Raw genomic sequence first — 144,179 nt, forward strand, 5'->3', positions numbered from 1 at the left:
TAGAGAATTCCAGCAAAAGAATCTTGAAAGACCAAGGAGAGAATGTAGAGTGAAGGGAACACTCCTCCACTGCGGATGGGAGTGCAAACATGTACAGCCACTTTAGAAATCAGCATGGCAGTTTCTCAGAAAATTGGGAATCGATCTAACTCAAGACCCAGAGATACCACTCTTGGGAATATACCCAAAGGATGCTCAACCATACCCCAAAGACACTTGTTCAACTATGATTATAGCAGTATTATTCACAATAGCCAGTACCTGGAAACATCCTAGCTGCCCCTTAATGGAAGTATGAATAAAAACAATGTGGTATATCTTCTTTCTTCTCTCTCTCTCTCTCTCTCTCTCTCTCTCTCTCTCTCTCTCTCTCTCTCTCTCTCTCTCTCTCTCTCTCTCTCTCTCTCAAAGCCAATCCAGTAACTGTAAAACTGTAACTTGTGTTGCTTAATAATCATGGGCGTGTGACTTTTACTTACTGGAGAGTGGTCTAATTACCAGGGGTCAGACCCTTAAAGAATGCTGAATTACCCAGGAACTATCAATTACTACTAGCCCCTCAGCTGTGGGAGTAACTTCATACCTGCTTTCCCCCCTCCATGACGGGATATTGTTTGACTTGAGCTTGCACAGTTTTGGGGCATTCTGTCATAATTTCTTGGCCCATATGATGGTACCAAAGATGGGTTCTATCTCATGAAGTCCAGTCTGTTGTTTTACAACATTAATTCCACTATTGCATCAGTGGGCAAGTCTTATCAGGATAGTTATTATAGCTTACAGGGTTCACGCCTGCGTAAGATTAACGATTAGTTTTTTTCCTCCTCCAGCAGCATGAAAGCTAGCCAGGGGGGATAAAACCCTTGATTTTTCATGTATTTATGACTCAAATGCCTGTTATCTTTAGCAATAGAGTCTTATTCTCAAGTTCTAGATGGTAATAATGGACAAGAAAACAGTATGAAATATTAGTGGGTCTGTGGAACCCATGGGCCAACAACCCCAAAAAAGGTAATCCATTCCTGATTTTATAGGTATTATTTGACAGCATGTGGTGTCTAGTTGAGGAATTCTCTGCCATTATAGATCAACTCTATTGAAATTCTTTATGAGTATTTTTGCACACATTTTAGAAAGCTTCTACAATAAGTTTATATATGGCATTTTTTCTTTTTTATTGTTTATTTTTAAATTTAAATTAGAAACAAGGTTGCTTCACAAGTCAGTTCCAGGTCCCTCTCTGTTTCCCTCCCCTCTTCCCGTGCTCTCCCCCCAGCCCCCCCCCAATATACCCTCATTTCCTCAGGAAGGGTGAGGCCCTCTTTGGGGGTGTCCATAGTCTGTCATTTCATCCAGGGCAGGGCCTAGACCTTCCCCCAGGAGTTCAGTGTGAGAGTGCATGTCACATTGTTGGATGGGAGTCCAAAGTCCATTTGTATACTCGGGATGTATACTGATCTACCGCCCAAGACTCAATAGATTACCTAGGCCTCCTCACTACACCCCCATTCAGGGGGTCTTGATCAGTCCCATGCTGGATTCTCAGGCATCAGCCTGGGATTTAAGAGCTAGTCCTTGTCAGGTCAGCTGCTTCTGGGGGTTAAACCAGCCCAGTCTTAATCCCTTTGCTCATCAGTCCTCCCTCTCTGTTACTGGATTTCTTGAGTTCAGCTCAGTGCTTAGCTGTGGGAGTCTGCCTCTTCTTCCATCAGCCACTGAATGAAGGTTCTGTTTCCCAGACTCTCTGGCCATGGGATTGTAGGCTGGCACTCCCCAGATCTATGTCTAAATTCCATATATGAGAGAGTACATGCCTTGTTTCTCTTTTGTGACTGTGTTACCTCACTCAGGATGGTTTCTTCTAGTGTCATCCATTTGTCTGCAAATCTCAGGATTCCATTGTTTTTTCTGAAATAGTACTGCTGAATAGTACTCCATTGTGTAAATATACCATTTTCTCTATCCACTCTTCGGTTGAGGGGCATCTAGGCTGCTTCCAAGTTCTGGCTATTACAAGTAATGTGGCTATGAACATAGTGGAACAGATCCTTGTTATATGAATGGGCATCTTTTGGATATATGCCTAAGAGTGGAGTTGCTGGGTGTTGTGGTAGGTTTATTCCCATTTTTCTGAGGAATCTCTATACTGATTTCCAAAGTGGCTGAACAAGTTGGCACTCTCATGTTGGGGAAGTCCTGTGCATTTGTCAATAAAACACTGTCTGGCCAATAGGGAATCTAGATAGGAGGGACTAGGAGTCCAGAAGGACTCTGGGTAGGAGAAACACAAGAGTTCGACATGTAATGCAATGGGGTAGGAAGCCCGGAACTATTCTCCGGTAAGAGACATACTTAGATTAACAATTATGGGGTAATTACTTAAGTCAGAGCTAGCCAGTAAGAAACAAACAAGGACAACAGCTTCATAATTAATATAGCCTCCTGTGTGTTTATTTGGGACTGATGCAACTCTGGAACCAGGCTGGCGGGAAGGCTTCTCACAAGGAAAAAGCTTCTCTTTACACTCTCACCAGCAATGGAGGAGTGCTCCCCTTTTACCACATCCTCTCCAGCATAAATTGTCTTTGGTGTTTTGATTTTAGCCATTCTGACAGGAGTGAGATGGTATCTCAGAGTTGTTTTGATTTGCATTTTTCCGGATGGCTAAGGATGTTGAGCACTTTCTCAAGTGCCTCTCAGCCATTTTAGACTCCTTTATTGAAAATTCTCTATTTAGTTCTGCAGTCCACTTTTTAATTGGATCCTTATTTGTTATGGAGACTTGCTTCTTGAGTTCTTTGTAAATTATGGAGATCAACCCTCTGTCAGATGTGGGGTTAGTGAATATTTTTTTCCCATTCTGTGGGCTGCCTTTTTGTCGTGCTGACTGTGTCCTTTGCCTTACAGAAGCTTCTCAGTTTCAGTAGGTCCCATTTATTAATTGTTGATCTCACTGCCTGTGGTACTGGTGTTATGTTCAGGAAGCTGACTCCTGCACCAATTCGTTCAAGGGTACCATCCACTTTCTCTTCTAAGAGGTTCAGTGTGGTTAGATTTATGTTGAGGTCTTTGATCCATTTGGACTTAAGTTTTGTGCATGGCGATAAGCATGGATCTATCCGCATTCTTCTACATGCCAGCCTCCAGTTATGCCAGCACCATTTGTTGAAGATGCTTTCTTTATTCCATTGTATATTTTTAGCTTCTTTGTCAAAGATCAGATGTCCATACATGTGTGGGTTAATATCAGGGTTTTCAATTTGATGCCATTGGTCTACCTGTCTATTTTTGTGCCAATACCATGCTGTTTTCAGGACTATAGCTCTATAATAGAGCTTGAAGTCAGGGACGGTGATGCCTCCGCACATTGCCTTGCAGAACAGGGTTGTTTTGGCTATCCTGGGTCTTCTGTTTTTCCATACAAAATTGATTATTTTTCTTTCAAGGTTTGTGAAGACTTGTGCTGGGATTTTAATGGGGATTGCATTGAATCTGTAGATTGCTTTTGGCAGGATTGCCATTTTTACTACATTGATCCTACCTATCCAAGAGCATGGGAGATCTTTCCATTTTCTGAGGGCTTCTTTAATTTCTTTCTGATATTTTAAAAAAAGACTTTTCATGATACTTATCAATCCTCATGTTGCCTTCTCTACTCTCCCCTCCCATGAATTCCACTATTGTGCCAATGGGCATGTCTTATCAGGAGAGTTATAGCTCACAGGGTTCATGGCTGGGTAAGATTAATGATTGTTTTTCCCTTCCCATAGCATGCATAGCATTATCAATTACTATGAAAGCTATCAAGGAGATATCACTTCAATCTCATTTCCCTTTCTCTTTTCTCCCTCCAGCACCTTCCAAGACACCTTCTATGTTCACCACCACTCTAAAAGTAATAGCGTCTTCTAAGATTATGGTGTGTGCGTGTGTGTGTTGTGTGTGTGTGTGTGTGTGTGTGTACAGACACACATGTGCAGTCTGTTGAATCCATTTTTGTTTATGTGTATATGGCTTCAGAGAAGACCTCTTTGTGTTGGACAACCAATTATAGGCTCATCCCTGAAAGTTGTCAACTCTGTCCTCTCACAACAGTCATCATTTGTCGGTAGCTCTTTGGCTAAAGGTGGGAACCCATGAAAAAATAATCCCTTCCTCATCAGAATGACTGTTGATATTAGCATTGTTCAGATCTTTTTCATGAAGCCATTTCTCTGAAAAACTGCTTCACAGCAGACTTTCTGGTATTTTGGCCTTTTACACCCTCTCTACAAGCACTGTCCCAAGGCACAGATACAGGAGCTATGCAGTAGATGTACCGATTTTATAGTTGAGTTGTTTACTTCTAGTTTGAGTGTTCTTTGTATATTCTAGATACTAACCCTATGTCCAATGTATAGCTAGAAAAGGTATTTTTCCCATTCTGTAGACTGTCGCTTTACTGGAATTATGGTTTCCTTTACTGTACAGGAACTTTTTAGTTTCATTGGTCCCATTTACAAACCAATGGCCTTAATGCCTGTGTTGAGAGATCCTGTTCTGAAAGTCCTCTCTTACACCTACAAGTTAAAGTGCATTCACGATTTTCTTCTCTATCAGATTCAGGGTATCAGGTCCACTCTTCTGGTTGTTGCTTCATTTTTGTTTTTGTTTTTGTTTTGGTTTTGGTTTTGGTTTTTCGAGACAGGGTTTCTCTATGGCTTTGGAGGCTGTCCTGGAACCAGCTCTTGTAGACCAGTCTGGCCTCGAACTCACAGAGATCCGCCTGCCTCTGCCTCCCAAGTGCTGGGATTAAAGGCGTGTGCCACCAACGCCCAGTCTTGTTGCTTCATTTTGAGTTGAGGTTTTCCTTTATCTTTTTCATTTTTTCCTCTTATTTTTGAGGTTATAATGTAATATCATAATTTGGATGCTACCACTCCTCACTCTAAACCTTCCCAATCACTCCTCCTTGCGCTCCTTTTGAATTCATAGTCTCATTTACTGATTGTTATTATATGCATGTATGTATACACATATTCATATTCATATATATAACCTGCTTAGTCTATATAATGTTACATGCACACATGTTTTCATGGCTGAACATTTTGTACTGATAACCAATTGATGTGCTCTTCCTTCAAGAAGACTGTATTTCCTACTCTGAGAATTCCTTAGTGGCCTGTAAGACAAGCCTTGTGGGTTTTCTCCCTGTGGTGTATTTATTGCTGCGGTACTTGTTCATCTCATGCTCAAGCAGTCGTGACTATTGATGACACTTTACAGGTGTGACTTCTGATATTATTAGGAGACAGTATCAGAGCAAACTCCCTGGCCTTCTGGCTCCTACATTAACACAATCCTATTCTTACAATGCTTGCTGAACTTCAGGTGTCAAGTACTTTGTAAATGGACCCAGCAGGACTGATACCACAACTCTGTGTTTTGATTGGTTGTGATTTTCTGTTATAGTCTCAATCTGTTCCAAAGAGACCTTTCCTTTATGAGAGTAAGAGCCACACTTACCTTTGATTGTGAAGACTAACATTTGTGTGAGGTGAAACATAAGTATATAATTTCCTTCTTCTATCTATAGCTATTCATTTTTACCACCTCCATTTATTGAAGAAGCACACTTTTCTTGAGTGTGTATTTTTGCCTCTTTATCAAAAATAAGTAGCTGTAACTAGGTAGACATACAAAGGTCATTTATAATACCTTGACTTATGATCTATGTTTTGATGTCAGTATCATGGTTCTCTTTCAAAAAATTACTAGATCTCTATCACATATCCTAAAATCAGAGATTATAATAGTTCTAGTAATTTTTTATTGTACAGCATTGTTTTGGCTGGCCTGTTTTGTTTTGGTGTATGTGTGTATGTGTGTGTGTGTGTGTGTGTGTGCTTCCATATGACATTTTATTTCCAATTTCTGTGAAGAGTTGCATTAGATTTTGATGGAGATTGCATTGATTCTGTAAATTGATTTTTGGCAGGATGGGATTTCATAAGAGGTTTCAGATCAGTTAGGGATAATTACAGTTTCTGAATATAGAAGCAAACCTTCCACAACCTTAGAAGATTTTTTTGCTGCCTATGTTCAGAACTCTGTGAAGGCTCACCATTTCTAAGGCTTGGAAGTACCGTGTGTTGGAGTCAGAGTGAGACTGGGCAATATTTTGCAGAGACAGAATGTAACATGGCACACATTCGTCGGGTTTGGGTGGGTGGGGGCAGGCTCATGTTACCTATATGGAGTCAGAGACCCCATTCACCATGCAGTCCTGAGGCTTCCTAGGTTCGGGGGGAATGCCAGACTAGTTCTGGGAGGTCTCTACCTGGAGGCACAGGCCACGGGGCTCCAGAGGGTCCCACAGTCCCCTGTGTAACTCTTGTTATCACATTTTCTTTCTATAGTACCATTATAAATCAAGATTATACACTTGTGTGATGGTAAAATGTGTTTTAGAAAACTTTCAAAATATCTTTAGCAACAAAGAAATTGGGAGATAACGACTGCTTTCATTATTACCCATCCAGGGTGAATTGCTTTGTCCTGCAACTACAGTAATACTTTCTGGCTACCTTTAGTGTTAATAACAACTGATTTCCCTTTTTAATGTAGCTACATTTGCTATTGGCAAGGTTTAAACAAAAAGCAGAATATTTCATTATTATTATCAAAATATCTCATTCTTAAATGTATTGAGTAGTAGTTTAGATCATCATCACCTATAATTTGAACCCATGACTATTTTATTTCCTATTCTGGTAATTGCAGTGTTTTTTTGCTTGCATATAAAAGCATTCTGCTTTATTTTCTTCCTTTTGTACCTAGCATCTTTTTCAAAATAGGTGTTAATTTAATTTTCCCACTCATTTTGGAATATTGTATTTGGCCTCTTAGCTTCTTGCTTAAATTTTCCTTCTGAAAATCCTCTAAGATTATATTGCAAGTTTGATTTAAAGCTTCAACATGCTTAATCATTTTAAAAGATGCCTCAGTTTCCAAAATTTAACACGTATATGTACACATTTCATTTTCCACACCTTTTTCATCTTTCAGCTTAGCAATAATCTCCTTGAATTTAATTTGTTTTTCTACCAATTTGCATTTTGTTTACATTGCCTTTCATTCTGTTTTCCTTCTCTCCCTTACTCCCCCCTTCTCTCTCTCTCTCTCTCTCTCTCTCTCTCTCTCTCTCTCTCTCTCTCTCTCTCTCTGTGTGTGTGTGTGTGTGTGTGTGTGTGTGTGTGTGTGTGTGTGTGTGTGTGTGAGACTGGAGATTGATACCACCAATTTTTACATGAAAATCAGGTAGCTGTTTTGCCACTGAGCTGTATCTCTAACATGTAGTGGTGTGTGTGTGTGTGTGTGTGTGTGTGTGTGTGTGTGTGTGTGTACACTTTCTTTATTCTTTCAGTTTAGCAATAATCACCTTGAATTTAATTTGTTTTTCCACCCATTTGTATTTTATGTTTACATTGCCCTTCATCCTGTTTTCCTTCTCTCCTTTACTTCCCCTTCTCTGTCTCTCTCTCATCTCTCTCTGTCTCTGTCTGTCTCTGTCTGTCTGTCTGTCTCTCTCTCTCTATGTGTGTGTGTGTGAGAGAGAGAGAGAGTGTGTGTGTGTATTTGTGTATATATACTTTCTTTATCACAACTGATACTGTAACTATACTGTGCATTAATGAGATGATGGGAGAGTCCTCATTCTCTCACTATAAGGTGATTATTCAGGAAGTAGAAACAGGAGAATTCCTGGACTCTCATCAGAAAACTGGCCTATAATAAGGAGAATAAAAATATGTAAGTGTGTGTGTGGGAGGGGTGTCTCAAACAAGGAAAAAAGCAAGGAATAACACCAAAGGCTATTTATTGTTTGACCTGCACATGAGGCCATGTGATGTGCACATACAAATTCACAGACACATCTTATAATATCATGCCATTCTTCTCTTTTATTATGCTAGATGCCCTTATCTTTCCTTCTGAGTTTCTTCCTTGGAACTGCAGTTCTCACCTGCCGTCTTGGCTGACATTCCAACATTGGACTTCCTGAGTAACTGTGCCTCGTATCTTTTGCAACCCTTGTTTTATTATGGACTTTTCTTTGTTGACTGGGTTATGAGCCCTCCTAAGCAGAGACATTTTTGAGTTTTTGTTTCTTTCTCCCAAGAGTCTCTGTAATTTCATTGTCCAGGGCTTGTTTCTTATAAGCAATTTTTAGTTTTGACATCCCACTTTCACAGGAAGTATGCATTGTAATGTTTAATGCTCTTTTAGTACAAGCTCCTTTATTTCTCTTTAAGGCAAATAAAGAATTTTTCCTACTTGTTAGTGTTCAAGTGGATTTGCTTGTGGTAGTGGTGGTAGTGGTAGTGGTGTGTGTGTGTGTGTGTGTGTGTGTGTGTGTGTGTGTGTGTGTGCATACATGTGTGTCTGTCTGTCTGTCTGTAGGTCTGTGTCTCTGTGTGTTTCAAATCAGTGCATATAGTTTTTTTTCTGATAAGGTGCTACTGAAACCACATTCAGTTTAATTTATAGCTTCTTTCGTGTATTTCAGTTTCTGAACAAATGAAAATCAAGATAATCTTATTGTAATGTATAGGCATTATAGTACCAGGTCTCTATTCTAAAACTATGATGTCAGTAAATTAAAATCTTTCCACTACTCTGAAGCATGGAAGAAAGAACTTTAGCAGCCTGATATATAAATGTAACGGTGTCATGCAGCTATGGATTAAAAGTCTAAATCCTATACCAGAGTTCTCCCACCAGTAAGCAATTTATGACAAATTCCTGACAGCACAAGCATAATGATAAGAAACAAGGCAGGGATATATAGTAATACATACCATAGACTATGTGACCAGGTGAAACTATAATTTCTAACAGGATTCCTTTGCATGATTTCACATGATTTTCCTAACATTAGAGAAACTGTAAAGATATAACATATGCTCCTCCTATTAGATTTGCACCGGGTGCACCAGAAAAATAGGACAAGTGATTTTTATATAATATACATATATATATATATATGATACATACTTACACACATTCATTTGAATATATATAGAGAGATGGATTTAAGAAAAAAGTTATTATCAGAGACTTTCCTGGTGATGGAGAAGTAGCCATACAATATGTCATCAGCAAGTAGGAGTTAAGAAATACAGTGACATAATTCACATGTTCTGAAGTCCTAACATCCAGAGCAAGTGAATGATCTGGTAATTTCTAGGAGGAGGTTCAAGAACTGAATATGGATGATGCAAATATCATACTTAAGAGCCAGGAACTTCGCTATCTGATGCCAGAAAGCAAAAGTTCCAGCTCAGGAAGGAAGAGTGGATTCCTCACTCTCACTTTGTCCGACTTGGGTAGGACGTCAGGGGACTGGAAAGTTCCCTTCACATTGGTGGGTGTGGATCTCCATTACTCAGCCTCCTGGTTCAAATACTAAATTCTTCTGGAAACATCCCTAATGATACTTCAGAAATCCTGTTTTCTTGGACTAGGGTATCCATTAGCACAGTTGATTACACAGCTGATACGAACAATTGATCATTCACAATTTTTCCAAGTTTACTGATCCTGATTTATCAACACTAAAACTTCATAAATTTATCAATGTACATGTTAATGTAAATTAGATTTGTACACATGTTATACAAAAGTACTTGTGATGACTGTTTGGTGTGAAACACTGATGTGTATGTTTTATAATACTTTAGTCACTTAAACAGAGGCAAGGGTCTAATTTCAAAGGAATTGAGATAGACCTTTGGGAGATGACTCAGTGGTTAAATTGCTTGCCATGCAAGCTTGACATCTATTTTTTCTTTTATTCTTCTCTCACACATTATATATAAACCACAGTTTCCCTCCATCTTTTCCTGCCAGTTCTCCCCTATACCTCCCCTCTATGCCAGATTGCCTCCTCCTCAATTCTCTTCAGAGAAAGAGCAGGCTTCCCAGGGACACTGACCAAACATAGAATAACAAGTTGCAATAAGACTAGGCACAAACTCATACCAAGGCAACCTAGTAAGAAGAAAGGAGTCCCAAGAGCAGGTAAGAGATTCAGAGACAACCCTCCACAAGTGTTAGGTGTCCCACAAGAGAATCAATCTACACAACCATAACTGTATATGTAGCGTGCCTAACTCAGACCCATACAGTCTGTTGCTTCAGTTTCTGTGAACCCCTATATGCCCTGGTTACTTGACTATGTGGGCAATTTTCTTGTGGTGTCCTTGACCCCTGTGGCTTCTGAAATCCTCCCCACCTCCTTTCTGCATGGTTCTTCTAGCTCCATTTAGTGTTTTGACTGGAGGTCTCTGCATCTCCTCTTATTAGATAACATGTTGAACTCAATCCCTGATATCCATACAAAAGCCTATTCTGTACAACTCCAGAGCTGAGGGGACAATAAAGGCAGATCTCAGCTACTCACAGGACAGTCATGCTAGACGAAACTAGGAGCCCAAGGTTGAGTGACAGATCTTGTTTCAACAACTAAGGGGCAGAATGGTAAAGTACACCTTGTTTGACTTCAGGCCTTCATGTGTGTACACATAAGCTGTATGTGCCTGAGTTTCAAAGGAGTACCAAGGTATCATGAGAAGCCTCTCAAACTAAAAGCCAGTACATGGAAATAACAAATGATTGTGCCATTGTCTCATCATCAGTAAAGTAGCATGCATACATTTAAGAATAAACTGTGAGTAAATCTATTTTGGACATTGAGTATAATCACCAAGTGGGAAAGTAATGACAATGACAGATTGTGCAGACCAGGATTATAATTTGTGTGGCTATACGTGCAACTCAGTCCTCAGTGGAGTCTGGCAAGAAACACATCCTTCATGTTTTAGCTCTAAAGCAGCTCTCATCACTGATTCTTTGACAATATTAGTTTGTATCCCTTCCACAAAGCAATACATGTGATGTCTGTAAAGCCAGTTTAAGGTAATTCAATAAAGTCGCAATGAAATGACAGAGTGGCATACATCTAGAAATATTGTAATGCTGACATGACATTCACAGCTGCAAGCTCCTCATGGGTAGAAAAGCCATCTGAAGGGACAAATTACTTTAGTTTTGAAGATGAGTCTCTGACCCAATGGTGCTACTTTTAATTACAGGAGAGCTCCAAAATAATGAAATTTATTATATGAATTTACTTTTATTTGAATTTACTGTATTGCTTCTTATAGCTGCACAAATTACGGTACATGCAATTGGGATGAAGTAAGTTAATTTTATTGAAGAGAAAGTCACTTACAAGGGTAACTGGTATCCCAGGGTCAGTGCTCCAAGCATGCAGTCTCAGCTCTCCTCAAGACATGACCAGAACCCCAAGAGAGCAAGAGCTGCCTCTCCCCAGGTCTTTTTCCCACATCCCACGTATGCACCTGTGACCACGCCCAAATGGGTGTGGTCTGCACCGCAGGTGCCTAATAAGGTCTCTCCCTACAACTTCTTCAGTTTTTCAAAGTAAAAAACGAATAACGATTCCCAAATGTTTCAATTTCCCACTTTCCAAACATAGTTGTTTAACCACTTCACTTTATACTAAGTAAAATTCAACGCTTGTTTTGTTTTGTTCCAGGGTCTCAGGTCCAACTCTGGATAGGCGTGTAGCCAATGTCTCTCAAACATGTGGACACACAGAGATGCTCACAGTTGCACACAGACCATATACACATCTGGTCCACAACTGTTGAAAAACTTCTCCATGAGTTCTGAGTATCTGAATATTATTAGGAAAGATCTACATCCCATCAAACTTCCTCAAAAGTCCTTAGTGCACTCATAACCACACATCACATCTAATCTTTGGGATGCCTTTCAGTGGGAGGATAAGCATTCAGATGTTAATAACTCATGGTTATTTTCCCATTTTTCCATCCATGGTTGTCTGTCTCACTTTAAACATCTTTAACAAGCCTATCTTAACTCTTGTTTCTGTTGTTGGTTGTTGGTTTTATTATTCTGTTGCTCTTGGTCTTTCGGGGGCCTGACAGCCAGCTCCCAAATAAATCACACACAGAAGTTTAATGTTACTTATGAACGCCCAGCCTTAGCTTGTCTATTTCCTACCCAGTTTTTCTTGACTTAAATTATCCCATCTACCTTTTGCCTCTGGGATTTTTCATTTTCTTTCTTCTCTGCATCCTACTTTCATGGCTGTCTGGGTGATTGGCCCCTACCATCCTCCTTTCCTTGTTCTATCTTGCTCCTTCTTCTCATCTTCCCAAACTTCTCCTACTTATTGTCTCCTCCTACCAGTCCCACTTGCCCTTTCTCCTGCCTTGCCCTTGGCCATGCAGAACATCAGGTTGTTTAGATAGGCAAAGAATCACAACTTCATAGAGTTAAACAAATGCAGCACAAACAAAAACACATCTTTACACCATTAAACAAATGTTCCATAGCACAAACAAAAATAGCACACCTTAAAATAATTTTCCACAAAATGTTTCTTTGCTTTCAATTGTTCCTCACTTAATTTGCTGAACATTTACATCATTTCAGTAGTGAGAACTAGGCAACGTTGCCTTTTACTGGCCCAAAATAAAGTTTAACTATTTTCATAATTTTGAATAAAAATGTCACATACCACATGCAAGGTCATCTGAGTATAGATGGTTTTAATTAAAATGTGTTTTTATATTGCAATATATATAAAACAATGGTTATACAAAAGGTGTTTTCCATTGCTAAGAGCTACAAAGTAGAGAAGCAAATATATGCAGTTCAGTCTCTGTGTGCTAACTATATACCCAAGTCCACTGTTGCTATGGATGTGTTTGTGTGTGTGTGTGTGTGTGGGTGTGTGTATGTGTGTGTGTGTATACATATCCATATGCAATCATGGGATATATTCTTCATAAGTTCTTGATATATTTTTTAAAATAATTTCAATTACTCTTTTATAAGTTAATATTTATAAAATATTCATAAAAAATGATCATGGAAATGTCCTCCAAATTCATTTCTCACAAATAAGCCTCACATTCTTCTTGATCATGTGTTTAATTTGTTGTCAAAGCAGTCACTCAACTAATATTCTTTTATTTTGATGAAAAGATTGGGCAAGAACATCCTCAATTTATGATTTATTTAATCCCACTTCAAGTGTGACTTTCTTAATAAATGAATAGTTCTAGTAAATAAGACAGATTAAGTGATACTGTGTACCCAATATTATGAAGGTTATAACACTAGTGTATCTTTAGTTTGCTCTGCTTGTGTTATGGAATTCTGAATGAGGACTGCATGGTTTTCAGGAATGTCAGCCCACCTCCCTCACTCACACACCTTGTAAAGTTTGCCAATTGTTATTCTTTCCTGAGTCAATATTCCATCAAGTCTGTAAATCCTTGTTTTTAACACATGTTCTTTCTACAATTTTTCTTCCTATTAAAATCAGAGCAGTCCTCAATAGCAAGACAATTTTGTTTTATAATCTGCTTGTTGGACTGCTGATTGAATTAACTTTCTATAACTAAGCCAGACAACACTTGAAATTCCTTTTCTTTTTTGCAATGTTTAGAAATAAAACTTCATGATATTGCATAAATATGCACATATTTTTATAAACAGAGCGTGAGCATGCATGTGCGCACATGCACACACACACACACACACACAGACAGAAATCAGTCTTCCATCTTTCATCTGCTGAAACAACTCCTCAAATATCGAAACTTCTTTTTTAAAAGATGAATCGGGCTAAACATGTATAAACATTTCTCTCATCATTATCCTTTAAATAGTATTGTATATAGACTTTGCCTAGTAATAGGTATAAATGTATTGGAGATAAAGTCATGGCAATTTGTCTTAGACTACATGCAAATATTCTACTAATTTAAATATTTGAATGTTTGAATGTTATATTATAAATGTGTGTTATTCAAATATTTTTACACACAAAGACAAAAAATAAAGAAAATTTATTAAAATTTTACCATGTGGTTAATTTGCATAATGACTACATGAGTTTCTAAAATGCTATTAAATTTGAAATTATATATATAATATATACTTAAACTTCATAAAAATTATAAAGCCATCAAAATCTCTAGATGATAATGAATAGACAAAAGACACTTGATCATAAGAAATATGATTTAAATGTTGCATTGTTTTGAATGAGGGAGACCAGAAAAACTTTAAACAAAAATCTTTTTCCGAAGAAGGCATGCATTTTTCTATACTTCCACTGTAATAGTTGCTAACATTTTATGCTATATATTTTATACATTTTATAATGTATATGTATATATATGTATATACATATATATATATATATTTGTGTGTGTGTGTGTGTGTGTGTACAAATTGCTGACGGATAATAAAGTTCTTATCCATAAGCATACATACAATTTTAGGCAATTGTGATTTAATATATTATTTCAAAAAGTAGGTAAATAAAATTTTGGAATTTTGCTATTTTTTCTGCTCTTTTCACAGGGTTTCGTATGCTCTAAATTTTGCTTAAGCTCAGTAAATACCACAAACTGTCTTTGAACTCCTGATTCTCCTGTTTCCCAAGTGCTAGTATTTATATTACTGTTTCTGTGAGAAGTGTCTACATTTGTAAAAGAGCTATATTAGATGAGTTATAGTACAGGCTTTATTAGGGTTTCTATTGCAGTGAAGACAACGTAACCACTTACAAAGGAAACATTTAATTGATGTGGTTCTCTTACAGTTTCAGAGTTTGAGTTCATCATCACCATGACAGATAGAGTGGTGCCTGCCAGGGAGACTTGGTGTCAGAGTAATACCTAATGGAAATATGCCTTGCAGGCAAAAGGAAGTCAGCTGAGATACTAGGCAGTATCCTGAGTATAGGAAACCTCAAAGCCCAACCACACAGTGAAACACTTCCTGCAATAAGGACACACCCAATCCAGCAAAGCCATATGTCTTAATAGTGCTACTCCTAGTGACAGTAAAGGGGCCAATTACATTCAAACTACCACAAGTATATTCATTGAACCTGTTAATAAACAGACAATGAAATAAACACATTTGATAGTGGACTGACTAGTTTTATGTCAACTTGACCAAAGCTAGAGTCATCAAAGAGAAGGGAGCATCAACTAAGTAAATGCTTTTCATAAGATCTGGTGGTAAGCTATTTGGTAATATTGGATGGCTCAGCCCATTGTGAGTGGTGCCATCCCTGTACTTACAGGCCTGGGTTCTATAAGAAAGCAGGCTGAGAAAACCAGTAAGCAGCACCGTCCTATAGTCACTGAATCAGCTCCCGGCTCCAATTTCCTGCCCTTACTCCTTTTGATGATGAGCTGTTAGCTTGAAATGTGTGGGAAATAAACCCTCTCCTTTCCGAAGTTGCTTTTGGTCATTGCATTTTCCCACAATTATAGTAATCCTGACTAAAACAAGTTGGTACCATCAGAGTAGGGCATTGTAGTGAAAGATGTGACCATGCTTTTGAGACTGTGGAAGGAATTTGGAGCTTTGGGCTAGAAAAGCCATTTCGTGTAGAGAGCTCAGTTGTATGTTCTGTAGGAGCTTGGAAGATATGAATGTTGGAAGCAGGGGAGAAGCTGGAGGCTTGGCTTGTGAAGTGTCAAAGGGAAGTTTAAATACTCTTTCAGGGCCTTTTACTATTTCAATTGTGATTCTCTTGTTCTGGTCAGCCCAGGCTGAACAGTCAGGCATGATTAACAAGAGACCAATACCACTGAAGTGAACCTTTGTATTACTGAGACAATTGGTGCTGATTAGCCCAAGCTAAGAAATTAGCAGTGATTAAGAAGAGATTAGCATCATTGAGTTAAAGTCAACTGAAAAGTGTTTCCTCAGGGTTAGAACACACAAACTGTGTTCCAGATGGGGCTGAGGTTGTACCTTGTGCTGGCAGCCAGATCTGGTAGTGTGAGAGTCACCCAGGAGGTACCAGTTTTGAAGGTATAAAAGGATCATGGAGAGCATCTGAAACTTTGCACTGTGTGGCACGGCTGGAGTCCCTGCAGTAAACCTAAGACAGGCTATTGGTGAAAATGCAGTCCCGTTATAGCAAGCGACCTCTGCAGTTTTAGAGATGCCAGTAACACTGGGTGACCACCCAGAACACCGGCAGCCGTGGAGTGGTGTCAGACAAAGCCTAGAAAACAACCCGTGTGTGCTGCAGAGGGAAGAGATGGGGAAAATCACCAGTGAATTTTAGATAATTGGGTAATTTATACTCGCGGGGTATGGTTTTGTTTTCTTCAGATTGTGACTGCTCTGGGTCTTCCCACTTGGAGTAAGAAAGCATTTAACTTAATTTAAATTTTTACAGGAGCCCACACTTGAGAGATTTTGAATCTTTAGGAGTGACTTTGGGTTTTTAAAAGAGTGTCTATTTTAAATGGGTGAAATTTTTATTGTGTTTGAATTAGTAAAGACTATGGGACTTGTAAAGTCAATTATGTCTTTAATGTGAGATCTTGTGGATGAAAGAGAAAGAAAGGATTGCAGCTAAACAGCGATATGTTTATGAGCCAAGCTGACAACTGGTGAGTTGTGATGGATGGGTTTTTGTCTACTTAATACAAGCTAAAATCATTTGACAGGGGGAACCTCAGTTATTCCAAGTGGCTTTACAAGGTTTTACTTCCAGCAGCAGTAAAGGAGTGTTTACCTTATTTCACATTCTAAAGGAAGTTGTCTCCTGTGCCAATGAGTTCAAGGCTATTTCTCAGTTTCTCTTCTATCAGCTGGTTTCTCAGAAAACTGTGAATCGATAAACCTCAAGAATCAGCTGTACCACTCTTGGGTATATACCCAAAAGATGCTCTATCTTATCACAAAGACACTTGCTCAAGTGTGTTCATAGCAGTTTCATTCATAATAACTAGAGATTGGAAACCAGTACCTCAACCAAATAATGGATAAAGAAAATATGGTACATTTATACAATGGAATATTAGCTGTTAAAAACAATGACATCATAACATTTGCAAGCAAATGGATGGAACTAGAAAAGTCTTCCTGAGGGAGATAACCAAGATCCAGCATGACAAACATGATATGTACTCACTTATAAGTGGATATTAGCTCTAAAGTAAAAGATAATCATGCCAGAATACACAGACCCAGAGAAGTGACATGGAGGGCTGGGGGTGGTCGGGATGAATGTATCTCCCTGGAAAGAGTAAATAAATTTTGCAGGTGAACTGCAGACATGTAAGCTTATGAACAGGAGAGATCAGTTGGTGGGGTGGGGCAGAAAATACTGGGTGACAGGATTTGGGGGCACTGGGGAGACAAGGTAGAAACATAGTCAATGGAAACCACGGAATTCAAAAGAGTAACTCTAGCAGTATCTCCTCATAATGGAACCTGAACTGGCCATCTTCTGTTACCAGACAAGGCCTCAAGTAGAAGTATTGGGACACCAGCCCAGACACAAACTTTCCACTTATAGTTTGTACTGCCTGTAGAATATTCTGGAAACAGAGCCTAGCAGAATATTTAGCAAAGAGTCCAGAGAGACTTCATCCAGCAACTGATGGGAGCAGATGCAGAGTCCCACAGCCAAACATTAGGCAGAGTTTGGGGTGTCCTGCAGAGGAGGAAGACGAAGGATGGGAGGAACTGGAGGGGTCAAGGATACCAAAAGAGCATGGGCCACATAATCAACTGACCAGGACTTCGGAGGCCCAACAGAGGTCAGGGAGCTTACAGGAGTCTGAACCAGGTCCTCTGCATATAACGCTATGGCTGTGTAGCTTGCTGTTCTTGTGGGGTTCCTAACAGTGAGAACAAGGGGCAAGGGCACCATTTGCCTCCTACTGGGTTTGCCCTGTCAGTCTTGGTATGAAGATATGTGCCTGGTCATACTGTAGCTTTTTATGCCATATCTGGTTGTTGCTCATGGGAAGCCTGCTCTTTCTGGAGAGGAGATGGGGGAGTGTACTTGGGGAAGGGAGAAGAAGAAGGGAAACTTGGGGGAGGGAAAGATGGGGAGGTGCATTTGGGATATTGTATATGATATAATAATAAAAAGGTAAGATTCGATAAAGAGCAAGCCGGAAAAAAACTGTCTTCAATTAATGATTGATGTGGAGGGCACAGCCCACTGTGAATGGTGCCAGCCCTGACCTGGTGTTCCTTTGTTCTAAGAAATCAGGTTTCACAAGCTGTGGGGATCAAGGCAGCAAACAGGACCCATCTTGGTCTCTGCATCAGCTCCTGCCTTGAGGTTCCTACCCTGTTTGAGGTTCTGTGCAGACTTCTATCGGCGAAGAAAAGTCTTATGGAAGTGGGAGCCAAATAAACTCTTTCCTTCCTGACCTGTTTTTCCGTCATGGTCTTCTTAGCAGCAACGGAAACCCCAGCTAAGACAGACAGTGTTTTGAAAAGAGTTAAGGTGGGTTATGTGACGTTAGATCACAGAAGACTCAACCTGACACCATTGCAAGTTAGCTGAATGTAAGTCACAGATAAAGCATACACTTTGTCAAATTTAACATCCTGTGAGGAGTCTGTGATTTTCCCAATCAATCACAGGAGGCCAGTTGAAAATCTGGGAATCTCTGAAAAGATCTACTGAAGCCAAAGCAGTTCTCTGATTGCATGGATGACAAATGTACATTTTGACACAGGAAACCTAAGACTACTGAAAATTTTTGTGCCAGCAAATTTAAGCCCATAAAAGAAAGATATAACTAAAACAGGACAATATATCACCCCACCGTGTGTGTGTGTGTGTGTGTGTGGTTCTTCTTTTACAATTTCTACTCCAAACAAAAGACTTCCTCTTCTTTCTCAGGTCCTAAGCATCAAGTTTCAGGGTTAATTGTCAGATTTTGATTCCTATACTTCTGTGTTTGTATAAAGTACTTGCCATAGCTTGTCTTTGGAGGCTTCATGTGGATTCTGGTTTTTTTTTTAGTATAATAGACTTTTATCAGTTGCTGATACCCTCAAATCTATTTCTAGAACTTCCTTTAAACTACATTCACTCATACACATAAAACAGCACACTCCTCTGCCCTGTTCGTTTTCCCCAACCTCTAAAGATCTGTGTTATCCTCACTGAAGGCACCACCTCGAGATATTTTCACAATATATTCCCCTGTTTCCTCAAAGCAATTCCAATTTAATGGCTGAGGAGAAACCCATTTTTAAATGCATGCTGTATTTGAGAAGGAATGTCCATACCATTAGGTCCAGGGACATAATAAGATCTATTCTGACTAAAGCTATTTATCTGCTTTATGAGTGCTCTTGGAAATTCCTATTCCAGAGTCTGTGGAGGATTTGAGAACTCTGAAAATCTACTTTGTGTACATCACATTCATTACTTTTAATTCCGAGGAAATATGTTAGGAAAATGAAAAAGGATGGCCTCGCTGAAACCATTCCTTCATAAACACCTAATGATGTCTATTGCCTACTACAGAGGTACCTGCTCATACATTCACTGTCACCCTATGTAACACAAAAAATAAACGACCCAGTTATACATATTGGGGTCAAGCTGAAGATCAGGGAAGCAAAACACTGGCCTCTAGCTCTCACCTCTAGCTCAAGCTAAAAGGGCTGATTCATACATGAGTGCTTCAGAAAGTCTCAAACTGCTGGCTCTCTACAGTGTGGCTGGAGAATGAATGCCTATACTGACTACTGAAGTCCCTGCTTCTATCTTCTATACCTCTCTAGTGCTTAGAAAAAAAGGCATGGATTTGTTACTCTTTTAGACTGATTCAATCTCATATATCCCTGGGTGGCCTTGAACTCAGGGAGATCCCTCTACCTCTTAATCCTGAGTCCTGCATTTAAAGGTGTGTACCATTACCTCCTAGTTTCTACTTGCTGGGATTAAAGGTGTGTTCCTGGCTTCTGTGGTTTGTAGCTGACTTTGCTTTCTGAATTCTCAGGCAAGCCTTTAATAAATTATAAGCAATATATCACCACAACCCTATTCACAATAGTGAGGAAATGGAAGCAGCTTAGATGACCAACCACCAACTGATCAATGGATAATGAAAATGTGGTATATTCATGCAATGGAATTCTTTTCCAGCTATGGTGATAATGAATTAATGAAATTTGAAGGAAAATAAAATTGGAAAAACACATCCTGTAAGATAACCCAGGCACAGAAAAACACATCAGTCACCAAACAAAACCAAAAGTTATAAATCTAGGAAAGGAACTGGTAAGGATGTCCAGTGAGGTATGTGTGTGTGTGTGTGATATATATATATATATATATATATATATATATATATAAAGAGAGACAGAGACAGAGAGAGACAGAGAGACAGAGAGAGAGGGAGAGGGAGAGAGAGAGAGACAGAGAGAGAGAGAGAGAGAGAGAGAGAGAGAGAGAGAGAGAGAGAGAGAGAGAGAGAGAGAGAAACTTGACAGGTATGAGTGTGTGAATATAATAGAAGGCTAAGGCCAGGAGGTGATGATATATGCCTTCCTTTAATTCCAGCACTTGGGAGGCAGAGGCAGGCGGATCTCTGTGAGTTTGAGTCCAGCCTTGTCTACAAAGTGAGTTCCAGAACAGCCTCCAAAGCTATACAGAAAAACCCTGTCTCCAAAATTCCTTCCAGAGTAATAATAGAGTCTGAAGAGAGATAGACTTTCCAGAATACACAATGTACATATATATGAAATTGTCAAATAACAACATTAACCAATAAAAACTACCAAAACAAAAAGATAAGAAACGAAGTATATGCTGAATGTAACAACATAATATGCATATACAGAATTTCCTTTTGTAGTTATTGATACCCTAAGTATTAGAAAACAACACTGATACTTTGTGCATTGAACCAGATTGTATAAACACTTTGTGGTATACTTACCTCAATTAAAGAATAAAAAGTGTTAGCAGTTGTTTGTTAAAGATGAGTGTTACTTTCATTATTTACTTACTACTATGAGTTTTAAATTTATTAGGATATTCAGAGCACTCGGAAAAGTATTTGAAAATGAAACTTATTTTCCTTTATAATTTGCAGAGTTAAAGCTCAAATCCAGAGCCTTATCCATGCCACTCAGGGTTCTGTCACTGAGCTACATCCTGGCCAAGAAATACTACTAACTCCTTCACATTGCTGTCATCATTACAGAGGTTAAAAATAGTCAAGCATATCCACAAGATAATGTATCATTTCAACATTGAAATATTTCAATAGATGTTTGATATCATTAAATAAATAAGAACTTGGAAAGATTACAACAAACTATTTGACCATTCTTATATAACTATGTGATAAGAAAATGATATTTTTCTACACTGTGATGTGTAAAATTCAAAAATATTGAATTGTTTTTCTTAGTAATGGATGTTTTATTCATAAAATGTAGCATTTTTTGTTAAAAGAAAAATAGAAGTGAGTGGGTAAACTGAAAGCAGAAATGAGTGTAATGGGACTAAAGGATAAAGAAAGGATAAGAAAAAAGGGGTGAGAGATAGAGAAACAACAAAAAAGAAATTGTTTATAGAATGCTATAAACAGACCTGGTAAGGTTATTAAAAATATAGAACAACAAAAATATATCAATTAGAGGCAAAGACCAGAACACTTTTGTATGTGACATTTCCTAAAAAGATTATTGTGTAATGAAATGAATCACACACTTTGAAATCTTCAATGCTACTGACAAGAAAACAGTGAACCCAGCCATAACTGGATTTTGACAAAACCTTAAACCTGAATGATGCTATGACTGGTTACCAAAATGTGTTCCCTTGAAGGCAGCTGACAGGATAACCTGTGCATTAATAATGAGGAGTCAGGAGTTCTGGGGTACTTCATCAGAACCACTTATAGCTAGTACAGAACAGTTGGCAGTAGTGTTGACAAAATACCAGGCTATGAGGTAGCAGCATGAAACTTGGCCACCTGACTCAACAAACTCATGGCACATGACCAGTATCATCTCACTGGAAGCATGAGAAAAAAAATGACAGCACAGAAGCCAAGCACCTGCTGTGTACTGAGCCACAAGGCAAAGGTCAATAATGCAGGAAGAAGAAATGCTTTAAGGATAAACTAAAGCAGTACATAGTCAAGCAACACGGCTGAGAAACCAAGACTCAAAGAACCAATGGGCTTGGAATCCAAATGGTTCCCTGAAGTAAAAGTGCTGAACAGAAGAAAAATGGTAGTTTCCTAATCACCCAATGTAGCTGGCTAGCCAGTGTAAACATATATTACAGTCTTCTAGTAAGAGATTTTCCTACAATCATCACTATTTTAAAATAGATAACCATATCATATAATGTGGAGTAGACATAACCAAGATGCAAAAATTATCAGATAATTTCACTCAGTAAGATCAGACAGTGGCTTGAGCTTAAATTTAACTTTATGCTACTATGTAAAACAATACAGTAAACTTGTGCTCAAAGTATTGACCTTTGGGTTTCACACACACACACACACACGTGCGTGCATGCACGTGCACACAATTTTAGGAGTGACTCTTTCAGAGGACCCAGGTTTTGTTCTTAGTACCCTTTTGATTCCTGTAACAAGCTGGAACTAAATTCTAGGGAACTCAACATCTGGCTGGACAACAAACTTGCATACACATGAAGATGAAACACTCACAAACATACATAAATAAAAACAAATAAAATCTTAAGGAATGATGTATCTGAAACTAGTGGATTATTCAGTGTGCTATCCAAGTGACTGTGTTTTAAATATAACTATCATAACTTTTAAAACATTGTAAACTTACAGTAGACATTTAAAATTTATGTCTTATTGTTAGAGATATAATTATGTCATTTCCCCTTTCCTTTCCTCCCTCCAATCCCCTCCTTTTTCACTTTCAAATTCATAACCAAAACTGATCAAGAGGTAGATTTGTGGGGCCCATCCCCAAAGAATATATCTACAAAATACTCTAAACTCAGTGCTCAGGACTCATTACAGAAGAGGGAGTGGGAAGATCATACGATCTCCTAGTGATATCAGAAGCAACACCAATAAAATCTCACTAACATGACTGCCTAAAAAAGATATGAACAAGATCAAGCATAAAAGGTGTGCTAACGAGGATGAAGAAAAGTCCACGAGGCTTCAACCCTAAACAAAAAGCACAGACAAGTTAGAACTGGAGAGAGTGGAAGACATATCTTCCTCAGGGAAGAGCTTCAATTGCTTATACAACACCATCAAATGGTCATCTATGCAAGCACACATACAACAAACATTATGCAGACAAAGCAGACTGTACTTATGTATTTGGAAATAGGTATATTGTACTTCTTTTTAAGACTTTGTCCAGTGGTTACAAAGGACATATATTATTGTTACGTTGTGAATGCGTGTGATGGTAATGTTTGGTATTTAATCAATACTACCTAAGTAATACTTTCCAGAGAAAAGGTAATTTCAGCTAATAAAAATGTTTACTATCTGGGAAGCATTTGATATAAAACGTTGCCAAAATATATGATTTGAAAGTTTAACTCCAAAAGTGCTTAGGGTTAGTAACATAGCTAGATTTTGAGACGTATAAGATCAATTTTCCTGACATTTTGATTAATCATGTTAAACTAATGTTCACTGGTTAATATAAGTATAAATTTGAGTCACAATGATCGACATTGACCGCAGTCAAGGTATCAGTTCTTATATGCACGTATTTGAAATGTTAACATACTATTAAAAACAAAAAACGTGCTTTTCTGCACACTCGGGTACTCTGTTTAATCTGTAGTGAGAACTTAGCTGAGAGATGTAAAATTTAAAGTTGACATTTACAAAAACTTAAAAATGAAGCTGTATGGAGAATCAGCCATTAAAGTGTTTCTTGAAGGTCTTTTGCTTTTTTTTTTCTTATTGTTTTGCAAAATACATATGCAAAGTACAGTAAGTTGGAGACATAAAATGTATGTTCACAACCACTGTCAGTGCCTGGCAGGAAATGCCCTTTTTCAGTGCTTGCTGAAGAACTTCGGACTTTACACGTGTATTATAAACCGTGCCTTTTCCTCACACGTACACCCAGCAGGGACTTTGGAGAAGCTTGTTAGCAACTGTGAAATCTGTAGGGCTTAAATACATGTTGAGGTGCAGGGTACAAGACGTCTAGCCAGAGGTAAACAATCTTTTGATTTTCATTGTCTATATCTAGATTGCTTATTTTCCTATTTTCTTTTTATGATGTTTTATTACCACACGGTTTTTCACAGATGAAAGGTCCACCTGCTTCCAGTGCATTTCTACAGAACAGTGTGGACAATGTTTAGTGCTGTAAAACAAATGGAAAAACAAAACAAGACAAAGCTAAAATACAAAACTTTGAAGTCCTGATGGTGTAAAGTTAAATCGCTCCTTTTCTATTAGAGTGGCGCCTCCCTGACCTTTCTTCTCTCCAGGAAGCCTGTCAGAGATGGCAGAGGAAGACCCCCAGCAGTCACCAAGGTTTTTCTTGCCATTAGCCTCTGAACAGATGTCAGCCAGGGAAGTCCGGCCAGTGCTGCGCCAGATCAAGTTGCCGCTGCCAGCTCTCGCGAGCTTTGTCAGTAAGAGTTGACTGAAATGTCAGAGCTGTGCAATTCACAGGCGGGGCGGCTGCTGCATCCCGCTTTTCCCCGAAGTATTCCATGACTGCCACTTTGCAAACTTCGCCATCCATTTCTGCAGTGATTCCGGTGAGTTGCTCAGACTTTACACCTCTAATGAGAAGGTTCCCATGAAGGTCGGGCTGAGAAAGGAAGGGGAATTCTTCACCGTTTGCTGCGGAGCCCTTATGCTGCTCCAATGGGAACAGTCCCTGAGGAGCAGCAAGTGGGACAGAGCAGACAGGCTAGCAGGCACTGCATCCGGGGATTCTGTTATTTCAGAAACACAAATTCAGTTCCCTTCCTTGCCGAGGATATGATGAATCTGTTCAACCTTGAGTGAAGAGAAAAAGCACCTGTGGAGTCTCTTCCTTATTATTTACTCTAAGGAGACTTATTTTAGGCTGTGGTTACTTTTTTAATGCAGGGTTAATCAACCCTTCTTCAAAACAAAAGTACTGTTTGGGAAACCTTGACTTTTTCCTAGTACCATCTCTTTTGCAATGACATGGGTTAATTTTCTCTTATTACTAAACAGGTCACTTTTATCACTCAACATTTTGTCCCCTGAAACTTTCACAGAATCAGCTGGCAAGCAGAAAGGAAAGGTTTACATCCAAGAATATCTAGTTCCTGAATTGAATTACAAACCCCCTCCTTTGTTATTGACCACTTTTGAGGGTTTAATCTGGAGTAAAAAAACACTAAGCAAATAAAGAGTTTCAGCTCATCCTAGATTCTTGGAAAGCCTGTCATTATTTTATGGCATCAGATTCTGTTGAGTCATTGACTATAAAATTTATGAGAACCATGGAAAATTGAAGTACAAACAAAATAATTTCATCAGACTTCTATGGTCTATACTTTTTTCATAAGTAGGTATTCTGTATTTGAAGGAAAGCATTCCAATTAGCAAGTCCTTAATATGGACCATAGAGTATTTATGAAAGATGTGATCATAATTCATTTTGATAAAATCCTGTTGTTTGACATTAGCACGCTTTTGACACACATCTTAATGATTTGAATCATAACTCTGCAGTTTTTGTAGACAAAATACTACTGCCTTAGATGCCAAATATAGTATCTATTTAGATTTTAAAAGACATGTTTTGTTCAGTTATTTCTGTGTTATGTTTGTTGATATATAATATCCTGCATCTTTAATTTTAAGAAGAAATCTGAAATCTCTTTCATGCTACAGTTTTATAAAAGGTAAGTGAAGAAGATCGCACGGGGTCTATGAATATATTCTCCTCTACAAATTTAGCCTTGTTGTATTATTTCATCACAAGTGATGATACACTTCACAGTTCCTCTCTTCATTTTGATATTTTGCCAAAGTCTGCTCATTCTTACTGAAACTGACTGTTTTGGTATCAAATTTGGAGACTATACCCTTTACTTTAAGCCAGGTTTGGCCACACAGGTCCTTACTAAACCAATTTAAGGAGCTAAACTCATAGTGGAAAGCCCAAAAGGGAGATGTGTTCCGTGTAACCACATTGGGAAAAGGGACAATGCTTTCCCTCCCACCATCCATCTTTGGGGCCCCGAAATGAGACTGAAGTTTACACAGGGACCCAGGGATATGCCCAACCAGGCAGTCCTGCTTAAGTTGTGTTCCTACCTAGCAATGGTCCATCGTTGTCCAGGCTTCAGTCTCAACCTGCAGGGTGGTCCCAGAAGTTGTTAGAATTGTATGAAATCTCTTGAGGAATGTATTTTTCTCCTTGTAGCATGTTTTCCTGGGGGAATTCCCATTTCTCTGGGTTCCATTGTTTTGACAGTATGATAGTCAGAGTGAGAGAACCAATATCTCCTTGCAGTTTAGTTCTGCCAGGCCCTAACAGCAGCGGACGGTAAAAGAAAAGTAAGTAAACTGACAACAAATACAGAAAATTCAGCTTCCAAAGAAAATCCAACACATACAATAATATTCAGCTTACTCGTATAATATTGTGAATATACATTGTGAGTTTGATCTGGAATAGATCCGGAGTTCCCTGAACTCGTCTGTCATCTTCCATATGCCTGGATGTCTCAGCAGACATTCAAAACTTGATGGAAGATGGGGATGTAGTCCATTTATGAACAGATTTCCTCAGTACTACACTTCACATAGCCTGAAACAAAGCAGTTTTTGATTTGATATAGAGACTTAGCTGTTTTGGTCAAATAGAATTTCAATGCCGCTTCTAGATCCTTCCAGTACAATCTAGATAGTAATTTCCCAAATACAGTTTAAGAATCACCTTTTCCAGATAATAGCCACAGAGTATAGTGATGTTTGTAAAATGGGACGGTGATGCTGAGACAACACTGTAGAGATTCTTTTGGACATTTGCTTTTTTTGTTTGTTTTTTTTTTTACATATTTCTAGGCTGATCCACTATTTTAAACATTAGAAAAACATATCATTACCATTTACATACATAAACAATAATATACAGTTTTTTATATTAGTCATTTTAATACACCCACATGTTATATATAATATTGTATATTATATATACACCACATGATGTATATTTTCTCATAAAATTTTCTGGGGAGTTTAGACTTCGAATTTGAATTATAAATTATTTTTGTTTTGAAAAGAGATGCTATGTTCTTTTTATTTTAAAAGTCAAGATTTTAAAATTTGGTCTTTGTATAATATTAACAGTAAAATTGATGTGAAGTAGCATTTGCTAAACTTGAATTTGTTTCAAGTCTCTTTTTTCATGTGTACTTTTGCCTCATGAGTAAAATCTCCTAGTCTCCTTGAAACATTAACTACTAGTTCAAGGAATGATCTTTACATTAAGATAGCTGTAGTAACTGTGAAAGTTTGCCTTATTTTTTATGATAAGCATGTTTCTCTGAGTTTAATCTTATTTTTTAGCAGTTTTGCCAAGGGCACTACAAAATGTGAAAGGCGACGGAGTTCTACAGGATTTTAAAATTATAATTAAGAACAAACTAATGAATTAATTTTGAAGTTCATTTGTTTTGGTTATTTAAGTATTTGATAAATACATGCTAAATAGGTCTTTAATAGAGAAGTGCAGAGTATCATAAAAATGTCAGATTATGACCAGAAAGGAATAATGTGGATTTAAATGTAAGAAATTTAGATTACTGGCTGTGGGAGTATTCCATATTTTCATTAGGCATTGCAGATACATCAGTGTGGGCGATGGCCTGTCAGCAGGTAACTTGGGAGGAAGAACTGAATTGTCATTCTTACATAAATATATGCTTGTGGTGGTTGCTTCTGATGTTACATTTTACTTCGTGTATAAAAAAAAACTCATAGGTGTAATTATTGAGAATATGATTCTAATTCACATAAACAGCACTCTGGAAATTTAAGATCCATTTGGAGGAAAATAGATTTTAAATCACAGAAGAAAAAGCTATGTATACATAGGTAACATGGAAAGCACTTCGACGTTTTAGGTGTGATAGTAGTTATTCTAAGCAGTATAAAATTACAGTGGTTGCTAATTATATTCCAGGGAAAATATGCAGTGGGGGGTAGTTACATTTACTTTACAAGAAACTGTTGAAGAACTGTTCACATGTTCATCTGTACATGTTCATGTGTAGTGTATCTGTGTGTGCATTTGTGTGCTCAGATATGATCACATGGTCTGTGAGGCCAGAGGTTGATGTCAAGGGTCTTCTTGGATGACTTTCCTCTTTTCTTTCAGAAAGAGTTTGTCACAGACCCAATTCTCACAGACTTGGCTTGACAGTCGGGCTAGCAAGCCCCTAGGATCACCTTCTGTCTCTGCCTCCTGAGCTGTGTGAAATCACAGGAGCCACCACTACACCTGGCTTTTTTTGTGTGGGTGTTGGGGATCCAAACACAAGTTCTGTTTTCTCAGCAAGCCCTTTACCAACTGTGGCACGTCCCCAGACTCTGAACTAAGGTTTTAAGTTACCAGAATTACCGGAAATTGAAATTGTTAACATTTAATTTTACTGTTATAAGAACATTTAAATAAAACCAAGAAGAACAATCCCGATCATCTCTGCAGGGGCCTGAGAAGGAACCTGCTCTATTCCATACACCCAAAGACAAGCAGCCAGGGGTCCCGGTGTCCTAGGTGAACTTACTGAAGTGTCCTTAGAACAGACAGATCCAATCTGGGGCTTGCCATTTTCCCTTGACAAAGCTGATGTTCCAAAACAGAAAAAAGAAATTCCACATGCCCCTTTCTTTTTTATTTATTTAAGAGAAAGGGCTTCATAAAAAAAGTACAAAAAGCTATAAGGAACAGTAGTAATCCATACTTCTGTCCAAAATATAAAATTGCTTTAGGAACTGTCAGGTTCCGAGACCTTTGTTTAATTATTCCACATAGTTCAGTAATTATTACTTGCACATTACACCCACTGTGAGTAGAATACTTAAATGTCCCATGAAACAAAAATACAAAAGTATGTCTCATTAATACATTCAATGGATCTTAGCATGTACCCAACTGTATCAAAACAGAGGACATTAACAACAACAAAAACCTGTGACTTGATCTTAAAACCTGAACTTATTACTACAGTAATCAGTTCATACATAGGCTATTGGGCTGGAGAGATGGCTCAGCCGTTAAAGGCTAGGCTCGCAACCAAAAATATACATAGGCTATTTAGCAAAACAAGTCTATTTTGGACAGACACTGATATTTATAAAATTATGCATAGACATAGTTATTAAGCATTGGATTCAAAAGCAAGTGCTCTGCAGTATGACTTAATTTATTTATGTGTTTGTTGGGATTTGATCTCTAGATTTCCTGTGAGCAGGGACAAACGGTACTGATTCAAAATTAGCTTCTTCTAGGTATAGAGTGTGGGAAGTGGGCTTTATGGGTAAAGGGTAAAAAATAAGAAATTCTTACTTGTCTTCTCATCTTCAACTACACCGTGGCACATATGTCTCACCTTCCCCAATAAATGTCAGTAAATTAAAAATATATTGTTCACTATCAGGAAACATAGCTCTCACATGTCTGTCTTTCTCACTGCCTACCCAAACTTGATTATAGATGCAGAAATGCATAGCCAGTGGTTGGAGATGATAGGATTAGCTTCCTGAGCGGGCAGGTTAGATTAAAATTAGTGCAGCAGAAAAAGTAGCAGAAGGACAGTGCATTAGTTCGTGCTGGCCATTGTTATGTGGTTGGAATCAGTGCTTCTCAATGAATATTTTAATTGTGCTTCTTGCAGCTGTATAAAAAGGGCATTGATTCTTTTTAATGATATTTGCATTATGTTTTTATATTCCTTTATATCACATGGAGTTGGGAAAGTTTTATTTCACAGAAACTCATGTTGATGTTGTGAATATTAATAAACTGTGATCACGCCAAAGAGTCTCCATATGGCCTTAAATAAGTACCATCTACACTATAGTATTAAATACATTTCACTTTGTAGTTTTAAATGATTACTATCACCACTTCCACTTATTCCAGTAATTTCACAGCTTCGGTTCTCTGATTTCAGTGATTTTGTACACTGTAAAAAACTCTATTATCCATGACTTTGCTGACATATTTAACTATTTACATGTGCTGTAATCAGTTTACAAATTAATTGTTGCTAGTTTTGTAGAAATTCTTTCTAAATCAGTATCATCTCACATACATATCAACTGGGTCTCCCACCAAGGAGATTGTGATATAGGCAGAAAAAACTGATCTTAAATTAATTTCAGAGAAGTTCCCTGAACTGTCCCGGTAGCACACCTCAGGAAGCTAGTTTTAATAACCAGAGTGAAAGCGGGCTTGTTAGTATTGATATTCATGACTAAATGGCAATTACTTCATTTGTACTTAATATTCTACAAAAAAGTCTCAGTTTCCTTTTGAGGATAAAGTTAGATTGTATAGAGGTGAAATGTACTTTTAAAATACAGGGGAGGCTATGAAAAGAATCACGGGACATAGGAAGATAGTAATGATCAATACTTCCAAATTCTTCGGTGTTCTTACCAGACATCAGAGTTTTGTGAAATAGCATGCTTGTATTTTCTCCCCAAGACACGTAGAAATGACTCATGACATGTTCACCCCTGGCTATTCCATATTTGATGTGGCTCATATGTATCTGGGATAAACTACCTTTTTATGGTACTGAAACTTCTTACAGATTCCTAACAACAGTATTTCCAAGGCAAGATCCTTTATATTCTCCTTGCTGTATTTTTCTCTTTTAAGTGGAGAGAAATCAATTTCCCTCCTAGTACTTATACATATCCTTGGTTTGGTAACATATTCATTATGTCATATAAGTTCAGGGTAAATAGGAACTACTGTTATTTTAGCGAATAATCACTATTGGGACATAACACAGCATCTGCGTGGCTGTTAACATATTTGCTTACTTTTCTATTAGACATCAACATGCCGACCCAGCAGCGCACCACCATCACGCAGTCCCAGTTCTGCCTGTGCTTTCTTGCGCTCTGCACGCTTTTTGGGAAGTCACGCACTGAAGAAGACTTCGTAGTCACAACCAAGAGTGGAAAAGTACGGGGGCTCAGCCTGCCTGTTCTGGGTGGCACGGTGACTGCCTTCCTCGGGATCCCCTATGCACAGCCTCCTCTTGGTAGGCTAAGATTCAAAAAGCCACAGCCGTTAAACAGGTGGTCTGGCATTCAGAATGCTACCAAATATGCGAATTCGTGTTATCAGAACATAGATCAAACCTTCCCAGGCTTCCCCGGGTCAGAAATGTGGAATCCGAACACGAACCTCAGTGAAGACTGCTTGTATCTGAATGTTTGGATTCCAGCACCCAAACCGAAAAATGCCACTGTCATGGTATGGGTTTATGGTGGTGGCTTTCAAACTGGGACGTCCTCTCTGCCTGTTTATGATGGGAAATTTCTAGCACGGGTTGAAAGAGTTATTGTAGTTTCAATGAACTATAGGTTAGGTGCCCTTGGATTTCTAGCTTTACCTGGAAATTCTGAGGCTCCGGGGAACGTGGGCTTATTTGATCAACAGTTGGCACTTCAATGGGTCCAAAGAAACATAGCCGCCTTCGGAGGGAATCCTAAAAGTGTAACACTTTTTGGGGAAAGTGCAGGAGCAGCTTCAGTGAGCTTACATTTGCTTTGTCCCCAAAGCTACCCCTTGTTTACCAGAGCCATTCTGCAAAGTGGGTCCTCTAATACCCCCTGGGCAGTGAAGTCTCCTGAAGAAGCCAGAAACGGGACTTTGGCCTTAGCTAAATTTACTGGCTGCTCAAAGGAGAACGACACGGAGATGATTGAATGCCTTCAAAATAAAGATTCTCAGGAAATTCTGGTGAATGAAAGGTTCGTTGTCCCCTCTGATTCCCTCTTAGCGATAAATTTCGGTCCAACGGTAGATGGTGATTTTCTCACTGATATGCCCCACACACTGCTCCAACTTGGACAAGTGAAAAAAACTCAGATCTTAGTGGGTGTTAACAAAGATGAAGGCACAGCTTTTCTAGTGTATGGTGCTCCTGGTTTCAGCAAAGATAACGACAGTCTCATCACTCGGAGGGAATTCCAAGAAGGATTAAATATGTATTTCCCAGGAGTGAGCAGCTTGGGCAAGGAAGCAATCCTTTTCTACTATGTGGACTGGTTAGGTGACCAGACGCCGGAAGTCTACCGAGATGCCTTGGACGATATTATTGGAGATTACAACATAATTTGCCCTGCGTTGGAGTTTACCAAGACATTTTCAGACCTTGAAAACAATGCCTTTTTCTACTATCTCGAACACCGATCTTCCAAAGTTCCTTGGCCTGAGTGGATGGGAGTGATGCATGGCTATGAAATCGAGTTTGTCTTCGGCTTACCTCTGGAACGGAGAGCTAATTATACGAGAACTGAGGAAATGTTGAGTCGATCCATAATGAAGCTGTGGGCAAATTTTGCAAAATATGGGTAAGTGCTAATTTCTATAATTGTTACCTGGTTTGCTTAACTTTGCTTGACCTCTACCGCAGACTTCATTAAAATCATAGAAACATTTCGAGAGTTTTTCTCTTTGTACCTAAGCTGCCTTTGTGTCTTATTATGTGACGAATTTCAGTTCTTTATTCCTCAGTGCTTAAGAAAAATCAGCAGAGAATTTTTCTGTAAACTACGTTCTGATTCCATTTCCAAAACGATACAAAATACTTTAAGGATGTAAATACGTTTAGAAATAAATGCTTGTATCAGAACTGCAATAGTGAAAATGCTTTTCAACCCACACGTTTATTAAGGTTACCAGGTTTAAGTAAGAGGAGGAATGTGTCTTGTCTAAAACCTGGGGCAGTGGCATCTCAAACAGGGGTAAACATGTCCCTCTTAGGAATACGAATGGGGCAAGAAGATGAATTACTTCCTCTCAGAACTCATAGCTCTCAGCATTTAGCTGTTTTCCTCTAAAAGATTTTGTTGGACCTTCTAGGGAATCTGATTTACTTGAGATTTGAGGTCCCCCATGTTTACCAAAATTGGTTTACCATTGGGAGAGTATTGTGGTCAGCTTTGGTCTTACTTTTGTGATGTTGCTCTGGAGTCCTAATAAAGTATAGGCCAATCCCTAGTTGCAGGTGATTCCATTAATGCTTTTTCTACAGTAGGATATTTCAGAGTTTGTACTGTTCACTAGAAATCATACTTTGGATCTTTATCTCTTTCTGGGCTAGCAATGTGAGGAATGATAGTCTCTGAGGATGTTGGACAGCGCTGGCAGTGAGAACAGAGCTCCAGTCCACACACTTCAGAGCAAAGCAAACAGCCAACACTTCTGGCATTCTACCTTGCTAAGCTGCACTGTTTCCTTTAAGTTTATTTTCAGCTTGCAATATATTTATCAGAAGATTACTCCATTATAAACCAAGAAGCATTTATAATCTCTTGGAATACACCTTTTCTTTTCTTTTTTTTTCTAATTTTTAAGACCGATTTTCCCTATATAACCCAAGTTAGCCTTCATCTCAAAACCCTTCTGTCTAAATCTCAAAAATGCCTGGTTCTGGAATGTGTTTTCTTGTGTAAAAATAAAACCTTGGTTATAAACTATATAGACACCAAATAACTGAGTATATTAATGTAAATAATAAAATTAGGAATAAAAATATATTTTTGAAATGAGTACCTATATCAGTTGTAACCAGATGGATTTGTTAATACAACTACTGGTATTTCAATAAGCTAAGAGAATATTGGTAATAGTATTAAATTCTTGATTTTATTACATTCTTGTTTGTTTAGACTGTGTGTCTGCTGTGTATATGTGTGTCTCCACCTGTGCAAATGTGGAGGTTTCAGAATGATTCACAGGAGTCCTTTCTGTCCTTCCATCATGAGTCATGGGGATCGAACTGAGTTCAGCAAGTTTGCCTGCAAAGCCCTTAACTCCTGGGCCATCTTGCCCAGTTCTAGTTCTCATTTTTATCCTCAATATAGACTTCATCACATTTCATGATGCTGTGCATCGCTTTATGTTCTGAGTTACTAGCAATTATTCCCCCACCACTGTGTCAGCCTATATACTCTTTGTAAGATTAAAGTCCTTCTGCTAAGCCTGAAGGCATGTCTACATTCTTCATTCTCCTTACCATGGGCTTCAGTCAACAGGGTTTAGCCATTGGCAGCACATGTATTTTAGGAATGCCTGAGTCAGGAAAGCACACTGTACTGTATGGCTGTCATTCGGCAGTCTCCTGTCTCCTCAATGACACAGGTTCTTTTTATTGACAGGTCCAGACTAAATACACTGATTCACCTAGCCTGTATTTGGCTTTTAAGAGCAGTTGCTCCAGACACATGTAACTCTCACATAAGTTATGGACTTGTTTATATATGGCCATTCATTATAAGATAATCCTTCTAAATTGTATTAAATTAGCTTCTTGAAAAAATGTTAGTTTGTGGGGATATTCATTAAAATACTATAATAGGTATACCACAATAAATATAAGGTTAGCTGCTGAATGAGACCTAGAAATATTTATTTTTCCACATGTTACTTATGCTATATTATCTGGATTCTCAACATGAGCCTAAACTTTGCTCAAGGCTATGTTAGAGTTACTTAAACTCTTCCTCCAAAGGCTATGTCCTCAATGAGTCATTTGCATTTGCTTTTAATTATTCTTACAGTTCTAAAAATTATAAATTATTAAAGATAAACAGTCCTTCATGCCATTAATATCTGTAATTTTTAAAGCAGTTCATATTTTCATATTAAAACCATTAAGAAATGTTTAATTTCCCCTGTTCACATTGAAGTGTTAATAGAATATGTTTGATGTCTTATTTATGACACACATAGCATCAGATCAAAGAAAAGACTCTTTGACCTTTAATGGAATAGTTTAACCCTAATTAAGTGCTTCCCTGATGGGTTTGTTTTCTGGGAAATCAATGAAGTCTGACTTACTAATTCTAATGGGAAACGTATACGATGAAACTTTTTAAACACAATGTAAAAGTTAAAATAACCTTGCAAAGTAGGATAACCATACAATACATTTCATAAGTAAGGAAATTTTTCTCAGAGTCCATGTTTGTAGTTAGGCAAAGGAAAAATATGTCGCGCACATTTCCAGTGGAATTGACAATGAATGGTAATCTTAAGTAACTTCACTGAAGACAAAGGGATCAAGTGTTAGGTTGACATGCTTTGATTCTAAACTTCTCAAGAGTGGACACTTGGCTTCAGGCACCACCCCGCTGGACAAAGAGGATACTGAGTATTGTGTGGAGCCCAGTAGGTCACAAGCATGATATAATGCCTAGGAAATTTCCCCAAACAAACACATACTGTTTCAAAATGTTAGAAACACCAAGATTTAGAATATTCTCCACACTCCCAAAATGTATTTTTTAGAACGGAAAAGTAGGCTGTGGCCCCCTGAAAAATTAGCTCCCTCACATTCAGAGATCTGAGCTCTTTTTTTCTGTTAAACTTCATGTGTTAGCCTATGTTAAAGAGAGGTGGAATAGGACTTGAAACTGTAACTATCATTTAGGAAGAAGGATTTCATGTTCCCACCACTTTTCTAATCAATTACTCTTGCATGCTAGTTAAATATATGTGTGTTGCTTCTGAGCTTCATTGGAATATAATTTTCATATGTAGTTCAATAAACTCTGGTTAATGTCTATAATTCATCATCCTACAACTCTGTCTCTTTTGCATGTTTTTTATTGTTGTTGTTATTTATTTCTCCTGCCTGTTCAGTATACTGTATAAACTTCAATCTGACAACTTCTGCTCTGTCCAATATGGCTGTAGTAGGATCAACAACTCTAATGGGAGCTTCTCATGCCTGGTGTAGTAGGTGTTTTTGTTAGATTGTTTTTGGTTCTTAGAGAAAGAGTCAGTATATATGAAGACATTTCATTTAATGTGTGTGTGTGTGTGTGTGTGCTTTCATGTGCATGTGTACTATAGATTTTAGTTTATTTTATATGCATTTGTGTGAGATTCCCCTAGAACTGGAGTTACAGATGTTTGTGGGCTGCTGGGAACTGAACCCTGGTCCTCGGGAAGGTCAGCCTAGAAGGATATCCAGGGTTGTTAACCACTGAGCAATCCCTCCAGCACTGTATTATAGGTTTTTTTAAGGTGTGTGTGACAATGTGATTCCCTATGACATTTCCTTAGCCTTGACTTACCTTCACCCCTGCTTCCATATTTGTTTCTCCTGTCACTCGTAGAACCCTTCTTTCTGTTGTGTTGATTAGTTATTGCTTTTAGAAATGCTTTATTTACTTTTATTTTATGTGCAGTATTTTGTCCTCGGATATAAGCCTTACACACGCCTTGTGATCATGGAGGCCAAAAGAGTGCATCAGAAACAAGGGACTGCGGTTATAGGGAAGAGTAAGTAGCGCTTTTAATAAGTAGAGCCATTTCCACAGTCTCCGTTTTCTTCTCACACAACTGGCTTCTGTTTCTCACAGATCAGACTACACTTTGATGATCTGTCTAAAAGGTTTTTTCTGCTCATGAGCATTATGAACTGTTTGTGTGAACGTCTTTGCATAATGTTTTGTGTTATATTTCTCCCTTTGGGTAATGAAGGAGCACAGGGATTGCTGATATTTCATGGCTTCAGCACTCTGTATCCTCAAGATACTTGGAATAGTCAGGCTTTTTTTTTTCTGTTGTAGTTTCCAGTTCTGTTCCAGAACATCATAGCATCATAGTGGTTTAACTCTGTCTCTGTCTCTGTCTCTGTCTCTGTCTCTGTCTCTCTCTCTCTTGTGTGTGTACAAGCACAAGTGTGGTCATCTGTAACACTTCACATATAAAATATGCATTTATATGTATACATGTTTGCCTGAGTACAAGATTCAGCTACTTATGCAAGTCAGAGGCAAAGGGTCTTTTGTAACTGGTGACACAGGTTTTTGTGAGCTGCTGCTGCCTGGTATTAAGCAGGGAAACAAATTTACTTCCTCAGTAACAGCTGCAAGTTAAATACTGAGTTAAAACTACAAGGGTCTGTTTTAGGTGGGTTTATTTGACATAGATTTAGTGAATGTGCTCTGGGTGTTTTAATATTTTCTTCTAGCCTATATCTTGACTTTGAGTTAGTAAGTGTATCTCTTGATAGTTTGAAGCACAGAAAAATAATATTTTAATTATTTTCCATGTAATATTCAGATTCTCCATTTTCTAAGAAAGAACCTATTTCTTTGCCCATTTAATAACCATGAAAGACAGATGACAAAATCTCTATAAATATGACTTTGTGGATGTGATGACAATTTATTCTTTGCAGTAAGTCACATTGTAGCTATGAATTTTTAGATTTTTTTATTTTTATTTTATGTGTATTAGTGCTTTTCTGTGTGTATGTGTATTAATACCATGGGATAGTATTCACTTATTAACAGCTATATGGGAGGACAAAGCAATGATTTATTAATAATTTTCCTTTTAGAGTACAAATCTATGATACAAGTTCCCTGAACATTTATTATTACATCTCTGATTGAGTGTTTACTAATTTCGGATAGTCCTCTGAGTTTGTTTATTTTAATACTGAGACATGTAAAGTTCTCTGAATGTATTTTTATAGCACATTTTGTTGCACATTTAATTTCCAACCTATCTATATTTTAAAAGCATTTACTTGGGGCTGGAGAGATGGCTCAGTAATTGAGAGCTCTTGTGGGTTCAATTCCTGGCAGCTACAGCAGGAGGCACACATCTGCCTGTAACTCTGGTTCCAAGAGCTCTGACACCTCGTTCTGTTCTCAATGGGAACTGGCACACATATGGTGTGAATACATACATGCAGGCACACATACGTAGATATTAAAAATGAATAAATATTTAATAACACAGGATATAGGTAAGTACTTAAAGTAACCTTTTATATAGTATGACTAATTTATTTTTCAGTTAATGTAATCATTAATCTATCTTTATCAACCTCTTTTTATAAGTTATCTATCCACATTATTTTTGTTGCTTATTTGAATTTAGTAAATATTTTAATATATTTTATTTTATATTGTATTTTTAATTGGCCTCTAGGTTTTTTCAATAATTGTTTAAGGGCATACAGTTGCTTCTGATAACTGCCTGATTATATTAAAATTTGGTTCCCTTTTGAATTTACAATGACATTTCAAATGAATGCTTCCTTTTAACAATTCATCTTAATAATTTCCATTCATTTTCATAAATTCGCAAATGCAAGAAGCATATAAAATAATGTTGTGTCTTCTTCCTTTATTTTCTTTCCTCTTTTTACATGTTCACAAAAATGTTAAAGACTATCCTTAAATGTGTGTTTTAAATAGTTATTGTACATAAGTAAATATATAAAAGAAAATAAGAATAGTCTTTTATATTCATTCAAATATGCTCCATTTCAATGTTTCTTTATAATGCCTCATAAATTCAAAGATTCCTCCACATTATCTTGTGGCATACAAAGAATGCCTTATAGAATATCTCATTTTATGTCTTGGCTTAGCATAAATGCTCCCAGGTTTCTTTTATTTGAATTTACTTGTGTTTTGCTACCACTGAGAAACATTTTTGAGGACATCAAAATATTTATTTATTTATTTATTTTTATCAGTTTGAAAAATGCATTCTAGCTCAGTTAAAGTTTTATTGCTGTGAAGAGATACCATGACCATGGCAACTCTTTTTTTGTTATTATTCTTTTTTTAATTTAAATTAGAAACAAGCTTGCTTCACATGTCAATCCTAGCTCCCTCTCCCTCCCCTCCTCCCCCATCCCACCCATCAGGTCCCCCAGCCCCCACCCAATCCCCACTGGTATCTCCAGGGAGGGTGAGGTAACTCTTATAAAGGAAAAGATTTAGTTGGGGCTGGTTTATACTTGAGAGGTTAAGTTCATGGTGAGAAACATGGCAGCTTCGAGGCTGATGCGGTGCTGGAGAAGAAGCTGAGAGTTCTGTATTTTAATCCTCATGCAGTAGAAAGAGACTGTGTGCCACACTGGGCCTAGCTTGTGCTTATGAGGCCTCAAAGCCATCCCCACAGTGACACACTTTCTCCAACAAGGCCACACCCACTCCAAAAAAGGCCACACCTCCTAATAGTGCCTCTCCCTATTGGCCAAGCATTCAAACACATGAGTCTATGGAGGCCATACCTCTTCAAACTTCCACACATTCCAATCCAGGCCCTTCCGTTTCGTTTCTATTTGGATGGGAAGTAAGCCTGTATTCCTATTGTTACATTTTTATAGGAAAGATCCTTAAAAGTGCTTTTGTTTGGCATTAATATTTTATTTTTGTCTTTGACTTCCCATAGCTCATCTATGTTGTTAAGGTCTGAATATATGGGTGGTAGGGTACACTGACATTATTCCCAACTTGTTATCTTCTGTCCTATGTGAGAAAAATTGATGCTGGTAGTATATCAGCTGTTCCTTGAGTTCCTTTCACTCCCAGTTCCTTGTAGACCTAATTGTCCGTATCTGGGATAATTTCTATTGCTTCAAAATATTTGTACTTTTCAGATGAGCTATAATTTCTGTGCAGGCACACTGTGTCTTTGCTTTACCTGTGCCTTTGCTCATCTGGTTATTCCTTTATTTCACTTAACTTTAGTTTAGATTCTAAATTACATATTCTTGTTTTGTTTTAGGAGTGTTGTGCTTGTTACTTAAGAACATATGCTTTACTTTTTAAATACCTTAAACTATTGCTTTAACATTTTTTGTCTCTTTTTCAGTATTGTGGCCATTATGGATCAGTTTCTATTTTCCCATTTTAATTTTTTCTTAGCAATTTTCTCTTTTTGTACTCATAGTATGTTTTTTCTTTTAAAAATTATGATAGAATTACATCATATCTGTCCTTCCAATTTCTTCTATAACTCTCTCCATGTTCTCCTCCCTGGTCACACTCGAATCCATGGCCTCTTTTTCTTTGCTTATTGTAACATGTTCCTAAATACATAAGTATGATCAACCCTGAGTAATTTCTTGCTTTTGAAAATTAATATTATTGTTGTTTGACAGCTGATGAAGCATTTCAATCAAACCCATCCCCCATTGTTTCTATCCTATCTCTTTCAATGTATCTCCATCATGTAGATTTCCCTCTCAAGCTCATGTTCTCTTTCTGCATGTGTCTCTCCATCTCTGTGTCTCTACTCTATCTCCATATTTCTGTCTCCTCTCCATCTCTCTCTCCCATTAGCCAAGTTGTCTTAACACTACCTGTACACATGGAAGTACAAGATCATCCACCATAATTTTTAAGTTTAGAATAGAGTTTTAACTTCTATGCAGGGAAACATTTATTTTACAAAGATCAGGAGAATGTGTGCCCACTAGAATGTTCATTTTTACTTAATGTACAGCTCAAATAATGTTTAAACTCATTTTCTTCTGTTATATGTGTTCATTTATGTCATAGTTAGGTTTCTATCATGGTGCAAATGCCCGAGATAATCATCTTACAGGACAGAGTAAAGGAGTTGACTTTGCTGCTTTGGAGACTATATCAAGGCATTGTATCGGGGTGGAGCACATTGTAAATCAAAGAGTTTCCTCTCATGAGAGAAAGAAAGTGAAATAAGAGAAAACCAGAGTTGGAGTACCAACTTCCAATTTAAGATTTGACAGTTAGAGTTCATTTTTAACCTAACTGAATTTAGAATCACAAAGGGAATTCCAGAGGCACAGTTCTGGGTGTGTTCTTAACATTGTTCCCAGATAGGATTAAATGAAGAGCAAAACCTTCCCTAAGTATGGGTTGCACCATCTCATGGGCTGTGGTTAAGATCAGGCCAAACACAGTATGAAAAAGGGTGGAATGTCAGCATTTCTTATATTTCTGAATTCTTTCTGGTCTTAAGTTTAAGCTCTCATATACTGCACATTTTCAGTTTACCTGTGTGGGTCCATGTGACCATGGACTAGATCCTCTGAAACCAGGAACAAAATGCATCCTTCCTTCTTTCAAGTTATTTTGCCAAGTAGTTGGTCAGTTTGTTAGAATGTAACCCAAACCTCTAGTACTGACCTTCCTCTTAGTTGATCCAGCTTCTAAAGATTCTAGCACTACCTCATGGCACATGTCAGCACAAGAGGCTTTACACATGGTCCCTTGGCAGATACTTATAAAGTACAGCTGTTTGTTGTATGGTTTATTATACTAAATCCAAATAAAGTCAGGAAAATTATAGGCTTATTAACTTGGCAGGAATTGAATTTCAGAAAGCCAATGCTCATAGAAAATATAACAGATATTGGGTTTACAGGTATTTTGTGGTAACAAGATGTCATACCTCAGTGGTTCCTTATTCCTACTGTAAGTATTCTACTTAAGTATTAATGGAATATTAATGAGATAAAGCCAAATTTTTCACAACTCATTTATTAGCACTCAGAAATTTTCCAGTTCGTATTTTCTCTTTTCCATTTTCTCTCCTGTGGTGTGGTCTCTCTGACTAATCACTCACACTCATACCTTATACATACTCAACTCAGTACTCAGCCAAGACCTACGGGGTGCTCCTTTCAAGAAATCTTGGATGTATCCATGTCTCCTTGCTTCTGCTCTGGGATCCTGCCCCACAGATACTCATTCTTTAGTTACCTGTAATTACAGTTTCTGTTGCTCTATCTCTTTGGAAAGAGGTTCCTCCATCTGAACTCACAACCTATTGGCATATTAAAACATGTTTTATTTTTAAAAGGGGTTTTTCATTTGTAGTTTTTATTTAAAAATGTAGTTTCTCCTGCTAGGCATAAAATAGATGTTTATTGTGTTCTTATATTAAACATGTTCTCTGCCCCCTCCAAATAAGCACATGTTAACTTCCCTGATGTAGAACTATTTAATTACTCAGTTGTACATTGAAGCAATTAAAAAACTTCAAAAGCTGGGTTCCATGAGCTCCCCCTTGTTCAAGTTAGCTGTTTCTGTTCCAGACCCCCTGAAAGTGGATGTCAGTTTGGAGGTCTGGTTAATCTATGGGGCCTCTGGTAGTGGATCAGTATTTATCCATAGTATATGAATGGACTTTGGTAGCCCACTCTACATAGAAGGATACTCTCTCAGCCTAGACACACGGGGGAGGGTCTAGGCACTGCTCCAAATGATATGACAGACTTTGAAGATCCTCTATGGGAGGCCTCACCCCCCTGGGGAACAGAAAGGGCATGGGATAGGGGGTTGGTGGGAGGCAGGGGAGGAGGGGAGGCAGAGGGAACTGGGATTGACATGTAAAATAAGCTTGTTTCTAATGTAAATTTAAAAAAGGAAAAAAAAATCCTTCAAAGTCGATTGAGTTATCTTGCTTCCTTGTTTCATCAATAGAAGTCAGTATTTCCCCACAGTTTTTGTTAGAAATTAATGCTCTGACACATCATTTTTTACTTTAGAATCACGGGAACAAAACTGTACTTTACAAAGTACATTTAAATTCTATTAAGGCATATTTGTTGGTGGTCACCGAGCACACCATTTTACTCACTTGCTGTGTTGTCTTACTACATTGAAGTTCATCAAAAGGAATAACTTACTAAATAGCAGTTAAAATGTATTTCTTAACATGTGATTTCCATGACTTTGAAAGCAATTGAAAATAAACATACAGTTCTTGATTTTTTAATGTGAAGATGGTGAGATTACATTAAACGTTGAAACCATATTTTGTTAAATAAAACATGCAACTGTCATACTTATTCCTATTGCATTGTAAAGACACCATGATGAAGGCAAGTTATTGAAGCATTTACTTAGGAATTCGAGTTTCAGGGGTTAGGGTCTGTGACCATCACTGAAGGGTAGCATTGCAGCAGGCAGGCAAGCGTGTGCTAGTGAACTAGCTAAGAGCTTACATCTGAGAGACAACCATGAACTGTAGATCACTAACTCAAAATGGTGTGCTCCTTGGAAACCTAAAAGCCTACCCCTAGTGACACACATTTTCCACAATAATTTTAATAGCTAGGGACCAAGTATTCAAATATTCAAGCCTAAGGGGATTATTCTCATTCAAATCATGACAGCAATCTTTTATATACTAATATAATATTAGAAATTAGAGGTTTGATGGATGAGAGAGAAATAAAATTGTTTTGTAATTCCAAGATTTTGCACATGAACACAGACACACACACACACACACACACACGCACACACATACACACCTCATACACGTTCAGAAAGAAGTCTTCATATACACAATCAGGAATAAATCATATTACTGTATAATCTAAAATTTGTAACATGAAAATAGTTTAATATTTTGTCTATTAATTTATTAGTTTGTATATACGAAAGTAATTGGTATAACTATCATAGTCTTTCCACTTATTTTGCAAATTGAAGCTGTGTGTGTGTGTGTGTGTGTGTGTGCTCTGCTTTGCTTTCTTCAAGCAATTGCTCACTGTATTAGCATAAAATGGGGAAGATGAAGGGAAAGCTGAAGAGTTTCTCCAAGCCGTCTAACCAGGATGGAGTGTTACTTTCCTTGCACAATGAAGATCCTATAGTAACATGGACTCCTTTAGCAATAAGCGAACTTTCAACTTAATATTTTGCTTGATTATTATTGTTTTTTTAGCTAAAACTATATACATGGTAGAACGCCTTTTAAAACACCAAAACAAACCTTAATAGGAGGTGCCTTTAATTGAGGAGAAACTAATTAGCTTAAGATAAATTAAACGGTAGCATTAGCCTCACAAGGTACGGAATGTGTTATTGTGAATTATGGTATTATGAAGAAATGATGAAATATTGAAACTTCCTAATTTTTAGACACAAATATTGTGGTCTGTGCAAGAACAGTGAATTGGAGCTATTCGGCGACAGAACAAAGATGAACCAGTACTTTCCCTTTCTTGTATTATACCTTTACCATGAATTATTAAAAGCACTCATTAAGTGGACTTAGAAAATGCATTTGGTTGCAGACTTGTAATTTAACATGTTAGCATGCTATTGCCACCCTAGTTAATGTTTCAGAGATAATGGCAGAGAGTAGACTAAAATTAGACATTATGAGATGTGCAGATGAGTTTAAGTTTGTGAAGGGTTGTCATCTGGCCGTCTAGTCCAATTTCTATCAGACTTATAATTAGATTTTGTGATAGATAATAGTTCATGTGGTTTCCAGACTGAAGAAAAATATTCTTACCCTCTGATTCTATAATTATTTGTGGTATATTATCATAATTTACCCTAAAAGAGCATTTTGATAGTTTTGCAAAAAGACCAAGTCTGAAACTTCCATGGATATGCTTTGTTCCTATATTGACAGGGTGGGCATTTTACTATTTCAGCTCTCTATCCCGCTAGGAATTAGGTGAGGGATTATATAGAAATGGATAAAACAATAAATGCTAACTGCAGCATTCCTGGTAGTACTTGTAACAGATAGAATTTAAATGTAGGCCAAAAGAAAAAAAAGGAAAAAAAAACCCTGGTGCATTAATAGAACTTATTTGAAAAGGACAAATTGTATTATAGGACAATTTAAACTCTAGCTCACATTGCCTGGAGAGCTATTTCAAAGAAAATCGCTATTTTACCATCAATAATAGTAGAATGAGAAGGGGGAGAGTCGGATGTTTCCCTGCTCCAGAGACTGGATCCATGAAGAACGGTATAAAATAAAATATGCTTTGACAAATATTTCAGAAACACTATTGTTGTGCAGGAGGGGATGATGCTGTATTATTAGTACAAGAGGTCTCTTAAACCAGAAACCAACATTTGTTGCTTCCGTTTACTTGGAATAATGTGATTAGTTATTTTATATTTCTCAAAATATTTCTTATTTTAAAAGTATATAGCATTCAGCCCATTTGTACATACATTGTTCTTAAAATTAGAATTAATGCTATATTATAGAAATGATTATTTGAGGAATGTACATACACATGGATTACAGAAGATCAGGCATATGCAAAGTGATACATTTGAATATGATACAGCAAAAAATGCAGTAGTCGCATGTGACTTTATTATTTTCTTGTATAAAAAAGCACACATTTCTAACAGATGGATCTGTCTAAACTGTGTTTAAAGAGACTGATGAAAATCAAGAAATTCTTCATTCTCCCATGTCCTTTTCCAGTCAGTGAAACCTAAGATCAGTACACTAAAGAGTGTTAAGTCTACAAACCTAGTGGGTTCTTTCTTACATCATGTCATCTGATAGGTGGTATTATATTAACCTGGAGGCATTAACTATTGACTTTTTTTTAATAAATGAAGTGTTAATATTAATGGAGGTTATAACTTCACATTTTTTTGCTTTTTAAATTTTAAATATAATTTGATCTTATCCTTGACCTCCCCCAAGTTCTTTCAACTTGTCTCTTCTTCCTATCCATCATAAATTTTCTCCAAAAGAAAAGCTGAAACCCTACACACAAAAGTAAATGTAACAGAACTCACTAACCTAGAAAACAATATATAACACCATTCAAAGTATAAGAAAATAAAACAAAAAAACATCTTAAACAAATGGAATAAACACACACTTATATACCACACCCACAGCAAAACAAAACTTTGGAGCCCATTACGTGTTGGTTAACTACTCATGAACTTGATATCTGCACTGGAGTTGTTGATATACATCGCTCCATTTCATTGGAGAAAACGGATTTGTCCTTCTCTCAACAGATGTAGATGTCCGTTTACATGGCTAGGTTTAAATTTATTCATTCATTCATTTTTAAATACAAAGTAAAAATATAATGTTAAAACAAAAGCTATCAAATCAAAGTTGAACAAGATAAACAAACAGAAGTACAAGAGCCCAGGAAGAACAAGAGTCAGTGACCCTTAACAAGCATGTTGAAGAATCCCATGAAAACACTACTCTGGAAGCCATAACATATACACAGAAGACCTGATGCAGATCCACACAGCCTCTGTACTTGCTGCTGCAGGCTCTAAGAGCTCCAGCGAGCTTTGCTCAATTGATTCGGAGGACCTTCTTTTCTTGGTATGTTGCATCTGCTCTGGCTTTTCCATTTTTCTGCATCTTCTTCCACAGGCTTCCCTAAACTCTGAGGGAGAGATTTGAATAGAAACATCCCACACAGGGCTGAGGGTCCCAAGGTCTTTCACTCTGCATGTTATCTGGCTGTGGGTATGTATATTTGTTTCCATCTAATGCCCATGGAAGCTTCTCTGATGATGGATGAACAAGGCATTGATCAATGGGTACAGAAAATCATTAGGAGTCATTTCATTACTACATTTTTTTAGGTCACTATTATTTTTCCTCAAGACCCAGGTCTACTTAGTCTCAGGTTCTGGGTCACCCATATTGTATTAGGTATGGGTCCTATCCCCTGGGGTGCACCTTAAGTCAGATCAGTAGTTATTGATTGGTTACTTCCTCAGTCTTTGTGCTACCCGTATCCTAATATTTCTTACAGGCAGTATGCCTTTGTAGATACAGGGGTTGTGGCTGGCTTGGTATTTACACTTCTCTTTTGGTAGTTTTCAGAACAGCTTCCTGTAACAAAGACACTGTAACAAAAAAAGTGAAGGCTTTCTGTAGGCACCACAGCTCCATGTTCAATGAGTTGTTTGTTGTCTTCAACAATGGGGCTGGCCTGCTCTCAATTTGTACAGAGCAACTTACAGTCTTAGTCATTGCCAGGAATGTTTGGGGATTCCTTTGGAGTCCCTTTGGTCAATAACTCAATTAGATGTGACCCAATACCCGTACTGGATGCTTTCTCGGATGAAAAGAGATGGACAGTTAGTATCCTGTTTCTGCTATTATTTGGTGAGTTCATTTACTTTGCTTTCATACATGTATATATTTTAGGAGGGTCCTACTGAATTAGATTTTCACACTACCCTTCAAAGACAACACGTTTCAGACCATTACCCATTCTCCCCTTCCCATCCCTACTGATCCTCCCAATTCAAACTTTCCCATCCATCCATCCATCCATCCATCCATCCATAAGTATCTATTCTATTTTTCTTACATAATTATATCTATCTGGTGCCTCGTGCTCCTTATTCTATATCTACCCTCTTTTGTTCCTTGGATTGTAGATCAGTTATCATTGACTTAAAAGCTAATATCCACATATAAGTGAATGCATACAATATTTGTATTTCTTGATATGCAATACCTCACTCAGGATGATTTTTTTCTACTTCCTTCATTTGCCCACAAATTATTTGATGTGACTCATTTTAATTGTTGAGTAATGCTCCATTGTGGAAAAGTGTGTTCTTTATATCCATTCCTCTTGTGAGGGGCTTCTGGATTATTTCCAATTTCTGACTATTAAGAGATCAGCTATTAACTGTCTCTCTAGTAGGATAAAACATCTTTTGGGTATATCCCCACGAATAATATAGCTGTTTATTACTTTTTATACTTTAAAATTTTTATTTAAATTAGAAACAAGCTTGCTTTACATTTAAATCCCAGCTCCCTTTCCCTCCTCTACTCCCCTACCCCCCACCTGCTACCCACTGCAACCCCCCCACCCAACCCCCACTCTGCTGCCCAGGGAGGGTAAAGCCTTCCATGGGTGATCTCCAAGTCTTTCATATCCTCTGGGGCAGGGCCTAGGCCGCTCACCATGTGTCCAGGCTGAGAGAGAATCCCTCCATGTGAAATGGGATACCAAAGTCCATTTGTGTGCCAGGGATAAATACTGATCTACTACCGAGGCCCCATATATTACTGAGGCCTCCTCACTGAGACCCAAATTAAGGGGGTCTAGAATAGTCCTATGCTGGCCTCTTAGCCATCAGTCTGGGGTCCATGAGCTCCTGCTTGTTCAGGTCAGCTGTTTCTATGGGCTTCACCAGCCTGGTCTTGACCCTATTGCTCATCATTCATTCCTCTCTTTCTGCAACTGGGTTCCAGATGTTCAGTTTAGTGCTATCTGTGGGTGTCTGCCTTTGCTTCCATCAGCCACTAGATGAAGGCTCGAGGATGGTATGTAAGGTAGTAATCAGTCTCATTATCAGGGAAGGGCATTTAAGGTAGCCTTTCCATTAGTGCTTAGATTGCCAGTTGGTGTCAAACTGGTAGATCTCTGGAAATCTCACCAGTGCCAGATCTCTCCTCAAACCTATAATGACTCCCTCTATTATGGTATCTCTTATCCTGCTCTCCTCTTTTCTTCCCCTGACTCAAACTTCCTGCTCCCCTATGTCCTCATCTCCCCTCCTATTTTCCCCCTCTTTCTCCCAGCTCCCTGTCCTCTCTCTCCATGCTCCTAATCTTCTCAGGAGATCCTGTCCCATTCCCCTTCTGGGTACCATCCATATCTCTCTTAGGGCCCTCCCTGTTTCCCAGACTCTCTAGTTGTGGGATCGTAGGCTGGCACTCCCTTGCTCCATGTCTACAATTCACATATGAGTTAATATAGCTGGTTATTGAAGTAGAACAATTGCCAGCTCCCAATTGCAAACTCACAGCTACTGTGATTTCCACATTATGAGTTGGCACTCGTTCACTAATGTATGAGTGTTCTCTTATGCCACATCCTTGTCAGCCTGACCTGTCACTTTCTCAGTTGATCATAGCTTGCACCATACTGACACATGTTACACAAATTTCAAAGTAGTATTTACTTGCTTTTTCCTGATATTGGCCACTTCTTTACATATTTCTAAGTCATTTGAGTTTATTCTATTGAAAATTTTCTTTATAACCTATACTCTGTATTTTAATTTGTTTATGTGTTTTCTTGATATAAAGTTTCTAGCTTTCTTTATATATTTTGGATATTAATAGTCTATTGGATGTGACGTTGGTAAAAATCTTTCCCCATTCTGCAGGCTGTGGATTTCTCTGAATAACGTTTTTTTTTCTTCTCAGTTTCATGAGGTCCCATTTATCAACTGTGTTGTTCTTTGTGTTTGTGCTAATGGTGCTCTGTTCAGAAAGTCTTTTCCTGTGTTCAAGGCTATGCCCTAATTTCACTTTTTCGGGTTCAGTGTTTATGTTGAGGTCTTTGAACCATTTTGAATTGAAGTTTTTGCAGAGCAATTGAATATATATCTATGTGGCTTCTTCTCCACACAGCCATCCAGTCTGATATCCTCACCTTTTGTTAAGATGTGGTTTTTGACATTGTGTATTTCTGGCTTCTTTATAAAAAAATTAGTATCTGTAGGTATGTGAATGTGTGTCTGGGTCTTCAACTCAATTCCATTGATCAACGTGTTTGCTTTTATGCTAATATCATGCTGTTTTATTGCTATATCTTTATGGTACAAATTTAAATCAGGGATATGGAATACCTCAAAACAGTTCTTTCATTATTCTGGATTGTTTAGCTCTCCTAATTTTTATGTGTTTCCATATGAGCCTAAAAACTGTCCTTCCAGATTTGAATAATTGTGTTTGAATTCTGATGGGGATTAATCTGTAGGTTGCTTTTTGTAAAATGGCCATTGGTACTATGTTATTTCTACTGATCCCTAAGCATGGAAAATCTTTCAATACTCTGTTTACTTCTTCAATTTCTTCCTTCATTGATCTGATGTTTTAATCCCAAGTATCTCACTTGTTTGCTAAGACTAACCCCAAATACTTTACATATATTTGAAGCTATTTTGAATAATGTAATTTTCCTGATTTCTTTCTTAGACTGCTTGCCCATTTGTCTATAGGAAGGAAAGATAATTTTTGTATACAACCACTTTGCTGAATATGTTTAGGAGGATTTCTAGTTTCCCAGGAGAATTCCTCAGGTCACTAATATATACTATGTTACCATCTACAAGTAAAGATACTTTGACTCCTTTTTCAATTTGCATCCCTTTGGTCAGTTGTCTTATTGTTCTATGTAAGACTTCAAGTACTATATTAAATAAGTTTGGAGAGTTAAAAACCTTGTGGTGTTTCAGATTTTAGTGAAATTGCTTTGAGTTTCTCCACATTTCAGTAGAAGTTTATTATGGGTTTCCTCTATTACACAACTTTGTTTATAAAATTAGTCATATTTTTGCTAGTAAAGTAAGGTTTATGGAAGTATGAAAATTACATAATTTTTCAAAATATTTTTGACATAAATGTCTTTTCATAGATACAGTTAATCATGGTAGTTTTTTGTACAATCATGTTTCATTATATTTGTGTTTTGAAGGTTCCATTTAGTCCTTCAACAAATTTTTAAACATCCTATGTCCATCAAGTATCTCCGAAAGAATATGTTTACAGCAAAAAATAAAAAGAAATAAATAGACCAGAACACAATGAAGTCAGTAAGCAGACAACTCTCACCTTCAGCTTACACTCTAAAACTGGGGAAGGGGGGAAGACAGGAAATCATTATGTGCAGATATTATCTAAGATTTCATTTTGTGCAATATGAGCCACCCGCAATTACCCAAATCCTTTAAATTCACAGAAAATTCAAGAAAGTAGCTATTTCAAAAATTCAAGTTCTAACGGCATGATATTCTATCCTACTGAAGATGCCATTCATGTTTGCTTCCCAGTGCCCAGAGTAACTGCACTTCTATCTCCACAGTAGGCCTTTATTAACTTTCTCAGTCTTTAGAATTATTGCTCAAGACCAGTAGTGCTGAGGGTGCCTTGTAAGCATAGCTTGATGCTGCCAATAGTGACAGAGTCATCTATGTCACTTCTTTGCACTATGGAGACAACAAGAAAAAGGGCTATGATGCTGTCAATTTAAGATTATTAATGTGAAGATGTTACTGTGTCATTAGCTAATATCCGTAATTTCCTACTCTACCCTGATTTACTGTGAGGTTAGATATCAAATTCAGAGCCTTGCAATTGTTAGGAAATAAAAATATCACTGGATTGCTATAGTGTGATATTTTACTCTTTTGACTTTTTTTTCGCTTTCTTGGGGGACCACCACCTGGCTCCCAAATAACTCACTCATGGAGGCTTACTTTAAGTTGTGAAGCCCACACTTAGCTAGGCTTGTTTGTAGCCAGCTTTTCTTAACTTAAATTATACCAACTACATTCTTTCTCTGTGCTGGCTGGGTAGTTCAGTGACTGGCCCCTGATGTCTTCCTCTCCTTGTTCTCTCTTCCATGATTCTCCTTCTATTTATCCTCTCTACCTGCCAGCACTGCATATCTTTGATCCTACCTGGCTATTAGCTATTCAGCTGTTTATTAGGACCACCAGGTTTTTGATGGGTATAGTAACACAGCTTCACAGAGTTAAATAAATGCAGCATAAACAAAAGTCACAAACCTTAAAATAATATTTCCACAACTTTATAGCATTTCTGTACCTAATTATAATTGAAACATTGTATAGGGGAAAATAGATACAGGATTCAGTACTCTCCACAACCTGTAGCATTAAATCAGGTTCTTAGAATGTACCCATGGATAAAGCCAAGACTACTGCAGCATATCTTACAATGGTAAGATCTCTGAAAAAACATTAAACCCAGTTAAGGCCAGAGATCTTAATCCATGTGAAAATCTGATGTTAAAGTTACATAAAGCCAAATGACAGTTAGTCATGTTTACATGGGTGAAAGTATGTGTCAGACGAAAGAGAAGCAAGAACCAGACCTGTGGTTAAACAGTGTGGAACGCTGCAGGGCGAAGAGAGCTGGTATGGCTGTAAGAATTATGTGAAGAAAAGGAGAGAATGTCATAGAATTACATGGCACATTTTCTGTACCCATCAAACTTGGATAAATGTCCAAACTGCAATTTGAGCTGCATGATAACTTTGCATAGTTATTTGGCATCATTTGATATAAAATTAATAAAGAGGTCTAGTGGAGAGTTAAAATGAAGCAAAAGTGAGACATAAAGGCATACCAGAAGACTACAGGGCCAATCTAGGTGAGAAATCACTGTATTTGGATTGAACACAAGTGGAATAAAACAGTCAAATTTATAATATACTATAAAGAACTATCCAACAGGAATTGCTGTTGAAATGTATCTAGGATATAAAAAAGAAAAAATTAAAAAGCCACCAAAGAGCAAAGATATAATTTTATTAAGTGGAGACCATGTAGGACAGATGTGCTTGAGATGGTAAGACGCATGAAATATTAAAGTTACTGATATAACAAAGAGACAGAATTTTGAAATTTGCAAAATAGTTGGGAGAAATAAGATAGTCTCTAATAAGGAACAAAGCAGGTTTCTAACACTTATTGCATTTGTAGATGGAACAGGTAGTTTTAACTCCACACTTGAAGGGTAGGGGAAAGACAATGCAGTAATAGGGGAAAGCAGAACTATCAGAAGGGCTGGGAGGGGGCGTGGGAGAACAAAGTACCACTGGCTTTGATTTGATAAGATTGATCTGAGAGCTCATAGGTTTAAGATTAATCTTTATTCTGACAATATTAAGTACACCTGTATTTTCAAGAGGTAAAAGCTGCTTGCCAGTCTTTAGCAACCTGTCCTCACAGAAGCTTAGGAAGTTTTCATGAGACGAAGCTGCAGGAGCAGTCTTGCCCTGTGTGATAAGAGCATCCTCCTGATGGCGCACTCTGAAGAGTTTGGCTGATGCTAGCTCCTTCCTGAAAACTTCCAGAGCTGTAAGCAAAATGCATGTATTTTCCTACATGGTTGCCAGGTTTAAGGAACATTGTTATAGGAGTAAAAATAAGCTCAGATTTCCCCATGAACGAATTGCTTATTACCAATGCAGCAGCACATTAGTGTATTGCAGGAATTGTGAAAGTAATGCAATTAATTTAGTTTAGTGTTATTATTATAACTAACTGCCTCATTTTCTTTAATCATTTACATTTACAAAATGACACTTTTAGATAAAATTCAAGACATTTTATTAGAACTGGAACTATCAGTAACTTGGACTATGGGGGTAGAGGAGAGGAATCAGGGAACAGGAGCATAAGAGAAAATAGAGCACTCGGGTATTCTACACATCAAAAAATGACAGCAACACTTACTTTACATTTCATTCCAGAGGAAACAAATGTACTGTGCCCCATGGACTTTTCACATGTCCTAAATTCTAAGATAATTCCTGAGACTTTTTCTTGTTTTCTTTTCTTCTAAGATGGAATACTGTAGTGGCACCTGGCCTTGTCAGTGGACCTGATATCACACCCAAAGGATGTGGCTACTTCTTCAGGTTCACTAGCAAGACCAGATGCCAATACAGAATACCACTTATGCACAGGTAGTTTTGAACTTACGAGCCCAGAAAAGTCTCACATTTCTGCCTCCACAGTAACTGTGAGAGCAAACTAATAGTTGTCAGTGTAGACCAAAGTGGAAAACAAACAACATTACTCTAGAATTGAATTGTCTCAAACTACAGCAAGATATGAAGCTAAAAAATGAAGCTGGGGAAAATACAGCATCATACACATACTGTTGTGAAAGTGGGCACACAGTATTTGTCCCACAAACCATGTAGTCTTTAATGTATCCTTGAACATTCAGGATAATAGTATGTCCCTTGAGAATATTTTAAAGTAGAATGAATATGATTATGATTAATCCTTGTCGTCAGTGAAGGTGCTTTTCACTTCATGTATATGCAAACACAATCTTAACTTATCTGAAGACGCGATAGCTCAAGAACATACTGACCAAAGAACATTTGGATCAATCATTTTGAGATACAGAATTGTTCCTATCACAGCATTGTTGCTGTGTATTGGCTGCTGACACGCTTTAGTTTCCTGCTTAGTACTTCCTGCAAGCCTAGATTGCTCAAGATTGTGCAGCTCATAGTATAAACCATTGTTTCAAGTTGAATTCTGTGTGCAGAGAAACCAAGTTGCGTCTTTTCTAAACTTTGCTCTGTTTCTAATAGTTGTTTTGTGTATCACTTGGGGGAAGGGAAAGAGGTAACCATTTCATGTATTTTCACCTTAGTTTATTTTTCTGTAAATCAAGAGTTCTAATTTTCTCTCTTCTGGGTTGTTTTGAATATCTGAGAGACTACATATAAAATACTTGACATCGTCCCAGCTTAAGTGGAATTGCCACATAAAATATAGGAATCTACTTAAATATAAAGGTCAGATAAAAAGAAATAGCTGTTAATAAATGTCTCATAATTCTTCACAGAACATTCTTATACTGAAAAATAAGCATCAGTGCAGATTATGACCATGTAAGAAAGTGGAGCTTTTGTGCTAACTTACCAGAAGTTGCCCAGCATGGTAGCAGAGATCCATGTGGTGGCAGGGAATTGCCTGGTCCTGGTCCCTTCTCAGCCGGGCATTACGCACACATTTTTAACCCCGGGCTCCAAATTATGAGACAGGAGTATCATGAGATTGAAACTAGCTTGGGCTACATAGTGAGTTCAAGGCCAGCCTAAACAACACAGCAAACTGTCTCAAAAGAATCACAATTAGAGGCTAACACATTTTTTAAATTGCATTTTTTATTTTTGCTGGCTGAGTAGATGTGATTGATTCAAATAGAACCAATTTTATAGCAAGTATGTCTCAACCTATTCATTGATAGAATGGTCTCAGGCTTTCATCCTGGAACTATACCTACAATATGTACCTTCTTGGTTAGATGGCAGAAAAGTTCAATAAATTACTATTGCTTACGTGCTTAGAGATTGTTAAGGGATGTGATTTATAGTTCACACTTGTAGCCAGGGAATCACTACAGTCTTGTTTCCTGTGCTTTGTGATTAGAAGAATGACTCATGCCTAGTCCTCATGGCACTCTACATGTGAACTTCACTATAGCACATAGAGGGAGTTGGAAGGTTCTTTACTGATTATTAGTAATTCTTTGATATTTCTATTTGAGGGATATTTGTGGCAAAGTATTAGCATAGCATGCTTGTGGCTATGGATTCAATATTTTGCACAAAATGACATATAGGATGAAGATGATGACAATGACAGCTAGACTGACTGAGGATTGATAGATTATACATGGAAAAATCATTTGTGTTACATGATAGAAATATTTACTGTCCTTCCTTCTTTGCTTGTCTGTGTGTTCTTTGCTGTACTAGGGTAAAACCTAGGTCCCCATTTATGTTAGGCAAGTACTCTATCACTAACTACTTCCTCAAACTTGACCTTCGCATTTAGCTGAATGCTTGTTTTATTTGGGGGTTTTGCCAGCACCTGTAAGCTCAACTTTAAGCTAATAGTCACCTGGAACAAGGGTTTTATCCAAACTAGGCAAAGTATCAAAGAGAAAACTAGCAAAGTGTACAGATATCGGTGAGAAAAAGAGAAATCAATATCAGGACACTGCAATGCAAATTGATTTAGACAGTGTGATCACCCCAGCGGAGATGGAAGAATAGGGACTGAATGGTACCGAGCAACTCAGTGCTGCTGGTCAGTGTTCCACGAGATGTTCCAGGGGCTCTACAGCTGTCAGCATGAGCATTTCAGATTTCCAAGGAGTCTTGGGAAGCTTAGGAAAGAAGGATTAATTAAAACTGATGGACAAAATAATCTGATCTATTAACATTAGGAAAGAAAGAATAATTCCCTTTAGCTGAAGTTTCTTTTTCTTTTTTTTACATTTTTCCTTTTTCAATTTAAATTAGAAACAATCTTATTTTATATATCAATCACATTTCCCTCTCCCTCCCATTCTCCCATGCCCCCACCAACTCCCATCCTTCTTCTGCTCCATAAAAAAGAATGAGGCCTTCTATGGGGGATCATCAAAGTCTGTCACGTCAATTGGGCGAGGGACTAGGCCCTCCCCTGTGTGTCTAGGCTGAGAGAGTATCCCTCTATGGGGAATGGGCTCCCAGTGTCCATTTGTATACTAGGTATAAATGCTGGTCCATTACCAGGGGCCCCCATAGCTGGAGTTTCTTAGCTTTTCATATTGTGAATTTATTGTTTCTGGAATACTCTTTTCATTTCTACTTGAGAAAAGATTACCCCTTGGAAATGAAATTTTGTAAGTGTTATTTTTAAAAGATGTTGAATCTTGAAATAAAGAATGAGAGGAAAACAGAAACTTGAAACCAAAATATTTGCAGAATGTTCAAACTAACCCCTATTAGAATTTGCAAGCATGGATCTCATTTTTAAACAATCAATTCCTAAAATAACCACATAATAAACTATTTACTTGTGAAGTTTAAGCTCTAGGTAAACAAATTACTCAGACCTTGTAGCATAGGAAACCTCCTACATTTATTAAAAGGAAATAATTGCAGATGTTAAAGAAAACTTACATTGCAAAAATGAGGAAGTTTTCATGATACACAGATGTTAAAATTTCTTCACCGAATTAAATTTCAAATACTCTTTTTATTCCTTAGGCTCACAACAAACTAGATGTAAACTGAATTTGTTTAAATGTTATCAAAGATATTGATCAATTATTTTCTATTTTTATTTTAATTTTATTATTTTTCTGTCTTTCAGATACTACAGAGCATATATGAAAAGTATATGGGATTACATTAAAATAATTCCTTACTTCTAAATATTAAATTAAAATTCTTTTCATTATTCTTCTATTCAATAAGAACAGAATTTTGCTTTGAAAATAAATGCAATTTTGTTACTTTTTATTCTTTCAGTTTTGATCCAGTAGATATTTGAGTATAAATAGGTAAATCAAAATATTCGAATGAGCTGGGCAGTGGTGGCACATGTTTCTAACCCCAGCACTTGGGAGACAGAGGCAGGTGGATCTCTGAGAGTTTGAGGCCAGCTTGGCCTGCAGAGCAAGTTCCAGGACAGGTTCCAAAGCTACAGGGAAACTCCATTTCAAAAAAAAAAAAAAAAAAAGGAAAGAAAAAAGAATGAATTGTTTGAACATAATATACTGCTAACCCAATTTTCAGTGTTACTAGGATTCAGTAACCATTATTTTTAAAAGAGGGATAATTTTACAGTTCATTGATAGGCAGCATGACATATTCTCGCAGTGATTATACTAGAAAACTAAACATGCAAACACATATTTATAAAGAAAAAATAGTAACATGTTAAAATTTTTATATGTATTTTCACAATTTATTTAGAAACTGGAATGTACTCAGTGAAGCAGGTGGAAAACCAGAAAGCAGAATAAATGTGGTTGTAGTATAATGAGGAACACAATGCCCTGTAGACACAGTTTCTGTTCTGCCTGGTCCCGCCACCCTTCAGCCCCAAGTAAACACATAGAAGCAGATATTAATTGTAAATTGTTGGCCGATGGCTCAGGCTTCCTACTGGCTAGCTCTCTATTTCCACTTGCTCTTGGCTTACCCGGTAATGCCACGGCATGTTTCTCACTTAATACCTAAAGCTGTGAAAATCAACCCAACATCAGAATGTCATCACGGACACATTTAAGCATCTTTTAAACTTTTGATGGTACCGATTAACAGCCATAGAGAACTGATGAATTCTAACTTTGCAACTTTTGTTGTTTAATCCACGAGGGTCTAACTTTTATTCACTTTGTTTAATTTTTGGGATGATTTTTGACATCCTAATCTTGAACAGCTATAACAACACTGGATGCTGAGAACATTCATGGAGCGGTTGCAAATCAAAGAAAGTATTCAGGAATTAGAAACAATTTAGGAAACAGTGAAAATATTTATTTTGGCTCGAAAGGGACACTAGCCCACGGGAGCACGTGGCTCTAGGCCTTGCCATTCTTACCAATTCCCTCTGCCTTGCTAAAAACCCTAAGAATGGACTTCAGAAGCCGACTCAGAAGGTCTATTTCCTTATTCGGTCACTTCCTCCTCCCGAGGCTGACTACCAAAATCCAACTATGAAAGTATTAAATTCCAGCGATCAGAAGCACCCTTTGGTTCGCCTAATTAACATGTCCAGTCAATATCTACCCATCCTACCACAGACCTCCCTTTTTTTCTCTTCTTAACCGGTACAGCTTTGGGGTTATTTACTGGTGCTTTTCTGCCTGAATCAGAAAACAGCCACTTGAACTTTTCACCCCTGCTTAATAAAGGATCTGTCTATGTAAACAGGTGTTTGTGTGTACATTGTGACCAGCCAAGGGTCAGAGAACCCCTGCTGTATGTGGTCTCCTTCATGCTCAGATTCAGAGACTACACTTGACTCCATTGTTTATGATGTAGCGAAACAAAAACCTGGCACTAGGGAGAAAACAATACAATCAAGCCAGTAAACAGAGAGTAAGGTCCAGAGAAAAGAATAAACCCTTCAAGACGTCTCAGCAACGAGGCAGCTCCTCCAAGTAGTCTCTAGCGCGTAAATTCTAAATGGTACTTTAAGATATCAATCCCAGTCCATTCATGAACAGCCCAGTGTTGAGGCTGGAGCACTCCTCTACACAAAGAAACACTGGAGAGGAAGACTTTCGCACACCGGGAAGCATTAAGATACAAATCCTAACGTGTCCATACATCATTGAGCTTCTTGGTAAACATTACATGTTTCACACTTTTCATTGTGTAAAATCATATTAGAAAACTTGCCTAACCAGCATTATCCTGATGAAAACTTAATGAAACTTTGTAAAATCTTTAGTCTTCTTAGTTCTCTGGTCTTCTGAATTAGTTAATATTTTTAACAAAGCAAAAGATTTCCTTAAAAAAAATAAGCACAGCCGGGCGTTGGTGGCACACGCCTTTAATCCCAGCACTCAGGAGGCAGAGGCAGGCAGATCTCTGTGATTTCGAGGCCGCTCCATAGAGCAAGTTCCAGGACAGCCTCCAAAACAATACAGAGAAACCCTGTCTCGATATACAAAAACAAACAAACAAAAATAAAAAAATAAGCACTACTATCATTGAAATTAGAAATAGCAATATAAACCATGTATAATATCCAACCTTTCCATTTATTTGAATGTATACTATTATTGTTAAAATTGCTATAGAATTTTCTCTCATATAATGGGTGATGAATAATTATCACAAAGAAACAATGTCTTAAACTACATCATAGTATCAATGGACCATAATAATTTTCCCTTTTGATTATAGCACGACTACAAAGATGAGCAGACATTTTCCTAAGCCAATTTTTCATCATTTATTGATTCATATCACCATAATAGTTTTGTAAGGATAAGATTTCTTATTTTTATGGGTTCAGCATTTGAGGAAATGTTATCTCAAACACAATACCGATGTTCTAAGAATGAATAAAGACCCCAAATAGTCACTGTTGTTAAATGCAGGATTATTTTCCCAAGATAGAATTCTTTCTCTCTTCCTGCCAGTCTGTGTTCACAGTGGGTAGGATCCACTTGCAGAAACTCTGAACTATTGAAGTGAATACATTAAACGGAAGTGCTAGAGATGACTGAGATAGGACAAAAGGAAAAAGAGGAGGGCAAGAAGCAAGTTGAACTTACCAAATTTCTAGTCCTGAAGAAAATGTCTCTACATGTATAATTTCAGAATAAATTTTCTCAAAATTATTATATATACATTAACACACACACTCACACACACACACTCTTAGATTGGACATGGTCAATTTACCTTACATGGCATGGAAATTACTTCCCACATAATTCTACTGAAATCTCCCTCTGGATACCAGGTTTTTGATGCTTCTTATAGTCTACACTGTGGAGAGCACTATACTCAGGTCCTCTGCAAGAGTTCTTAACTGTTGAGTCATCTTTCCAGCATCATCGACTCAGTTTGAAACAGCTAAAGCTCATTTTAATGTATTCAAATGCTTTTGTTCTACAAGTGGAGATTACTCAACTGTATTTCTTATTAGACAAAATTTTCAGGAAAACATGAGAGCAACGTGGCATTTATCATGAGAGAGTGCAAAATAAAATTATGTGTGTAATGTACAATATTATGCAGACAATGTGGTTCAATAGTTTAACTCAAGAGACATAGGTTTTTCTATGAATGTACAACATATACCAGATATTAGATGCCTTTAATTACCCTCTGAAACCTAGTGACCTCATGTATCATGTAGTCTTTTGTTTATTTTATTCTGTCACCTTTCAGTTCAGTTTATTAATAGTTTTATTCTTCATTCTTCCATAACAGGAAAAAGAAAAAATGACTTTTTAAGGAAAATAGTTATTTTTAAATCTAGAGGAGCTTATTGCATTTATTTACTATGTGAGCTCAGTGACAGGGGATTATTTATAGTTGCTTCTTTAAATTACAGATTTCTACTCATGTTATTCCTCCCTTCCTAATTAAATAATGGAATTTTGCATAATCAATCAACTCTAACATTAAAAGGACCCATTTTGATAATTAAAATGATCAGAACAATATTTCTTCCATTTTGACTATTATTCAAACATATTAAAATGAACTACATAGTTACTATAATAAAGATGCAATTATATCATTATTTGGGCATCTGGTTCTAGTCTCTAAGTTTTATCCAACATTATGAATGCAAATACATTTATAAAGCAATTTAGCATTAAATTTTATGTCACATCTGCATAATAATTTATAATTTAATTAATTTAGCAAATATTTATAGAGTATCAGTTATAAGTCATGTACTTGGATACATGGAATGCTCTGTGCATAAATATAGTGGTGAATAAGCAATTTGCCAGTGTACTGAGGATTGTTCTGTGACTAACTACAGAAATGGATATAAAAAAAACTGAGCAACATTGACCTAGTCTTGGAAGCTGGAGGAAGCTTTATCAGAGAGATCAAAAGAAAACTCATTCTAAAGATGAAACTGTACATACAAAGTCTTGAAGTGATAGAAAAGACCGAGGAAGAAACGCTGTAAGGTAGGCATAAACAAACACTAACCTGGATAATTACAAAGAAAGCATATCTTGGATGTATGAGCTTTGCTAGTTTACAATTTCATATCAAGGAGGCCATGTAGAAGCAAGTTTTTGTTAGTTACTCTCAAGAAGAAATAATGACAAATTCAATTGCAGAACAGATAAGAATCACTTGTCTTCCAAGGAGGGAATGTCCTAGAAAACTTAACCAGTAAGGTGAGAGGGACAGTGACTAGGAGACTTCTTGCCTGATCTAGGACAGCAATAATAATGGTCTATATAAAGTTCATGTTGGCAGTGCAAACGGAAGACAAGCATGGTCTGGAGAGCTTCACAGAAAGTAGTCCCTGGGGCTTATGAATTCCTTAGGTAAGCATGGAGACAGGAAGAGGAAACACTGTTTTCTAGAATCTGACTCAACAAGTCAGGATGTTTTACTGACTTAGGAAATAAGAAGCCCTGAACATCTGAATAGGGAGTAAAGTGGTAAAATGAGGATGATGATGCATGAATTTTGAAGACAATGAAAATAAGTTCCTCAAAAAGAAATTTAAAATATTGACAGTGTAAAGACTGTAAACACATCTAATAGATTCAACATTAAGTCATAGCTGCCACTTTGGCTAGATGTATTTTAGGTTTTGGCAACTCCTATGATGAGAAATATCTGTCCATCTGCAAATATGCATGAATGTACAAACTTCATATCACTTATTCACACTGTGTGACAAGCATCTTATTCCACAAGGAAATTGATAAAGAAAACTAAAAAATCTTTTTGGAAAGATATGCAAATTGCTTTAATAATCTAACACCAAATTATGAACTAATCAAATATAGTTTTTAAACTTTCAAAAACCCTCATTGATTTCCTGTAAGAAAGATTCCTTGTATACCAGAAAAAATTCACTGTAGTTAAACATTTTAAAAATTTTCTTATGCCTCAGTTTTGCCTAGCCTAGCTTTTCTGAAGGCACTCTTTCATGGTATGCTGGCGATCTTTATTCCTCTACTTGTACACAACTTCATGATTACATATGTCTGAAGGATTAGTCCTATTTCTAAAACACGATCCCTGTCTTCCTTTAATTTTGCGTGACTGTACCATTAACTTCTACATATCTCTTTCACTGCAAAATGCTAATATCTAGCATCCTTCTCTCTGCTATATCGTGTAATCATGTAAGAACTTAATATTATTTCAAAGTTCCTGCAATAAACTATCCAAGGCTCGGGTCTCTTTCAATCATTTTTTTTAACCAAGGAATCACAATAGAAAGAAATCAAAATATGTAACCACCAATCCATCCAAGATCAAACATCACACACACACACAAAGAAAGAAAAAAGAAATCACAGGGCATGCAGAGATACAGACAGAGAAAAGGGGGTGGGACAAGTAATTCTCAGGTCACGCTTACATTAAATGTTTGTACTCAACTCAATCTGTTATCTTTTCTAAAGTACACTAAAGTTATTAAAACCCTATTTTATAGAAGAAAAATACCCCCTCAAGTCACATTTTTAATTAACAACTTACTTCTTATACTACAGTCAAACCAGACTGTAGTGATGTGCTGTGATTATGACTGCTTGTTTCTTGGCAAGAGAGTCTGAGTACCATCCTTGCTCTCATGTGAGATTGCTTAACGCTGTAACTCAAGCCCCAGTGTATATCATGCTCTCTACTGGCCTTGCAATACACTACACACACACACACACACACACACACACACACACACACACTCACACTCAACTACTCAAAGACAAAACAACAAGCAAATATTAAGAATCCAAAACATCTAGAAATCAACTACTTTAACAAGTCAACCAATCCATATTTTACCCAGAACCAGGCTTGGTGTGGATACCTATAATTATAGCACTTGAAAGTTGAATGCAGGAAGAGTAGAAGTTCAAGATCATCCTCAGCTGCATAGATAATTTGAAGCCAGATAATTTTTTTCTGTATGAAATGTTCTTTCGAACAAACAACAAAAAAAAGACATACAAATCTCTACATCCCTCTAGTTGCAAGTTTCTTTGACCATGTTCTGTTCTCTCCATATATACATCAGGTGAGATTCTGTGGAACCCACTCTGCTATGAATATATTAAAACTCTCTAATGTTCTTTCCAACTCCCCATTTCTCTTTTCTTCTTGACAGTAAAATTTGAAAATTCAGTACCTTTCCCCATTATCTGTCTTCGTCTTGTTCTGCATTTTAACTATTCCACTAACCCAGCCACCTCATGCAACACACTCTCACAGTGCTGAGTCATTTTTGCATTTCCAATCACTTGACCATTCTCAGCCATCTTAGTTATCCAGTTTCTTGGTTATCACCAGTGTTCGATTCTGGCACTCTCACACTCACCCCCTGAATCATTATCTCCAGAATAGACACAGAGCCCACCCCAAATCACCAGACTTCACATTCCCTTTCCGTTTAACATTCCTTTACTAGCCTGGATAGATAGCTCCATGGTTAAGGGAATTTGCTGCTCTACCAGAGGACCTGAGTTGAGTCTCAGTATCACAACAGGTGGTTCATAATCACCTGTAACTCCAGTACCAGGTGTCTGATATCTTCTGAACTCTGTGGGCACCTGCCATACACACACACACACATACACACACACACACACTTTAAAATAAAAAATAAGTTTTTTTCAAATTTTTCCCTTACCATTCTTCATTTCTTCTCATCTATAAAATGTACAAAGCCAAGTTCCTTCCTAGCCATTTTCCTTGTGATTTATTTACATGTTTATCTCATGGGAAATGTAATTCTACTTCACTATTCTTAATGTAAGCACTGACGCTATCCACAGTTACAGCATAGCTTGGATTTCTTTCTAAAGCCCAAAATTCCCTTAGACATTTTTAATAAACACGTCAAACTTCATATATCTAAAATATACTTTTAATAACCTCTTTGCAGACTTCTTTATCTCAGAAGCAACTCTTTCACTTGCTTATGTATAAGCAAACCAAGGGCTAGAGAGATATCTCATTGTATAAAGGCTCCAGCTACTAAGCCTGATGACCTGAGTCCAATTTCTGGTATACACACGGTGGTATGAGAAGGCTAACTACCACAAGTTGTCTTCTGAGCTGTACACACACACATGCACACACGCACACACTCACACACGCAGGCATGCACATGCACACACACACTGGAATTAAAACAAATAAAAGCAAAACAGCAGAAAGAAGACAACAATGAGTATTGATGACCCAATTTATTTCTGCAGCAAGTTTTTCTGTAAATTATGTATATCTGCCTTTTAAAATCACAACTCCTCAAAACAGCATGTTTATAGTTGTGGTATTCCCAGCATATCATATAGTATAGTCTGTTTGTTACTCGGATTGAAAAGTTTACTCTAGTAGTTATTGTACATGGTGATGCTGTACATGTAAGTAGGAATAATTTTCTCATTTTGGAATATGTGTTCAATCATTCAGCACTAGAGTTTCTTTTCTTTGTTCTCTTTGGTTTTTGTAGACCAGGCTGGCCTCGAACTCACAGAGATCTGCCTGCCTCTGTCTCCCATGTACTGGTATTTAGGGGTGTGTCACTTTATGACTTTTCTGTAACTTGCTACATCACATTTGCATTCTCAGCTGCTGAATATAGTAGGTGGCTTGGAGGTGAAGAGAACTTGTAGCTCTTGAAGAGGACTAGAGTTCAGTTACCAGCACTCACACTGGGCGGTTCACAACTGCCTATAATGCCAGCTACAGGGAATCCAGTGCTCTCTTCTGGCCTCTAAAAGCACCATTTTGCATGCGCACATGCTCTGACATATATATACACACACACACACACATACACAGATATAAATTAATCTTTAAAAATATTCCTCTTCTGTTCCTTTGTTTCCTCTTGTTAGTTATCAGTTGATATTGCCCATCATCGTTTTCTGGCACAAATATGTGAGCAGAAAAGGTATGTTGTCCAGAGCTTTAGTAATATTTACAATATTCATTTTTATATATCAAAGAGCGGTTGTTGGAAAATAATTTAAAAATTGGATAGATTCTGATTTCCTACTCTTTTCAGTGCTTCCTTTTCAGATTTTTCCCATTCTCATTTATTGTGTTCTCTCTTAAATCATCCTCTTTATTGCCATAGCATAAAGCATCATATGTAAACTCAGAAATTTATTCATTGCTCTGTAAATGTCTTGTTTACTAGTAGCTTAAAACCAAATATTTGATGTGTTTTAAACCTTTCCTATAATATATCAGCAAATGTTATAGCAAAATAATTTAGACCTCACTCTGTTCACAGCCACATAGCTGATCTAAGGCAGCCTAGAATTTCATCTGGCGTACTGCAGTTTTACCTGGTATAGAGTCAACCTCTCTTTTCTCATTTTTGCTACTCAGTAGGTTTGTCTCCTCATTGTTATAGGGGCAATATTTTTAAATATAAATGAAATCTTATCACTTCCTATGTAATAATTTTCCTGTGATATTTCATTGTGTGTATAATATACATCTATATGGCATTGTCTGAGACAATTTTTCCTTTGTTCATCATATTCCTGCAATCTTACTCGCTTATATCACTAAATGAAAATTATGCAGGAGATGAGAACTTGAATTAGTTCAAGTTCAATTTTAAGTAGCTGTCTTGTGGCAAAGCCTGTGATTCTGGAAAGTGGGCTCCATAGCCTCTCACACCCGGGTGGCTATGATTTGAAGAAGAGGTTGTATACATCGAGCACATTGAGGAACAAAACATATATGTATATATATATGTACATATATATATATGTGAGAGTGTATCGATAGCGTGAAAGAAAACAGATGAATGTAATAGCTGTAAGTTCATGACTAGAGTCTACCAAAGTATTTTGCAAAAAATACTGTGGAGTCATGTGAATTCGCACTGAAGAAAAAATTAAAACTACAAATGATAGGCTTTTTTAAGACAGTGGGTATATAGGAAAAGAAATAGTTTTAGTGTGACTGTTCATTACAGCACTTATATACCAAAGTCTTATTGTGGAAAACACTGGAACAGAATATGTAACGGTGACTTTGAATAACTTTTATGTTCCTGTTAGTCAAAATCTCCAGTTATTCTTACAGTTTTAAATGTCTGCAATGATTTCACCCCTAAATTTGTTTTCCTACTGAATTAGATTCCTTTTGTTTGCTAGTTTGTTTGCTTGCTTGTAACTAGGACCTAGAAGTACAGAGATGGTCTTAGAATAATGGTCATCAGCGTGAGAAGTAGAAATATAACCAACCAAAATGTGTTTTAATTTTTAATCAAGAAAAATAAAAGACCCAGAGACATATATTGTGGTTTAAACTTCAAGGTGTAGAACAGAAAAACAAAGCAGCCAAGCCACTATCTCTTACCTCTACCTCAGGCTGAAAGGGCTGATCATCTTTAATAGTTCTCCACCAAGCTTCAGACTGCTGCCTCTCCTCAGAGTGGCTGGAGAAAAAAGAAAAAAAAAATCTCAGAATGCAGCCTGAAACATTAGGCTCTTGTCTTTTATGTATTTCTCTAGGGCTGGGATTAAAGATGTGAATTCTAAATCTTTTTTATACTGATTCCTCTTCTGGAGACCAAGGTGGCCTTGAACTCAGAGACATCCACATTCTGTTGTGTCTTGAGTCCTGGGATTAAAGGTGTGTACCACCAAGGTTTAGCTTCTGTGACTAGCTATTATGGTTTCTGGGACTAAAAGTGTGTATCCCTGATGCCTGACTTCTCTACCTTGTGACTGGCTTTGCATCCTGAACCCTCAAGCAAGCTTTCTTAAACCATAAATAACATATCACTGTCCCGCGCTACCGTCTCGCCAGCAAGAACGACGCAGAACACTCGGATCCTTCTGCAGTAAAGCTTTAATGCATCTTGAGAGATAGATGATCAGCTTCTTAGAGGGAGACCCCAAGCTAAGAAACCCAGCCCCTTATATAAGCCTAGGAGCTCCGAGTGAGACGTGTAGAGCCGGGATTGGTGGTTTGCACATCACCCCAGATGACGCCACGGGAGAGGCACAGCTTAAACGGTTAACTCCAACTGACAGCAGATGTCAGCGCCATCTTCTAACGGTTAACTCCAACTGACAGCAGATGTCAGCGCCATCTTCTAACGGCAATAGCGATAGCGAGGGCGGCTCCTCACATCTCCCCCTATTCATTTATTTTTGAAGCAATAGGACACCCACAACTTTGGAGTGGAGATAGAGGTCAAATCCCCATGTGCAAATTCGGAACATATACAAAGCTCCTCTCCAGGGTCTTATCCCCAGAGAGAGCCCTGACCAGTCCGATGTCGTTTTTCTGGGGGAAGGAGATCATGACATAGAACCTTCATGCAAGATGACTTATCTCCCAGGAGAAAGTCGTTATACCGCAGACCTCTCCTGTGCAGTGCTTAGCCTTGCAACTCCTTGGGCTGCTGAAGCCTACCCACTCTATCCCGTGCAATGAGACTAGCCTCGTGGGGTGCAAGAGCTGGGAGGCCAGCGACCTATTGCTTTAACATGGTTAACCAAATGTCAGGGGAGGCTCCGTGTTCTAAGGCAGCAAGTGCTTGTGCCACCACCACTTTGTCTCTTTTGTTTGGGCTCTGAGCTTACACACCATCCAAAGCATCAACACTATTCCACAGCAGAGAACTAGGCTAAATGATCCTACCCCCACCCATTCCTTAAAATAAGAAAATGCAGATGAAATCCAGGAGGAGAGGCCTTCCATCAGAGAAAGATCCAGATGTGTCGAATTCACTTGCAGGATCGCCATTCTCAACTCACGGAGTGTCTGCTCAAACTCAAAAGTCCAATTCTGTAATAAATGTTGAGACAGAGCTTGTGACAGGTTAGCTGCTCTTGTAAAATTCTCATATTGTACTGAAGTGACACAAAGGCCAGGCAACTTTTGTTCACATCCCAATTGGGCCATCTGCCACAATATATCCAATTGTTCCTGAACCAAATTAATCTGTTGGTTTACCAACATCAGGCCTCCTTGTATCTGAGAATTGGCAGTGGCCTGTTTATCTAGGACCATGGTCACAGTGGCCTATAGTTCATTAATGGTTTGAGTTGTCTGCACAGTGGCAGAAAGTGCAAGGGCCGAGGCGGTAACCGAAGCAGTAACCGCGGCGGTGGCTATCAGGCCCACAATAATAGCAGAGATCCCAAAAATCTCGCTTTTCCCTAAACAAACTCAAATTACTTGGCGTCTCAACAGGAACTGGAACAAATCGAGGCATGCGCATTACCAAAGCAAAAGGGTGCTTAATAGCATCCCAGCATAATGCATAAAAACAATTCTAAGCAGAGCAATTTATTTCTTTCTGATTCTTACCTAAGGTATCATTACTCACAACCCAAATAAAGGGCAGCTGAATAATTAGTTCTCTTAAAAGGGGTATACTTAACATTGGAGGAGGACCAATCAGATGATCCATAGCTCTGTCCCTCACTCAGACTGTTGCCTAATGCCCCTTTCCAATCAAAAGTAATCTGTCCCTTCTCACTATCATAGGAGAAAGATCAGGACAGCTTCCATTAATTCAAAAGGATTAGCATTAGATCTTTCTGGATCCATATGAATAAAATTATCCTTTAATGAAGAAATCACAGTAAAGCATAAGCTTCCTACTAATGACAAGGTTCTCTCATCCTGAAAACTCTGTATCTGAGGATCTAAAGGCAAAAAGGCAAACGCCAACTCTCTATTAGTTGTGAAAAATCTAGGGAACACCTGGGCATTCTGCATCACTGGCATACGAGGAACCATCATCTCGAGTAGGAGAGTCTTCATCACCCACTTGGCCTCCATCCTTCTTATTCTGGAGTTGTGAAGGAGCTCTTCGAGTGAGTCTTTCAGGGATCCACAGGGGGTTTTCTTCCTCCTGTGGAAAAACACACACAGCTCCCCTGGATCTTATAAGAATAGGATCCGGGCCTTTCCAGAGATCAGTCAAGACATCTTTCCATTTTACCATTTCTTTTGGCCTATCAGGCTCTAAACTGTGGCGATCGGCCGCAGTGTGGCCTTGGGCATCAGAGTTCAAGAAATTAAGGGTAAAAAGTGCCATGGATACAGCAACTCTTGGTACCGAGGGTAGAACATCCTCAATACTCCCCTTTTGTTTAATCAGATATGATTTGAGTGTACGATGGGCACGTTCCACAATGCCCTGTCCTTGAGGGTTATAAGGTAGGCCAGTTAGATGGGTAACATCCATTTGCCGACAAAACTGTCGGAATTTTTGAGAGGTATATGCTGGTCCATTGTCTGTTTTTAAAATTCTGGGTTTTCCCCAAGCATTCCAGGCCTCAAGGCAATGTTGAATCACATATGAGGCCTTTTCCCCTGTTAGGGGTGTGGCGAACATTACGCCAGAACAGGTGTCAACAGAAACATGAACATATTGAAGCCTTCCAAAAGAGGGAATATGAGTAACATCCATTTGCCACATCTGCAATGGTCTAATGCCACGTGGGTTTATTCCCATGTGGGGAGTAGGTAAGAATTCGCAGCAATTCTGGCATTGAGTAACAATTTCCCTAGCCTCTTTCCTGGATAGAGCAAAACGACGGCGCAAGGTCTCAGCCGTCACATGAAAGCGCTTATGGAATTCTTTTGCTGCTTGTGCATGGGTAGACAAGGCAGCGGCCACCAGCTTTGTAGCCTTGTCCGCTAAGTCATTCCCTAAGGACATGGGACCTGGGAGTCCAGAATGTGCTCGGACATGGGTAATGAAAACAGGAAATCTCCTATTTAACAAGGCAGCTTGTATCTTCTGAAAGATGTTAGCAACTCTGCTGGAGGATCTTATTATTCCAGCTATCTCAAGGAGATTAACTGCATTAACCACATAAGAGGAATCTGATACAATATTGAGGGGTCCTGGAAAAGCCTCAAGAACCTCCAGTACTATCAGACATTCTACAACTTGAGGTGAAGTTTCATTATATTGTTTAGATATAACCCTATCCTTGACCACATAAGCTCCCATACCAGTTTTTGATCCATCAGTGTACACCACAGTCCCATCTGGGAGTGGGTCTTTAGCTGTCACTTGTGGAAACACTATAGCCTGGTTTAGGGCAAACTGTAAAATTGGATGCTTTGGAAAATGATTATCAATTTGTCCTGAAAAGGAAGTAACTAAAACTGCCCAATCACTAGATGTGGCTGCCAAGGTCTGAACTTGTGCAGCAGTATAAGGCACAATCAAGGAATCAGGATCCCTGCCAAAATGCGTAACAGCTGCTTTTATTCCGCGAGCGCGAGCTGTGCAACAGCATCAGGGTACCAGTCAATAATCTTAGCAGGGGAAGCATTTGGATGAATCCAAAGTAATGGTCCATGTTGCCACAGGACTGCAGTTGGCAATTGAGCTGTCTTAAAAACACACAGATTAAAAGGTAGTGACTCCTCAATACGTTGTAATTGTGCTTCCTGTAAGGCCTCTTCCACCATCTGTAAGGCTCGGTGGGCGGCAGGGGTAAATTTTCTGGGTGAGGAGATATGAGGCTCACCCTCCAGGAGATCGAAGAGGGGTTTTAGATCAGCAGATGGAATTTTTAAAAAGGGCCTCAACCAATTTATATCTCCCAGAAGTTTCTGAAAATCATTTAATGTTTGTAAGTGGTCTTTGCGAATTTCTATTTTCTGAGGAACTATATTTTTGGGAGTAATCATTGAGCCCAAAAAGAGCCCTGTATCTGCAATTTGAACCTTTTCTGAGGCAATCTCTAATCCCCACTGTTTTAATTCAGCCACCAGCATGGGGAAAGCCTTTTGTAAAACATCTAACTCTTTGTGACAAATAAGAATATCGTCCATATAATGGATAACGATTAAAGATGTAAATTGCTTCCTAATTGGCTCCAAAGCCTCCTGCACATACAGCTGACATATTGTTGGGCTATTGGCCATGCCTTGCGGCAGTACCTTCCACTGAAATCTCTTGTCTGGTTCCATATGATTAAGAGAAGGGATAGTGAAGGCAAACCTTGGTCTATCCCGTGGGTAAAGTGGAATAGAGAAGAAACAATCCTTAATATCTATAATAATAAGCTTCCAATCTTGAGGAAGTGCAGAAAGCAAAGGAAGGCCTCTTTGAACAGGGCCAAAAAGATGCATCTGATTGTTAATGGCCCGCAGGTCATGGAGTAATCTCCACTTCCCAGATTTCTTCTTAATAACAAAAATTGGTGTATTCCATGGGGAGGTAGAAGGCTCTAGATGCCCCAGCCGTTCCTGTTCTTGCACTAATCTTGTGACAGCCTCTAATTTTTCAGAGGATAGAGGCCATTGAGAGACCCATAACGGCTCCTCTGTTTTCCATGGTATGGGTCGTGAAGCCTCAACGGCCCCTAAATAAAACCCAGTCCTTTTCTACCCCGATTTCCGTGTTGCGTAATGGGTTTTATTCTGCCTTGTTCTTGCCTACCCAAGCCTCTACCGTTTGTATACCCCATCTTTGCCATAATGGCTGATGCCTGGGGGAGTATTCATTAGTTAGGGTCATGCCCATGGCTTGTAACACATCCCGTCCCCATAAATTTACAGGGAGTGGCAACACATAGGGGGTAAAACATCCCTGTTTGCCCTCAGCATTCCGCCAGGTTAAGGCTGAGGCACTGATGGCAGGAGAGGACTGGTATCCAAGACCTTGTAGAGAATGAGATGAAACAACAGTGGGCCAAGACTTCGGCCACCAATGGAGTGAAATAATGCTTTTGTCTGCTCCCGTATCCATTATCCCTTCAAATTCTTTTCCATTAATTAACAATTTTATTGTAGGTCTCTCATTTAGGGGTATAGCCAGATAGGCTGAATCACTTCCAGAAGATCCCATAGCCCTTTTTTGTAAAGTGTAGGTTTCTCCATCCCCGAGGGAGGGCAGCAACACCAGTTGTGCAATTCTATCTCCCTGCTTTATAGAAAATACACCCCGAGGGCTAGAACAGAGAACTTGAATCTCCTCTTTATGATACGGGTCAACAATCCCAGGATATATAATGAGTCCCTGTAAAGTTAAGGAGCCACGGCCCAGAATAAGCCCAATGGTGGCAGGGGGCAAAGGTCCAGGGGAATGGACTGGGACCGGTTGAACATTCATTTGGGGCATGAGTAAGAAGTCGGAGGCGGCACGCAAGTCCATTCCGGGGGTTCCTCGGAAACCTCTACTTCCTCTTGATTGCTTTTCTGAAATTGGTTCCCATATTTCTGAGGGCCCTGGGACCATGGGCCCCGTGACCCGTTTTTTGATTGGGGTACCTTGGGTTCTTCAATAGGGGGCAGAAGCCTCCCTTTTACATCCCGGACTGACCTGCATTCGCTAGCCCTATGATAACCTTTACCACAACGATGGCAAAGCTTCGATTCTCTTGTTCTTTCAGGGGCTTGACAATCTTTCTTAAGGTGCCCCATTCTCCCACAATTAAAACAAGCTTTTCGACTAGATAAATCTCTACGCCTGTGCGTTTGTAAAATGGCGGCAGCTAGTCCTGCATTGGTTAGGGGTCCCCCAGCTCCCTGCACACTCTGAGCCAATCTTGTAAACCTTTGCTTTTGTGAGGGGCGATAGCCGCTCGACATTCCTGGGTTGCTTGTTCATAGACAAGTTGCTCAATCAGGGGCATAGCTTGTTCTGAATCACCAAAGATGCGACTGGCGGCCTCTGTCATTCTGGCCACAAAGTCTGAAAATGGCTCTTGGGGTCCTTGGACAATCTTTGTAAGGTGTCCACTGGACTCTCCCCTTTTGTGAGGGCCTTCCATGCTTTAATAGCGGCGGCCGACACCTGACCATAGACACCCCAGATGTAGTTGGTTTGATTAAGGGCATGTTGACCCTGACCTGTCAGCATTTCAAATGTCCACTGCCTCTGATTCTCATCTTCAGCCGTGGCATTAACTCTAGCTTGTGCCTGGGCTGCATCATACCAGAGAGCCTTCCATTCCATGTATTGTCCCATGTTGGGAAGCACTGCTTTCACTGTCGTCTGCCAGTCAGTGGGAGTCATGGCAAAATTAGCAAGCCTTTCTACCTGTATTGTGGTAAAGTTAGCATTGACCCCATAATTACGAACGGATTCGGCCAATTCTTTGATTTGATTGTAATCTACAGGGGTATGTACTCTTCCGCCTTCCGCATTCTCGAATACTGGAAAAGCTACTTGTATTTTTCTCCGTTCCTCTAAAGGTAAAAGGAGTCAGTACCAGTATTCAGCCGAAGCTCATACTGCGGAGGCGCTGAGGGGCGTGAGCCCGCCGGATTTATAGGTGGTGGCCTCACATTCATTTTTGTTTTCAGTGGCCGGTGTCTATCAGGGTGATATCTTTCTTCCTCATACCGTGCCACCTCCTCCTCTAGACCACCTTCTTCGCTAGAATACAGAGTGTCAGAATCAGAATTATCTAGCTCCAAGGCTTCTAGCTCTACTGTAGGGTATAGACTAGATTCTGGCTTTTTCTTTTTCTTAGATTTGTTAGGGGGTGAATGATCACTCCCTTCTTTCTCTCCCCTTTCTTAACTTCTTGGGGAGGGCCTTTTTTCTTAGACATGTCTTTCCTTTTGCGAGCTCCCATTCTCTCACTCCGTTCAGTTTCTGACATGCTATCCTGAACTTCCTCTAAGGTTCCCTGACTTTCTATTATAGCAGGGTGACAGGCCTCATCCTCCAAGCAGTTTTTAACTAGCTTCCAAATGGCTTTGGTACCTAAGTGGAGATCTCCTTCTGCATGCTTCCTGTCTAGTTCTTTACCTAGCTTGTTCCATGAGGCCACAGTGAGGGACCCGGAACAAGCATACCATGGTGCCACTCTATCTACCTCCTTCACAAAATTTTGAAGTGTTCGTGGTGCAATTTTAAGATCTCTTTGTTTTAGCACAGTCTGTAGGGCAGTAACCACTGACTGTGACAACCCCATCGCGCTAGCGGCTTATCTAAAAAACGGCGCTCAACTCCGTTACCAGACTGACAGCACCAGACTGACAGCACCAGACTGACAGCACCAGACTGACAGCACCAGACTGACAGCACCGTTCTGTCAGCACCAGCCACGATGAAGGAGAAGGACAAACAGGACTAGCACCAAAGCCTCCACTGACCCGTCCCACGGTGATGACAAACTAAGGCCAAAGTCGAGAAAGGGGGTGTTCAGGATAAAGCATACCTCTCTGAACTTACGTCCCTGCAGTTCTGAATCCGCCCCATCTTCCGAGGGGTCTCCCGCGGCGCCGGCGATGTTGAAGAGTTCCCGGGTTTCGGCACCAGATGTCCCGCGCTACCGTCTCGCCAGCAAGAACGACGCAGAACACTCGGATCCTTCTGCAGTAAAGCTTTAATGCATCTTGAGAGATAGATGATCAGCTTCTTAGAGGGAGACCCCAAGCTAAGAAACCCAGCCCCTTATATAAGCCTAGGAGCTCCGAGTGAGACGTGTAGAGCCGGGATTGGTGGTTTGCACATCACCCCAGATGACGCCACGGGAGAGGCACAGCTTAAACGGTTAACTCCAACTGACAGCAGATGTCAGCGCCATCTTCTAACGGTTAACTCCAACTGACAGCAGATGTCAGCGCCATCTTCTAACGGCAATAGCGATAGCGAGGGCGGCTCCTCACATATCACCACATTAATTACCCAACCAAAAGTGATTAACAACATGGGATAAAACATTAGAAGAAGTAAAAAAAAGAAGCATAAAGATAAATATTTTAATTAAAATCTACCAAGTGTATTCCTGTGATAGGTATAATAAATTGTGATGATTCAATAGTAGAGGCATGTGTGAAGGAGTGGGATTCATAAAATATAACCAAAATGGTGTATATAAGTCAATAAACTTTTAGTGTAGCAATAGCTGAATTTTGGTAGTGTTTAATCCCAGTAGCGCTGAAGTCATTCACACTAGGTATAGAACATCTAAACACAGATTTATGTATGCATAGCTTGCACCCATTTCCATCTTAATTTTTATTGATACTACATTATAGCGCATTGGGAACAGCATGGAATTAGACAAAGAAACACTTCATTGTGAAAGTCATGATTACCACCTTTGCCAAACATACTAATCCCATGTCTGTGTATCCTATATCATCTACCTCACAAGCTTTCGTGAAAGCACGTCTTGATATCATGGAGATGCATGCGGTGTGGGCGTGTGTCAAAGTCTGCAAGCAATTGCTGGTATAAATGTGCAGTATAGGGTTGATAATTATGGTCATTTAAAATGTTTTGGTCTCCTATTTCTTTACCTTCATCATTATAATGCACATTTATTAAATATTTGGAAGTTCATATAAAACTCTAAATATTTTTCAAATAAAAAGTTATTTCTTTAGTGGCTGAGCCATCTCTCCAGCCTTCTGACAGTGGAACCAATATTTATCCCTAATGTATAAATGGACTTTGGGAGCCCATTCCCCATGGAAGGATACTCTCTTAGTCCAGATACATGGGGGACTTTGATGATCTCCCATGGAAGGCCTCACCCTCCCTGGGGAGTGGGTGGGGGTGGGATGGGGGTGTTGGTGGGGGGCATGGGAGGATGTGGGGAGAGGGAACTGGGATTGATATGTAAAATAAGATTACTTCTAAATTAAACAAATAAATTTAAAAAGTTATTTCTTTGTAACTGTTCTATAAAATCATTAATATGTCTTATTTTATAAATAAAACTACAGATTAATAGAGAGTTTAGTTAAATTTAAAAAGATATGTAATGAATTTAGCTTGAAAGAAATACTGCTTCAACTCAGTTAAAAATCGCATCTAATATATGGGATCATAAAATAGCATACCAGGACCTGGGGAAATGATTAGGTTGTTCAGAACACTGATTGCTTTTGCAGAGGACCTGACTTCAGTTCCTAGCATCTATATGGTGGCTCATAATAATCTCTAATTTAAGTTTCAGAAGGGCCAATAACTTCTGATTTTCATTTTCGTGTGAATCATGTACCTACATGCAAGCGAAATATTTATACATGTAAATTACGTAATTATTCAAGAAGTAACACACTAGGTCTTATTTAATCCCACTGAAACTTAAACACTGGATACATATGCTGTTAACAGAAATTCCTAAAACTCTGTCTCCAATACCATAAACTCTTCCACCCTTCAGACTAAAAGCTAATTTAAGATTTCCAATGAAAAAGATACTCTTTATTTATATTTTATGACTCATGTTTTATTCATGTTTCATAACTCTGTTTAGAATATGTTGAGGATTGCCTGCTGCAAGAATATTTATATAGCCTTAATGATAAAACAATAAAAAATTTAATTGTGAATATGTTTTTATTTCTTTGCCATTTCCCAAGATAATTTTGCATACATTTCATGGCTTGTTTTTAAGGTACACTATCTTTAAATCCATAAGTTATCAAGTAATACTTTCACAAAATAATTATAGTTGTAGATCTTGTTATGATATATTTGCCTTGAACACAGGAAAAAATACTGTGGCAATTTTATTTGACATAAACATGTCAGGTAGACTTTGAATTAGCAAGTTACTTAGAAATCAACTGAACACAGTCTTTAAAGAAGACCCTGGGAGGGGCTCTCTGAGCTGTATTTAGTATCTGTGAGGAAGCAAGTCCAGAGTGTTCATCTTCTCACATTTCAGTGGAGCAGTCAAGAAGCTGTAGCCAAAACCAGCAGCAACGGTGATCTCTTTCAGTGTCCTCTTCTTATTAGGGAAGTTATTATTGCCTATGACTAAGTAGCTTTGCTAGTTGTAAAGATATTTTTTGTGCTGCTTGTACTGGGGTTGGGAATGTAGATCTGTTATAATTATGTCATCAATGACAAATTAGACATGCTTTTCAGGACTCCAGGAGATGAGGTACTGAGAGAGTTTGAGTTAATTATTTAAAAAAACTGTTACAAAAAATACAACAACTACAAACCTCTAATGCATAAAATTCTAGTAGTGTATAAATATGCAATGAATGTATTTGCTGATGGTTAAAGCGATTCTGTCAACTGATACACATCCCACTATGGACAATGAGCTCACTGAACCTGGAAACTTTATGATGAAATTGTAAAGAGAATGAAACACTGGGTAGTATATTTAAACATATCAATTCAAGTAAACTGCTAATGTTTTGCAAAGGTTTAATACTTATTTTTTGAGCAAAAATATAGTATTTTCATCTCATAAAAAGAGAATAAAAATTATAGTCAGAGTTAAATAATCTAAACAACAAGGCTTCTTATTTTTAAATGTTTAAAGTATATGCTAACAAAAACAGATTTATTGAGAAATAACTAAAATCTAAAATGGTTGTCAAAGTTTCCATATGATATGATGGAGATTAATTAACTTTTGCCTAAATAATTAGCATTAGTTAATTAGCAAGCTAATTATCAGTAGATTAGAAAAATAATTGAAAAATGAGAATTTTTACAGAATGCATATAGTAACTTCTCTAAAAATATCAATGATGGCTATGATCACATCAATGGCCAGGATGCCATGATAGCACTAAGCGTGGTAGTGTCATGTATACACTGGTGGCTACCAGTAGCTCTCTAACTAGATTTAAGACTCTCTCAACAAGAGGGAAATTATGTCTGGTACTGGAAACCTAGCTAACTACTCAGTGCAATTCAAGTTAGAAGAGAATCTACAGCCACTAATTTACTAAACCAGTGTAATTCATACACACACACACACACACATGCACACATGCAATAACAACTAGCTAAAAATATTCAGGTCTATGAATTTGAATGAAAAAGGGGAGGGGTATATGGAGGACTTGAAGGGAGGAAAAGGAAAGAAAAGGGAGATATTTTGTCATTACATTACAATCTAAAAAATAAAAAATGATTTTTAGTAAAAATCCATAGACAAATTTCTGAAATATAAAATATTCAAATCTAGATGTTAAAGCGCACCATTCTTATTTATTTATGCATATTTGATATAGATCTCACATATATTCAAAATACACCTTATTCAGGAGAAATGTCAGTTGTTTGGGAGAAAAATAGTTTTCCCCCTTGACGTAAACAGACTGCAAATGTTAGGTTTTATAATGTATAAATAATTTTTAGTGCATTTGTTATTAAATGCATTTATTTCATGTGTGTGTACACCTATACATGCTTTTGTGCACATGCCACTCTGAACGCATGGGGGTCAGAGGACAACTTGCAGGAGCAGGTTCTCTCTTCTCACCACATTGTTCTCTGCGACAGAAGTCGGGGTTTTAGGCTTAGTTGCAAGCACCTTTATCTACTGAGACTCCTTTCTGATTTATGATGTTATTAATTATAATCCAAGACTTCGATGTTCTGTTCAAAACAGTAAATCTTCTGGGTTATTTATTTACACAAGTACGCTGGCTAATAAAATTTGTGTGGAGCAGCCTTCTAGTAAGTATTAACTGTTCTAGGTTACAAGAACAGACAAAATATAATAGCTGCTTTTGCTCCTTTTATAGTCTAGAATAGTTGATCAGACTAATACAGTGACTTTCCACTAATTAAAGCACACACAGGCTCTCTCTCTCTCTCTCTCTCTCTCTCTCTCTCTCACACACACACACACACACACACACACACACACACACACACAGGGGGAGGAAGGAAGGAAGGAAGGAAAAGGAAAACAAACAAAAATGAAAACCATTTTTTTTGTTTCAAAAAAGTTGGTATGATATGCCCAAATTCGCATTTAAAGCATGCTTGTGCTAGTGTCACTTTTGAAAACATGTACTTTCCCATAATGTTCTGGATGTTCCAGCATCCATTTGGAAGGAAAATTTCCAACTCTAGGACAAAGTTTCCAGGACGTTTCCTGGCAGTTCCTCAACGTGTTCCTGAAACTGCTGTCACTTTTAAGGCCCAGACTAGAACACCGAGACGTGGAAAGCAAAAGCTGAAACAACCCAGCAGACTCTGAAGAGGAGCCAGCTTCAATACTTTCTTATCTAAATTAAATGCAAAGTCTCCCCTGCTATTAAATCAGTGCTCCGATGCTATTGAGTGAAAGGGGCATTAGAATGCTGCCAATCACTGGGCTGGAGTTGCTTTGGAACACGTGGTTACATCCAAATGCTGACGATTGCTTTGCTGTCACCAGAAAACTTCAGCGGACACCAAAGCCATGCAGGCTTACTTTCAGAAAGTAGCTTATAAATCTGGATACACTTGACAAGTTAATGAAAAGGCAAGGGAATGGTGATGAGGAAAGAGGGTGTAGGAGAGAAGTAGGGAAGGAAAGGACTGAAGGAGGAAGGGAAAGGGAGAAGGAAAGGTGGAGGAGGGGAGACGGAAGGGTTTTGCTTTATCCTCCCATTGACATAGTGTTCAGTGCAATTTATCCGGAGAGTTTGAGGGGCTAAACTGACTGATACCCCCTTTTTAACTTTCCATCTAACAAAATTAACCCTTCTGTCAAAACAGTGTAGACAAAAGAGCAAAATCAATAATTTCCAGACCATAGGCTGTGTGCAACCGTTACATGAACAGAACACTAAGGATGTTTGAGATCTGCGGCTAGCGACCCTTTGTCCTTTCAGCTGACGAGCAACTGCCAGTGTTGAAGGTATCCCAATATTTAAATGAGTACCAAGAAGACACAGAAATCAATTTGCTTTCAGGATGCTACTCAGCTACTTTAGCTAAATATTTTGGGCAGTAAAATACTTATATGAATGTCTTACAATGCTAATTAAGGCTTCCATATTCTCACCAAATATAGAAAAATGTACTTTAAAATAGGCCAGTTATATGTTTAAGATGAAAATAGTACTTGGGTATGGTCAGAGTTTTGTGTAGATTTGATCTTGAACTAAAAAGAGGAATGTATTTTACTTGTTGACGAGAGTTGCGTTTTTTAAAAATAATATTGATTTAAACAACAGTAATTAACAATCCATATGAGGCTTTACTGGTAGATTCCAGAAAAAAACAAAACAGGAATATAGCCAGGTAAGGTGCCTCATAGCAGCGATGAGCAACTTTGCACTCATTATAGGTGAATGCTGAAATGTTTGCTTATGGTCAGCAATAAAACATCATTTGATGTTTTGCATGCCCTCAGTAATGTAGCTATTAACTACCTTCAAACTCAAAGGCACTATGTAGCTGAAGATTAAATTCATTCTAGAACACATTTAATTTAATGAAACCTGTTCTCTCTTACTAAACGCAATGGAAAGAATTCTCATTTCCCTTTCATAGAAAGTTTGGCACATTCATGAGCCTTATGTTTTGATAATATTTTTTAACTGGTTTATAATGGTTTAGTTTACTTTTATTTGAAGTTTTCTGCATCTTTCTTTTCTTCACTCCCCACTTATTTTCCTTGAATTTCTTTCTCTTGATTTTAAATGTCAGTACTCTAATTCATCTTTGAATTTAAAAATGTTTTTAGGAGTAAAAATCAACAATTTTAAAAATATCATCACACTTATTCTCTGTTTTATTAATGTGTGTGTGCACACATATCTGCATCATACCATACATAAGGAGATCAGAGGACAACTTGGAGAACAGGTCCTGTCCTTGTCATGTGAATTCTGATGATCGAACTCAGGTTTTGTGGCTCAACATCGAATACCTTTAACTACTGAGCTATGTTATAGGAACCAACAGCAAAATTTTATAAACAATATAAAATGAGGTCTACTCATAATATATTTAGACTCCAAAGGTAACCATAAGGGAATTTCTGAATTGCAAGTTAGTAAGGTTTTATGTTACAATTCTTTTCTTTTGAGAAATGAGATTGTTGACTAAAAGAACAATCCATAATTTTTAACTAAGAAAGAACCAAACAGAGTAATGTATTTAGGTAATGGTTTTTCAATAATTATCTTGCTCCCATAATTTGCAATACACATACCAGCATATATGAAGGCAAAATCAATTAAAATGTACTTAGTGTTTATATTTTTATTAATTATAATCTATGTTGCCAGCTAGGTGTAGATATTACTATGAACTATAATCTATTTTGCCAGTTTTTCACCTGCCAAATTTCTCATGAACCAGTGCATTATTGTTCAATCTAATTACTGTTTTATTAACTAATCATTTTGCCATTACACACCAAGAAGGAAATATTTCCAGTCCTTAATCCTGCTATATATAGTATAGTGAGCCAGCCAAGATTGTGAATGTAAGTGGGCATTGGAAAAACTGAATTAAGTTTTTAAAACAAGGTTAAGAACTAGTGACATGGGTTAGACATGAATGCACCTGAAGACAAATCTACCAGAATGAGCCCAGTCAAAGCAGTGGAAGGATCTACATGACTCCCACAAGCTTGATATCCACACACTGTGATGTGAAACACACTAATACCTAAAAGAATACATGAATGAATAAATAAATCAATGTCGCTAATATTTGTTTTAAAATAGTAAACAAGAGCTGGGCGGTGGTGGCGCACGCCTTTAATCCCAGCACTCGGGAGGCAGAGGCAGGTGGATCTCTGTAAGTTCGATGCCAGGCTGGACCAACAGCCTCCAAAACAATACAGAGAAACCCTGTCTCGCAAAACCAAAAAATAAATAAATAAATAAATAAAATAGCAAACAAGATTAAAATACATATGTGACATATATAACATATCAAATATAATATATAACATAACAAATAATGCAGATATCAAGGCATTATTTAAGGACTTCATAATATTTTTAATTAATTTTAGTACATTTCTGGCACACCCCTCAAACATGGAGAATGAAGGGATGTTTCATTTCCATTTTCTAAAAAGATTTGTTTTCTGAATGGTGCTGAATAAACTTAGAAATAGATCTAAATTTCTGTGGATCAGTTTCTCAGTTCTCATGGCAAAAAGCCTCAGGTATACTGATATTTTTGCCTAGGCACATGACTTGCTCTGAAACTCAAAACATAATTCTTATTTACTTAATTGACCATTGTAGCATTGTACTTCTCTAATCTGATATGTTAATTAAAAGTTACAAATATTTTATATTTTTATGCATTCAATAGTCAAATTCAGAATGCGGACATCCATAAATGTATAAGACAGTCTGTAATTGTGTGTTTTTACTTGCTATACACTGAAGAATGTGTTTCCCTTCCAAAATGTGTGTCAGAATCTAATTGCCTATGGAATTGTGCTAGGCAGTGTAGGCCAGATTCCCAGGAATGGAACTGATTTCTTTGTGTCACAGAAAAGCCAGCCCCCCTCTTACCTACTATTGAAAAACAGCAGGAAAATGAATATGAGCTGGATTGTGGGCTGATGAAGGGAGAGTAGCATGTCTGCCACTGCCTTGATCTAGGACTTTTGACACTTGTTGCTGTGCAGTATGAACAAATTATTTATTGGTATACCTGTGTATGTACAAAAAGAAAAGTATTTTAATCATTCTAGATGCTTTAAAATTAAGTTTTTAAAATGCCATTAAGTCAAGAATATGAAAAATTTTAAGCCTAAGGCACTGATATGGACCAAAATGGAAAGGCCATTTTGGTGTCAGAAAGGGATTGAACTTCCACATAGAATGACAAAAGCTTTAAAGAAATTTTAGAAGCAAAACAACGGGAAAACACATGGGTTCTTGGTGGGAGCATTTTCTCAGGTAGGCTCTGTTTTGCTAGCAACAAGCAGAGACTCACGTGGCTCGCTTAAGGGAGGCTTCCTGACTCAGCATAAGCAAAAAAAGAAAAAAACAAGGTTCTTTTAAGAGGTTCTGCTAGCAATTGAAAGGTGTGTACGTACAGCTGGAAGTGGCAGTGACCACATCTCCAAGCCGGCAGATTTTGCTGGATCTCAGCATAGACTGAGACTGTGGCTGGAATCATGCTTACGCCCGCCATCTTGGAAAAACTGCAGATTAAGCAGTTGCGGTTTTAACAGATAAGACACGTGGCCAGAAAAACATAAAGTCAGACTTGGATAAGAAAAACCTCTAAAGGTTTACAGTGTGTTTAAAAATATACATAAGATTGAGAGGAAAAAAGAAACGGCATAATGGTAAATAAATAGAGAAGCTGGCTGTGGTGGCACACGCTGGTAGGATTTGCTGCAGAGGCAGAGGCAGAGGCAGGCAGATTTCCAAAGAGAAACCCTGTCTCAGTGAAAAATAAATAAAAGTAAAAGAAATAAAATAACAATAAAAGATAAATAAATAAGCCAGATAAAGATGGAAAATACACAGAGAGTCTGGATACTGTATGCTATTGTGTTTTTCAGTTTTTTTGTTTGCTCACGAAAGAACAACTGCTAAAGTACACTTGGTTATAAATGCTGTTGAATTAATTCAACTTGTATCTTTTGAAAATGCCTTGACTTCAAAATTTAAGTATAAGGATATGTTACTTTGGAAAGGAGTTTTTGTTTATGTTTCTACAGAAAATAAAAAGCTGAGGATTCCTTCCAGGCTTCTGTGGTTTGATGAACCAAGACCCCTGGAAACAGTGGGCCAGGTGTTCCAACAATTGAAACAGCTAAGATGATGTAGTCTTACAGACCCTGAAAATAAAGACTTATACAGGTTTCTGAGTTTTGTCATGATCCCCATGGTATGAGCAGTGCCCCCATCCAGCACGAAGCAGTTTTAAATGAGCGATGTCCAAATCCCCATATTGTTTATAAATCTTTGTTTTCATTTAAATGGGGTTGTTTATAATTGGTTAATGATCACAACCAATCTCTTTTTAAAGGAAAAAGGGGATTATGGTATGGAAATGAACACTTTGTATGGGTATGGTTTTTCATTTATTGATACAAATTCAAGGTCAATTTTGTGATGTGTATATTTCTCCTCTTGATTAAGTATTGTGCTTATACTGATCTTTTACAAAATAATGCATAATTAAATACAGACTATAGATAGTTACTCATAATAGTCAGAACTTATAGTTAGGTAAGTTAGGTTTTCTAGATATACAGAAATATATTTGAGATAGATAGACAGTCTTCATACCTTTCAAAGACCTTCAGAAAATGGCATTTAAAATGGTTTAGGGTTTTTCTTGACAATGAGAAATGTCTGCTCCTGGCAGCACCAATTACGTCTGAGAGGAAGATGGGCATCGAAGAGACTCGTTATGGGGTTTGCTTTCAACATGGCAAGATTAGTCATTTGGGCAAGAAACTGCTCTTGCCTAGACTGTTTGACTTTTGCTGTATAAACTGGACATGCAGTACCCACAGGAAAGTGACTGCTGAAGTCAAACAGTCGTTCAGGGTTCCTGATTCATGGAAGAGTCTACGAGACTTTCTGCAGGACAGAGAAAAATGACTGACAGACTGCTGATACAGATGGACAGTTTGAAATTTCCTGCTTTGCTGAGAAGTCTTATGGACACATTGTGGCCTGTGGGCTGAAGATGGTTGCCCCGGCATTACAGAGGAACTTCGGGTGACTGTTCAGGTAGCAAGATGTTTCTGTCAATCCTAGTGTTTATATATTATCCTTCTGTGGTTTTCGATGGAGTTGAAGACAGATAGTTATAATTATAGTTTTCCTTAGTTATGATAAAAGATAAGCTACATACAGAACTTTGGACTCACAAGGATGGGATGAATGATATTTTCTTTAAATCTTGCTAGACAAACTATTGTAACTGCGTTCTTACTTGATAACTGTTATGTTATATATAATTTGACTATGTTAAAGTTAAGACTTTTCTTTTTGTTTAGACAGAAAAGAAGAGATGATGGGGGAAGAACTGTGTATATGTCAATACAGCACTGTTGGCCAATAGGAAAGCAAGATAGGTGGGACTAGGTGTCCAGGAGACTTGTGGTAGGAGAAACACAGGGAGTCAAGATGTAACCGCCACAGGGATAAGAAGCCCAGAAACTTCTCCTGTAAGAGAAATACTTAGATTAACAATTATGGGATAAATACTTAAGTCAGAGCTAGCTAGTAAGAAACAAGCAAGGCCAACAGCTTCATAATTAATACAGCATCTTGTGTGTTATTTGGGGACTACAACGTGGCAGAGCCCAGGCGACTGATGGTGAAAAACCAAAGCAGCTAGCAAGGAAATATCTTCTCCCTACATCATTTCTCAACTATGGATGTGTCATTCACAGATTAATTTTATGAATTGTGCTAAGAAGATTCAGTGGTGTTAAACTTTTTTAGTTGAGCATGTAATTAAAATAAATTAACAATTCATTAAATTGAAAACAGCCATTTTTGACATATTTTAGGGATATAAAAGGTTTTAGAACAATTAATTACATGAAATCAATAATAAAACTTGATCAAATTCATAAAGATATCACAGTAAGAGAAAATTATCCTAGAAAGGCTTTAAAATGCACTTGATGACCAATTTAACATAAGGAGTTATGCTAATGCAAAAATGAGGCACAGTACATGGTCCTAGAGGAAACCCTTTTGTGATTTACTCACGTTGTGGTTTAGACCACAAAAGTCTCCATAAAGTTTCTGTTTTGCCCACTGATGGGATTTTATGTTGGGATTAGATCAAGAGGTTTCTTACCTCATCTGCGGATTAATCCATTCATGAGCGGACAAGCAACTGCACTGGGGAAAATGAATAAAATGAAGAAACACTAAGAAGGTGCACTGGAGAAACAGTCCAGTTGATATGCCCTGAGAGAGCATCCTCACTACTGGTCCATGCTCTTTCTGATTCAGGGTATCCGTCGTCATGTACTCTGTCTGATTCCAAGACAGTAAAGTTTTACCACTGCCCAATTTCAAAACAATGGAACCAGTCAGTCATAAGGCAAAACCTCCAAAATCATGAATTCAAATAAGTCTTCCCTCCTTCACTTGTTTTACACAGGTGCAGCTCTGGAAAACGAGGACTGGGCTGTCTCTTCCTGAAACAGACTATGCCATGTGTTTATTTTTGCCATGTGTGTAAAGACAGGGCATGAGTTTGTTTACTATGTGAAAATTGTTTTGCCTCTTCATTATACAAATGTGTCAAAATAACAGTAACAATGTGTGAACATTTTCATTAGCTGGCAACTTTGCTAGTCCAGAAATGAATGCCTTATTTTCTCATGCTCACTTTGTTCAATTAGACTAATTATTCCTCATGGCACAAAATTTAGTATATCATTTTGTGAAGGTGAGAGTTTAGACATACTTTATCTTCTGTTATCAATTAATATATTAAAATATAAAATTATCATGGGAAAATAATGAAGACCTGAGGCATATTTTAAGACTGTCTGAAGCCACAGTTTTATGAAACAGAATTCTTCATTATTTGAACTGGAACCTTTCTAAAGAGAAATTATCGTCTTGGGAATGAACATTTTTACTTGTAGTTTTCATATGAGATCATTCACACTTTTTAACTCTGCTAAAAGATGTCATTTAAAAGCAACTGCCCTGAGCTTTTTATTCATAAATAGCCTGGCCTTACCTCCTCCCTTTGTATGACTCAGGCATAGCTTCATTCTGAAAATAGGAAAACCAAATGATGGCTTGCATGAGTCTTTGGCTTCAAGGAGGGGAAACAAAGAGAGACAGGGGGAGCTGGGAAGGGAGGAGGAAAAGGAGAGGCACTGCAGAGGTGAAAGCAGAAGGAGGGAGGGAGAATGCGGAGTAAAACAGTGTTAACTGTCAAAGGCGGCTGCATCAGTGTGATTATTAGGGAAGTACTCCCTGAGGATAGGAGATGGAAGGATGTGAGGAAAACAGATACTGTGCAAACTGCAAAATGTGCATCGCTAAACACAGTGTCTGTGTTCAAACTAACACATTGAGTCACATTTCCAGGGCTTCTAGGAAAATGCTATATTAAATACTGTGTGAATCATTAGGAATGTAAAGGTTCTGTCAGTAAATAGAGATTAGTCACTAAAATTTAACTGCATACATGCCATCTCCATTTGGATCTCAAATTTTCATGCAGAATCATCTCATTAACAAGTGACCATAGCATGCAAACATTTGCTTCTATTTTGTATTTTTAAATTTATTATCATGTACGTTATGCATATTGGCAGATACTGTATAATAATTCATGAAATGCATAAAAATATTGATTAAGTAATGGATACTATTACTCCAACATTTTAAACTTAAAGCTAGTGATCAATTGTTCACTGTGTACGAGTGGCAGTGTGATAGTTCGGTGCACGTGTCCATTGAGTTAGGTATTCAGCATTTCTTTCCTTAGCATTGCACTGTATGTGGAATGCTGGAAACCCTTTCTTGTAGGTACTGGTACCTTCTGTAGTATGTGAGCAATGGTCACCTGGCCTCACTGTGGAGCAGCAGGACTTAGTGCTTACACTTGCTCTTCTGCATAGCTGTTCTGGAACCTTTCTCTAGTGACAATCTGCAACTCATACCAGCCCTTAGTTATGGTAGCTTTGTATTGATATCATAATATAGTTGAATGCCTAAGCAACAGATAGTGTAACACACTGAGTTTCTTGTTTCTGAGTTATTTTGCTTAACATCTTCCATCTGCCTCAATTTTTGACAATTTATAACATATCTTTCTTTTAATGTTAAAATAACATTTCTTTACATATATAATATATGAAGTATTTATTTTATCCATTCTTCTATAAATGAGAATGCATACTGATTCCATGTCTAAATGTGTTAGCTTAATTTCAGTAGTTGTTTCAAAATATTCTGACAAAAAGCAACTCAGGGAATAAAGGTCTATTTTTTAATTTATTTATTCTTTTTTACATAAATTTTTATTTAAATTAGAAACAGTTTTACTTTACATATTCTTCCCAGTTCCCTCTTGTGCCCCACTGACTCCACCCCCATCCACGCTCCAGGGAGGGTGATGTCTTCCATGGGGGGGATCATCAAATCTGTCACACTATTTGGAGCAGGGCCTAGGCCCTCCCCTGTGTATCTAGGCCGAAAGAGTATCCCTCCATGAGGAATGGGTTATCAAAGTCCATTCTTGCACTCAGGATAAATACTGGTTCCACTGCCAGAGGCCCCATAGACTGCCCAGGCCTCCAACTGACATGTACTTTCAGGGGGCCTGATTTGGTTTGGTCCTATGCTGGTTCCCCAGCTTCAAACTGGAGTCCATGAGCTTCCACTTGCTCAGGCCAGCTGTTTCTGTGGGTTTCCCCAGCATGGTCTTGACCTCTTTGCTCATCACTCCTTCCCCTCTACAACTGGATTCCAGGAGTTTGGCTCAGTGCTTAGCTGTGGATCTCTGCTTCTTCTTCCCAGACTCATCCCACCATCGGATTTTTACTTACTCTTTTGGTTTTCATTTTACATTCCAACCACAGTTCTCCCTCCCACCCCTCCTTTACCCACCCTTCCTCCCCAAGGCCAACCCTATTCCAATCCTCCTCATGGGAGCCCTTACCCATGAGGAGTCAACAAAGTCTGGCACAATATCTTGGGGCAGAGTCCAGCCTCTCTCCCATGCATGAAGTCTGAGCATGGCATCCAACCATAGTAAATGGGCTCCAATAAGTTAGCTCATGTACCAGGTTTGTATTGTGGTCCTACTGCCAGAAGCCCCTCAGATAGTTCAGGCTTCACAACTGTCTCTCACATATGGAGGGCATAGTTTGGTCTTCTGGGATCTCTACCACTGTCAGTCTAGAGTTCATGATTTTCCAAGAACTTGGTTCAGCTATCTCTGTAGATTTCTCCATCATGATCTTTACCTCCCTTCCTCATATATTCCCTCCTCCCCCTCTTCAACTGAATTCCTGGAGCTTGGCCTGGTTCTTGGTTGTGGATCTCTGTGTCTTGTTCCATTAATTACTGAATAGGGGTTGTATGATGATAGCTTGAGTATTCATCAATCTGATTCCAGGGGTAGACCAGTTATCTTCCAATTCAAGGGGAAGTTACAGTGGTAGAAGCCTGACACAACTACTACCCTCACACCCAAGCTCAAAAGTAGCAAGAAATAAATGCATACTTAGTACCCAGCTAGCTTTTCCTAGTCTTATACTGTCCAGAACCCAACTAGATAATGATGTTGCCCACTTTCAGGCTAGCTACTCCCACATGAAGAAGTCTGTCATGGTGATCTGCACAGATATGCTAACAGTCCAAACTGTCATCAGAGATGCATTATTCTCTTAGAAATTATACAAATCTGGACACAGGCAACTAAAAATCTAGGAATCCTACTTAAGTTTGGTAACCACAATGTTATCTTGCCTTTCTTTTTTATAGGAATTGTTGATGTCATTGTTCATGTGACTGAGGTCACTCCCTTCACTAAGAATCAGACTGTCACATGGGTGGTAGTCTCAGCTCTTTAAATGAGTAACTTTTGTTTCTTCCCCAATCTGTTCTAAGTCTCCAATTATCAGTATGTTTAGCCCCACTTTGAGTCACCCTATTAATCAAAATTACCTGGACATGATGACTTATACTTTATTGTATAAATTATCAAATATAGGGGGAGAGTCCAAAAATGTAAGGTAACTAAAAATAAAAGTTATAGACTGTGCATTTTAAGTAGTTAGAAAAAATTTAACTGTGTAAATGATTAGTGTTTGAAGAAATGGTGATGTATAATATGTATGCAGTATATATCAAATAATTGCAAGAATTAGTAATATGAGCAGACTCGTAGAGCTATTTCAGTTTAAACTTAGAAGAAATAGTTCACTCTTTATTGTGCATTGCCTCCTACTATTCCAAAACTAAGACTCATTCTTCTTTCCCTACTTTCCAGTCTCTGTTTATAGTCATATCTAGCATATATCTAATATACAATCACATTGTCTCAATTTCTTATAGAATACATATGTCAAAATTCAGTAATTCTTATTTTTTCTGTTCAATATCCAATGATTAAAGTGATATTTGACATAGTGACTGGCTAGAATTAATGAATTAGTTGGTTGAATGACTGAATGGACAAAACTCTCTAATAGACCCTTTAGTTATGTTTAACATATAACTGTACTTAGTAATGCCTTTGAAATATGAACACATAAATACTTGAGTATTTAAGACATTACTCATGGTACTTTTGTCTTCCAGATATATAACCAAGTATCTAATTAATTATTTCAAGTTGTACTTCAATTCATAATTAATGACCATGACTACATTTTACTAGATCTTAAGGAACATTCCAACATTTTCAGCTTAAAATTAGCTACCTAACATAATTTAAAATATCTTCTTAATTAATATTTTGAATGTTTGGTGTATGGATTATACATATGTATGTGTTTGTGGATGCACCTGTGTGTGTATGCATGTATGCACATATGCTCATATGGGTTAGGTATCTTCCACAGTACTGTTCCACATTATTTTGAGACAGATATCTTATTAAACCTGATATTAGCTGGTTCAGCTAGACTACTGCCCAAGGTGCTCGAGGCTTCTGACTCCTGCCTCTCCACACTGGAAGTCACAAAAGTGAGGACACAACTGGCTTTTACATAGACAGGGGTGATATACACTCAGTTTGTTGTGTTTGTGCACTTTACTGAGAGCCATTTCCCTACCCCATAATTTATATACCTTAATTCTTCTGTTAACATAAGAAAGTTTAGTGTTTTATTTTGTAAGAACGCTGCAAGAGGAAACTAAACTTTCACTATTTCTTACCAGGATACCTTAAGTTAATACATGGTTTATCTTAATGTCTTTCATAAAGAAGTCATGTAATATCTGCCCAGATATTTATAACAGGCAGGGTATGTTTCTATACCATACAGATGAAAAAGATACTCTTTTTGGTTGGCTAAACAGTCTATGTCTCATAACCTTTCACACCTACATAATGAGTTTTAGAACATTTTGTATATCTCAAAGTGAAAAATAACTGGCAATAAGAAAGAAGGATAGTCTAGTGATTCTTGAAATTTTTTATGTTATATTCACTTTCAAGTTTTATTTTGTGACAAAGGCAGAAAATGTTTGATAGAAATAACAGACTCAAGATGTTGAAATGTGTTTTATAAGTGAGATCAGAATTACATCCTTTTTCGGAATCGTGTATCTGGGAAATACACTACATTTCACAAGTTTTAATTGATACAGACAAGAAGAAATTGTGTTTCTTTTCAAGTTTCAATTCTTGGGAGAGTTCTTCAAATTACAGGGTAAAATGTTCTATTGCTGGAATAGCTGCTTCAATCATGTTTTTGAAAACTGTATCTGCATTCATGAGCACAGAAAAATTCATTACTCCTGTGTTGGGGGGCATCATAAGTCTTGTCAAAGGACAAGGTTTGCTCAATGAACTTTGATGGTACCATTAGTGTCCTGCTTTCAAACCCAAGAAAAAGTCAGTTCTGTCACAGCCACCAATTGCTTCAGCCTGGAAGGAGTGTGCAGTTAACACATTGCCATAAGTTAATTGGAGAGGAATTAGAGGGAGAGTGAGCAGTTTAGCAACACAAAACTGCCATTCTGCATTGCATCACTGGTTCCCCTCATTTAACATCCAGCCTTCAGCAGCTGGACTTGTTGGTTTCTACAGCTTTTAAAGAAAGGTAAAGGACCTCATGATTCTCCCAGGCTGTGCGCCATCTGCGATCAGGCCACATTTTCCTCTTGACCTCCTTCAAATAATACCCTCAAGCTGTAGGTTTCAATCCAAGGATGATATTGGTTTAGCCTAAATAGCTCTGGTTATTAATAATCCTTTCTAAATCATCCAAGGTCTACATAAAATCAACTAGGCCATCGAGAAGCTATTTCTTGCTAAAGCTCCTAAATTCATGCTTGAGTATGCCCATGCCTGGGATGAAATGAGCATTTGTGATGCCCATTCAATACAAGTTCTTGAGGAAATCTGCCTCTAGATAATAGTTTGGACGAACACTAGCTATTCTTCCAAACTTTCTTCATTTCAGAGTTTCCTCTCAATCTCAAAGTTTTGTGTTACCCACTTCTACTTGCAAATTTCTATCTAACAACCATCTACAAATGCTATATGAATTATGGAGTCTTGTCTACTATTTGTAGAAAGTTCAACTAGAAATTTTCTTCTGTAATATTGCATAAGAAATAAAACTGAGAGAAAAGAATGGATTTCTTATTTCTATCACTTGAATCCTTTCTTTATTATAGGAATAAAAGTACATACCACATAGGTTTACATAGTATTCTAATTACGATGTCAAAAGAAAGGCCTCAAATCCTTTGAAGAACAGTAAATTTCTACAAGTGAAATGCCACTGTTTTCTAAAGTTGTCATATGTAAATTTGACAACACTAATATCCTAACTCTAAACAAGTTTCTTGGCTGTTAGTCTTGAGACACTGTTTATCATTATTTGGACTAAGTAACAGATTCAATGTTTGCTTTTATATTAACTCTATTCCTTCTTTGGCTTTCTGACATATCCTTCTGGCTTAGGTTTTTGTTATTATTAGAATTTACTTTTCTTAGTTTACCCAAAATCACTTTACTTTGGTGATCCCTTTTCAATCATTATTGTTCTTTTTATTATAGACTTCGTTTTAGAATAGCTTCCATCAATGGTTCTTAATAGCTGTACATATTTTTACTCACTGATATTTTTAAAGAAACACAGATGAGTACTAAAGAGAATAGTTCTAATTCCTACTGAATGGGTTATTAAGAGAATAACTGAAAATAACAACGAACATGCTTATGTCATATTCTTTGGCTTTGATTTGAACTCAAGTTGGAATTATTCAAAATTTTATTGCAAATTCACGTATTTGGTGTTGTGTGCAAGCATAAGTTCATGCATGTGTGTGCAGGAATGTGTGTGTGTGTGTGTGTGTGTGTCCCATACCTAATCCATGTGTAAGTCAAATAACAGCTTTCAGGAATCAATTCTGTACTTGAACCACATTAGTCACAGAGATCAAACTGAGGTTATCAGACTTGGGGGAGGTGCTTTTGCATGTTTGCACAACCTGATGCCTCTTACAGAGAACTTTTAGAGAGTAAAATGGAAGAGACATGAGAAGCTATTTTTTGGGGGGTTTTTATGAGACAGGGTTTCTCTGTATTGTTTTGGAGGCTATCGGTCCAGCCCGGCCTCGAACTCACAGAGATCCGCCTGCCTCTGCCTCCTGAGTGCTGGGATTAAAGGCGTGCGCCACCACCGCCCGGCATAAGACATAAGAAGCTTTTTAAATGATGCATGCCAGTTTCCTAGGATAGGAAGACCATTGCATAATAAGGAGATGCATAGTGCCAAATCCAGACAGTATTGATAAGAATTAGCAGAATGCAGTAGAGGCAATAGTGTTAATATGACTACAAACATGTAAGTCTGAGATAGGGAAAGATAATAGGATGAAAGTAACATTGCCTTTTTGCGTGTGTTTAAGTGAGAAGCAGGAATTATTTTGCCAACACAGATTAGACTCGGTGTAGTTTTTTCTTTTGGGGTGGTGGTAGAGTTACATAAGGTCAGGGGAGTGGACCTGAGATGAACGGCAAGCAAGTGTGATCTGAGCGCATGTTATGAAATTCCCAAATAATTAACAAAGACACTATGTTGAAAAAGAGAAATATTTTGCAAGACATAAAATATTTTTCTATGTAGCATATAAATGCATGCACTGAATTTCAGTTCCTGTAGCTTTCATTAATATTGTGGCTGAAGTTACTAAAAATGAAATTCATTCATGCATGACATCTTAAAACTCTGTTCATTTATTTTTAACATCATCAAAATATGGCCTGTTTACTTCTTAAAATATTGTTTGAAATTCATCAGCAATTTCAGAGAAAGATGTTTTTATCTAACAATGATTTCATATAAATGGTAACGTTTCTGTTTAATCATCTAGACATCCCAATGGGACCCAGACCAATAGCACACTGTGGCCTCTCTTCACAAGCACTGAACAAAAATACCTATCCTTGAAGACAGAAAAATCAACAATAAACTCTAAACTTCGTGCTCCACAATGCCAATTTTGGAATCTATTTTTTCCTAAAGTCGTGGAAATGACAGGTATGTGCTTTTCCCATTTGCTTATTTAATTTATTGTGGATTGTGAAAAATGAGGGGAAACTGGACTATTGAATCTTGAGATTCTCTTTACTTGATCTTAGCTCAAATGCCAAAATATGATGTAAGTGACAGTTCTAAATAGAGAAAGGAAAAGAAAATTGTAGATTTGGATGTTTAGGAAAGAGGGGAGGTTATAAGAGGAAATTAACGATATAAACTTTGATCACAATATACTGTATGTAGAAAATATTTTCAAAGATTGAAGATAGAAAACTTGTGAAGGGCTTACTGTGCAAACATGAGAACTTGTCTTTTGTCCCTAGCACCATATAATAACTAGGCCTGTGGTCATGGTGCATACCTTTAATTGCAATGCTCAGAGGCCAAGAGAGGACACTTTGGGAACAAAGTCAACTAGTCTAGTCTTGTAGAGTCATTAACCTCCCGGTCCAGTGAGAGAGCCTGTCTCAAAGGGTACAGTGTTTGCTCACTTAAAAGCATACGGTTACACAAAATAAATACTGTTTTCTTTCTCAAGTGTGGCTAAAATTAAATGTGAAATAATTATTGACTTAGTTATCTAGGTATAATTACTAATTCTAATCATAGAAAATATTTAGCATTTATATTTCTAATATGTTTATTAACTAGGTTTATTTTTCAGCCTAGTTCATTGTCTCCAGAAATTATAATTATGTTTTTACTTTTATTATTACTACATATCAAAGTGAATGCTAATGGAGTACCATTCTAGGTCTGTAGTGTATATTAATTCTTTATGATTGCTAAGTTCAATATTTTGGCAAATATGCAGTCATTTTATCATGAATATTTTGCTTTAAATTTAATTTAGTTTTCATGTGTATCTATAAAACATTTATTAATGATAGCTGAAGGTAACATTGTCAATTTTATTTGTTAATTATTCAGTTTTATTTGGCCATCTAAATGTATTTTCTTTGGTGAGAAGTCATCTGTATTTATGATAAATTTTGGAAGTGTGTAGAATTGTAATTTGATGTTAGTTTAATAATCATGTAATATTTGTTCATAACTTCAATGTTTTGTGTGTAGTAAAATAGAGGATACTTGTTATTAATAAAAAACAGTAGGTGATTTCAAATAGACATCACATGGCAGGCCATTTCTAAAAATCTCATTGTGGTATGTTAGATATGAAAAAACAATGCTCATTGTTGAATTCTTTTTCAGAGAATTCGGGGTAGTTTTAAAAAATTAAACATCTCAGAGATGTGTTAGGATGTTTAATATGCTCTTTGATTATCAGACATTGATCACCAAACTTGTAATTGTGTACTTCATCTGTTTGAAAGAGGTTAATGATATATCTGTGCTCTGAATGTGACTAAATGTTCTGTGACATAATATATATATCCAGAGATGAGTCTCTGTCCCTTGGCAGTGCAACAGTGCCGTCCTTGTGTTCTCCGGGTATGAGTAACAATGAGGTAACTCACTTAATCTGCCAAGACACCCAAACAGATACCATTGAACGTACCACAATCCACATATTCTAATCTCCACAAAAATTTGCTTAAATACAGAAGTTGCATTCTATGCTGAAAACAACTAATGAGAGTGAGGAGGTAAATTTGAATGACATGCTTATTACAAGGCAGTAGAGTTATTGCTCAAATGCAAGGAATCTATGGTAATTTACTTACTGATTTGCCATGATTGGAGTACCAACAATTTTGAAAGTGGTTGAAAAAATGTCTATGTGAAAAACTTTCTTGTCATAAAACTTCAGTTTGTGTCAACTGCAGCTGTTTCCAAAAGCAACAAGCATCTCTACAAATTAAAAAGTTTGCAAAACACACTAATTTTCCTTGGGATAGATTTAGTGAGTCTTGAAATATAATTTTATACTTAAATATTAGATTTCTAATGTATTCTGAAAATCCCTCCAAATGTCTTCAGATTAAATACATATTTTTATGAGGCTGAGGAGATAAATCTTTGGGTAAAATGCATAAGCATGGAGACATGAGTTAGTATTCTCAGCACTAAATTTAACTGCCTCAACACCCCCAAGGAAATAGATATAATTAATTTGGAATAAAGGAAACTGAGAAACAAGTGAAGACAGAGCTGGGGAAGTGAAAAGCTGATTGTATTAGCTTCCAACCCATCAGTGGGCAAAGGGGACAGAGACAAGTAGATACGGATTCTTTGGCCATTCAGCTTATCTGAAACAACCTCATATCTGAATGAGCAATTCCGTGTTACTCATATATATATATATATATATATATATATATATATATATACATGTATATATGTCTGTGTATATATATATATGTATATATATATATATATATATGAAGTGATTGAGGGATTAAAGTAGACACCCTCACATCAATCTACATATGATGTATGACCCACCTCTAGTCATACCCAGATAATCAGGCATACTATGTACCCATATTTACATACACATAGAGAGGTGGAGACAGAGAGACAGAGAATGACACAAATAGAGACAGGGAGAAATTAGTAATGTACCTACACATATTTTAAAGTTTAAGGAACATAAATTATATCATTTTGGGACAATGTAGTCATTTAAAATTGTCACATACTGAAGTTTGAAGTTACAGTATTGGAGTTTTATAAATAGGTAATGTTAGGAAGATTTCCTACGTAGGAATATAATCAAGCCATACTTTACATTTTTCAGGTATTAAAATTTAACTGTTTTGCCTTTAATGTTTCAAATACTACAAGTCTTGGGTTGAAGTTTATTTTTTCCAGAGGTAGATCTACAAACAAAAGAAAATTTCAAAGAATACCTAATGACTGCCTTTCTTGAGACAAGAAACGCTTACTTCACATAGACAAGCACTAAGCTTTCTAAGTACCACTTCAGCTGTAGTTTACATTAGAGCAATAAATGTCCTCAAATTCAGTGATTCTGAAGACGTGTTTAAACATAGATTCTAGCACTTCCCCTCTAGTCTGCACTTCGGTCCATGCATGGCCCTCATCGTATGCATGTGCGAGAAATAAAATGTTCAGGGTTTGTGTCCAATATTTCCAGGTTCATATTTTCCCTGAGAATATTATAGTACCTCAGACCTATTTTTAAATGAGACAGAATTTATCCATTCACTGTCATCAGTGATAGAAATATTCTTTCATTAAAAATATAAGATGAAGCTTAATGCAAAAATATAATGCCTCATTATAAAAACACATTAGATACAATAATTTCTTGACTGATATTTGACTAACCATGGAGCATTGTTCCTTGTCTGTCTAAATTTAAGTCCACTTTAGGTCTATGGAGAAGACATACTGCTTAGTGTTTTGATTGCCTAAACCCATGTAAGTATAATTACCATTTTGGGATGTGGAGACAGGGGATTCCCCAGAGCAGGCAGGAAAGCCTAACATCATACACAGATGTATGAAAATGTAAAAAAAAAAAAAAAACCTAAATAACTCAGACAACCTTTACCTTGGTCGTTTGCAGAATCATTTACTGATAGTTCCAATTTAGCAAGATTAAAAACTCAAGATTATACCATAGAAAGGTGATGCGGTGAAAAATACAATAATAGTTTCATTATCAAAATTTGTATTTACCATGATTAACAAAAATAAGCAGACTAAAGTTTACTTCATGATTAACCTTTATCTTCCTGCCATAGTATGTGGAATCTTCATAATACCCAACCCCATTATTATAGGACTCACTCTGGCATCTCTTTCAATACCCATATTATGACAGGAAAACAAATCTTTGAGCTATCACATAAAGAATTGCCTAATTTCTGGTACTGTCTGTAACTTGTTAAGCTTATGGAAGTAAGGCAGCAATGGGCTTGGGAGTCTTTCAGTGAGCCTCTTTCAGTTCATGGATTGCTGGTTTTAAGCAGCAAAAGTCATTATCTGTCTACTTGAATTCCTCCTCTAACTTTTCTTCTACAAGAAATTTTGGACAGTTCACCATTTCCTATAGTTGCATACAGTAGGCTGAATATTTGGATGTTGAACTCATGTATTGAAATACCAACTCTCTGAGTGATGGAATTATAAGAGGGGTCCTTCTGGAGTCATTAGATTGGGAGGGTGGAACCTTCATCTGTGGGATTGGTATATGGTTCTTCTTAAATAAAATGTAATAAACAGAATAAAAAAATAAAAACCTGGCATAACTTCCCAGGTCCTATATGTGTGGGAACACAATGTGAACACAAAATCCTCACCAAAACTCTTGTGACCTAAGCCTTTGTTTTTGCCTCAAAAATACAGGATATAAGTTTCAACTGTATTAGGTGTACTATGTCCCACGGGACCCAAAATATCCACCCTTTCCTCCATCTAAACAAAATAATTTCAGTTTTGCTTGAGGTTTCCTAACTTTACGTCTTTCTAAGACAAAGAAGCTTGGCCAGCTTCATAGAAAAGAGAACCTTTACTTACAGATGAGACACAAATGTGGGAAGAAACAAGGATAACAAAAAGTGAATGGAAAAAGTTAATTTCCATACAGCTTCCCATGCCTATCCACTTCTCTTTTCAATGCTCTTCCTGTTTTTCATTTACATTCTCCAACCCGTCCACAGGCCCCAAACACACACCAACAAAGCAAGCTGTTTCTGTTTCATATCTATGAAAATAATGTGTCATTTAAAACAATTTTAAACTAGATAAATCACTCAGAAAACCAAAATTTATGAAAATTAAAAGTTAGGATTAAAGAGATGGCCCAGAAGTTAAGAGTGTGCTATTCTTGCAAATGACCCTGTGCAGTTTCCAGCACCTGTATTGGGAAATTGACAATTGCCTGGTACTCCAGCTCCAGGAGACTGGGTACTGGCTTCTGTCTGCTAATTGCATTCCAGTAACATGTACAAAGACCTACAAAGAGTGCTCATAATTTTTAAAAACTTAAAATATGCTTGTAAATAAATGCATAGATAAATACATTTAATATAGGTGTGTTAAGAGAAGCTTTCCTTGAGAGGAGCATTCTCACCCGCCTGGTTCCAGATCCGCATCAGTCCCAAATAAACACACAAGAGGCTATATTCATTATGAAGCTGTTGGCCTTGCTTGTTTCGAACTGGCTAGCTCTGACTTAAGTAATTACCCCATAATTGTTAATCTAAGTATGTCTCTTACCAGAGAATAGTTCCCAGCGTCCTACCCCAATGGCGGTTACATCTCGAACCCTCTTGTGTTTCTTCTTCCCAGAATCCTCCTGGATTCCTAGCCCCACCTATGTAGGTTCCTATTGGCCAGACAGTCTTTATTGACAAATGCACAGGACTTCCCCAACATAGGTGTTTTAGTACTAGGTAGCAAATTAATAGGTTATGTATCAAGGTGCATAAACAATTAAGCTTATTGGTGTTTATACATGTAAAGTCACATTTTATTTATGCCCCTTTAGCATACTTTAAAAATTCAGAGGGAGGGGAGTACAGGGAAGTAGCTGTCCCTCCAGCAGCATCAGGTAAACAGGCCGGCTTCCCGGCCTGTGTTCCAGAGCCTGCAGATCGCCTGGGAACTGCACAGAGCTCCCAATCCCGGCGGGAGCCAAGCACCCCAGACTCCAGATCTTCTCTTCCACCAATGAGACCAGGAAACGAGAGGAGGCTGGGAGTACAGGGAAGTAGTTGTCCCTCCGGCAGCATCAGGTAAACAGGCCGGCTTCCCGGCCTGTGTTCCAGAGCCTGCAAATCGCCTGGGAACTACACAGAGCTCCCAATCCCGGTGGGAGCCAAGCAACCCAGACTCCAGATCTTCTCTCCCACCAATGAGACCAGGAAACTAGAGGAGCCAGGGAGACCAGGAGAGTAGCTGTTCCGGATCAGGTACAACAGGACCCAGCATAGGGTCCTGGGGACCAGGTAGGAGGCTAAGCGCCCCATATTCCTGTTCTTCCTCTCCACCCACGGACCACCATTTGGACAAGGTATAGAAGAACCAACAGATTATTGGACTTGCTAGCACCCACCAAAAGGGAACTCTGGTCCCCAGACCAGTAAGGGGCTCTTTCTGCACCCACTAGAAGAAGAGATGGGAAAGAGACAATACAAAAACACAGTCAGCAACAGAAAAACAAATATGACACCGCCAGATTCTAGAGACTCCACACCAGCAAGACCCCAACATTCCAATGGGAAGGAAGCAGAAGAGAACGACCTTAAAATCACTTTCATGAAAATGATAGAGGCCCTAAAAGAGGATATTGGAAAATCCCTCAAAGAAATGGAAGAAAAAACAAACCAAAAAATGCAAGAAATGGAAGAAAAAACAAACCAAAAAATGCAAGAATTGGAAGAAAAAACAAACCAAAAAAGGCACGAAATGGAAGAAGAAATGAAGCAAAAAATGCAAGAAATGGAAGAAAAAACAAAGCAAAAAATGCAAGAATTAGGAGAAGCAACATACCAAAAAAGGCAGGAAATGGAAGAAGAAACAAAACAAAAAATGCAAGAAATGGTAGAAAAAACAAAGCAAAAATTGAAAAAAATGGAAGAAGAAACAAACCAAAAAAGGCAGGAAATGGAAGAAGAAACAAAGCACAAAATCCAAGAAATGGAACATAAAGCAAACCAAAAAATTCAAGAAATGGAAGAAAGAACAAACCAAAAAGTTCATAAAAGGCAACAAACAGACGAACAGATAAACAGAAAATTGCAAGAAGCAATGCCAATGCTGCAAGGGTTGAAAACTGAAATAGAGACATTAAAAAAACACAATCTGAAGAAAGGCAGAAAATAGAAAAGCTGGACAAACAGTCAGGCACTATCAATACAAGCATTACCAACAGAATAGAAGAGATGGAAGAGAGAATCTCAAGTGTTGAAGATACACTAAGAGAAATGGATTTATCAACCAAAGAAAACCTTATCCAACAAATCCTTAACACAAAACATCCAGGAATTATGGGACACCATGAAAAGACCAAACCTAAGAATAATAGGTATAGAAGAAGGAGAAGAAATCCAGCTCGAAGGGGCAGAAGGCATATTCAACAAAATCATAGAAGAAAACTTTCCCAACGTTAAGAAAGACATGCCAATGAAGGTACAAGAAGCCTACAGAACACCAAATAGAGTGGACCACAAAAAAAAATCCCCTCGCCACATAATAATCAAGACCCCAAACATACAGAATAAAGAAAGAATATTAAGAGCAGCTAAGGAAAAAGGTCAAGTAACATATAAAGGCAGACCTATCAGAATCACACCTGATTTCTCCATGGAAACTCTGAAAGCCAGAAGGTCCTGGATAGATATTCTACCTACACTAAGAGACCATGGGTGCCAGCCCAGACTACTATACCCGGCAAAGCTCTCAATCACTATAGACGGAGAAAACAGGATATTCCATGACAAAACTAGATTCAAGCAATATGTGTCCACTAACCCAGCCCTACAGAAAATTTTGGAAGGAAAACTCCAACCCAAGGAAGCTAACTACAACCAGAAAAACATAAGCATTAGAGAATCCCTCTCTACCAACAGCCAAAAGAACAAAGGGGTGAAATTCCACCCATAATTCCACCAACAACAACCATCGCAAATCGAAGATGGATGAGCAATCAATGGTCATTAATATCCCTCAATATTAACGGCCTTAACTCACCCATAAAAAGACACAGACTAGCAGAATGGATTCGAAGACAGAACCCTTCCTTCTGCTGCATACAAGAAACACACCTCACCCTCAAAGACAGACATTACCTGAGAGTTAAAGGTTGGGAAAAAATTTTTCAATCAAATGGACCCAAGAAACAAGCAGGGGTAGCAATCCTAATATCTAACAAACTAGACTTTAAAATAAAATCAATCAAAAGAGATATAGGAGGTCATTACATACTCATCACAGGTGAAACCCACCAAGATGAAGTGTCTATCCTGAACATCTATGCCCCCAATACAAAGGCATCCACATTCGTTAAAGAAACATTATTAGAACTTAAATCTCATCTAAAGCCCCACACAGTTATAGTGGGAGATTTCAACACACCACTCTCACCACTAGACAAGAATACCAGACAGAAACTCAACAAAGAAGCAAAGGGTCTAATAAAAGTAATGACCCAACTGGGATTAACAGATATCTATAGAACATTTCATCCACATAAAAAAGAATATACCTTCTTCTCACCACCACATGGAACCTTCTCAAAAATCGACCACATACTTGGCAACATATCAAACCTCAGCAGCTACAAAAAAATTGGAATAACTCCATGCATCTTATCAGACCACCATGCCTTAAAATTAGAATTCAACAACAACACAAATTGCAGAAAACCTACAAACTCATGGAAATTGAATAATGCTCAACTGCACCATCCCTGGGTCAAAGAGGAAATAAAAAAAGAAAATAAAGACTTCCTCGAATTCAATGAGAATGAAGACACAACATACCCAAACCTATGGGACACTTTGAAAGCAGTGCTACGGGGGAAGTTCATAGCACTAAGTGCTCACATGAAGAAACAGGAAAACAGTTACACCAGAGAATTAACATCACAGCTAAAAGCTCTAGAACACAAAGAAGCAAACTCCCCCAGGAGGAGTAGACGCCAGGAAATAATCAAATTGAGGGCTGAAATCAACAAAGTAGAAACCAGAAAAACAATACAAAGAATCAATGCAATGAAGAGTTGGTTCTTTGAGAAAATCAACAAGATAGACAAACCTTTATCCAAACTTACCAAACAGCAGAGAGTGAACACGCAAATTAACAAAATCAGAAATGAAAAGGGGGACATAACAACAGACTCTGAGGAAATCCAGAGAATCATTAGGTCATACTTTGAAAACCTGTACTCCACAAAATTCGAAAATTTAAAGGAAATGGATGACTTCCTGCACAGCTATCATTTACCAAAACTAAATCAAGAACAGATAAGCAATTTAAATAGACCTATAACCCCTATGGAAATAGAAGCTGTCATCAAAAGTCTCCCAACCAAAAAAAGTCCAGGTCCAGATGGCCTCAGTGCAGAATTCTACCACAAATTCAAAGAACAGCTTATACCAATTCTTCTCAAAGTGTTCCACACAATAGAAGCAGAAGGGTCTTTGCCAAACTCTTTCTATGAGGCTTCAATAACCTTGATCCCCAAGCCACACAAAGATACAACCAAGAAAGAGAACTTCAGACCAATATCCCTCATGAACATTGATGCAAAAATACTCAATAAAATACTGGCAAATCGGATCCAAGAACACATCAAAACAATCATTCACCACGATCAAGTAGGTTTCATCCCAGGGATGCAGGGATGGTTCAACATACGAAAATCCATCAACGTAATCCACCATATAAACAAGCTGAAAAACAAAAATCACATGATCATCTCACTAGATGCTGAAAAAGCCTTTGACAAAATCCAACACCCCTTTAATCATAAAGGTCTTGGAGAGATCTGGGATAACAGGGACATACTTAAACATAATAAAAGCCATATACAGTAAACCAACAGCCAACATCAAACTAAATGGACAGAAACTCAACGCAATTCCTCTAAAATCAGGAACAAAACAAGGCTGTCCACTCTCTCCATACCTTTTCAACATGGTACTTGAAGTTCTAGCTATTGCCATACGACAACAAAGGGGGATCAAGGGGATACAAATTGGGAAGGAAGAGGTCAAACTCTCACTGTTTGCAGATGATATGATAGTTTACATCAATGACCCAAAGAACTCTACCAGGGAACTCTTACAGCTGATTAACACCTTCAGCAAAGTGGCAGGCTACAAGATCAACTCAAGAAAGTCAGTAGCCCTATTATATACAGATGATAAAAGGGCTGAAAGAGAAATCAGAGAAACATCACCCTTACAATTGCCACAAACAACATAAAATACCTTGGGGTAACGCTAACCAAACAAGTGAAAGACCTGTATCATAAGAACTTTGAATCTTTAAAGAAAGAAATTAAAGAAGCCCTCAGAAAATGGAAAGATCTCCCGTGCTCTTGGATAGGTAGGATCAATGTAGTAAAAATGGCAATCCTGCCAAAAGCAATCTACAGATTCAATGCTATCCCCATTAAAATCCCAGCACAATTCTTCACAGACCTTGAAAGAACAATAATCAATTTTGTATGGAAAAACAAAAGACCCAGGATAGCCAAAACAACCCTGTTCAACAAGGCAACGTCCGGAGGCATCACCATCCCTGACCTCAAGCTCTATTATAGAGCTATAGTCCTGAAAACAGCTTGGTATTGGCACAAAAATAGACAGGTAGACCAATGGCATCGAATTGAAAATCCGGGTATTAACACACACACGTACGAACATCTGATCTTTGACAAAGAAGCTAAAAATATACAATGGAATAAAGAAAGCATCTTCAACAAATGGTGCTGGCATAATTGGAGACTGGCATGTAGAAGAATGCGGATCGATCCATGTTTATCGCCATGCACAAAACTTAAGTCCAAATGGATCAAAGACCTCAACATAAATCCAGCCACACTGAACCTCATAGAAGAGAAAGTGGGTGGTACCCATGAACGAATTGGTACAGGAGACAGCTTCCTGAACATAACACCAGTAGCACAGACAGTGAGATCAACAATTAATAAATGGGACCTACTGAAACTGAGAAGCTTCTGTAAGGCAAAGGACACAGTCAGCAAGACAAAAAGGCAGCCCACAGAATGGGAAAAAATATTCACTAATCCCACATCTGACAGAGGGTTGATCTCCAAAATTTACAAAGAACTCAAGAAGCAAGTCTCCAAAACAGCAAAGGACCCAATTAAAAAGTGGGCTGCAGAACTAAATAGAGAGTTTTCAATAGAGGAGTCTAAAATGGCTGAGAGGCACTTGAGAAAGTGCTCAACATCCTTAGCCATCCGGGAAATGCAAATCAAAACAACTCTGAGATACCATCTCACTCCTGTCAGAATGGCTAAAATCAAAAACACCAATGACAATTTATGCTGGAGAGGATGTGGTGAAAGGGGGACACTCCTCCATTGCTGGTGGGAGTGCCAACTGGTTCAGCCACTTTGGAAAGCAGTATGGAGATTCCTCAGAAAAATGGGAATAAACCTACCACAGGACCCAGCAACTCCACTCTTAGGCATATATCCAAAAGATGCCCATTCATACAACAAAGATGTCTGTTCCACTATGTTCATAGCAGCTTTATTTGTAATAGCCAGAACGTGGAAGCAACCTAGATGTCCCTCACCCGAAGAATGGATAGAGAAAATGTGGTACATCTACACAATGGAGTACTATTCAGCAGAAAAAAATAATGGAATCATGAGATTCGCAGGCAAATGGATGACACTAGAAGAAACCATCCTGAGTGAGGTAACCCAGTCACAAAAAAAGAAACATGGCATGTACTCTCTCATATGTGGATTTTAGACATAGATCTGGGGAGTGCCAGCCTACAATCCTATGGCCAGAGAGTCTGGGAAACAGAAACTACATTTAGCGGCTGATCGAAGAAGAGGCAGACTCCCTCGGTTAAGTACTGAGCTGAACTCAAGAAAGCCAGTAACAGAGAGGGAGGACTGATGATCAAAGGGATTAAGACTGGGCTGGTTTAACCCCCAGAAACTGCTGACCAGACAAAGGTTAACTCTTGAATCCCAGGCATTAGCCTGGGAATCCAGCATGGGACTGATCAAGACCCCTGAATTTGGGTGTCCGTGAGGAGGCCTAGGTAATCTATTGAGCCTTGGGCAGCAGATCAGTACCCATCCCAAGTATACACACGGACTTTGGACTCCCATAGAACAATGTGAGGTGCACTCTCAACCTGAACTCTTGGGGAAGGGTCTAGGCCCTGCCCTATATGAAATGACAGACTATGGACACCCCCATGGAGGGCCTCACCCTCCCTGGGGGAATGAGGGGATAACGGGGGGGGGGGGATGGGGGAGGGCACGGGAGGAGGGAAAGGGAGAGGGGCCTGGAACTGACTTGTGAAGCAACCTTGTTTCTTATCTAAATTTTAAAAAAAGAATAAAAAAAATGGCTATAGAAAAAGAAAAGAGTTTGAGATATATATCTTTAAGGATCAAAATGACACAAAAAGTAAAATTCTCTGTTTATGTGAGTATATGCATTTGTGTAGTGCTGTAACACTGTCACTTTCAACAAATTTTTTCCATAATTTTCAAAGTGTTTGAAATACATTAAGATTTATGAGTTTACCTGACTTAGGGGCAATAAACACTCATTTAAACATAATCTATCTTTAGAAATAACTCTTACCTTGAATTAGATGAGTTTATTTAAATGAATCTTTTTACTCTTTAGTGAGAATATTTATTTCTGTAACTATTCAACACAAAAACAATAAAGTACATGTAATGAAACAAAAAAAATTCAGAGGGAAATTGCTAACTTATAGAGAACTTTTCTGTTTTTAGGAAATACTCAGGTCAAAATTGTCCCTTAAGTTGAATTCATTTATGCAAATTATGATTATTATTCAATTATTATAAATATTCAAGTTTTCTTTTCATTTGGTATGCTATTGTTAGGCAGCTACTGTCTACAAAATAAATATGGAATTATTTGTTATTTGTCATATTACATAAGAACAGTTTTAATGTCATTGAATTTAATTTTATTCATACTTTTCTAATCAGACTGAGTTTTTTCTTTCCTGTTTAGTATAAAATGTTTTTACATCCATTTTAAGTTATTAATATGCTGTCAATTTGCATATTGGTATGAGTATTACCAGTATAACACTCTTCAAAATATCACCTAACATTCTTGCTAAAAACAAGAAATAACACAGATGCCTAAAATTCTGCTTTTAATGTCTCTGCCTAATATCATTTACAATTTTATAAATAATTTATAATTTATTTCATAGATTTCAATATGATCTTTTCTGGTGGGTAGCTAGGTAGCAGCTAGCAGTATATAAATACTTGTATATAACATTTAATGAAAAAAGAGGCCATGAATTTGAAAACTAGCAAGGAGGTGCATTTGGGAGTGTCTGGAGGAAGCAAAGGGAAGCGCGCAGTGGTATGATTATATTATAACTTAGAAATTAAATGTATTTTCAAAAATAAGAGATTGATTAATACAAAATATATAAAATATATCCAAAACAAAAAGTTACATCATAAACTATGCACAAAATGTTAAAAGTTGGAAAGAGATAAATACTTTCTAAAAAACTAGTATATTCAAGTATATTACTATCTCCACACAGATTTCATTTAACAAATTCTTGCACAATTTTGGATAGCATAACCGGATACTAGATAGAAACATGATTTCCCTTATTTTCATTTTCATCAGTTAATACGATAACTGTTTACAGAGAGTGTGCTCTGTTCTTGAGTCCTAGGAAGGGACTGTGCTCTCCATAAAGCCTCTCATAAGAATGACGCATGTTCATTCACAGGGAATTGGCAGAGGCACGGTCCAGGATCGTGGAAAGCTATTAAGAGAAGACACCTGCACTGAATCTTAATAGGAAGGCATCCTGGAGAGAGGAGCCAGATAACCAGGGACGCGGGATGAAGCGTCCTGTGCACCATGCTAAGGAATTTAAATTCTATCTTAAGCACAGCTTCTCAGTAATTTCAAGCGGAGGTCTGACAGGTCCTGGTTGGTGACTCCTGGATGTATTAGCTTTCACCGCACGCTAAGGCTCTTCGGTTCTGCATGATGACACATCCCCATGGTCACTTCATTCCTCAGGCCGCGCTGCTTCTGTTCGCCTGCTCCTATAGAACATGCTAGCTTTGTTATTTTTACTCATCATACTTTATATTTCATGTATATTTACTTTTAAAACATATTCCAGTGTTATAGTATAAAAATATTTTATGTTAAATGTGTGTCTGATTGGTATTTGGTATTTTTTTATTCAAGAAATAACACAGATGCCTAAAATTCTGCTTTTAATGTCTCTGCCTAATATCATTTACAATTTTATAAATAATTTATAATTTATTTCATAGATTTCAATATGATCTTTTCTGGAAAAATCACAAGAACTGTTATTTTTGTGGATATTGATGATTCTTATCTTATTCTTAGTGTCCTGTTTCAAAGTTCTTGTCCCTGATTAGTTCTATGGCTGTTATTCATATCTGTAAGATTTTTTTCTTTAATTTGTGTTGCATATTTGTGTAGGTTTTTCAGTGTTCTGCATTTCTTTATTTTATGTATATTGTTGAGAGTGACAAACTGAAGATAATGGATAAGTATGCTTTGTTTCACGGTGCATCATGTCACAAAAGAAACAAGTTTATTTTCCTATGTATAAATCTACTTAGGGAACATTATAGGGCATGAGCAGAGAGGATCATTACAAATACTCTTTACACTAAACTCTGGTGAAGGCTCTTCAATAGGCTTACACCTCTTCACAAAAAGTAGGTATTCCATAATATATTATGATGCCCTCTCAGATCACAATGTACAAGTCACAACATATCATCAGTTTAACAGAAAATGAGGAAATGATATTACTATTTATAATTATCTCTCTAAGTCAGAATTCTTTCTAACAATAAATAGAAAACATACATATACCCTTATATTGAGGAAAATGCTACTTCAACATTAAGTGATATTTGTCAATATTTATTATAAATTTATTGCCTTCTACTTTCTTTTTGACTTTTCTAAATGCTGGAAGTTTATATTGTTAGCCATTCCATTTTTATTTTTTCCCTTTCACACTAATAAATGTATACTTGTGGAAAAATGATTAATGGTGTAATCATCAGATGAAATCTCCAAGTTACTTGAAGGCCAATATTTTCTTAGCTATCTTTCTGTTTTAACAAAGGAAATATTAAGCTTTTTCATGGTCAACGGTGTAAACAAGTGAGCATCATATGGAATGAAAATGTATTTTAATGATTGCAAAAATCTGAATGGAATGATACTTACAATATTATCTTTATAGATTAGTAGATATTTACATTTACATATATTAATACTTTGAATGAAGATAATACCCCAGTGTCTTTATATATGTATGGTTTGTATTATGAGGTTTTTGTAATGTTTAAAGAGTTCATTAATAAAAGCAATATCTGCATGTCTTCAGGGAAAATAATGAAAGAATGCATAGTATAAATTTTCACAATATAATTTATATTTTCATTTATTATACACTTCAGTTGTATTATTCTTCAGTTGTATAACTTCAGTTGCATAAAATATTATTAAAATATAGAAGTTGTTAATACATAACAAAAAATAAAATGTCGCTATGCCATATAACTGGAGAAAATGTCATCTATAATTAGAATTATTTTTCAGGAGATGTAAACAGAGATAAACTCTAGATTAATGCATAGTATTCCATGTTTTACAGGAAATATTGATGAAACAGAACAAGAGTGGAAAGCAGGATTTCATCGCTGGAGCAATTATATGATGGACTGGAAAAATCAATTTAACGATTACACTAGCAAGAAAGAGAGTTGTATGGGACTCTAATTAATAGATTTACCCTTTATAGAATGTTCATTTTCCTGTAGATGAAGGCAAAAATACCAGTAGCTCTCTCCACATATATCAAGAATGCTATTATACAACAGAGAGAGAAATGTCAGAGGGGAATATTGATTCTTCACATCTTTCACTTAGTATTTTACCTAATATTTCAGAACCAAGTAATTAGAAGTTGTTTTCTTAATTTACAGAATATGAACTTTGAGAATTATGTGTATATTAATACAACATGCTGTTCTGATCTTACTTTCCTGAACATCGTCACAGTTTTTACCTAGCAAGTGCATTCTCTGTTTTTATTCACTACCATATTTTCAGAAATATACATGTATACATACATACATATATATATATATATATATATATATATATATATGCACCTTGAAAAACTGAATGGGATTTTGAAGCACTGAATGTCATAGTTTATACAGTGTGTCCTACAATTTATTTATAAACCTAGTGTTAATATGAAATTGTAAAACAACAAAATTTGTCTAGTCATGTATAGAGAGGTAAGAGTGAATATAAAAATAAGAGCCATAGTATATATGGGAAAAGTTATAGTGAAATAAAATATGACCATCACAAACACAAGGAATTTCATGTACTGTTGAAAATCAAACAAGCTTGCTATCCTGCATAAGAAAACACGCTTCAGGCATCATTTTCCTGAATTCAACTTGTCATATAAAGCAGGTCCCATTCAAGAATTCCACAGCCAAAGAAAACATGGGACTCCTAAGAGAAAATCCTTTGCCTCAACACTGTGCTGTGAGGTGTGGACAGCAGAAATCAGGGTATAGGAACTCTTGAATATTGTACCTTTATAGATTCACAGGTAAAACAAATGGTTGATTTAAAATACTGATACATTAAATGTATGGAAATCTAAACTCTACATCACATCAGGCCACTCTATGGTTAATACATGAGGAACTATTTCTATAAGATTAAATGAAGTCATAGAGCTATTGCCTAATTTAGGTAGTTTTTTTATTCATGTCTCAAAATATGACAAATAAGTATGCCTTAGATTATAAAAAAGCAAGTATAGCTAATCTAGGCATTTTAGAACATTATTTATTTTTTAGTTTTTTTTCAGTATTAATTTAGATAAGAAACAAGGTTGCTTCACAAGTCAGTTCCAGGTCCCTCTCCCTTTCCCTCCCCTACTCCTGTGCCCTCCCCCCCAACCCCCCCATTATCCCCTCATTTCCCCAGGGAGGGTGAGGCCCTCCATGGGGGTGTCCATAGTCTGTCATTTCATACAGGGCAGGGCCTAGACCCTCCCCCAAGAGTTCAGGATGAGAGTGCACCTCACATTGTTGGATGGTAGTCCAAAGTCTGTGTGTATACTCGGGATGAGTACTGATCTGCTGCCCAAGGCTCAATAGATTACCTAGGCCTCCTCACTGACACCCCTATTCAGGGGGGTCTTGATCAGTCCCATGCTGGATTCCCAGACTGATGCCTGAGATTCAAGAGTTAACCTTTGTCAGGTCAGCTGTTTCTATTTTTATCAATTATTTATATACTGAAAATGTTATTTTTAGTGAATTAATGTCCCGACCCCCAGGACATTCAACGTGGGTCTGGTGGACACCTAGGAGAAAGATGGAGGACAGGGGATACAGGAATGGACACCAAGACAGGATTCTGATCAAGGCAACAACTTTATTTCATCACAAGGGGATTTATATAGGAGAACTGAGGAGGGGAAGGCGGAGGATGTGCTTGCAGCTGCAGGGGCAAGAGGTCAGTGGGAGAGGTGGTCTGCTGCGTTGCCTGGCTACCTAATCTACAGGGCAAGAGGTCAGGGGTAAGAATTCCTATGTTGCTTGTTAACCTGACAGCAGGGTCCGATCCTATCTATTACAATTTACTACTGCTCAGGCCTATCTTCTGAGGACCTTGTAGTTTTTCCAATTAAGCTAATCTTTAACTGACTGGTAAACCCCAGGCTTGTTACTTGGAATATGCTTTATGTCAGAAGGGGTGGCAGGGTGGTCTTAGTGTCACGTCTTCTCTGTGAGTACGTGATACAGCCTAGCTGACTGATGGCTGGAGGTCCCTGACAAATTAATATTCAAATTTTGAGTTATAAGAACTAAAGCAATAAGTCTCTTTTCTTTAAAAATAACTTTGTTATGTTTTTAAATTTTTGAAAAATAGTATGCTGTAGGTTATACTGGCAGTGGACAATTTAAAAACTAAAGTAATTAAATTCTTGTCAATCTGTTAATTTATTGGATAATTATTAATATAATTATAGTTGCAACACAATTAGCCGAATGCCTAATAAATAGGAAATCTACACATTACTGAGAAAGACAATAGAACAATAGTGAAATTTAATAGAATGATTATCCATACTATACTTAACAGCACCAGTTCTCTTTACAAAAGTGTCTGAAAAGGGGGATATGTAGGATGAAAAGGGCTGTTCCTAAGTGTCCTGAATGTAAAATATTATTTACCATCATTTCACACTGCCAAAGAATAAAGAAAAGTTCATCAGCAGATCTAAAAATGCATGCAAATATATCCTAAGGTTCTTGAAAGGACCAGAACAGAGAGAATGAATGAATGTATTAGAAGGGAATTTATTTGTGTGACTTAGGTAATATATATTGGCAGTTAAATAATGGCTGTCTCTCACTGGAGAGGCCTAGAGTATAGATATTGCTCAATACACAAAATTAGAAGTCTCAGCTTTTCTACTTAGGAGCTGGAAGTATGGAAAATCCTACAAAGCTTCTGGTTTGAGTTTACCTTGGAATCTCAAAGTAGGTTCTAACAAATATTAGAGAAGAGAAGTCACATCAACAGGAAAGGAAAATTTACCAGCAAGAATTAGACCACATGGGCAAAATGTAAAATGTCCTTCCATGTCCACTTATTTAAGCTACCACCATAAGGTGCATCCCATATTTAAGATGGGTCTTCCTGTCCCAAATACCTGATTGAGAAACTACTCACAGACTGTCCTGATGCTTACAAATCAGTTGATTCCTGATGCCGTCAATTTGACACCAAATTTAGGCATTACAAATCCACCTCTTGTTCACATGGCACATAGCTACATTTCCTTAAGTCATACTTATTTCCAAATGAAAGCAATAATCAGGTCATAATTACACGTAACATTCTATATCTATCCCATGCAAAACTGTAAGTGCATTATCTATTTTAGACTAGCTAACAAAGCCCCTGGAAGAATGTTAAGACATTTAGTGTCTTTCTATTTAAATATGATAATATAGATTTACAAAACTTAACCAATGATATTATCTCAATAGATGTTATAATCCATGATAAAGAAATAGAGGAAAGAAATCACAAATACCTGTGTATACAAGCAAGCATGATTTTAAGTTAATATGATAGAAAATCATATCAATTACAATCATTTCTGAAACTGAATCTTGTTCAGTATTTATAACTACATTTCTGTGTTAGCCATTTTTTTTCTCCACCATTTGCAAGCAGCCTACGTTTGTGAGTTTCTTGGAATCAGTATCAATTAAAATTCAATATCCAATAGGCCATGCAAACCTAATTGTTTATTTTTCCTCAATGCATAGTTACTCTAATAAAAGGCCATAGGCTTTTCTAGAAAAGGATAGAACAAAAGCTAATAATAAAACTCTTCAGCATGCTAAAACAATCCTAACTCATGGATCCTGGCCTTCCCTTACTTCAAAGAGTTCTCGATTTCCTAACTGGCTCAGATCTAGAAATTAGAAAGCAGAGATTCCTTCCTTCAACAATTCAATTTATCCTTTCTTGCATCTTTTCAGAGATTTTATGCTTACCTGGATGAAACAAACATGTTACAGGCTCCCATATATTGTGTCCCTAGTAACCCCATGTTTCATTAGCCAGTACCGAAGGTTCCTATGGGTCAGAATTTTACATAAATTTCTTTGTCTGTGCTGTCCATTCCAATACCTATGCTTGTCTTGCCTCTGCATCTCAGGTGTCCAATTAAACCCATTACAATTAGTTTATCCATTAAGCAGCAATATCTTCAGACCTAGGGTCTGACACAAGGAAAAGAGTCAACAAAGTTCTTCAAATGTGCCAGTGCCCCTATCAGCATTATCTGTGTTACATTTCCCATGTTACCCACTCACTTTTTTCTGTAATAGAGTATATATTCTTGTAATAAAGAATATATTCTTGGCCCTCACACAGCGAGGGATTAGATTTTACACAGTTTATCTACTCCAGCATTCTAAATCGTTGAGTCTTAAAAGCCAACAACAATAAGCCAAGATATAGCATTGTGCCCAGTTCCCTTTAAGTATAATATCATTTGAGAAATACAACAGCCTACCAACCATATGAACCTTTGGTAGCCTTTTTAAACTGTGCAAACTTCCACATTAAACCTAAAATCACTACTCAGTGGGCCAATATCAAGCCTCATCCAGTTTTATGTTCCTTCTACCACTATCCTACAATGTTCAGATACACTCCCAAGGGCAGTCCCTGGAACTACACTTGAATGAACTAGAAAGTTCATTTAATTCATTAGTAGTATAGAGCACCTCACAGACCTCACTTTAAGGGGCCTATTTATTCTCCTTAATGGTCTACAGTCTACACTTAGTAAGCACCAAGGGACATCTGTATTGTCGTGCTATTATTCCTTTGAGGAAGGTAATTTTGAGTTCTGTGTACAATAGATGGTCAGTTCTCTCAGGCAAGGATGGAGAAAGCAATACTGGGAGGAATATGCTTGAGGTGCTCTGCTAAGAGCGGGAAGACCACTTTCTTGGGTGAGATAATGCAGTGGTTTGAATGAGAATGCCCCGCCCTCCACTCAGGCCCAGATGTTTGAACACTTGATTCTCAGTTGTTGGTTTAGGAGGTTTAAGAGCTACAACCTCTTAAATGGAGGAAGTATGTCATTGTTGATAGGCTTTGAGTTTGGATAGCCTCATCATATTTCTAGTTTACCCTTTCTTCTTGTGTTTAAAGGTGTAATCTCTCAATTTCCTGTTACAGGCACCATGCTTGATGCTTGCTACCATACTTCCTACTAGGAACTGTTATCCCTCTGGAACCATAAGGCAAAATAAATCCATCCTTCCATAAGTACCTTTCGTCATGGTATTTTATTATAGCAGGAGAAAAAGTAATATGTCATGCATGTACACATATACATTGATACAAAGAGTTTCTTAACTTCCTTCATTAAACTAGAACAAAGATATTTACTAAAAGCCTCCATATAGCACAAAATAGAAAATGAGACAAAGAATACGATAACCATCTAATTAAGCATCACAATTAATGCAAAATGATGTAGCATATTTTCTATAAAAGAAATATGTAGTCATTATATGCTCAAATAGTTATAGAGTAGAAATATACTTAACTCTTCTCATATACATTACATTAGAAACAGATGTAGCAATTGTAGCAGACAGTTTGAGGTGTCATCAAGACAAACTGATGCTATTTAATGTTTTGTGCTCTCGCCAGCAGGGCACAACGGGTTCGAGCCCAGGGGAACCTGGAATGAATGAGACAAGAGACAAGGAGGGGGGATCAAGCTGCCATTTAAAGAAAGTTCTGTGTAGGCTTAAATAGGGGAATGTGGCTTTGGCCATGGGGCAGAGGTTGTTAGACCAGAGATGCTAGGAAGTGAGGCAGTGTTAGGAGCAGGGAGCATTTGATATGCCAGAGAGCAGGAGATCTCACTAGAGAGTGTAGGTGTTAGTGAGGCATTGGTAAGCCATGGGTTATCTCTGGCCTGGGCCATTTGTGGGAAGGCTCCTGAGTTTTGAGATGTGCCCTGGGGTAAGAAGCAGATTCCAGTGACCTGGTCCCCAACAGTTTTACTTATAAACTAATTGAGAAAGAATCGTTCCAAAAGTTCTGTTGACCTCATATAGAATTATACACATTTTCTCCCAGCTGTGTCTCAGTTTTGTCACTCAGTGGATACTGTTTTTCTCGAGGTCCTGGAAATCATGACTCTGAAATGGAAACCTTAGAAGAGTTTTCCCATCTCTGCATCCAGGAATGAGAAAGCCAAATTTGAACTTTGAAGAATACAAATTACCTTAGTAGATTATCCAATGCCAGGAAAGCATCCCTTAGCATTGGGTCAACCTCTCCAAACTTCTTTGGTGCTATTCCACTAGGTCACATCAACACTGTAAAATCTCTGCATCTTTTTTTCCATGTCTCTCTTTCAATTCCATAGTCTCAAATAAAGCCTTCTTTGCCCTTTAGTTTTAGCTCAAACAAAATCCCAAATCTAACACCTATTAACAAGTCCCTGGTCCTCCCCAGTTTTTCCAACTTCCTATCATCATGTACTTAGAAAGTAAAAACTTACCTGCAGCAGACATCTTTAAGAAATTGTGATTCCTTGGACAATCTGATGAAGAGAGAAGTATTGTCTAATTTTTGAGTGAACTTTTCCAATATGTACTAGATTACAATCATATGCTTTACACAAGTGTTAAAGTCAACGAAAGACCCCCAGAGTGGGGAGACCCTCACTCAAATCTCGGGATAAGCCGACACCCCAATAATTCAAGAGAGACCGTTCTTGCTGCAAGCACATGAGGCTTATTCGGGGAACCAGTGCACTGGGGCCGAGCTCATGACCCTCGCAGGGGCAGAGGAGTTCGATCCCTGGTAGCTGCAGTTGGGGGTTTTTAAAAGGGAAAAACTGAATCGGGGAGTTAGGCAAACATCATAAACATAGCAGATGAGGAAGTTAAATGATAGCTTATGTCTTAACAGGAAGGTTATCTCAAGCAAGCATTCTTTGGGCATTGTACAGTTAAGCATTGAGCAGGAATGTGGTGAGCTAGTTCCTGGATAAGGGAGGGTTATCTTTTAGGTTTATCTTGAGGTCTCTGGTTTCTCAGGAGAGGGCAGAAGGGCAAGTCACTCTGTGATGGGCTAGTCGCTAGGGGTCTAAAAATGTTGAGTTGGGAACTCTCATCAACAGCAGTTTTAATTTTCTGTACTTCTTAATGAAAAACCTCAATACACCCCTCCCCCCTTTTTTTGAGACTCAGAAGGTTGCCTCAGTGGAAAATTCCCCAAGGTCCCTTCCGCTAGACAGGGAACAAGGTCAAATTAAAAAGAACATCTGGTCCAGAGTGCTGATACAGGACACCAACAGGCTGTTAAGATAAGTTTAATCTTGACCTTGTGGTTTCTCCAGGAAGGATGAGTTATGCACATGCGTCTTACAATCCCCTATTGCTTGCCAAGATCTGCACCTGTAGTGGCTCTGCTTTTTACAATACCCCTATTGCTTTGCTTGCCAAAATTATGTATATAAAAAGAAAATTGTCCTAAAGCCCCGGTCTGTTCAGCTAGCTAAGGCTGCTGAATCGCCCACAGATGCCTGTGTAAACAATAAACCTCTTGCGATTTGCATCCAACTGTCTGGTTTTTGAGCTCGGGACATCATGGGGTATTCAGCTTGAAGCCTGATAACCTCAGGTCTTTCACTTAATACCTTCTGGGTTTGTGGGTTTTTCTTTTCTTGCCTCTGAATCAAATTTAAGTTTTCCTGGTTATATGGGTTACCTGATTGATCGCTGCTAAGAGGTGTCCTCTTTACTTGGGTTTGTTTTCTGTTTCTCTGCTTTTTTTATTTTTTCCCCTCTTCCTTCTCCTCCTTATATTTTTGGTGGTTGTTTGTATTGTTTCTTTTTTTCTATCCCAGTAATGCAGAGAAATAGGTTAAGTTCCTCAGATAGTAATCTGGGAATAAATGATAAGCTCCAGGCATATATTTATATCTGTATTGTGAAGCATGCTTATCTTAACTATACGTAGAAATCTTCACTGGCAAGAATCTTTTTGGTAGGAACTGCACGAATTTTACATTTGAAATACCACATTTTTTTCTTAAACAAGACTGCCAGAAAGATATGGTTCAAGGATATCAAAATAGGACTTAGCTGTTGTTGTGCCCAAATTCTGAACCCCAAAATCACCAAGAGGCTCTTTCAACGTAAAAGCAAAGAGTCTTTTATTGTAGATGTTTAACGAGCTAACCCCATTAGCTCGGGCCCTTCACCCTGCCACCATGGCGAATGGCTGGAGAAAGACCCCAAGCAACCTTCAGGCAGGGATCTTAAAGGGCAGCATAAGGGGAGTGTCTAGGGGTATGAAATGGTCTCAGGATTGGTGCACTTCCAGGTTTGGGTGACCCACCCCGTGTTGATTGGTCAACTGGATGTTATGGCCCATAGGCCCTCCCAGGGCGGGTACTATGTTCTGCATGTCACTATTGTGCACTTGTTGGTAAAGCATACCCAGAGCTGCAAAGCACAGCCCTGCCAGCTAACTTCTGATTGGCTCCTTGCCACGAGGAGGGCATCTGACCTCCTAGTGACCAGGACAGGAGCCGCAAAGTCATGCAAGCACATGTTAGCCTGTCATGACTGTTAAAATGGGGGACTGGTCACTACATTGTTTCCCCATATATCATTGCCTTGGGTACCTTTTATAGTTTTAGAGGATACTTTCTTTCCAGTGGCTCTTCAACATTACCTTCTTTTCTTTAGGAAATGTTCTTTTCTTTTGTTTTCTTTCTTCCTTTACAATACAATAATGTGATAACTTGGAAATTATCTTATTCAAGGAAGCAAGTGAATGAAAACTCAGATGCTAACATCTTCAGTGACATTTCATTTTAAACTAATTGTGTATATAATGTTCGACTTAGTATGTGAATTATCATTTCCAGAATACAAAATTTTAATAATCTTCCTTGGAGTGGTCCTTTTGAAATCTTGTGCAAAATACAAAGCACAAAATTGGCATTGTACTTTTATTTCTCATATTTCATGTTGCAGAATTGAATATGATGCTCCCCCTTTATTAATCAGCTGTAACAGCCAGTTCGAGCAGCATCGTTTATTTACTATGATACTGAAGGAACTCTACTGAGGGAAGCCTCAAGTCCCAGAGTATATAAGGAATTATATACTGTTTGACTCTGTCATGTATTTCACAATCTCATGTATATTACATTAGTGCTGTAAAAGTGTCCAAAAGTCTTAATATTTAGCATAGTTATTGTAGAAAAATGTGAGAGCAGATAAAGGAAAAAATGGAATATTATAGAATAAACACCAAAATGATAATTAGAAAGTAAAAATGATTTAGAGAAACAGTATAAATTAAGACAGTTCCAGTCATGATGGCACATATCTGTGGTCCCGAATGTGTAGGTGAACCATATCACAAGCTGCAGATAAATCTGAACAGCTGAGTGAAAGATCCTACTTAACAACACAACAAAAGGAATAGATTTCACTCAGTGATGGAGCACTTGCCTACAAGTATGAATGAAGCTATGGGCACAGACCTTGAATAAAAAAGATAAGAAAAAGAAAGAATACTGTGATCAATACTATTGCTTATTACCATTAAATAAGAGCATTTTAAGAACAGACCAAGAAAAAGCATTTGTCTATTGGTTGTTTGAAACATGCTATGAAAATTCAGGACGGACAGCAGAGCACAAGATACATATCTGCTAAAAATGCTCTCTGTTCTTGGTTATGAAACCAATATTAGGATCAAATAAGTGACTAAAATCACAGCTTGGAATAATAAAAATATTATAGATTTAAAAATAAATGAAACAGTTTTATTGGAGTTAAGAGCATGTAAGCCTCTTTTGACAAACACCCACACTATATAGTTACCATCGCCTTTTAACTCCAGACACAAGGCCTTACTAAGTACCTGTACTCATGCTCACATCTTGACACACACACACACACACCTGAAAATACACAAATATATAAATGAAACAGAAAGTTATAAAAGATAGGTAAAGGAAACATACTATGTTTTTAGAAAAATAGAATTAAACACTGTATACAATCTGAAAAGTGCAATGTCATATACAAAGCTAATTAAATGCAAGTCAAGAAAAAGATATATTAAATATATCTTTTAGCCTGTAAAATGAAGAAGGAATATTGTTTATCAGGAGATAACAAGTGTTAGATAACTCTAACACTTTAAAGTAGTTCACAGATTGCAGGAGTTCTGATAGGTTATATTGATATGTTTTGCCTGATTAGGAAGATATAAAAAGAACGAGGAGAAATGAAGTTAATCTGGGTCATCCATGAAGTAGTTAAATAATTCTAGTAGGTAGAAAACTCTACAGAGGATCTAGAAAGTCTTCTAGAGTGTCTTAATTTAAAAAGGAAAATTCAATGTTAGAAATGTTATAAGTGTATGTAAAATAAGATTTTTAAAATTTAAATAAAATTAATAAAGATGAAAAAATATTGTGTTTCAGGATTTTTACTTAAATAGCATTGCAAATGGTTTATATAATGTCTATATATAGCCTGTCCTTGGAAAATGTGCCTAAAATGTGTTAGAATTGATAGTTTTATCCTGCTAGCTATGGTATGTATGGAAATATGAAGAATTTCTCCTATCTTATCATGTAGATACTTTATATTTTGTACATTTTCATATATTATTTATTTATCATAAAAATAATTTCTCTATGAGCCAAACTGGTTTGATTATTCTCATGGAAAATTTCATAATAACTAAATGCTAGTGTTATAGGCTTTGCAAGTATTGCCTAGCATCAAGATGGACAAAATAGATTAGTCTAAAAAGCTGCATCCAAAATTTTCCCAGCTCAGACCACTCACACCACTGCTCACAAAATTGGGTAGCCAACTAATCCTGAAGGACACATGAAGACAGTGATATTACAAATTGAATATTTGGAGAGAGTTCTTCTGATGTTCTTCAATAGGTTTCAACAGCTGCCTCTAGCAGTCCCAGCCCTTGTGGCTCTTGTATGCTTAGTGGTGTATACCTCTGGGATCACTACTAAGGACTGTGTACAGGAAAGAGAAACATCCAATAGGACTCTTAGAGAGAAATCAAAACTTATATTCATTTAGTTGTATAACATTTTAAAGTTCCTTTGTAGTTTCCTTCAATTAATATCTATTTGTCCTCAACTGATGTTAGGACAGACTTAAGTTCATAAGCTTTTTCTATTTCATAATATAGAGAAGCACTAGAAAATATCATAAAAACAAGAAAATGTGAAGTTAACCTTCATTTAGCATACACTTTTGCTACATTTTCTTTATTGGTAAAGTATATGCAATGGTGAATAGGATCAAAAACATTAGAATTTCATGTTAAAGCAAAATCTTCATCAATTACACATTTTGTTTCTGGTCGGGCCCCGAATATGATATTTTGATACAGGCCTCAGCTCAATTCCAGGAACTCAAATCTCCTATTGTCTTTTAGATGTCTGGCTGGTTACCTCCAGATAGACTGGCCACAGAGGAGAATGACTCCTAATTTGGGTAACAATAGATCTAGGCCCCACACCCATCATGGGGGCTAGTGGGATGTGCCTGGGGACATGCCTTACAGGAGGTCTGAGGGTTTGTGTATGTTCATTCTAAGACCATCCCTAGGGTTAAAGGAAATGTTTCCTAGTCAGTCCTATACACATGATAGTGGATGTCCTCTGCCAGTACCCCTGCTTTTAGAAAGCTATTTAGAAGGATGCTCGAATAAACCGGTGTCTCTAGTAAGGACTGAGAGCCCTTCTGAAATGACAAGATGTCTCTGTCTCATTGTTGGCTAGCTAGGACTTCTCTGATCCACACTCCCCCACTCAGGGTCAAATCCAGGGCTATTTGACTGGTTCCGAACACAGCCCCAAAACATCAGTCCAGGATAGATGACCACTGTAGCGTAGGACTGATACAGGCCAGACCCCAGCAAAGATGTGTCTTGCTCTCTGCAGAATTATCATTCTGACCTCCATAGTTTCTCAAAAAATAAGTACAGCTTATTTGTAAATTATTGCAATTGACAGTTTTTGCTTTACAGAAAGACTTTTTAATAAAGAAAGTCATGACTTGTTTTACATTCTGGTTGGCGCTTTTTTTTTTTAATTTCCATTTCCAAATACACACACACACACACACACAAGTAATTTATTTAATAGATTACTGTGATCATGTTTGCACTGAGGATGGGTGTGGGGGTCATGAAATGCCCCTGAAGACAGTTAGAATTAAATCTTTTTTTTTTTTTTTTTTTTTTTTTTTTTTGGTTTTTCGAGACAGGGTTTCTCTGTATTGTTTTGGAGACTGTCCTGGAACTAGTTCTGTAGACCAGGCTGGCCTCGAACTCACAAAGATCTGCCTGCCTCTGCCTCCCAAGTGCTGGGATTAAAGGTGTGAGCCACCAACGCCCGGCTTAGAATTAAATCTTAATCAAAGTTAAAATAGGTATTTAGGAGCTGCTTTTGTTGGTTTCTTTGTATTGTTTTTTTACTTTGGTCACAGATTGCTGACTCAGGTCCACAAGGAACTAAGAAACCAGAAGGAAACTTTCTATCTCTACCTTCAGGTTACTTTGTTTTTCTGCTTTTTTCTTTCTCTTTTCCACGTGTTGGGGTACCCTGAATTGAGGAGGGGTCCCCAAGCTGGATTTGTCGCCCCAAGAATCAAGACTCCACGCTCCAATTGATGCAACACACAAGAGGCTTTAATTAGGCATCTGCAGATGGGCCTCTCGGTCAGCTTTTAGACCGATTGGCCCCGAGGTTCAGTTACAATCAGCTTTTAAAGACAAAAACCACAAGCCCTTGGGAGGGGTCCCTATCTCGTGACGGGGCGGGGTACATGACTACTGACCAGGGGAAGTAGATGTCTTCCTGACCTACACATTGCAAATTCCTCAAACCTTGGTATGAGTTAATCATCTCTCCCTAAGTAAATGGTGGTTATCATCTCCTTGTTTCCCACAAATCTTGTTTGCCCATCTCTGACGCCCTGGTCAGTTCTTCACAGGTGGTCAGCAGCCCAGAATTTGGCCTTTTGTGGGTTTACAGCCCTTCTGCAATTAAGGTTGCTAAACCATACATCCCATTCTGTGGTTTGGCCAGTTCCTGGGATGTGACCCTTTGTTTACTTTCTGAGTTCTCTAGTGGGGTGCCCTCCCTGTTTAAGCTTATATTTTATTTCTATAAATTCAGGGTCTTTCACACGAAACAATGTATTGTACTTTTATTATGTGTATGGTGGTCCATGTACATACATGTGGATGAAGACGAGAAGACAGCAGGATGAGATTCCCTGGACCTGGAGCTGTAGGCAATTGTAACCTGGGTTGAGGTGAAGCAAGAGCTCCCATGTTGCGAGTGCTCTTCATTTTTGAACCATCTTTCCATCCCTGCCTTCCTTACCTTTGAAAAATTCATAAAGACAAGCTAGTGTCCTTAATCTTTCGACTGGAGTCAGACTGAACTCAAGAGTAGTAAAACCTGTCACGACAGAGCATCCTTCTCAGAACAATATCAATGGGGGACATGTTGCTCAGCTACCAACAGATGAGTAAGTTAACACCATCTGACTATTTTGAAGGCCTAGATGAAGCAAGCTTGCAAAATAAAGACAATGAGTGGTCAATGATGAGTGGAATCACACCTTGACCATGCCTGCCTGCTTGATTACTGTTACCAATTGTCCTCTTTTTAAAACTGAATTTTTTGTCAGTACCCCAAGAAAGGATTCAGGACACTAGACCCCCTCATCTGTCCCTCTTCCTAGAATGGCCACACTGAATAAATATCTTCTCTCTTTTTTTTCACCATTCTTTCCTTCTTTCTTTGGTTTAATGGAGACTGTGGCAAGACTATAGGGCCAGTTGAAACCAAAATTTCAGCCTAAAAACTCCAATATCTGTGGAAATAATGAGCATGCCAAGCAAAAATATAAACACAAATTCTGAGACAAAAAGCTTTTCATATATTTAAGACAAGCATAATTCTTAGATGGGATTAGAAAACGATAACAGACATGGTTGCATTACATAAGGTCTTTGTGTTTTATTCTAATATCAATGGAGAACAGTTAGGATAAAAGGAACAAGCAATCTGATTTAGATGTTTGTCCTCACTGTAACTGTCTTGTGTCAAACAGGATAAATGGTATAAAGCAGTCCTAAAAGAAGCAGCAAAGCTATTAAGGGAGCTACTTCAATTTTCCAATAATTTGACTTTGAATGACAATAGTATGGGATGTGAGATAAGAAAATGGAATATGCTTTGGAAGTGAAATCATCAGAGCTTTTAAAAGTATTATTATATGTGTTATGAAAGCAAAAATCATCTTAAAACCACTAGGATTTTAGTCTAATTAACTCAGAAAATTGTAGGACTCTAAAATGATACAGGGAAAGGGAGAGGCAGCAGCTCAGTAAGTAGAAGAAAATTTTTCCTGAGGGTATAATTCAAATGTGTTTTCTGCAAATGATGATAATGTAAATTATTTAAATAAAGGTAAGATTCTCTATGATAATTTTTAAATCCTCCATTTTGATCAAAGATGCTTCAATTACATCACTAATCAACTGCAAAATATACATGAATCTTATAAAAAAACTAAGTATTTTTTAAAAAGCAGAAACCAACACTGAGGCCATGCATCTCTCTCTCTCTCTCTCTTAGTGTGTGTGTGTCTGTGTGTGTGTCTCTCTCTTTCTCTGTCTCTCTCTCTCTCTGTGTCTCTCTGTGTGTATGTGTGTCTCTCTGTCTCTCTCTCTCTCTGTGTGTGTGTCTCTCTCTGTGTGTGTGTGTGTGTGTGTGTGTGTGTGTGTGTGTGTGTGTGTGTGCCTGTGCCTGTGTCTGTGTTTGTAACATTAGGGATAGAACTTCGAGCTATGTGCGTATCACACACGTGTTCTACCACTATGTGATAACTGCTGTTGTCTCTCTATTTTTAGTAGCTTCTTATCTGTTTGAAATTATGTTTTGTGACACCGAATATTGTTTACATATTTCACACTCATTTCCATTATTCACATCTTTCTTTTCTTTCAGACAGGGTTTCTCTGGAGCTCTTGAGCATGTCCTGGAACTCACTTTGTAGACCAGGCTGGCCTGGAGCTCATAGAGATCTTCCTGCCTTTGCCTCCTGAGTGCTGGGATTAAAGGTGTGTGCCACCACAGCCAGCCATTCTCCATGTACTCTTATCTTTTGCCTTTTTCGAAGTCTTACCCTGCCACGCCCACTGCGCATCCTGTGTCCGAGAATGTGCGGAGGGTGTCGGGGATTGATGGCATAGACCAAAAGGCTCCTCAAGAAGGCTCTCCTCTATTCCTACTCTGGCTGGTTATTATATACCCTGACACCAGAGGTGGAGGTGGGTGGGTCTGAAGAGGTGGATAGTCTTTGGGAAGGTCGAGGTCAGGGCGGTTCCCGTGGTCCAGCCCTTTTCAGGAACTTATTGCCCCAGGCATTGTATTGTTTTTAGTAAACATGTTTTTAGTAAACATTGTCTTACAGCTGCCTACTCCCAGGCCAATGGGGAAGTGGGTCTCTGCTCAAGGTCTGGTGTCCCCACATTACCCTCCCCATTGCACTTACTTTTCATTTCTTTTTTTTTTTTTCTTTTTTTTTTTTCTTTTTTGGTTTTTCGAGACAGGGTTTCTCTGTGGCTTTGGAGGCTGTCCTGGAACTCACTCTGTAGACCAGGCTGGCCTCGAACTCACAGAGATCCGCCTGCCTCTGCCTCCCGAGTGCTGGGATTAAAGGCGTGCGCCACCAACGCCCGGCCTCCTTTGTGTATTTTTAAATGAAGTACTGCACGTTTTATCAGCCTTAAAACCGTGTCAGTTTCTCTGTCTAGGCTCTCTCCAGCTGCATTGTTTCACACTTTGAAAACAGGAAAACATCACACGAGGTTCTCATTATCATGATTTCACCATCAAGGATGAACCTTTAGAATCCCATACGTGGATTTCTGGGAACCAGTTCAGTTCAGTGTCCTTAGTCTCATAAATGAACATTTTGTATACTTCTATCCTAAAATAGACACCACAAATATATATATATATATATATATATATATTCCATAGATATATAGAAATTGCGATCACTCTGTTTATAAAGATCTTTTTATTTTATTTATGCACATGTAATCATGTCTGCATGCCTGTAGGAAATGTGAGTGCAAGTGTCTGTAGAAGTCAGAGGAAGACATAAGGTTACCCAAGCTATACTTAGAGTGGTTGGGAGGAGCACGGTCAAGATACTGGAGAACAAACTTGTAAGAGCAAGAAGGGCTTTAAATAACTGAGCCAGCTTTTTAGCTCCAGAAATCACTCTTTTAAAAGCATCTTTAAATAGGAAACACCTAGTTAAGAATGGAAACCAAGGGTAAGAGTGGAAAGCTAATAAGAAAACACAGCTTTTAGCAACATAAATGTTTAATATGTGCTTTTTAGTTTTCGAAATCTTTTATTTTGAATAAAATATTTTAACTTTCTTCAAATTTTCTCTCTCCTCTGTTGGTTGAAGGCATTGTATCAAGGGGTATAAGGTTGCCATATTAGACTAATGAACCTATGATTTCATCAAAATGTCTTACTCTCAAGTTGTAGATATGAGCTAAGAACCTGGCAGTGATTTAGGGCTAAGATGCACTGAAAACAGAGTTTCTGGCTAAGCTGTAGACCCATTGCAGAGAAGGCTGGTGCCAGCTGAATGAGGATGAGCTTTCTCTCTCTCTGCTTCTCTTTACAAATAGAGCATCTGCCAAATTCTGAACATAGCTGGCAGGCAAGCAAAGCCAACTGAAGCACCTGTGTTGCAAAACCCAGCAATCTGTGTGACTGCCATCAGTGACCCATCTGTGAGGTGGTTACTTGCCACATATCAGTTGACTCACTTAAAGGGGATGGAAGGGAAACTGCCCTAGAGAAGGAGGGCAGCAAGGTTGATGTATCATTTGCTTTTTGTGGTTTAAGAATATATAGCAGACACTTTGGGAAAGGATAATTGTACAAATGAATGCAGATTGATAATGGCTATTACATGGCAAAAGTTAGAAACCTTCAGTAAATTTTTAAAAACAAATTTGAAGTTATTTAATTAAGACTAAATAATTTTAATGTCTCATTTTACAGAGCATAATATCCAAAGCCTAATAAAATCTTTCAAAGTTTAAAAGATATGAAAGAAGTTTTGCCTTACCAAAGAAACTAAAAAATAAGGCAAGGCTCCTTTGACTAAGTACTACTTTTAAAAGGAGTCTCATTGACTGAAACCCAAACCCCTGTCCCAATTTTTTAACATCAGAGTGGGCTGAAACACAATCAATGAAATCTACTTACTAAATTGTACCAAATCTGGGTATGGAGAAATGAATCAGTGGTTAAGGACATTTGCTGCTATTAAAGAGAATGTGGGTTCAGTTCTCAGCACCGATGTGATGTCTCACAACTGCGGGTAATGCTAGTTAAAAGGTACTGTCCTTATAGATCCTGCCAGCCCCAAACATGGATATGATACACATATATACATATAAGAAAAACAAACACATAGTTAAACATACTTTAATTATACTAAATGTGAAAATTATTAGAGGAAAATGTTGAATGTTCCTTTGAGAAATAAAAGGAGCATTATGGAGATGAAAATTTGACATTATCCAAGTAAAACACAAAGAAAAGTGTTATAAAATTGTCCCATAGGTTTTATGGCATGTGCTGTGACTTTATGAGGTGCCATACTTGTTTTATTTTAACAATTTTTAGACTATTACCATTATACAACTGGGGCTCAGAGAAGTTATCCAGTGTATCACTTCAGCAAGAAAGCCTACTTAAATTTTCTTAAAAGAAGTTTCATCTCCTTTCTATCATTTTTGTAGCACTATTCATAGTAGGGCCCATTAACCGGTACTTGATGAGCATCTCGTTCCCTGGGCTATGGAGACAGTAGAAATCAATAATATTGTATCATGAACTATGTGTACAGTACTGCACTAGCTGAGACAATCAATAGAACATAAAATACCCATGGAATAGGTCAATGTGAAGTCTCAAGTAGAAAAACAAATATTTGTTTGGGAAAGGATAAATCTGGATTTGAAAGAGCAGATTTTCTGACCAAATCAGTTAAATAGCAAAGATAACACACACTTCAGCCATGTACTTGCTCCAACCTCTTGAACTCTGAAAAGAACAGTTACTGAAACAAATCACAGAAGCACACACAGCTGACACTTTCCAGCAATGCGTATACAAGTAGTTTTTATTTCCAAATTTTGTTTTAATATTTCTAAAGTGCATTTACTCTCACTGTTCTCAGTGAGCAAATACATATTGATGTAAACACTCTGAATGTGATGATGTTAAGGTAACGTGAAGTACTATCCTGAAGGCAATGAAAGCACTATATTTTTCTGTATTAATGTCTTGAGATTGCTTACAGAAGACATTACATACATTTATTGGCTTATTAATAAAAGATTAAAATAACACAGGATAATGTGGTTCGTAAGAGAAGATCCTGACAGGAGTAAAGTTTTTTGCCCTGCAGAATGAAGATAAAACAACCTCCCAGAATACTGATGAGATTTCTATTAAGAAGCTTCTTAACAATCATAATTTGTACATTTTGCCACGACCTTTTCTTACAACTTGCACTAATGGATAACTTCTTTTCTGATCCCTCTCCTTTCCAAAGAAGTTTGGAGATAGAATCCCCAAGCTCGTAGTCATAGTTTGGTGTTTTTGATGACCAGTCCTTGTCTAAGAACTCAATAGATGTTCCTATTAGCCAATTTAAATCTAGGGTTTTAGTATCTTTGTGTCAGAAATGAGGTTCAAAGATAAAATATTCGGAAAAAAATATTGTTCTGGCTCCACTATTAGAAAGACTACCAAAAGAAGAGATAACACCCATCACCATCTATTATGAACAAGTATTTCATTTTAATTTCTATTTCCTACAGTTGTTTTGATATCTACACACCATGTAATGGAGGGAAAAGAGAGTGCATTTACTTTGCCCCATCAAAATTCACATTGAATCTTTGTACTCAACATCATTGTATGTACATTGTTAGGGGTGTGTGTGAAGGCTTTAACAAGAGGCATTGTTGAAAAATGTTGAATCATTGAAGTTAAGGATGGAGTACCACAGGACAGAAAACAGGAAAAGAAGTAGAAGGAGGGATGATCGATGGGTCTAAAAATGTTATAAAACTATGATTGCAGAAATAATAATGTATATTTCAAGTTTGAAAGAAGGATTTTGACCTATCTTACCATGAAGAGATGGATAATATATGACAAGAAGCTATTTAACTTGCTCTTGAGAAATGACATGGGAATTAAGAACCCTGACTGGTCCTGAAAGACCACCCACCTTGAGTTGCCAGCACTCCCAGGGCTGCTTACTGTGGCCTGTAAATCCAGTTCCAGGGAATCAAGCACTCTCTTGTAGACTCCCCCAGAACTGCACACACACGGAGCAAATTCCTAAGTACAGACAAAACACTAGTGCACATAATAATAAAAGTAAATATTTATTTAAAATATGTCTAACTTGATTTACTCAAACATTTATTGATTCATGAATTTGTCAAACCAACATATTATATAACATCCCCTAGTATATACAACAAAAGTAGTTTACATGCCGGTTAAAATATAAATTAAAGAAAGCAGAAAAAGTATTGCTATAAAAGAAAGCAGTTCTTTTGCTATATGTAAGTGTTGCAAAGTAAGTTAATCTCTCTCATTTTATTGTTATAAAATCATTAAATAAACTAAGACAAGGTATATTTCTTATTTCATAGTGATAAAATAAAAATTATTGTTTTACTAGATGAGGAGATATTTCTTAGACTTCTGGTATTCCCCGAGATTTTTCTTAACGCATTTCCTGGTTTGATTGACAGGTAACTGTGAAGTAGAAAGTGAGACTGACCTTGTACTGAGTACAGTAAAAACATCTGTTGATCTGTTGTGGTTAGACAAGAATGATGCCCAATTGACATAAGCTGTACCAAACAGTTCCTTTAATCAGATTCTAAGCATTTAGTCTCTATTTTAATAGACAGGAGTCTTAAAGTGAAATCCAAAGACAGTCTTTCTCTGCTATGAGAGGAACTGGGTCAGCTGCGTGTCTGAACAAGGAAGCCAACCAAAGCAAAGACAGATGGTGATCATTGCACTACTGGTCTCATGTTATTTTCCTAGACTATCCACAAGGTCTCTGGAACTGTGAGTTTTGCTGTATTGTAGTCTTATGATAACTTCTGCTTTCAGATTAGATGGATCCTTATGAGTTTGCTATCTGTAAGTTTTAAAATTTTTGTATAAATTGTGGCTTGATGATCTTGACCTTAAACATATTTTCATGCTAAATTGCAGATAGGTATTAAAATTTAGTGACTCTAACTGCAAAGTTTTCTAGATATAATCACCGTCCTTAAGAAGCAATGCCATAGAATAATGAATTTCTCATACAGCCAGGAATGTCTGTTTGCACTCTTAAAAGTCTATGTGAGACCAAAACGGGATCAAGAAGCATTGAAGAACTATCTCACCTTCATAAATTATTATCCATTTTATCTCCTCCACTTTGTTTCTATAAAACATTAATAAGCCTGTAAGTTTAAGCTCTTATGTCATTGTAACTGTTCATAGCTTTTGGACTTTACAAGAGATTGACTCCAAATATGGCATTTTCTTGCTATGAGAAATGTGCATGAGAGAGGCAATAACTCATCTCTGCAAGCTCTAATTCCATAATAATTTATTCCAGGGCTTTGGCAGCTAATGCTTCAAGCACTATTAATAGAAAACTGTGCAAGTAGTGTAGGTGGTACTTTCAGTTTAGTAGTGCTGTAGTTAATTCCCTTAATTTATAAAGCACTTTTAAGTCTCATCTTTGTGAAGCTGAAGAAACTGTGTAGGTAGAAACCACTTATCTCCTTATCACACAGCCTCCCAAATTATATCCGCAAGAGTAGCCTGGCTAATGACTTTACTCCTCTTACTATTTCTGTTGTGTGATCTCCGCCTGCAAGTTTGTATCTACAAAATGGCTGGCTATTTATATGGATCATAATGGGAAATTTTTTCTTATTAAAATAATTTAGAATTTCTGTAAAGCATAGCAAATTGTCAGCCTCAATTTCAGCTTTTGTCTCTGTGAATTATGATTTATTTTATGTTACCATAACCATATTTACTCTACTTTGTTTAATGTCAGTGTGACAGTTGTTTAATTATTATTTTTGACTGTCCTATATTTCAATAAGACATTATTTACAGATCTGCAAGTTGACATTTTATGCTTTTTGCTCACTTAATGCAGTACTGTTTTCTTTTAAAATTATTGCTAATCATTCAAAACGCCACTAATAACTGTGGTGGTTTCAATAAGAATAACTCCTTAGATTCACATACTTGAATATTGGTCCCGAGTTATTGGCACTGTTTTGGAAGTATTAGAAGATTTGTCCTTGTTAGCAGTGGTGTGTTACTGGGACTTTGGTGTTCTAATTGTCCAAACAATTCCAAATTAATTTTTTGCCTCATGGCTGTGGATTGAGATATGAGTCCTCAGCTACTCCTACAGCATCATGCCTATAATCCTGCTGCCATGTCCCACCATAATGTCCATAGACCCAAACCCTGAAATTGTAATCCCCAAATAAATACTTTCTTTTTTATAAGTTGCCTTGTTTATGGTATCTCGCTACAGCAGTAGAAAAGTAGCTACCACAGTAGATTATACAATCAACAGGCTAGATATAGTATCTTAGCTATAATTCAGCAGCTCCCACTGGAAAACAAAAATTAAACTTAATCTTTAACAAGTCAGAATCAATATTTACAGTTTATTTCATTTACTCAGTCGTTACTGTTTATCTAAATTGAACAAGAAAATTCATATTACAAAGGTGGGTAAATGAGTATACAAAATATCTATTTAAAACTAACATTAAATGTAAGTGACATAAGAGGGTTACAAAGAGTAATTAATAGCATAGAATTTATATATAATATATAACATATAATAACACGAATAGCTGAAGGGTTTCAATATGTATATATCTTCATACTGAAACCTCAATAAGACATCTTTTTATATACTTTCATCTTAAAAACCATAAAAACATATGATAAAGATATTATCAGACAAAGATAGCTGTTCATTTACAGTTAGTTTTACATTAAGCATCATCACTCTTAAGGCTGGACCATTGGCCGATAATCTATTGTTATAAATAGGTAAGATATTGAACTGGGAATATAGCTCTAGTGGCAGAATGCTTGTCTAACATGCAAGAATCTCTGTGGTCAGTCCTAAGCACTTTATAAATCACGTCTGTTGGCATCTTCCTGTATTTGTAGAAACAGGAATGGGGGGAAAAGGGAATGATAAGATCAAGACACCAGCACTCTCATTTTAGGAGTCACCCAAACAACAAGCCAACAATCACAGCATATATACAGAGGACCTAATGCAGACCAATGTACTCTCCATTATTGTCTCTTTGGTCTCTGTGATCCCCAGTGTACCCTGCTTTAATGATTCTCTGGACTGTGCTCTTCTAGTGTCCTCCTTGATCTCCACAATTACTTCTCTACCACTTCTGCAGGATTCCCTAAGCTCTTAGAGGAGTGAGGTGATGAAGATCACAAACCTGGACTCTCTCACTGGCTAATGCTGGGGATATCTGTATCCATTCCCAAAAGCTTCAGAAAGAAGCCTATTTAATAACAACTGAACTAGGAAACAATCTATGAAGCGGAACATAATTAGGAATCATGTTGTCATTGTCTTATGTCTTTCTGGTCAAAACACAAAGAATTTAAAACCAGATTCCCAAAAGGAAAGAGAAGGGAATCTTAGGTATAGAAGTGTAAGAAGGTACTTGTCTTTTGTGTTGGACAGACATCTCATTGCTGTGATAAAATACTTGAAAATACTGTCCTGATTGGTCTACTTTTTATGTCTTATTTTTATTAATTAAATTTATCATTGATTTTTTACATACTGATCACAGTTTTCCCTCTTTCTTTTCCTCTCCTTTCCTACCCTCACCTACACTCTACCCATTACCCATTCCTCCCCCTTCTCCATTCAGAAGGGGGGAGGCCTCCTATTGGCATCAACAAGGATGGCACATAAACTTTAGGCAGGAACAAACTCCCTCTACCCCCCTGGCATCAAGGCTAGACAAGGCAAACAAGCATTGGAAATAAGTTTCTAAAAGCCAGCTCAAACACCAGAAGCACTTCTTAATCCCATTGCTTCAGGAGCCCCACAAATAGACCAATGTGTACAACTGTCAAAGACATGCAAAAGGCCTAGGTTGGTCCCATGCAGGTTCCCTAGCTGTCAGTCCAGAGTCGGTGAGATCCCAGTAATTGGTTGGTTGTTCCATGTATGTACATCTGTGATGAGGTGTAGTGTCACTGTTGAAGCAGATTGTACTGGAGTAGTTACTCATCTAATGACAGCCAGGACCCATACAAGGAAAAAGCTCATAGCAGGGCATCTCATCTTAATTATTCCTCTATAGGAATTGCCTGAAAGATATAACCAAAGGAGTATTTTACTAAACTTCCAAATTTACTATCAAGGTACCACTACAAGTCATTCTTTTTCAATGTTGTACCCTAACACAATTGCCATACTTAAAATCCAAATAAAAAAATTTCAAAGTCACAATTCTCCCTAATATAACACAGCTGAAACATGTTTTTATCTTCCTCAAAATTTCAGCAATTTTTTTTATTGTTCAAAAGTTGAAGCTCAAACAAAGTCTTCCTAAAGCACTGTGTCAAATTCTTGGGTATGAGCCCTAGTGAAATCAAAAGGAAGTTACATAATGACGACATGCAATAGTGAAACAACCTATACATTCCCATTCCAAAAGTGAACAATTGAAGGATAGCAAGGAATGGTCAAACCAATGCAACCCAAAATCTCAATATGGCAAAAACTGGCACCCAAGGCACACAGTCATATCATAGAGCATGTAGGGTAGTGGAGCCAGCACTCCTATGGAATGCATTCTATGTGTCTTTATTCTTGGGAAGGCTACACTTGTTATCTTAAGCATTGTCAGATGTGACCTATTCCGGCTTGCTTCAATTTTCTGGTATTTCCATTGCATCTATAGCTTCAAGTGTTGTCCTGTAGGTTGTATGTTCTCATCAAGTACTCTGGAACAGTAATACAAGGCCTTGATTCTTACATTTTATTTTTAAATATGTAAGTTTATGAATCTGTAAATCTTGCATTCTACATATCTGAAAAAGCTGCATTACAAGGATGATGCCAAAGTCTTTCAGGAGCATGTATTAGCTGGGATCTGAACATTTGAGTGAGTTTACCTACCAATTGTCTTGAACTTGAAGTGGAGCTAGTACTTTATTGAGATGTCAACAAGGCGTGGTTTTATTTTCCTAATGGGTACATGTGTGATGCTGCTTTAATGTAGGGTCGACTCATCAGTTTTCATCTGCACACAGGAAGCAGCAAGTGAGGACTGGAAGTAGGGGAGGCTATAACCTCTCAAATCCTGCAGTCAGTCACTTATTTCCTGCAGCCAGGTTCTAATTATAAAAGCTTCACTAACTTCCCCCCAAACAGCAGTTCCAGCTAGAAGTAAAACTTTCAAACGCAAGCCCCTATGTGGTGCTTCTTGTTCAAGGAACAACAGGGTCTCTCCCTCCAACCAAGTTGACCATCATAAGTTACTTTTGGCTTTGTATTATTCTGTATGATTTCCCCAAGCAATTAGATGGCACGTGCTTTAACAGAAGGAGAAACTTTCCAATTACAAAACAAGATTGCTTCCAGGATTCTCTGTATATTGATGACAAGTACAACCAGAAAAAAAATGCTTCAGCAATACTCTAGCTGCTCTTTAATCTGGTTATGTTGACACCTAAAATAACCCATCACATCAAGATTAGATAATTTTTACTAAAAAATATTTAGGAACAATGATACCTTTCTCCATTTCTCCTGTATTTTCAATATTCTCAAATATTTCTTGCTTGAGATATAATATTTCCTCATCTATACAGTTCTAAACTTTTTGGGGGGGTAGTTTCTTTGAAATGATTTCCTAACACTTGAAATTTTCTAGTTGTCAGTCTATTCGTTTTTCTGGAAATTTATGTAGCAGGAAATTTATGATTTTTTTAAAAAAATTATGTGCTAATTTTTACAAATGTGTCACATGATTATATTTTTCTATTCATTTGTTTTCTTTGAGCTGTTGTCATTTTCTTGCTTCCTCAAATTACTAGTGTATTTCAATTACATGTTTAAAAATATAGATGGTGTTTAGTAAAGAGCCTTGATCTTCATCTGCATTATGTTTCTATACAGCAATTACATTAGCCATGCATTATCCTCGCATTATATAATGGCCTTTGTATTGGGCTTTGTTAAGCTAAATCCACTCGGAGTCTGTTAATCCTGCATGACTATCAGATGAGAGAGGCTCATCTACCTAAAGCCCTGGACTCTCTGCCTTTCATCAGGGTTCCTGAAGTGCTCAGTGAAGTGTGCTAACTTCACAGAAATTAAACTCCAGTTTCTGACTTTGCAAACTGGGAAGACATTGAAGTCTCTGATCTTTGATTTCACTATCCCCACTATTTCCTTCCAGTAGGTCCTCTGAGGTTAAACTCTTCATTCTGCAGGCTTACTTCTTATGCTCTTATCAAACTTCCACATTTCAGTCGTGAGATTTCCATTCCCAATTAGCTTTTATTTGTGCTATCTCACCTCAAAGTTTCTCATGGTACTCATAATTCATTCATATTTCCTAACTTGAGAATTATATTATTTGAATTGTGACTACAAATTATTAATACTCTGATTCCATATCCTTTCCATTATGGGAAACTTCATGGGAATCTGTACTGAGAACAGAAAATTTGGGAGAGAGAGAACTTTCTGAGCAATATTTAGGGTATGCATAAGTTTTATCATAAAAACAGAAAGATGTGGGAGCAAAAGAATTGGAAGGATTGTAGTTTGACCAGGAAAACAATGGCAAATGCATGTTTAAAAGTATAGCTGGGGAATTGAGAGAATGGGGGGAGGGGAGAGGAAGCTGGGAAGAAGAGAGGTGAGAGGAGAGTAGAGGATGGCACTGGAGAGCAGAAAGGTTGAGTTGGGGGAAGAACAGAGGATAACACGATGAGAGATACCATAATAGAGGGAATCATTTGAGGAGAGATCTGACACTAGTGAGATTTCCAGAGAGCTACAAGGATGACACCAACTGCAATAATGGAGAGGCTACCTTAAATGCCCTTCTCTGGTAATGAGCTTGATGACTAAATTATATGCCATCCTAGAGCCTTCATCCAGTGGCTGATGGAAGCAGGGGCAGACACCCACAGCTAAGCACTGAACTGTACTGCTGGAACCCAGTTTCACAGAGGGAGAAGTGACAAGCAAAGGCATGAAGACCTGACTGGTGAAACCCACAGAGAAGCTGACCTGAACAAGGAGGAGCTCTTGGATACCACATTGATGGCTGAGAGGCCAGTATGGGACTGATCCAGACCTCCTAAATTTGAGTGTCAGCGAGGAGGCCTCAGCAATCTATGGGACCTTGGGTAGTAGATCATTATTTATCCTTGGCATAGAAAAGGTTTTTGGGAGCCCATCCCACATCAAGGAATGCTTTCTCAGCCTGGACACATGAGAGAGGGTGTAGGCCCTGCCCTGGATAAATGACAGACTCTGTAGATCCCCCATGAAGGGCCTCACTCTAACTTCTTAGAGTGTGGAGTTGTGATTGGGTGGGGAGTAAAGGAGGAGGGGAGAGAGAGGAAGCTAGGATTGACATGTGAAGCAAGATTGTTACTAATTTAAATTAAAAAAATACTAAAAAAAAAAGTACAGCTGGGTAACAACCTGCTAAAAGAACTATTTTCAATTACGAGGATCTAGTTCCTTTGTTCAGGGGTAAATTAACAAAGCTGTGAGACCCTCTCTCAATTCCTCAAGGTTTTCTGTTCTAGCACAGCCCACAATTGTTTGCAGGACTAAATTATTTCAGTAAAGGACAGAAATCAGAGTCCTAGGTTCTTTCTTGTCAGTGCTCCCTTGGAACATTAACTGTTTCAGACTTTGGAGGTCAGTTTTCTATCACAGTGACAAAAATACTAGAGAAATCGCCTAGAGGAAGAAAATGCTGCTACTGGTCATACTTTGAGAAGTTTCCATCTGTGTTGACTTAACTCCATTGCTTCTGGGGTCACACAAAGGCAGAAAAACATGGAGAAAAGTGCTGCATTTCTTGCTGTGGGTATTCACAGGGAGTGGGAAAGAAAAGAACCTGGCATGACATATTTCCACTCAGAACATACCGCAGGTGACTTGCTTCCTCAAAGCAGGTAATGCCTTTTAGAGGTTCTACAACTTCTTAAAGCACACTGATTGAATCATGAACTCAACCAGGTATTAACCCAGCGATGAAGTTCATGCTTCTTTTGTTCAGTTTCCTCTTGAAGTCCATAAAACTGTGGACCAAGTGTAACAAACCCTTGATAAGCCAACACTTAAGGACACTGTATGAAAATGAGGAAGAAGACAGTACTCCATCTTACCACTAAAAACATTATTCCAGAAGATGTGGTTTCAAATAGTGTCTGCAGGAACCTTGGCATTCATGACTTGCACATCTCAAAGCACATTATGAGCTAATAATGACTGCTCCCAGAAAGGCTCTAAAGCAGTTCTCAACCTGGGGATTGTGGCACCTTTAAAAGCTCTATCTCTAAAATCTACTTAAATTGTGATTCACAGCAGTAGCAAAATTACAGTTACGAAGTAGAAACAAACTAATTTTATGGTTGGGGCTCCCAACAGCATGAGGAACTAACACGAGGGACTGTATTAAAGAAATCCTGGAAAACCAGGAAGCTTGCAACCTGGTTGGATTGCATAAGGAATCCTTATAGAATACAATGGTTAGAGATGCCCTAGAGATATAGTTACACTAGGTACACCAAAAGGTATAGCGACCAGCAGCATTCAAATTACACTCAGGGATATAGAAGGCAGCTGTCAAAATTATCCCTGAAAATTCACCATATGGCTTTTGACTCACAAAATCACAAATAAAAAGGACAGCCACAACTCCACAACTTTCACTGCAGCATGTCCAAAATGCTGATCCTGGAGATCTGAGATTTAGTATCTTCTCTTCTTGGTTTTGGACTTTTCCTAGAGCCAGGTTCCTTTACTCACAAGCTTATCTCTGTATTCATAGTTGTAACAGAATTTTATGTTGGAAATAGTGAACAATATTATCCGAATGTTTTATAGACTTAGAGTTGGAAGAGATTGTCCGGACCTTGGGTAGAACTGTTGAATCAATGATGAAGTCAGTCAAGACATATTGTTAGCATAATCAATGTAGTTTGTAATATGAGAAGGACATGGTTTTTTTAGAATATAAATAAAAATCATGTGATTTGAATATAGTATGGGTTTTTCTGTAAGAATACAAGTGGTAAAATATACAATCAACATAGTTAAAAGGATGGAAATATCCCCATTATGCTATTCTTCAATAGAGGTTTTAGAAAGTGATTGACATGCTATGAAGCCACTGTGGTAGAGTCTCATAATTGAACATCTGTACAGGATAGGAGAGAGAGGAGTAGAGAGGGAGGAAGGAATGGAGACAGAGAGAGAGAATGATGGAAAGGGTGTAATACACACACACACACACACACAATTCTTGTCTCTTGTCACAGATCACCACATGTAAGAGAATAGATTCAGGAATTCTACTTCAAATATGTGACAAAATAAACAACTTTTCCAAAATCTTTGATATTGTCTTATTATTTAAAAAATGTACCAACAGTATAACTTATGACAGAAGCCAGTTATCTTTGAAAGGTGATTTCTGAACCGGGTCCATAAAAAATAAAGTTATCAATGAAGTCCAATGAGACTTAAGGGCTGTAAGTTAAGGTTTCATTGTCAAAACAGTTGTAAAGGAAACAGATTTATTAAGGATATAAAGTGGAGTCAACAACATAGACTTATAAAGGCAGAGGCCTTCAGGGAGCTATAACACATATTCTTTTAATATGTATAATATTACTTAACTGTACATAAAATAGCTGAAGTAGTAGAAGGAATACCAATGTACATGAATTCTAAAAACGAATGAACAAAACCACACTGAGTAAAACTACAAATAAAACTGAAGGTTTCAAAACTCTTTAAACTGAAAGAATTTAACAAGGAAAAATAAACAATGAGCAGGAAGACATGAATAACAGTATAGGCCAACTTGACCTAGAGACTTGATAGAAAATTATTTCAACATAAAAACACACATTCTTTCAGGAACACAAAAAGCATCACCTGCATCCATTCATCCTAGTCCACTACTTACAGTTGCCAGAGCAGTTACCTCCACTAAGCTAAGAACAAAGAACATGATTATGGATCAGTCCATTCCTGACACCAGTACCCTGTGTACAGGCTAACATTTCCTGAATAAAAATACATCTCACTAATATACAAAAAGAAAAAATGTTCTACTTTTTGTACACAGATAGACTGATGGATATTCACAAGTGTAAGAGTAAGAGTACTTGTTATAAAGTATCTTAGTGTTTAGAATAAAGGACCCCAGGTGACATAGACCTTCTAAATGTATCATTTCTCTATTTTATAGCAGGTGGCTTATATATCCATATTCTAAATTTTGCTTCCCTACAATTTTTGTGATTATTATGTACTTCTTGGCATCATTATATAATAATTAAATATGTCAACAAATTTTACTGTTTGGAATATCTCTTTCAAAGACTAAGCACTTCAAAAATACCAGAATTACATTCGGTACACTTAGTATTATTAAGGATTTCATTATTAATGCACAAACATTGAATGAAATCAGTGTGTATGTATATCGATGGGTATGGATCATTATTGGGTCAGTTTGCTTGTAAAAAATAACAACGGGGTCCCAGATACAAACGAAAATTACCAGATCAAAGAAAAGAAACAAAGTGTTAAAATACAGCTTGAGCATCATAGACAGCTAAGGAGGAGTTATTGACCAATAATTGAATGGCCTGAGGCAAATTCTGTTTGCTCACTACATTATTTATATTAATGAGCTTTTTAGTGACCCTGTCTTTGTCTGTGAGCACAGGCTGAGTACACACACCTCAGCAAGCTTGGTGTATAACTCTGACTTTATGACATACTATTTTTAGCAAATTCTGAAGATGCTGCAAATTAATAGTGCCACATATATGGTATGAAGAGCCATGTCACTTTGAATTTGCTGCCTGAGCAATTTTGCTTTTAAAAACTGTATAAATTACACAGTGGTTGTTAATGAGATGAGTCATTTCATTGATATTTGCCCTATAATGTCCTTTTTATAGAATTCAAAATAAGTTTTAACTCTTTCTTGTGAAAGAACTTTTTCTTTGTGGTCTCTCTCTCTCTCTCTCTCTCTCTCTCTCTGTGTCTCTCTCTCTCTCTCTGTCTCTCTCTCTCTTTCTCTTTCTCTCTCTGTGTGTGTGTGTGTGTGTGTGGCACAGCATCACAGCCCTCTTGTGGAGCCAAGATTACTAATTCTAAAAGTCAGTTCTCTCCTTCCACTATAGAAGCCTGGATTTTAATTCAGGTTATCAAGTTTTTGAGGCAAGCATTTTTACACATGAATCCACATCATAGGTCCCACAATCATCTTCATAATTAATAAATTGATATATTTTAAAATTTCTGTCTAGATATCTATCAATGCATGTGTTTTAAAGATAAAAATATATATACAATCCAAAAATTTACTCAGTTGGGTTCACTAAAACTCTAAGTCAATGAAGATATAAAATATCTTAGAGTGTGTGGGATTCCTCCGCTCATCATATAGGCAAAATTTTTCCTTTGTAACACTAATAATCTCTTTGGAAAATGAGACAAATTTGCACCCTTCATATGCTGATTATCCTTTTACATAAAAGTAAATAGGTGTATCCATCTGTCTGATCTATATTATAACTCCTTATTTAAACACCAAATTATGTTTAATTACTGTTTTTCTATGTGATTAGATATTGAGATGTTTCCTCAGAAATAAAAGCACAGAATAATGAGTGATGATTCAGACTCTATGGCAGTTTTCTACGGATGCAAACAAACTATCATGCTGAGTACCTTAAAATAATCTGCTTATTGTTTCACACATTGGGCAGCTAAGAACACTGGTATGGCATAGGTATTTAAGCTACCAAAATGGGTTTTATAGTCCTCTGTTCCTGAATGTTAAATAAAAGCAATGTATTGATTTTTCTAGTCTGTGTTAAAGTTGGAGAGGATAGATGGGAGAAACAAAGAATTATTAATATGCCTGTCCTATTAAATATCTCAAAAATGCTGTTGAGACTGAAACAATGCAGCATGCACAAGTAGTACCTATTTTTCTGTGAAATTATATAGTGCAGGCTCTCACCTGTTCAATCTATATGAAGCTGGATTCCATGATCTGTTAGCAGATTCACCATCATGAGCAAGCACACATTTTCTCTGTGAACCATGATTAGCCACAAACAAAACTCTTTAAGATTGCAAGATTGGTGACATTATCATAATCAAACATATTTCACAAGTGAAAACATCTGTTCACCCCTCTCACTCCATGAAAGCTCTCCATTGCCATTCTCTTCCTTTTAAGATAATAGCGACTTCCTGAAAAGCTCAGAATGTTTCACATTTCCTGATCTTCACCTGTTTGTCCCCCTGTCCTCATCCCTGCTTTTACTGTGATTGTTCCGTTAAAATTGACGATTTTGAAATAAGAAGCCACACATTCTGTATTAAATGCCTCTTTTTCTTTCTGAATCACTGGGTGTGAGTGTACGTACTTGGAGGCTGGGCATCTTTGCTGTGTCTTCATGGATAAATCTCCCCACCATATCTCTTGACACCCAGTCTATCTCTAAACTCACTGCTCACCCATTGACTAGAAGCACTGGCTGGAAAGCTCTGGAACCTGCTTGTCTCCACTACTCCAGGAGTAGGGTTTCAGATGCACGCCACCGCACCTGGCTTTATGAGGTGGGTACTGTAGGGCCCAACTCAGAAGAGGAACTCTTTCAAGTGAGCCATCAACCCAAAACCTCATTTCAGAGTCTTGATTATCTATTTGATATAAACTTTAGCTTAATCAGTTAATAGCCACATACATTGCATAATAGTATTTTAGTATTTTAAAATTCTTTTTTCCCAACAAACCTGTAAGCAATCAGTTTTAGTGAATACATCTTAAAAATTTGAAAACATGCTAACATTTGCTTGTGGTGACTTTGAGGTATCCACAACACTGTTCCTGCAGTATCTGTATTAAGACGACTTCCTTAATGAAAATCGTAGGATGTAAGTTCTAGAAGTGTATGGTCAATGCAACCGTTTTCCTAACTTCCTGTTTCCATCTCTCTACTCTTCATTGTTACTATTCTACTGCAGAATCTCTGTCCATTGCAGCCTGGATATGTCATGTGGCATTTGTATCTCTTCTGAAAAACATCTAAAACCTCATTCTTGTTCACCAAATGATATCTGTTGTGGTATTATGTTTCTTCCTAGAATAAATTTCCTGTTTTTGTAAGATAAACTGTATATTTTTATTTGTTTTTCTTTCTTCTCATTGTGTATACTATTTTGTCCCTGTATAATTCAAGAGTGAGTGAAGGTCAAATCATTTTTTTCAAAAGCGTTTACATTTCATAAAATTTTATTTCTTGTGCATTAGTGTTTTGCCTGCAGGCATTTCTGTGTGAGGGTGTCAGATTCCCTGGAACTGGAGTCATGAGCTGCAATCTGGGTGCTGGGAATTCAGGTTCACTGGAAGAGCAGCCAGTGCTCTTAACTGCTGAGTTATCTCGCCAGTCCCATGACATTTTATTTCCAAACTTTACTAAAATCTAAAAACATAGAATTCATAATAACAATCAAGTAGAATATTAATTATATGTATTGCAACCTAAATTGATGTATAAGTTGCTTTACTTCTCCAAATATATTTTGTGTATTTATCAGGAATTTTAAGAGTAATTTCTCAATTGTAAATATACTTAAAAATATGCAAAGTAATCTTTAATATTGTGAATCTGATCCTTAAATTTTGTCAAAATTAAGCATATTCTATACTAAATTAATATAATAACCTGATTAACAAAGAAACGTTAATTGAAGTTCATGAAGTTGATCACATTATAATATTGCCCCATGATAACGTAACAATTGCATGCCATCAAAATGACATTTTTCCTTTACAACATATGCTCACACCATCCTTCCTCCTGTAGAACTTTGCCTAACCTAATATAGATGAAAGTGACACAGTTACTATGACTAGTAAATAAGTAAAATATGTTTTCTTTCTATATTCTTAACTTCCTGCCATCGCCTTGAGAGAGGATTTTCCTTGATTCTCCAATAAAGCAAAATAAGGGAGAGAGAGAGAGAGAGAGACAGAGAGAGAGAGACAGAGAAACAGAGAGACAGAGACACAGAGACAGAGACACAGAGAGACAGAGAGAGAAGAACAAGATGAACAAGAACAAGAACACGAAGAAGGAAAGGACAGAGGCAAATGAGAAGCAAGATAGATATAATAAAAAGTAATGTACTCATGAGATCATTAAGACTGACACATAACATTTGTGTCCAACAAGTTGAATGTCAGGTGAGCTGGAGGTATACGGTCCTAAGATCTAAGCTTAAGATCTAAGCAAAACCAATGTTTCAGTTTGGCTGCAGGAGAAGAACATGACCAGTGCTATTTCATGGCAGTTGGGCAAGAGGTGTTGTGTTGACAATTCTTGGTAGCCGACTTCAGTACACTTAGAATTAGATAAAGTCATCAAATGGGGCACACCTGTGAAAGAGGAAGAATCACTTCCAGTCTTTATCGTTGCAGTAGGAAGACACATCTTCAATCCAAATCTTTTGAGGTGGGAAGACTTACTGCTAATGTGAGCCACGCCTTCTGATGGAAGCCTATGCTAGAACGTGGGAAAAGGAAAGTTTTACTCTTTACTTGCTTGCTTATGCCTCACTAGCAAGTCCATTCCTTAACTGGCATTGGAGCCTACTCTTCAGCATTCTGACATATACTGTATACTGAATATCAGCTGAGACACCCAGCCTCATTCACTGAAGAACTATTGGAATCCTGGACCTTCCACTCCGAAGCAGCCTTTGTTAGACTAACTGAACCACAGCCTTTAAGCCATTCTAACGCCCTTTATGTATATTTAGAGAGAGTCACATTTGAACGTGCACAAGACCAAAGTAGGCCCCCTGAATATGTGTGTCAGTTGGGGGGCTTGGGCAGTCTATGTGGCTACTGGCAGTGGAACCAGTATTGATCCCTCGTGCATGAACTGGCCTTTTAGAGTCCATTCCCTATAGAGGGATGTGGGGGACAGGGGAAAAGACCCTGGGTCCTGCCTCAAATGATGTGACAGATTTTCATGATCCCCCATGGGAAGCCTCTAAGGAGTGGGTGGTGGGTGAGGTGGGGAGATATTGGTTGGAGTGGGAGGATAGATGGAAGCAGGAACTGGGATTCATCTATAAAATAAGATTGCTTTTAATTTAAATAAAAATTAGTTAAACAAAGAACCCTGAGTACAACAGGTATCCTCTCTACATTGCATTTGTGGGAGCTTTTTGGTTTTAACCAAACTTTGGACTTGCTATGTAAGTCCCAGTCATGTTAGAAAGGGTAAAAGGTTTATAAATATTAATCTCATGAAAAAAATACCCTGAACAGACACACATGAAAGTAAATATAGTCAAGCATCAGGGACTTTGTTGGCCCAGTTAAGGTGACAGATACTGTTTACCATCCTGCCTGTGTGACAGGTACTTTCCTGATGTATACTCCAGGGTAAAGAAGAAGAAAAACAAAACAAAACAAAACACCAAAACTAAAACCAAATAAAAAACTGTTTCAGTTAAGTCTAACGAGACACACATTCTGAAGCAAAATGACCCATCCCATGACACCCCTTCTGAGAATCTACAGGTAGTTTTGAAAAGACCACTGAGCTCAGAGTCTGATTATCCAACAATAGTTAGCCTATACATTTATCACCTTTCTATTAGATAACTCACTAGCCAAACTATTGAACTGTGAAGCAGAATATTACTAATGTATTTAAATTAAAGATATATCCTGATACCTCAAAATCATTTTTTTATTTCGACCTATACCATACCTGCTGTGTT

General features: G+C 37.6%; 1 protein-coding gene across 1 annotated transcript; it reads left to right on the forward strand.

Annotated features, from left to right (window-relative positions):
• The first annotated feature begins 24,515 nt into the window (after nt 1-24,515).
• Bche (butyrylcholinesterase) lies at nt 24,516-109,635 on the forward strand. Its single transcript, XM_005076132.3, has 4 exons — nt 24,516-24,658; nt 30,956-32,486; nt 93,402-93,568; nt 108,902-109,635. Exons 2-4 carry the CDS (start codon nt 30,964-30,966, stop codon nt 109,024-109,026), a joined length of 1,815 nt encoding a protein of 604 aa, XP_005076189.1. The 5' UTR covers nt 24,516-24,658; nt 30,956-30,963; the 3' UTR covers nt 109,027-109,635.
• The last annotated feature ends 34,544 nt before the right edge of the window (nt 109,636-144,179 follow it).

Source organism: Mesocricetus auratus, unplaced genomic scaffold (genome assembly GCF_017639785.1).
Source record: "Mesocricetus auratus isolate SY011 unplaced genomic scaffold, BCM_Maur_2.0 Super-Scaffold_100009, whole genome shotgun sequence".
Classification (NCBI taxonomy): Eukaryota; Metazoa; Chordata; class Mammalia; order Rodentia; family Cricetidae; genus Mesocricetus; species Mesocricetus auratus.

Excerpts from the sequence above, each read along its gene's own strand:
- Bche (XM_005076132.3), top strand. The coding sequence starts at position 30,964 with ATGCCGACCCAGCAGCGCACCACCATCACGCAGTCCCAGTTCTGCCTG. Across the intron at positions 32,487-93,401 it reads GCAAATTTTGCAAAATATGG|ACATCCCAATGGGACCCAGA; the intron begins GTAAGTGCTAAT and ends TTAATCATCTAG. Across the intron at positions 93,569-108,901 it reads TAAAGTCGTGGAAATGACAG|GAAATATTGATGAAACAGAA; the intron begins GTATGTGCTTTT and ends CATGTTTTACAG.